Source organism: Petromyzon marinus, chromosome 11 (genome assembly GCF_048934315.1).
Source record: "Petromyzon marinus isolate PM22_M1 ecotype Great Lakes invasive population chromosome 11, UKy_Petmar_22M1.pri1.0, whole genome shotgun sequence".
NCBI classification, from domain to species: domain Eukaryota; kingdom Metazoa; phylum Chordata; class Hyperoartia; order Petromyzontiformes; family Petromyzontidae; genus Petromyzon; species Petromyzon marinus.
Window position 1 is genome coordinate 7,801,790 of NC_133677.1, and position 144,179 is coordinate 7,945,968.

The following is a 144,179-nucleotide window of genomic DNA, read 5'->3' on the forward strand; positions in this document are numbered from 1 at the left end:
TGTGTCTCTCTCTCTCCGTGGTGAGATGTTAACTACCTCGCCTGGTGTGCAGGAGGTCGTGGATTTGATCCCGACCCTGCTGCTGCTGTATATTTGGAGTTTGCGTGTCTCTCTCTCCCTGGTGATTGCATGGAATTTTCTCCGGGTCCTCCAGGTTTTCCCTCCACATTTTAGAATCGACATCGCCACACGTTTTAGAGCGTGTGGCTGCTATACATTTCCACGTGAGCCCACTGCGTTCACCTACCATTTGTGAGGACCTTGCCTGGTCAAAAAATAAAACGTCAAAGGCACTCGGCGCAGTTCAGTGCAAAAATACATCAATGTAACCGGTGTGCATACAGCACGGATCGTACTGGAAATTTTACCTTGCACCAGATAACTCACACAGGAGAGAAACCCTTCAAGTGCAGTGTGTGTGGGAAGGCGTTTGCACGTTCATCTACTCGTGTAACACACCAGAGAACACACACGGGAAAGAGAAACCATTCAAGTGCAGTGTGTGGGAAGGCGTTTTCACAGTCATCTCCTCTTCAAAAACACCAGAGAACTCACACGGGAGAGAAACCCTTCAAGGCTGTAGGGGCAAGTGCCGTTACACAGACAAAGCTCCCCCAGGTAGCCTCTATCAGGGCTATAGGGGCAAGTGCCGTTACATAGACAAAGCTCCCCCAGGTAGCCTCTATCAGGGCTTTAGGGGCAAGTGCTGTTACACAGACAAAGCTCCCCCAGGTAGCCTCTAGCAGGCTGTAAGGGCAAGTGCCGTTACACAGACAAAGCTCCCCCAGGTAGCCTCTAGCAGGCTGTAAGGGCAAGTGCCGTTACACAGACAAAGCTCTCCCAGGTAGCCTCTATCAGGGCTTTAGGGGCAAGTGCTGTTACACAGACAAAGCTCCCCCAGGTAGCCTGTAAGGGCAAGTGCTGTTAGCGAGCATCTATGAAGGTTACCGGCACTGTGGCTACACACAGAGGGGGTGGGAGGCCAGCACCACGCCTGGCCGCCTTTGTCTCCCCAGTGTTGATGTTTACTGCACCATCATCATCATCGCTACACCAGGTAATCATTTGAGGCTGAGTCGAATCAAGCGCCCATGGATCTGTTCTCGTGGACAGCAGGGGGCAATAGAGCAGCTCTGACGTGGCTCATAGAGTCAGACTGTGTGTGTGTCACTGTGTGTCTGTGTGTGTGTCACTGTGTTTCTGTGTGTCTCTGTGTATGTCAGTGTGTCACTGTGTTAGTGTGTACACGTGTGTGTGTGTCACTGTGTCTTTGTGTGTGTCTGTGTGTATCACTGTGTGTGTGTGTCACTGTGTGTGTGTCACTGTGTGAGTGTGTACACGTGTGTGTCTCTGTGTGTGTCTCTGTGTGTGTGTCACTGTGTGTGTGTCTCTGTGTGTGTGTCACTGTGTGTGTACACGTGTGTGTACACGTGTGTCTGTGTGTGTCACTGTGTGTGTGTGTCTGTGTGTATCACTGTGTGTGTGTCACTGTGTTTCTGTGTGTCTCTGTGTATGTCACTGTGTCACTGTGTGTGTACACGTGTATGTATGTGTGTCACTGTGTCTTTGTGTGTGTCTCTGTGTGTGTGTGTCACTGTGTGTCTGTGTGTGTGTCACTGTGTGTATGTGTGTGTGTCTCTGTGTGTGTCACTGTTTGTCACTGTGTGAGTGTGTACACGTGTGTCTGTGTGTGTCTCTGTGTGTGTGTCACTGTGTGTATGTCTCTGTGTGTGTGTCACTGTGTGTGTGTACACGTGTGTGTGTGTGTCTGTGTGTGTCACTGTGTGTGTGTCTGTGTGTATCACTGTGTGTGTCTGTGTGTGTCTGTGTGTGTCACTGTGTGTGTGTCACTGTGTGTGTGTGTCTCTGTGTGTGTCACTTTGATTAGTGAGTTTGTGGGTGGGTGGGTCAGATAGTGGTTTGGTGAGTGAGCTAGTGCCTGAGTAAGTGGGTGGGTAGGCAAGCGAGTGAGTGAATGTGTTGGTGGGTGAGGGGTGTGCTATTTCAATATGCTCTTTTCATCTGGTTATAGTCAGAAAAATCATCGCCAGCAGCAGTCATGTTTTGAGACCAGAAAAAAATACAACTCGTAAGATTTGAGACAATGCCAGGAGACAAGGAGCAGATTTAAAAACCATGCTTATTAAGGTGAGCTAATCAGATATCTTGTTTCAGAGAATATGGGTGCGTGTTTAAGGATCATTTGTTTTGCCCCTGACGACCCCTGCCGACTGCTGCCGACCCCTGACGACCCCTGCCGACTCCTGCCGACCCCTGACGACCCCTGACGGCCCCTGACTGGGTGGTTGGGTGAGTTCATAAGTGGGTGGGTCAGTGAGTGGGTGTGTGGCTGTGTGCGAGTTAGTTTGGTTTGAGGTTGAGTGGGTTGCTGGGTGAGTGGTTGAGAAGATGGGTGGGAAAGTTAATGAGTGAGTGGGTGGGTGAGCGGAGGGGTGAGTGACGGGTTGGGTGAGTGACAGGTTGGGTGACTGACAGGTTGGGTGGGTGGGTAGTGGGTGAGTGGGTTGTGAGCCGATTGAGTGAGTGGGTGGGAGAGTGAGTGGCTGAGCGGAGGGTGATTGAGTGTGCAGGGTTAAGTGCGTGGGTGGTTTATTGAGTAAGTGGATGAGTGACGGGTTGGGTGAGGGGGTGAGTCGGTGGGTGGGTTGTTGAGTGAGTGGGGTGAGTGAATGAGACGGTGAGTGTGTGAGTGATTGTGTGGGTAGTGGGCGAGCGGATGGGTTGTTGAGTGAGTGGATGGGTGGTTAGTTTGATTAGTGAGTTTGTGGATGGGTGGGTCAGTTAGTGGTTTGGTGAGTGAGCTAGTGCCTGAGTGAGTAAGTGTGTGGGTAGGCAAGCGAGTGAGTGAATGTGTTGTGTTGGTGGGTGAGGGGTGTGCTATTTCAATATGCTCTTTTCATCTGGTTATAGTCAGAAAGATCATCGCCAGCAGCAGTCATGTTATGAGACCAGATAAAAATACAACTCATAAGATTTGAGACAATGCCATAAGACAAAGAGCAGATTTAAAAACCATGCTTATTAAGGTGAGCTAATCAGATATCTTGTTTCAGAGAATATGGGTGCGTGTTTAAGGGTCATTGTTTTTTGGCACAGTTTATTTTTAATAAAAATATTAAATAATAATAATAATATTTTATTGTTTCCCTTCTACGTGACTTTACCGAAAGAACCCAGAATATGAATCCCTGCAGTCACGAAAGCTTTAAATCAAAACATAACTCCATTGTTTCCACATTTAAATATTCTTTATTTTATATTTTAGAAAGGCCTTAAAACTGAGCTCCATGACACACCACACAAACATTTTATTGGCCCTGATGTGAAAGAAAGAGGGGTTCATGAAGGGTCAGCATTAGTTAGTCCAAGGAAGGAAAAACACTTGGAGAAAATCTGCAAAGAGTGGGACAAAATCCCTCCTGAGATGTGTGCAAACCTGGTGGCCAACTACAAGAAACGTCTGACCTCTGTGATTGCCAACAAGGGTTTTGCCACCAAGTACTAAGTCATGTTTTGCAGAGGGGTCAAATGACTTATTTCCCTCATTAAAATGCAAATCACTTTATAACATTTTGACATGCGTTTTTCTGGATTTTGTTGTTGTTATTCTGTCTCTCACTGTTCAAATAAACCTACCATTAAAATTATAGACTGATTATTTATTTGTCAGTGGGCAAACGTACAAAATCAGCATGGGATCAAATACTTTTTTCCCTCACTGTATACTTACAGCTGTTTTTATTGTCATAATCAGGGATAATTTTAGATGCGCGATGTTTTGATGATGCACCCAGGCCACACTCGCCATTCTTCCACTCGCACTGTCTCAGGAAAACAGTATTATTGCATTCCAACACTCCCTGCCCTTTCCAACTTACCCCCTTTGAGTGCTCGTGTATCTGGGTGCACCATAATATTTTACCCGGATTTTCCTGGAGGTGGTCTCGCGTCAAACTCAGCCATGTTTTACCACAGGGTCCGGGAGTCAACATCTCACAGCGAACTTTGCCAATTCTCTCTCACATGGGAAACCCATGGCCAGGTCACTCGCTAGGTTTGCCGGGATGAAAACCCAGGTGGAGAGGTTCGGTTTGTGTGTTCTAGTTGACCTAAGCGCTCGTCGGGGTGCGTGCATGGGGTGAATGCATGGTGTGTGTGCGTGGTGTGTGTATGTGTGGGGTGTATGTGTGCGTGCGGTGTGCGTGGGGGTGTGTGTGGTGTGTGCATGGTGTGTGTGCGTGGTGTGTGTATGTGTGGGGTGTATGTGTGCGTGGGGTGTGTGGGGTGTGTGGGGTGTGTGTGGGTTTATGTGTGCGTGGGGGGTGTGTGTGGTGTGTGCATGGGGTGTGCATGGTGTGTGTATGTGTGGCATGTATGTGTGCGTGGGGTGTGTGGTGTATGCATGGTGTGTGTGTGTGGGGTGTGTGTGGGTTTATGTGTGCGTGGGGGGTGTGTGTGGTGTGTGCATGGGGTGTGTGCATGGTGTGTGTATGTGTGGAATGCATGTGTGCGTGGGGTGTGTGGTGTGTGTGTGGGGTGCATGTGTGCTTTGTGTGCAAGCATGGTTTGTGTGTGCGTGGGGGGTGCATGGTGTGTGAATAGTGTGTGTATGCGTGGGGTGTATGTGTGTGTGTGGTGCAAGCAAGTAAAACAATCTTAATACACGTTCCAACAAAACCATAAATGCCAAGAAACATTGCTACAAATGAAAAAAATATTTACAAAATACTGAACACGAGGCTTGTTTTCAAACTTGCATGAAAGTAAAACGTATTGCACATTTAAATCTTCTGCATTAATACTTTCACGGTGAGACGGTCTTCCTCTAAATTCAATACACGGTGAAATTAAACTAATATATTTACAGTTATTATTATTATTATATACGAGTTAAAAACATCCTTAGCTATTTGAGTAACAGTGAGTCAAGAGAAAGGAGGTGTTTGTGTGTGGTGTGTTATTGGTGGGTGATGGTTGGGTGGTGTGTGTGTTGTTGTATATGTAGGTTATGAAAATTTGATGATTGAAATAATGAAAATTAAATGAAATTTGAAATTTGCAAAATGTATCCGAAATTGTTAATTTGTGTAATTACGCATATAAATTATGCTAATTCGAGAGATAATCGTATTAATTTATGCGAGTTGGTGTGGTTATGATAATGCAGATCGTTATGACAAGGGTTGATTTATCAAGCGGGATGAGACAATTAATCGTATGCAGTTATGCAGGTGTTGTGAGCGTGAATGCCAGAGAGTCAATTCGACTTCGTTGTTTCACTCAGAATTATCAATAAGGATACGATTATTCTCGCTTGAACATTTATTTATTATGTGTGTTAGTGTGCTTATGATAGGTCCCCCAAGATTCAGATCTCAATCGCAGAACAATTCTTATGCAGAGTCACGGAAAGAATCACACACAACCCTCTGCTTTAATCAATTTCATTTTTTAGCTAAACTTAAAATTTTGGATAATATGAGAACTCTCAATCTCGGAATTTCAACACAGCATTAACACGGTAACCATCACGATTGCGTTGTTTCACTTTGGCCTCGGCCATATGGTGAATCCCGACGCGTAACGCAATTAATTGGTTGCTGAGAGAGATTAAAACATGCATACTATTCTACCAAAACCTTAGCTCTATCATATGCAAATTCGTATACTTGAATTGTTACACAACACGGCACTCGGTCATTGATCATATGCGACTCTTAATGCAAATCCTTGTCACGTTGTTAACCAGTAGGACGATTGATTATTATGCAACGCTATTCATTGAAAAGGCACTCAAACCATTATTATTCCTAAAGGCACAAATATGCGTTCATAGATTCGTCATGTTCATTCATGGATACATAACAAGATTATGCAGTTGTAGTGTTGTAAGGACGAGCAGACTTCTTTAGGAGGCACACTCTGTTTATTGTATTATTTCCTTATACATCGCTTAACACACACAGAGGGATATTCGGTCCCCTCACCCGATACCCTAGGGAGGTACAGCCTCCGGACTTGGCGGGACTCACACGTCTACCGCTAACCTCCTTGATACCTAAGGAGGTACAACCTCCGGACTTGGCGGGACTCACACGTCTACCGCTATCCTAGTCCTCCGGCTAGGACCTAGGGGAGGCTATCTGACCCACCGCTGGCCCGGTGGGTCCTGACCACTGGGTATGCCGAGCCTTAGCCCTTAGAAGGGCTGAAAGGCTGGTCCAGGGTCCTAGCTAGGCTTCAGCCCAGTCTTCTGTCTTCGTGCAGGGAGCGAACTCCTCCAGGTCCGTTGGGTCACCCGTCTTATACCCCTTCGTGGCCAGGTAGAACCAATCATACATTCCCACGTGGAACCGTCTGATTGGTTCGCACCAAACCCTGGCCACGATCCGTTTCACCTCGACTGACCCCAACCGTTGTACCCAGGGGTAATGCTGCACCGCCCTGGTGGCAACGCAGGTTACGCAACAGCGCGTAGTTAACACCTCTACACAATTAAAGACGACCGACTAAAATACTCCTAAGTGACCTATTCACGTAACTCGATGGCAATATTTTCCGTTATCAGCTAATATTTGACGCACTTATCATGAATCTTCTTGTCTGCGTTAATGTGCGAGGGTTGTTGATCTTTTTGCGTTAAGCAAACGCCTAGGTTGGCATTCCTCGTCAAAAACGTGTTTGTTCCTTGCGGAGCGGTGGGGTTGTGAGTGGGAGAGTGTGGGGGAGGCGGTGGGGGATACGAACAGGCTGCCGCAGTTTCTGTCCACCGCTGGCTGGAAGAGTCAGCACGACGCTCGCCGTCGTCGCGCCGATGGGTGTTGAGTGCGGGCACGCGGCCCTCTCCTGGTGCTGCTCGAAGTGGCGCGCAGTGGTGGCGCTGGTGGCGCGCTCTGAAGTGGCGCGCAGTGGTGGCGCGCAGTGGTGCGCTCTGAAGTGGCGCGCTCTGAAGTGGCGCGCAGTGGTGGCGCTGGTGGCGCGCTCTGAAGTGGCGCTGGTGGTGCGCTCTGAAGTGGCGCGCTGTAGCACGCGCTGGCGCTGATGGCGTGCGCTCCCTCTCCTTGAAGATGCGCGAACGCGCCCGTGCTGGTTCGCCGGCATCAGTTTCTTCACTGCTGGATGACTGCTGCACGCTCTTGCTTGGCGGTGCTGGCCGCGCTCTTTCCGCTGCTGATGGAGCCACGTCGCACGCGCTCTCTCTGCGGAGATGCCGACACTTTGTTGGCGGCTGGCCAAGCCTTTTCCGCTGCTGGATGGCTGGCACTTGATGTAGGAATAAAGTTTCGAGTGATACTTTGTTCCCTGCCCTGGACTCACTTTCGTTGATACATCGCGACTCAGCGATCCTCGCTACTCAGCGAGGCTCGCGCTCCTCGGAGCCAGCCGTTCGCTGCGACTGGTCGTGTCTGTCGAACTCCTCGATCTGTTGAGCTGTCTTGACTGAACTTTTTGAAATGCGGCTGACCGTTATATTAAAAAAATTCTCCACTCCGCGCAGTGAAAAAGGGGGGGAGCGTGGCCTGTGTATGTACGTGCGTGTGTGTGTGACATTCCACAAGCCATCTGCGTTATACGATGCTAGGGGGGGGGAGGGGGCGACCCTCCTTCCCCCACTGGTTTTATTGTTATTACTCATCTCCTGGACTTTCTGGTTTAATCACCCTGTTACGATGGGCATCTGGTTTTCTGTGCTCGGTTTACGTGTTTATTTATTTAAAAAAAACATATCTATAAGCAAATATTATTATCAATTTTGGAAAAGCCTTATATATCCAAGTGTGCATAGGTGGTGGGTGCGTGATGTGTGTAGGTGGGTGGTGTGTGGGTGGGGTGTGTGCATGCGTGGGGTGTATGTGTGTGTGGTGTGGTGTGTTGTGGGTGGGTGGTGTATGGATGGGGTGGTTTGTGTGGGTGGGTGGGTGGCGTGTATCTGGGTAAGTGGCGTGTGCATGGGTGAGTGATTTGTGTGCATGGGTGGTGGGGTGCGTGATGTGTGTAGGTGGGTGGGGTGTGTGTGGGTGGATGGGGCGTGTGTGGGTGGGTGGGGTGTGTGTGTGAGGTGTGTGTGTGGTGTGTGTTGTGGGTGGGTGGTGGGTGGATGGGGCGTGTGTAGGTGGGTGGGGTGTGGGTGGGTGGGGCGTGTGCAGGTGGAGTGGTGGGGGGTTGCAGGATGGCCATGTCTTGAAGTCTGGGGTCTCTGCCTCTTCCATTCCAGGTGTCGACCTCCCCCGGTGACGTCACCTGCTCCGGGCACAAACCCAGGGGAAGCATTGGGGATCATCAAGGGACAGAGCACTCAAGACACCCAGCAGCAGGTCTCCAGTCGTGTCTCAAGATGCTGCATGACATCGTGCGACAAGGGAGTGGAACACCAACGAGATAAGCAGCCAGCTGGATGCAGTGCAAAACAAATTTGGATTTATCTTCTCCATGTAAAATTGGTGGCAAAGATATTTTGGGGTGACATAATGTTCACATACATTTCCTCGGGATGATCATGTATTTTTAAGCTATGTTAATGAAAGATTCTGATTATTATGAAATAAATAGCTTACACCAAAACAGAACTCCTAGACAAAATAATCCTTTTCTTTTCCAATACAGATCTTTGGTGTTTTCTGAAATTGAACATTTATCTTGTTGATTGTACTTTAGCTGAAAGATGTACATGCATTATGCGAGAGCTGAGCTATTGTTAACACGTATTTTTTAATGTAATCTCTTACGTAACATTATTTAATGCTTGCTTTTCAACATTCCGGTTTCCTGAAATCCAAATAAATTTGCATATTTGCCCACGTGACAACATCGTTTGATTGGCTGTCAGTAAAGGGAAAAGCTGAAAATTGTCAGTTACCTCGACGATCTGACCCAAAAATAACGAATAATGAATCTAAGATTGGTCGTGAAAGCCGAGATATAATATTGTTTTACCTTTGAAAGTGCACAGTGCACGCTCACTCTCACAACGCGAGAAACCACAGAACCACAATTGTCCAAGCTCTGAGGTCCTCTGTACGTCAAGATGTTGTCGGAGAAATAATGTTGGAGGTCATTGATGGCCGCCCGAGGTGTGTAGGAGTGATGTAGTCTCTCACACGACCGCTACCATTGTGACCCCCCAGTGTGTAGGAGTGATGTAGTCTCTCACAGGACCACTACCATTGTTACCCCCAGTGTGTAGGAGTGATGTAGTCTCTGACACCACCACTACCATTGTTACCCACAGTGTGTGTGAGTGATGTAGTCTCTGACACTACCATAGTGACCCCCCAGTGTGTAGGAGTGATGTAGTCTCTGACACTACCATAGTGACCCCCCAGTGTGTAGGAGTGATGTAGTCTCTCACACGGCCACTACCATTGTGACCTCACAGTGTGTAGGAGTGATGTAGTCTCTCACACGATCACTACCATTGTTACCCCACAGTGTGTATGAGTGATGTAGTCTCTCACACGGCCACTACCATTGTGACCCCACAGCGTGTAGGAGTGATGTAGTCTCTCACACTACCACTACCAATGTGACCCCCAGCGTGTAGGAGTGATGTAGTCTCTCACACTACCATTGTTACCCCACAGTGTGTAGGAGTGATGTAGTCTCTCACACTACCAATGTGACTCCCCAGTGTGTAGGAGTGATGTAGTCTCTCACACGGCCACTACCATTGTGACCTCACAGTGTGTAGGAGTGATGTAGTCTCTCACACTACCACTACCAATGTGACCTCACAGTGTGTAGGAGTGATGTAGTCTCTGACACTACCACTACCATTGTGACCCCCCAGTGTGTAGGAGTGATGTAGTCTCTGACACTACCACTACCAATGTGACCTCACAGTGTGTAGGAGTGATGTAGTCTCTGACACTACCACTACCAATGTGACTCCCCAGTGTGTAGGAGTGATGTAGTCTCTCACACGATCACTACCATTGTTAACCCCCAGTGTGTAGGAGTGATGTAGTCTCTGACACGACCACCGTGAACCCGTCAGGGTTTGTCTCTCCTTGACCGGATTGCCGCTGTGGCAGCCTGCGCCTGGCCCTGTACCAGCACTGGTCGCTATTTGAGTCGCTGTGCCACTCGCTGTACTCGTACGCCGGCCTCAGACTGTGGTCCCTGCACGGGCACAAGAGGCTACACGCCCTGCTCGCAGACATGGGGTGAGTGGTGGTGTCAGGGAGCGTGGCGCAGGGAGTGTAATGGAGAGGGAGTGGTGGTGGTGGTCCGTGTGAGTGAGTGTGGTAGTGTGTGTGAGTGAGTGTGGTAGTGTGTGTGTGTGAGTGTGGTAGTGTGTGTGAGTGTGGTAGTGTGTGAGTGTGGTAGTGTGTGTGAGTGAGTGTGGGAGTGTGTGTGAGTGTGGGAGTGTGTGTGAGTGTGGTTTCAGCAAAGGGCGGTCCTGCACAGATGCCATATTTTCTGTCCGTCTGCTACAGCAGAGGTGTAGGGAATTCCAACAAGACCTACATCTCTACTTTATTGACCTGGTCAAGGCCTATGATACCATCAGTAGGCCTGGGCTCTGGGTTGTTCTTCGTGCTTTTGGAGTCCCTGACCCTCTGCTCACGATCATTAAGGACCTTCATGATGGTGAGCGGGCCCGGGTAAAACTACGTGGCCGGGAGTCAGAGCCATTCCGTGTACACCTTGGGGTGCGACAGGGATGTCCTCTGGCTCCCACATTATTTAACATCTATTTTGACCACGTAGTTCGTGAAGCCTTCAAAAGCTGTACCGGGGGAATCTCCATTTGGTACAGATATAATGGGAGGCTGATCGATGCCCGGGTGCGGTCAAGGGATGGCTCCCTATTGCTCAACCACGTTATGTATTTTGATTTAAAGCTTTCGTGACTGCAGTAATTCATATTCTTAGTTTTTTCGGTAAAGTCACGTTGAAGGGAAACAACAAAATAATAAAATATATATAAAACAATAAAAAATTCTCACGACGTTTCGACCATAACTCAAATGGTCGAAACGTCGTGAGAATTTTTTATTGTTTTATATATATTTTATTATTTTGTTGTTTCCCTTCAACGTGACTTTACCGAAAAAACTAAGAACACGTTATGTATGCCGATGATTTGGTAATAGCTGCTCATTCAGAGGAGGAGTTGGAGACGCTGCTGCGGAGTCTGGAGCGTGCCACTAAGAGATGGGGCCTTACCATCAGCCCCACCAAAACTAGCACCTGCCTGGGTATTTTGTACCATCGGACACTCCGCCCCCACAACTCCCAATCGGTGATGGGGCAGTTGTCGAGAGAGTGGAGAGTTTCCCATACCTGGGCAGTGTGCTTATGACTGGCTCCAGTTTAACAGCACAGGTCTCACTTCGAATCAGTCGAGCGGCGATATATTTTCATCGGTTGCGTTACGCTGTGTGAAAGCTACCTGGTCTGTCGCTCCGCACTAAGCTTCAGGTCTTCTCGGCCACGGTCATTCCCTCCCTTCGTCTAAGAGCCAGGGGTGGTACAGAGCTCACCGGGAGGGGCGGAGAGAGAGAGACGGACGTTCCTTGAACTACGTGGATCTGCCAACGTTTTTCAGGCCGCCTATCGTGGACAGGCGTCCAGGAGAGATCTTCAGAAGAGACAAGAAGCCGTGTCCAAGATCCAGCAGTGGTACCGAGCGCGTAGGGCAGGCCGAACGGAGAGAGGAGCGTTCCATGAGCTTGGGGCTGCTGTCACCAAACTCCAGGCGGTCTATCGTGGATGCGTGGCCAGGAGGGATCTTCGCGAGAGACTGGAATCCGCTACCAAAACCCAGGTATGGTACAGGGCTCAGCTTGCAAGCTCGCGCGAGCATCACCTGCGGAAGGTGAGAGATTTTATTTAGTTACTAGCGGGAAGTGCCCGCTTTTACCCGGGGGAAAAAATATGATACAGTGAGAAGAAAAAAGTATTTGATCCCCTGCTGATTTTGTACGTTTGCCCACTGACTAAGAAATGATCAGTCTATAATTTTAATGGTAGGTTTATTTGAACAGTGAGAGACAGAATAACAACAACTCCAGGACCTTAATGTGCTTCTTCTTGAGCCACTCCTTTGTTGCCTTGGCCGTGTGTTTTGGGTCATTGTCATGTGGGAATACCCATCCACGACCCATTTACAATGCCCGGGCTGAGGGAAGGAGGTTCTCACCCAAGATTTGATGGTACATGGCCCCGTCCATCGTCCCTTTGATGCGGTGAAGTTGTCCTGTCCCCTTAGAAGAAAAACACCCACAAAGCATAATGTTTCCATCTCCATGTTTGACGGTGGGGATGGTGTTCTTGGGGTCATAGGCAGCATTCCTCCTCCTCCAAACACGGCGAGTTGAGTTGATGCCAAAGAGTTCCATTTTGGTCTCATCTGACCCCACAACACTTTCACCCAATTGTCCTCTGAATCATTCAGATGTTCATTGGCAAACTTCAGACGGGCATGTATATGTGCTTTCTTGGGCAGGGGGACCTTGCGGGCGCTGCAGGATTTCAGTCCTTCACGGCATAGTGTGTTACCAATTGTTTTCTTGGTGACGATGGTCCCAGCTGCCTTGAGATCATTGACAAGATCCTCCCATGTAGTTCTGGGCTGATTCCTCACCGTTCTCATGATCATTGCAACTCCACGAGGTGAGATCTCCCTCGGTCCCAGGCCGAGGGAGATTGACAGTTCTTTTGTGTTTCTTCCATTTGCGAATAATCGCACCAACTGTTGTCACCTTCTCACCAAGCTGCTTGGCAATGGTCTTGTAGCCCATTCCAGCCTTATGTAGGTCTACAATCTTGTCACTGACGTCCTTGGAGAGCTCTTTGGTCTTGGCCATGGTGGAGAGTTTGGAATCTGATTGATTTATTGCTTCTGTGGACAGGTGTCTTTTATACAGGTAACAAGCTGAGAATTAGGAGCACTCCCTTTAAGAGTGTGCTCCTAATCTCAGCTCGTTACCTGCATAAAAGACACCTGGGAGCCAGAAATATTTCTGATTGAGAGGGGGTCAAATACATATTGCCCTCATTAAAATGCAAATCAATTTATAACATTTTTGAGATGCGTTTTTCTGGATTTTTTTGTTGTTATTCTGTAGCTCACTGTTTCCAGCACGACAATGACTCAAAACACACGGCTAAGTCAACAAAGGAGTGGCTCAAGAAGAAGCACATTAATGTCCTGGAGTGGCCTAGCCAGTCTCCAGACCTTAATCCCATAGAAAATCTGTGTAGGGAGCTGAAGGTTCGAGTTGCCAAACGTCAGCCTCGAAACCTTAATGACTTGGAGAAGATCTGCAAAGAGGAGTGGGACAAAATCCCTCCTGAGATGTGTGCAAACCTGGTGTCCAACTACAAGAAACGTCTGACCTCTGTGATGGCCAACAAGGGTGTTTCCACCAAGTATTAAGTCATGTTTTTCAGAGGGGTCAAATACTTATTTCCCTCAATAAAATGCAAATCAATTTATAACATTTTTGACATGCGTTTTTCTGGATTTTGTTGTTGTTATTCGTCTCTCACTGTTCAAATAAACTGATAATTTATTTGTCAGTGGGCAAACGTACAAAATCAGCAGGGGATCAAATATTTTTTACCCTCACTGTATATGAACAGCTTTGATGTGCAGCGTAGTGCAAGATGAAGTAAACAATCTGCTGTGAACGGAAGAGATGAAAAGACAAAATACGTTTGATATGTCCAGCTACAGGAGAACCGAAAGCTGTTGAGACAATAATTAGAATTAAGAGGTGTCCAATGAGAATGCAAGCAGCAATTACTGATGAATATGATGAGAAGGAAGGTGGTGTGGTGCAGAACGCCCTCCCCCCTCCTCCCTTCCATTTCACAAGCATGGAAAATGTGAAGGGGAAAAGTGGACCAAGATGAAAAGGGATCAGTTGGTTGGACAGTGAACAGTTGGACGAGGCTCTCCATGAGAGATGTTGTAGATCGCTTAAAGGCTGAGAGCATCAGTCATGGACATCGGCCCTCAGCTACGGGGCTAGCGCCAGAGAGCCGGGGTGTGTGTGTGCACGCACTCACCCCCGTGGACTGGTGCTTTTCGCTCATAAGGGTCAAGACGTAACTGTTGGTGTTTCCCGGTTTCGTCAGCAGCTCGTGCAGCTGGATCTGTGCCGATCCCAGCAAACTGCACCAGCGGCACAAGAGCAGTGCATGAGTAAACACGTTAAATAAACAGTTGCGTTGCTTTCATTCACAGCGATCATGCACGGTTTTTTTAGGGGCAAGAGGATAGCACAGAGAAGTCATTATATTACTTCGCATCTACCCTTGGGGAAGAAGCATGTCTAAAATACATTATTGGGTGATGCGGCTGCTTTGGCAGTGGTGCACGAGCAGAGTGAACAAAAACTCATTAATGTATGTATTCATAATCCTGCCTTAAAATAAATAATATATAGGAAACCTCTTGGGCAAACCCTTCATCACAGCACATTAACGGTTGCCAGAGGTGGTAAAGTTTTAGTGATTAAAGGGAATTGCTCAGAACTGAGTGGTCAATACAGCGGCTGAATTAATCCAAGTATTTGCAACCATATCACAGATAATGTAACCCAAGAGTGGCGACGAATTCATCCAAGTTTCCTTATTTGCCCATGGGTGACTGGATACGTAAGGGGGAGTTATTTTCGTGGCTCAAAGCAAACAATAGGATCCACCGGTGGTGCCCACACGTCAACTCGCATGGGGAATTTCTCCGCAATATTTTTGATCTGGCTTTTTAGGTCTCCTTGACTTGCAGTTGCATTTCATCAACTTCCTCGGCCATGAATCTATCCACTGCTGGATGAAGGCCGACCCATGCTGTCATCATCAATCATTGTCACGTGATGCAACACATGACAATAATTGAGAACCCATTCTATGATTCAAAATACATTCTAGATATTAAAACTGCTTTGTGTTTAGTTTGTCATCCTTCCCCGCACGTCCGATAAGCACGGTTGGCTACATACTGTGCGGCACGGGGAGGGGGGGGGGAGTTTGCAAATGTTGGTGTGAAGGGAAATAAGCTGCTGTGAAAGTTTGGAGTACACTACTTGAATAAATATACTGTACCATTGAAAATTGATTTAATGTTTGGTATGATTTAGAACATCTTTCCAATGATTGCTTAATTTGAAACCATCTTCTCGGTTGAAATTGTGTCTGTGTTTGTAAATCTGAATTGCCTCATGGATAAATCTCTGATAAAAACCCGTGGGTTTGCAGAGGACCTTGGTATCGGAGAAAATTATATCGTGATCATTGCAGTCACGAAAGCTTCAAATCTAGAAACAAAACATACATACTTTAATAAAGGCCAAATTTAAGTCCATCCAGGCAAGGCCCACTAAGCTACACAGCTCTTGTTTAGAAGCGACCTGGTTATCACAAATGATAGCTCAACGAAGTGGCTTATGTGGACATGTAATAGCAGCCCAATACTCTTAAAGGCATATTTCTAAATGTGGAGGGAAAAACCGGAGGACCCGGATAAAAATCCACCGATCACAGAGAGAACATGCAACCTCCAAATATACAGGCATCAGGGTCCCGTTAGAACCCACGACCTTCTGTATACTAGGCGAGTTAGTTAATATCTCGCCACCGCGTCCCAGGTCTGCCAGGAAGCGGAGACAATTTTGGCACACACCAAATGCAAGGTTTTCCAGCATCTGCAGTTGTATGGGATAGTGGGGCGTGGCATTCCATTGCACTTGGCTTATTCTGAAGTGTCTTATCGTGTTGTAGCCATGAACTGAAAAGGAAATGACTAAGGTGCATCCTTGCAAAGAGCATGTGACAAGATGTTATTTTTACCTGATAAAAAAACAGTGACATTTACGGTGAAAAGCACTCACCTCGTTCCATTCTGGATTCAACTCGTTTTCGATGGTTTTCGTCTTTTTCTGTTCACTTGTTACAAACACATAAACAAGGTGTTTTGGTATGTATATTAACAATGTCTTATAGTTCCACAAAAGCCTCGCCGAGCCATTGGGTCAATTCCACAATCATGAGTTTTCAGCGCGTGGGAGGTGGAGGAAATCAAAGAACCTGGCGAATTCCCACCTTGCATACGAGAGTAAAAAACACACAAAAAACTCCGCACAGATGGATTCCTCCCATTGGCAAACCATCATCTCCTGGCCACATTGCAGCCCAAGCATGCAACCACCTGGTGGTATTAACCATCGGCAATCTCCCATCAAGTACTAACCACTCACACCCCCGCATTGCTTTGGCCCTTTTTCATAGCTCATTGCCCAACACGTCACCAGATAGCACAGTGTCTACACAGTATATTCCTTTTAAAGGGCAGTTTAACTAATGTATCGAGTTTGTTTTTGTTATTTGTTCTTGTGAAACACTGCCCAACTCGGCATCACCAAATAATTCGCTTCGATTTCAGGCGCATTTGTGATATGGTCACACAGCTATGTACAATCTAGCGCCGGGCAGTCATCCCATAGACCTGTTTTGCAAAATGTGGATAAAAATCGATCACAATACTGAACTCCATTGATTGTCCATTAACAAAAGGTTAAGATGCAAAAGTAGCAAATTTCCCTAGTCTTATAGCTTTTGGCAGACTGTTGGGACAAGTGTTGTTAGAGAGCACCTATGATGGCCGACACGGCACACGAGGTGTTTGGGTGGCCAGCACAGCTCAACCAAGTGGCTTATCACGTGGTAATGTATAGCAACCAAATACTCCAAACTCGTATTGAGTCTACATGTGTAGGGAAAACCCGGAAGACCCGGAGAAAAGCCACGCGACCACGAGGAGAGACATGCAAACTCCAAATATACAGGCACTGTCAGGGTCGGGATAGAACCCACGACCTCCTGTATACCAGGCGAGGTACTAGAACTGGCAGTTGTCGATGCACACCTGCTTGGCCGTGTGTAAGTGAACCGCGATGCCTGTGTGTGTAGTGTGCAGTGAACGTACACATAGGTTTGGGTTACAGCGGAGCGGTTAAGGTTCTACAAACAATAGCAGGCACACAGTTTATAGTTGCACGGGCGCTCTCACGTCAACAACTGAACTTTGTGTAACTGCACACGAGCTGCCATGCAAACAAAATAACCTCAATGTTCTTTAAATAATAACTGGAATGTATGGTAACTTGCGTGCAATCCATTTTTTTCAGTGACGCAATAATAATATTTATAGTGTTGACGAATGATGGCATTCATCCAGCAGTGGAGAGATAACGGCTACTGATGATTGATACATGGACATATTTACAAAAAAACCCTACAATAATATTGGATTGATTGTTGCATCACTCTTACCTCCAACATTTTTCAACATCCTTCGTGGCATGTGTGCACCACGCAAATGCTTTAAGGATATTTAACCAAACAAAAATAATTTTATATGTCCCAAGGAGTTGGTGGAACCAATAAACACATTAACGTTAGAAAAAAAACATGCAAGTGTTTTTCATTTGTACAATGCACATTTATTTCAAACGCGTATACATTTTCTTAAATTCAAATCATGTTAACTCATTACAAGTAAGCGAGTAAGACCAAGAAAAGAGTCCGCACACAACACTGCGAATGATTTATTTCAATATACAAATATCCCAGGTAGCCGTGAACACCAACGAAGGCCGGCACACCACGCCCGACCGCCTTTGTCTCCCCAGGGCTGATGTTAACACCGCACCAGCTACTCATTTAAAGCCGAGTCGACCTCGGGGAGGCATATATACACAATGACAACACACATACGACCTCCCCCGCTAAAGACTGAGCGATTGATGAAACCAGATTCTGTGCTGGTGCTGCATAGATTGTTAAATCGGAGAGATGGCAATGGGATTGCCCATGACTTGACGATTATATTGGTTGGTACATACACACACACAAGCGTTCTTTGCACATTGTTGAACAAAATTCGTGGTCCCACCTTTGTAAGTCAGCCTGGTGTAGGGGTCACTCTTCTTCCCGAACTTCTCCACATTTGGCAGATCTCTGGCCGACTGCACCACGCACCGCAACATCTTGCGCGGGTCACTTTCACCAGGCTATGCTGTTAATTTAACCTGTATCCCGAAATTCAGCGACGCTAATAATTACTATGAAGATTTTATTTCGATTTAAAGCTTTCGTGACTGCAATGATTCATCTTCTTTGGTTCTTTCGGTAAAGTCACGTAGAATGAGAATAAAATAATAAATTGATAAAATAAAATAACACAATATTCTCACGACGTTTCGGCCACAACACAAGCGGCCTTCATTAGGTGAAGGGACGAGGCTATCTGGTAGGACAGCGCTGGAGATGCTATCGTTGTTTTGTCAATTCTACGTACAGCAAAAAAAACCATGTAGTCTAAATTTGTATATGAGCGGACCTCAATTTATGAATGTAAATTTAACTCGGTGTGCGTTTCAACTTCATTCACTCGTTGAGTATGAACCATAAACTCGGCCTATGATGAGTAACATTCGGTACGAAAAAAAAACCCCCACACAACTAAGCTCAGAACCAAGTCGGAACAGCCGAGATGAGCCGAGTTCAAGAGCACATCGCCGAAGTCTGTTTTGTGTCTCCGCAAGCCCAGCGCGAGCAGAGCGCCTGTATTTTATACGGAGGGGGTGGAGGGTGGGATTTGGTCCCAGACTGCCCCACCACCCACCCACACGAGCCTGGGTCTGGTCTGACCGGTCCAGTCACTCTCATTCTCCCGCCTCTGTACCGCCTCTACCACGCCCTTGCATCTCTCCCTCAATTGCCCGGGAACAGCTGGAGGAGGAGGAGGAGGCGGGGCTGAGCAGCCTGAGTTCTGGGACCCTCGTGTGGATGCTTCCCAGCACTGCGGTCACAAATTGCCAACTCTTGTAACCGCTATCGCCTTGACAGACTGTTGGGGCAAGTGCTGTTAGCGAGCACCTATGACGACCAGCACGGTACGCATGGGGGTTGGTGGCCGGCACCGCGCCCGACTGCCTTTGTCTCCCCAGTGGCGATGTTTACACACACCGCACCAGGTACGGTGCTTTGTCAGGAATATTTTGATGTTTTTTCCTGGATTTTCTGTTTGCACAGTCACATAGTCACTTTAAGATGTTTTCTTGTTCATGTTTTTATTTTTTGTTTGTTGCGGTTGCACCCGATTCAAGAGCCGAATGGCTCACAGGGCTATACCAAATAAATGGAACTCTGGAAATAAATGGAAATGGAACCTTGGGGAGACCCAGGACCGGTTAATCGTCACAGTGGTGTTGGCCGTAGCACAACGCAGCGCGCTAACCGCTACACTACCGCTCCCCACAATACACACACACACTCTACGTGATGACATGCACGGATGGAGCATGGTACGTAAATCATTAAGTAACACTGCGCAGAACTCCATCATGTCTCCGTAGAGGAATAACATGTTTAGTTCATCACGCTTATGGGACACTCCAAACCAATGTAATCAAGCAGCGCCTGTTTAAGAAAGATAATTCTGGACTAGTTTCGACCTTGTGGGTCTCGTCAGCAGAGGCAGGCCATGTTAAACAAACTCCTATGCTGGATTGCCAGACGTCACTGTCAAGAACACTCCATGTTGAAGCACGTGACACTGTTCTACGCAAAAAAGGTACACACAAACTAATTTTATAGGCCTAAACGCATAATACAAAGTACATGGCCACAACAGCCGCCATTCGCCACTAAGTGGCTGTGACGTCACCACGCCACTTGTGCCAGGCTAGGTGCACGTCGAGACCACGTGAAGTGTCGAACGCCCGCCGGCAGGAGGTCACGGGGCAGACCCAGCAGGTGCCACGGGTCGTACAGCCCTTTTGACGATCCACTCCTGGATTAGGGGGTCCCCCTTGCTCACGCCGCGCCGGTCGTGGGGGTTATCTGACCATACTTCACCGCACTGGTCAATACTGCGAGTTGCAGGCGAAGAGGCGCACGATAGTCGGAGCAGAGCGCAGTACAGCAGAGCAACGCATTTTGTTGCACTGCCCTCTGGTGCCCACAACAAATGAAAATGCAGAATTTTGCCATACGGAGGGAGGACCTGATGCCGACGTGGGTTATGATCAGATCGACATTTGTTTTAAGTTGCATTCTGTCACGGTTTAATGTTAAATCGTGCACTGGCCATGAGCAGTCACCCCTTCCAGCAACGTGTCCTGCCCGAGGACACTTAAACTCTCGTTTTACTTTACATTTGCTTTAAATATTGTGGATGACTTGCCCGTTACACAAAAGAAATTACACAAACCCCATGCAATGTAGTAATGCCATTGTCTTCATGCGCTTTAATATAAATACATATTACGTTGCAAATCGCGTGTTACGATTGAATATGTCCAGAGCTGGCTGCCTTATACGGTGCAATATAATGTACTATGGGCGGTAACGGTGTTTGGGGAAGCCTTCATCCAGCAGTGGATTAATACAAGGGTTGACCGAGCATTATAACGTACAGCAAGGTGTGTTAACAAATATTATCAGCGAATGTAATGACTTCCAATTTTACACGCATGCATGCATATATGAATTGTACTATCACCATAGGTGAGACCCCGTTGAAACGTTTGCGTCTGTTTTATAAGGTGGATCTGGGATGCCAGAGGAGGGAGATAAGTTGCAAATGCACAAACGGAATTTCATCACTAAAGGCGAAGAATACAACTGTGAACAATCAAAGGGTTTTGCATCACGTATTTTTTTCTTAGGTTTATTGAATTCTCGTCTCTCATCTTCTTGTTGTATTTACCTCCGTGCAGTTTAACGCTCTCTATGTGTTGCATTGATGTCACCCTATGTGCTCCCTCGCTATTTGTTTTTTTACACCTGATAATGATCGCTTGTGTTGCGGTCGAAACGTCGTGATTTATTTTAATATAATTTTATTGTATTTCTACATACGTGACTTTACCGAAAAAACCCAATGAGCAATCAAAGGGGAGTTTGACACGTAACTAAACAAAGAAACGTGAACACCATCATCTTGATTTGAAGCTTTCGTGACTGCAGGAATCCATACGCTTTGCTTCTTTCTCTAACGTCGTGATTTATTTTATACCTATACGTGACTTTGCCGAAAGAACCAAAGAGTATGGTTAACACCATAATTCAGTACATCCCAAGTATAAGTTTAATTATGTACAACTCCCGGATAATTGAGTCAAGATTCCGATGAGTTTGTGCCATCATTGTTGACAGGTTCGTTCGCGGAACGGCGGCGCGACAACAGATCGCAGCACGTCGTCACCTAACTCGACTGACCGGTGTTCTATTCCGACTCCGTTTGGTGTTTTCGATAATCACTTGAAAATAAACGCTGAAAATCTTAATTTTTTTAATACGATACATACGTGCGGCAAACGTATAATCGATTTTTAGCGTTTATTTTCAAGTGATTGTTACTCTTTGATTTTTTTCGGTAAAGTCACGTAGAAATAAGAAATAATCAAATTACATAATAGCGTACGACGTTTCGATTGCAACACAAGCAATCATCTTCAGGTACAGAAGAGCCAGATTCACGAGAGAGAGGAAACACATAACCGCAGATAAACCAAAGAGTAATTCCTGCAGTCACGAAATCGCCTTATCAAGTTTGAACTACCTCTACGGGGAGGTGTGAAGCCTGTGTCTTTGTGTTGTCTCTACCGGTGTGTCTACCTTTGTGTCCTGATTGTGTTTGTGTCTCTGTGCTGTCTCTGCCTGTGTGTGTGCCTTGGGGTCTGCGAGTGTGTGCTGCTGAGCTAATTTGGGTCCCACTGTCTCTCAGCCCCGCCGTCTCTGTCTATTTAAGGCATCGACACAGAGATGATGCTTCACTGTGTGCGTGTCTCTCTCCATGTGTCTCTGTGCTAACTCGTTCTGCTTGGATGTCTATATATGTGTATGCGGTCTGTATTTTTTAAATTTCGCACTTAACTTGCAATTTAGCAATCTTTGAAATAGCGTAATCAACCAGACCATGCGTTAATTGTGTTTTGACCGACCGTCTGTGTTGCTTTATATGGTTTTCGAATTTTGCTAAACCCTGTTTGATTTGGTGTGCTCCTCCGTGTCTCTCTGCATCCCCTGTTGTCCCTCTACTTGGGTGTCTGTATATATATCTGCGGTTATGTGTTTCCTCTCTCTCGTGAATCTGGCTCTTTCTGTACCTGGAGATGATTGCTTGTGTTGCAATCGAAACGTCGTACGCTATTATGTAATTTTATTATTTCTTATTTCTACGTGACTTTACCTAAAAAAAACAAAGAGTAATTCCCGCAGTCACGAAAGCGCTTTATCACGTTCTACTTAATTAAATATACTTTTCAATAAATGTTTTCTCCTACAACATCAGAGTGCAGCGCCACATTAAATACGCACTACAATGACAATAGTTTAAAGCGATTTGAAGCATATTCTTGGTTCTTTCGGTAAAGTCACGTAGAAGGGAAACAATAAAATAATAAAAATATAAAACAATACAATTCTCACGACGTTTCGACTGCAACATAAGCAATAATCATCAGGTGTGAAAACCAACGACTTTACCGAAAGAACCAAGAATATGAATCCCTGCAGTCACGAAAGTTTTAAATCAACGATTTGAAGCATGTTTTTTTTTGGGGGGGGCAGAGCTTTGTGACGTCATATTTGAGGGGGGGTCTGACTTTTGTGACGCCGTGTGACGAGGGGGGGGGGTCAAAAATCGTCCAAAATCGCGTGACGTCATTTATGGACGGCCCCTAATGTATATTCTTGGTTCTTTCGGTAAAGTCACCACGTAGAAGGTAAACAATAAAATAATAAAAATATAAAACAATAAAATTCTCACGACGGTTCGACTGCAACACAAGCAATAATGTCTTTATACGACGTGTACTGTTGACGAAGGGCCCATTGCCCGAAACGTCGCTTATTTTTTCTCGTGTTAAAGGCCACACAGTTGAGTTACGTTGAGTTTGTTAATGCGACAGGGGCTACTTGTCGTCGTACAACCACGTGGTTTAGAATAGCTGCGCTGCTCTATCCAATAAAAACCATATGATGTATACAGCACTGATAAGTGTCCATTATAATAATTGTCTTTTTAGATTCTTTGGTTCTTTCGGTAAAGTCACGTAGATAGAAAATAAAATAAATAAAAATAAAACCATTTTATTTTATCTTCTGTCTACGTGACTTTACCGAAAGAACCAAAGAATATTAATTCCTGCAGTCACGAAAACGTCAAATCTAGAATGTGTATCCTGATTCATATTCTTGGTTCTTTCGGTAAAGTCACGTAGAAGGGGAACAAAAAAATAATAAAAATGTATCCTAATTGTTTATTTTTCTTTAAATCACAGTTGCTGAGCAAAATCTGAATAGTAATGCTGGAGGAATCCGATGATCTATAAAGCTCTTTTTCGCAGATGACCAGCAGGGGCGTGTCAGAACGTTACAACAACAAACAATACAAAAACACGCCAGGATTGCAAAGTACGGGAAAGGTAAACAAACCACACAAAAAAACGCCAAGCGGCCAGCAATACACAGCACTCTAGAGGGTGTAAGGGACGAGGTGTATAGTTGCTGTAATTCTTCTGTAGATTTCTTGATTTGAGAATGGTTTTACAAGAACCCCGGGAAAAAAATAAACGTGACGGAATTACAGAGCCCTGGAGTGCGTGGATAGAAGGTTAACATCGTATTGTCAAATTGTAAAAAAAATGTATTTAAAAAAAATTAAAGGTGCAGCTCTGAACTGGCTCACGCATTTTTTTATACGCTGTTTTTTTGGTCAGATCGCGTAAATATGAGTATCGTTAACCCTCGACCCGACGCAACCAGTTCATAAAGTGTCAATTTACGACTGCTTCACCACACTGGTTTGTCGGAGAGCAATCCACAACATTCTGGTACCAGATTGTTGAATTGGCTGTGTCGGGTGGAGGAGGGTTTACGACATATTTTACGCGATCTGATCCAAAATCAATGATGACTCTTAAATGTACTTGATTACTGCATACGGAAGGGCCTCTACTGGAGGGAGCTTTTGGGAGAGCCACTCGTTAAGAATGATCAACTGTGATCTATCCACTGCTGGATGAAAGGCTTTACCTGAACTCGTCACTCCATATCAAACGGTGGTCCTCCTCTCTGGCTGCCAGTTTCCATCCACTGTCATCTCTGCACAAGCCCACTTTTGTGTTTCTGCACACCCACTACTGTAGTGTTCTCCACAACGCGCGCATGACGCTCACGTTAACACATTCCTGCGGAGGGAGCTGGTAGGTCAATGGCCAGGGTCAACGGCGGCACCACGTGGTGTATTCCGCAAACATGCCCGACTGTGAGCGCGGGCACAAGCCGGCGTGAGTAGGTTAAACGTTGAGTTTTATAAGGGCACCACGGGGTGACCAGCCCCTCCCCACTCACTGCGGCTTTTGCCTTTAATATCCAATTCATGAAGGGTATGTTGCGCAACGACCGGCTATCAAATAACATGTCTCAAATAAACTCCATCATACTCTCGGCTCGCCTCTTTAATTACAGTACAGTAGTTGCATCCCGCCCGCCTTAAATAGCGCTCCAAGATAAACATTCTCTGTTATTTCCACTTTCTGTTTCAACCATAAACAATAATGTATAGTTGCTCGGCTACCTTGAACATTGCTCTTGACTGCGCGTATTTCTCTTCACCCTAACTTTGTAGCAGTCATCATCATGATGTCATCATCATGATGATGACTGCTTGTGTTGCAGTCGAAACGTCGTGAGAATTTTATTGTTTTATATATATTTTATTACTTTATTGTTTCCCTTCAACGTGACTTTACCGAAAGAACCAGGAATAAGGAAAACAAAGTTAAAGAAAAATATAATGTATTTTTTACAAGGCTGACAACAAATAAAATTCAGCATTCACAAATGAAATAACTTTTCACTTAATCTCTGGAGGCCCCCCAGCTGACGGAGGCCCCTGGGGCTGCAGCCCCTAAAGCCCCCCACGCCTTAATCCGGCCCTGGATGAATGCCTCATCCCTCCACGCCGTGTCGGTCGTGAGGGCTGTGAGCAGGGTTCCACTGCGCTGGTCAAGGAGAGTCGTGGGTGTGTAGAGGGGACCAGGTGGGAAAACCGGTTTAGATACCATTTGCCACCCATGAAACGGGGGGGGGGGGGGGGGACTAAACACACTTGCTAATAACACTGTAGCCTTAAACAAATATATTTAACAGGCGACGTTTCGGGCAATGACTCGTTATGGCACACAGAAAGGCCAGAGCGGTGGAACATAAACGAGGTTTTGAAATCTAGATCAGCTTTCCGAGTTCGTAGCGCAGTGCATTAGCCACCTTTCCACCGCTCCTCTGCTCTGTGTTGGCATTGTTGAAGCCGCATTCCATTTTTCGCATATCCTACATTGGCTGTGTCGGGTAGTGGAGGGCTACGACACATTTATACTTACGCGATCTAACCCAAAATCTTTATTATTAATAATTGTGGTCGCGAAACCTACGTGTTAAACGATCCTACATTGATTGGGTTAATTATTTTGTTATATTTTTCGCGGATGTTTGGATGCTACAGTGTGAACCTACAAACCCACCATTTAAGTTGTGCGCGTGGGGGCTGAGCAACTTCGCCTTCATACATACCAGCCCTTGAAATGTACGATTTCATGCAATTCGTTACGCGTCTAAATTTATATTTGTTTTCAGGGTGGGAACACAGATGTTGCTTTTTTTTTACTGTGCGGCCCGGGTCCACGTTTGCGCAAATTATACTTTGGGCAAGTGCCACAGCTTATCGTGTCGACGCCTCTGTGCCGCTTCCACTGTGCAAATTCACAACCCCCGCCCACCCAACCCACCACCCATCACTCGCAGTTCTGACGTGGCATAAATAGGGCTGCGTATGTTATTCATTGGCCCGGTTGTTTTACTGTGGGGGCGCCGTAAGTGAACTCACGCATGAGACGCCCCACCTCCCCTCCCCTTTACACCGAGCCCCTTGCACTGGCACACAATCACGGCGGAGTGGGGAAGCTGCTCTCGACTCGTGCAACATGCTCAAGGTGGTCGTACGGAGCGCGCGGGATTTGCTGAACGTGGACAAATATTCGGGATGCAGCGACCCTCTCTGCTGCGTCAATTTCAGAGGTAAAATTGATTTGTAACGAGTCATGCGCTCATCTTCATCGGCGGTCACATGTACGCATGTTGGACTTCTTTTGCACCGTACGTAGCCAACCGCGCTAATCGGCGGTGCGGCCGTGATCGATCCACTGTTTAATGGAAGCGTCCTCATCCAAGCCGTCGCCACCTCCGATTTGCAACGTACGGCGCGAAAGAAGTTCAACGCAGATACTGTTCCGCGAATGCCAAAGTTCCAATCAGCCCGTCGGGATGGCCACAATTCCCCGACTCTTTACCTGAGTTGGGTGGTCTTAACGACAAAATGGCCACACCTTGAGTTCTTTATAACTGTGTCAGGATAAAGCGTAGAGCTTCTGTGCGTGCAATGAACGTCTGCGTGCGTGTGTGTGTCGTAAACATATTCCAACCCTTGCACGCGAAGCGATATCATTGCTTCATCTCCGCGGCGTCTTCCAACCTTTGGCTGCCACTCGGTAGTTAACCTCGACCACCTCCCGTCATTTCTTCTCGTAACGCGACGTCGTCGTCTCAGTCCGAACCCACTTATCGACATACTCTTTGGGTCTTTATATATCATGACGTTTCGATCGCAAGCACATTGCTTGCGATCGAAACGACGTGATCTAAAGACCCAAAAGAGTATGAATTCCTGCAGTCACGAAAGCTTTAAATCAACACTTATCAACAGTTACGTCTGTTTTTTTACTTGCGTGTACTTTCTAAACCACGTGCTCCTATTTCCGTCTCGCGATGTAAATTCCATTACCGTCGTTCGTGTCTGTGCCTCGTCCACTGTCACAAGCAGCAGCATGTACAATGCTGCAGCATCGATTTAAGCAAAGCGGTCCTCTCGGCGCAACCGGCACGTGACGCTTTGTTATCAAGTTCACTCGCCCATCAACACACTCGAGCAACCAGTTCTCGTTTCCCCCGTCAATGTAATCGACGTTTATCCAGGTCCGTGATCAACAGCTCGTCCCGAGGTGTGCGTGCTCAGCTTCTGCTGACAGTCGTTTTCATTCGGATTGCTCATTCGCAACAAAAATCCGGTGCCTTGTTTCGTCACCGTGTCCGTTCGCTCGAACGGGGGCGCGACAACAATTGGCAGCACGTCGTCACACCCAACTCGACTGACGCGTTATATTCCGACTAAGTATGGAGTTTTCGATAATCGCTTGAAAATAAACGCTGAAAATCGATTGTGTGTTTGCCGCACGTGTGTATCGTAATAAAAAAAAAATATTCAGATTTTCAGCGTTTATTTTCAAGCGATTATCGAAGACACCAAACGAAGTCGGAATAGAACACCGGTCAGTCGAGTTGGGTGACGACGTGCTGCGATCTGTTGTCGCGCCGCCGTTCCGCGAACGAACCCGTCAACAATGATGGCACAAACTCATCGGAATCTTGAATCAATTATCCGGGAGTTGTACGTAATTAAACTTATACTTGGGATGTACTGAATAATGGTGTTAACCATACTCTTTGGTTCTTTCGGCAAAGTCACGTATAGGTATAAAATAAATCACGACGTTAGAGAAAGAAGCAAAGCGTATGGATTCCTGCAGTCACGAAAGCTTCAAATCAAGATGATGGTGTTCACGTTTCTTTGTTTAGTTACGTGTCAAACTCCCCTGTGATTGCTCATTGGTTTTTTTCGGTAAAGTCACGTATGTAGAAATACAATAAAATTGTATTAAAATAAATCACGACGTTTCGACCGCAACACAAGCGATCATCATCAGGTGTAAAAAAAACAAATAGCGAGGGAGCACATAGGGTGACATCAACGCAACACATGGAGAGCGTTAAACTGCACGGAGGTAAATACAACAAGAAGATGAGAGACGAGAATTCAACAAACCTAAGAAAAAAATAAGTGATGCAAAACCCTTTGATTGTTCGCAATTGTATTCTTCGCCTTCAGCGATGAAATTTCGTTTGTACATTTGCAACTTATCTCCCTCCTCTGGCATCCCAGATCCACCTTATAAAACAGACGCAAACGTTTCAACGGGGTCTCACCTATGGTGAAAGTACAATTCATATATGCATGCATGCGTGTAAAATTGGAAGTCATTACATTCGCTGACAATATTTGTTAACACACCTTGCTGTACGTTATAATGCTCGGTCAACCCTTGTATTAATCCACTGCTGGATGAAGGCTTCCCCAAACACCGTTACCGCCCATAGTACATTATATTGCACCGTATAAGGCAGCCAGCTCTGGACATATTCAACCGTAACACGCGATTTGCAACGTAATATGTATTTATATTAAAGCGCATAAAGACAATGGTATTACTACATTGCATGGGGTTTGTGTAATTTTTTTTGTGTAACGGGCAAGTCATCCACAATATTTAAAGCAAATGTAAAGTAAAACGAGAGTTTAAGTGGCCTCGGGCAGGACACGTTGCTAGAAGGGGTGACTGCTCATGGCCAGTGCACAATTTAACATTAAACCGTGACAGAATGCAACTTAAAACAAATGTCGATCTGATCATACCCACGTCGGCATCAAGGTCCTCCCTCCGTATGGCAAAGTTCTGCATTTTCATTTGTTGTGGGCACCAGAGGGCAGTGCAACAAAATGCGTTGCTCTGCTGTACTGCGATCTGCTCCGACTATCGTGCGCCTCTTCGCCTTCAACTCGCAGTATTGACCAGTGCGGTGAAATATGGTGAGATAACCCCCACGACCGGCGCGGCGTGAGCAAGGGGGGCCCCCTAATCCAGGAGTGGATCTTCAAAAGGGCTGTACGACCCGTGGCACCTGCTGGGTCTGCCCCGTGACCTCCTGCCGGCGGGCGTTCGACACTTCACGTGGTCTCGACGTGCACCTAGCCTGGCACAAGTGTTGTGGTGACGTCACAGCCACTTAGTGGCGAATGGCGGCTGTTGTGGCCATGTGCTTTGTATTATGCGTTTAGGTCTATAAAATTAGTTTGTGTGTACCTTTTTGCGTAGAACAGTGTCACATGCTTTAACATGGAGTGTTCTTGACAGTGACGTCTGGCAATCAAGCATAGGAGTTTGTTTAACATGGCCTGCCTCTGCTGACGAGACCCACAAGGTCGAAACCAGTCCAGAATTAGCTTTCTTAAACAGGCGCTGCTTAATTACATTGGCCTGGAGTGTCCCATAAGCGTGATGAACTAAACATGTTATTCCTCTACGGGGACATGATGGAGCTCTGCGCAGTGTTACTTAATAATGTACGTACCATGCTCCATCCGTGCATGTCATCACGTAGAGTGTGTGTGTGTGTATTGTGGGGAGCGGTAGTGTAGCGGTTAGCGCGCTGCGTTGTGCTACGGCCAACACCACTGTGACGATTATCTTAACCGGTCCTGGGCCTCCCCAAGGTTCCATTTCCATTTATTTCCAGAGTTGCATTTATTTGGTATAGCCCTGTGAGCCATTCGGCTCTTTAATCGGGTGCAACCGCAACAAACAAAAAATAAAAACATGGACAAGAAAACATCTTAAAGTGACTATGTGACTGTGCAAACAGAAAATCCAGGAAAAAACCATCAAAATATTCCTGACAAAGCACCGTACCTGGTGCGGTGTGTGTAAACATCGCCACTGGGGAGACAAAGGCGGTCGGGCGCGGTGCCCGCCACCAACCCCCATGCGTACCGTGCTGGTCGTCACAGGTGCTCGCTAACAGCACTTGCCCCAACAGTCTGTCAAGGCGATAGCGGTTACAAAAGTTGGCAATTTGTGACCGCAGTGCTGGGAAGTATCCACACGAGGGTCCCATAACTCAGCCTGCTCAGCCCCCCCCCCCTCCTCCTCCAGCTGTTCCCGGGCAATTGAGGGAGAGATGCACGGGCGTGGTAGAGGCGGTGCAGAGGCGGGAGAATGAGAGTGACTGGACCGGTCAGACCAGACCCAGGCTCGTGTGGGTGGGTGGTGGGGCAGTCTGGGACCAAATCCCACCCTCCACCCCCTCCGTATAAAATACAGGCGCTCTGCTCGCGTTGGGCTTGCGGAGACACAAAACCGACTTCGGCGATGTGCTCTTGAACTCGGCTCATCTCGGCTGCTCCGACTTAGTTCTGAGCTTAGTTGTGTGGGGTTTTTTCCTACCGGATGTTACTCATCATAGGCCGAGTTTATGGTTCATACTCAACGAGTGAATGAAGTTGAAACGCACACCGAGTTAAATTTACATTCATAAATTGAGGTCCGTTCATATACAAATATAGACTACATGGTTTTTTTTTGCTGTACGTAGAATTGACAAAAAAACGATAGCATCTTCATAGTAATTATTAGCGTCGCTGAATTTCGGGATACAGGTAAATTAACAGCATAGCCTGGTGAAAGTGACCCGCGCAAGATGTTGCGGTGCGTGGTGCAGTCGGCCAGAGATCTGCCAAATGTGGAGAAGTTCGGGAAGAAGAGTGACCCCTACACCAGGCTGACTTACAAAGGTGGGACGACGAATTTTGTTCAACAATGTGCAGAGAACGCGTGTGTGTGTGTATGTACCAACCATTATAATCGTCAAGTCATGGGCAATCCCATTGCCATCTCTCCGATTTAACAATCTATGCAGCACCAGCAAAGAATCTGGTTTCATCAATCGCTCAGTCTTTAGCGGGGGAGGTCGTATGTGTGTTGTCATTGTGTATATATGCCTCCCCGAGGTCGACTCGGCTTTAAATGAGTAGCTGGTGCGGTGTTAACATCAGCCCTGGGGAGACAAAGGCGGTCGGGCGTGGTGTGCCGGCCTTCGTTGGTGTTCACGGCTACCTGGGATCTTTGTATATTGAAATAAATAATTCGCAGTGTTGTGTACGGACTCTTTTCTCGGTCTTACTTTCTTACTTGTAATGAGTTAACATTATTTGAATTTAAGGAAATGTTTACGCGTTTGAAATAAATGTGCATTGTACAAATGAAAAACACTTGCATGTGATTTTTCTAACGTTAATGTGTTTATTGGTTCCACCAACTCCTTGGGACATGTAAAATTATTTTTGTTTGGTTAAATATCCTTAAAACATTTGCGTGGTGCACACATGCCACGAAGGATGTTGAAAAATGTTGGAGGTAGGAGTGATGCAACAATCAATCCAATATTATTGTAGGGGTTTTTGTTGTTGTAAATAACTCCATGTATCAGTCATCAGTAGCCGTGATCTCTCCACTGCTGGATGAATGCCATCATTCGTCAACACTATAAATATTATTATTGCGTCACTGAAAAAAATGGATTGCACGCAAGTTGCCATACATTCCAGTTATTATTTAAAGCACATTGAGGTTATTTTGTTTGCATGGCAGCTCGTGTGCAGTTACACAAAGTTCAGTTGTTGACGTGAGAGCGCCCGTGCAACTATAACCTGTGTGCCTGCTATTGTTCGTAGAACCTTAACCGCTCCGCTGTAACCCAAACCTATGTGTACGTTCACTGTACACTACACACACAGGCATCGCGGTTCACTTACACACGGCTAGGCAGGTGTGCATCGACAACTGCCAGTTCTAGTACCTCGCCTGGTATACAGGAGGTCGTGGGTTCTATCCCGACCCTGACAGTGCCTGTATATTTCGAGTTTGCATGTCTCTCCTCGTACCACGTGATAAGCCACTTGGTTGAGCTGTGCTGGCCACCCAAACACCTCGTGTGCCGTGTCGGCCATCATAGGTGCTCTCTAACAACACTTGTCCCAACAGTCTGCCAAAAGCTATAAGACTAGGGAAATTTGCTACTTTTGCATCTTAACCCTTTGTTAATGGACAATCAATGGAGTTCTGTATTGTGATCGATTTTTATCCACATTTTGCAAAACAGGTCTATGGGATGCCCGCCCGGCGCTAGATTGTACATAGCTGTGTGACCATATCACAAATGCGGCTGAAATCGAAGCGAATTATTTGGTGATGCCGAGTTGAGGAGTGTTTCACAAGAACAAATAACAAAAACAAACTCGACACATTAGTTAAACTGCCCTTAAAAGGAATATACTGTGTAGACACTGTGCTATCTGGTGACGTGTTGGGCAATGAGTATGAAAAAGGGCCAAAGCAATGCGGGGGTGTGAGTGGTTAGTACTTGACCGGGAGATTGCCGATCGTTAATACCACCAGGTGGTTGCATGCTTGGGCTGCAATGTGGCCAGGAGATGATGGTTTGCCAATGGGAGGAATCCATCTGTGCGGAGTTTTTTTGTGTGTTTTTTACTCTCGTATGCAAGGTGGGAATTCGCCAGGTTCTTTGATTTCCTCCACCTCCCACGCACTGAAAACTCATGATTGTGGAATTGACCCAATCAATACACTGTGTATGTGTTTGTAACAGGTGAACAGAAAAAGACGAAAACCATCGAAAACGAGTTGAATCCAGAATGGAACGAGGTGAGTGCTTTTCACCGTAAATGTCACCTTTTTTTTATCAGGTTGAAATAATATCTTGTCACATGCTCTTTGCAAAGATGCACCTTAGTCATTTGCTTTTCAGTTCATGGCTACAACACGATAAGACACTTCAGCATAAGCCAAGTGCAATGGAATACCACGCCCCACTATCCCGTACAACTGCAGATGCTGGAAAACCTTGCATTTGGTGTGTGCCAAAATTGTCTCCGCTTCCTGGCAGACCTGGGACGCGGTGGCGAGATGTTAAGTAACTCGCCTAGTATACAGAAGGTCGTGGGTTCGAACGGGACCCTGATGCCTGTATATTTGGAGGTTGCATGTTCTCTCTGTGATCGGTGGATTTTTATCCGGGTCCTCCGGTTTTTCCCTCCACATTTAGAAATATGCGTTTAAGAGTATTGGGCTGCTATTACATGTCCACGTAAGCCCCTTCGTTGAGCTATCATTTGTGATAACCAGGTCGCTTCTGAACAAGAGCTTTGTAGCTTAGTGGGCCTTGCCCGGTAAAATAAAAATAGTTGGATGGACTTAAATTTGGCCTTTATTAAAGTATGTATGTTTTGCTACTTTCGCATCATACGTAGCCAACCGTGCGAAATGGGAGGTGCGGCGCAACTTCTCTAAAGGGCAGTTTCTCAAGCTGAGCATTGGGAGAAAATGCTAAACACGTTCATCAATTACACTGCCCTAAAAGCAAAATGTAGGCACATAATAGGTGACATTCCAGACATTGGCTGATCTGCGATGAACAAGGCCCATTGCCCCGAACCTCATTTTGTCACCTGCGATGGGTTTTTTTCCCCTTTTTGGAGGGGCAGTACTGCATGATGCCAACTGCAGCTTCACAATTTTGAGTACTGCATTACATTCATTACAGATAAAACGTTGCTTATGTTACAGATGTCACGTTGTTTGTACGCACTGCACCGGAGAGGATGTGCATAGTGCATATCATGACCACCGCACGGTCGTTGATGTTGTTTGAAGGATGCTTGTCATTTCCCTCGTAATTCGAGAACCAAAAGCGGTACGAGTATGAACGATGTGCAAACTGGTCGCAACTTTCCCAAACGCAAATTTGTATTTTGAGAGGGCGTTGACCTTGCCTGCAGAGCGGGTAAATACTTGAGAATGATTTAAATTGCTCACGAACTAGCGTCTCCTATTGACAAGGTGGCAGAGTTACAAATATACAAAAACAGGCTTATATTACTATTGAATTAAATTAACACATTCGCCAATAACACTGTGGCCTTAAAAATAACAAATATATATTGCAGGCAACGTTTCGGGCAATGACCCTTCACAACGCACAGAGGCGAGAGGCAGAATATTGATTAAGATGATTTTGATTATCATCACGCTACAATTGATAGCATTGAAACGCGATTTGCAAATCCTCATCCTACCGTTTATTTAAAAAAACAAATTGTCATCATCGTCATCTTACCTAACCTGCACAGAGATGAGCTCCTGTGTGCACGGTAATTACTCCTTCATGTGCACACGGCCATCAAAGTCAGTCAAATTGTATTTGAGTAGCTTTTTTATTATATAGGGAAGCATTCTCTATTCTGCTTCATACGAGCGCTTAAGTGGTCCAACCTGCACAGCATTGATGCCTCAGGGCAGTTCCCAACGCCACGCCTGTTTTACCGAAACTTCTAACCTAACAATAGCGTTTAAAATATGCATGCGTGTGTCTCGCGCTAGCTAGCTACCTGCATCGTAGGCAGCTGTGGTGGTCACCTGTTGGTGGCAATGTATTGTAATACTATGGCTATCTTGCAGCATTGCTTGTCCGTAACAAAGGGGTTTAAAAAAATGAAATGAATGAACGTGAATGCTAAATAATGTGCTATAGACGAGCCACCTTGAAGAATATACCCCAGGACTTTCTAAAACCAGTTGTCTCACTTTTAGTGGCATTTCTGTCAACCAATCATCCGGCCACACCCGGTGGGTTTCCAACAAAAAAAAAGTTGTTTTGGTCATATCAGGGACAAAGATCCCCCGTATAGCCTTTCACAGACTGCTGGGGCAAGTGGTGTTAGTGAGCACCTAATGAAGGCCGGAACGGGTACACGAGGGCGTGGGTGACCAGCAGCACGCCCGGACGCCTTTGTTTCCCGAGTGATGCTTACACACTGCACAAGGTACTCATTTGAGACTGAGTAGACCTAGGAGAGGTCCAGGACCGGTTCATATAATCGTCACTGGTGTTGGTGGCCAGTGACCGGTAATCGAACTCAGATCGCCGGGTTCGCATCACAGTGCGCTAAACGCTGCACGACCGCTCCACACAGCACGTCCCTTTGGCAGTCCACTGATGGATGACAGCCTCTCCATGCTGTGCTGGTCGTCGGTGATTCTTTTGACCATACTTCACGATCGGTGTGGCTTTATGAAGATGGGGGGGGGGGGGGGGGGAGTACAGACATAGCAGCACAGAAGTACAGTACAGCAATGGCATCTGCTCCCACTGCCTGCCAAGGTCGACTCCAATCCTGCATAGCTTCCGATGTCATGTGGGATTGGGTACAACTGCAGTGCTGTAGACTGCTTCAGATAATGTATTATCCCAATGAGGCATCCTCTTGTAAAGAGCTAGAGAAACGATTAATCGTATTTATGTTGAACTTCTTCCGCACCGTACATAACCTACCATGCAAATCGGAGGTGCGGGGGGAAGAACGGCAAACTAAACACAAAGCAGTTCTAAAGAAATTAAAATAATAAGAGAATACCATGTGTACATCGGACAAGATCAAGTACAATCCTAACAACATGAATAGCTTTACTTCAATCTGGGAAACTTCAACCAAGCGATGAATGTTCGTGGAATCCACAGGCCCATTTTACTTGGCCAAAGTGATTCACCGTCGCCTGGCAATGCAGATGACTTCCTCTCCCACAACAAATAAAAAAAAATGTTGGAAAAACTTCGCCTGGGCCACTCTCTCGCACTGTACCGCATTTGGCAGTCTGGGAGAATTAACGGAAATTCCAAAGGGGGCCTTAAAGAGCCAGATTCGGAGCGGCGCACGCGCGCGCACTCTCCGTACGCGCCGCTCGCAGCGTGCGGAGGAGCAACTCGCCGTGAGCATTGCCAGGACGCTTGCTGAAGGGGGCCATAAACACCGCGGCGCTGGGTCCCCTTGAGGCCAACTGGAAGGTTGCTGTCAAGGCCACCTCCGGAGTACAGGGTTGACTTGCGCTTTTGCAGAGTCGTGTGAGGCTTCGGAAGACACGCTGAAGGCTCAGTCAGAATCTTTATTTAGACTGGAGGAATCCAATGAGCTATGAAGCTCTTCTTTTCCACAGATTTCCAGTATAGGTTGGTCAGAAAGCCGCATCCACTGCACATGTGGAAAATTAAATGGCAGATGTGGAAATTTTTAAAAAAAGCTCTGTCCCGTGTGCGACTGTTGTCATCCAGAACGGACTATACAACATATGACACAGTGCCCGATCCACAAATACGGAGACCTGCCCCCAGCGTTACACTCAGCAGCTCCTGATGCGGTAATCTGGCCGGACCCACCTGCATGTGAAATTGTAGGTGTTGCCCTGCATCTACATCATCCATACAGAAGAAGCAAACTGACGGTTTTACCACATTAGTGTGAATATTCCTGCCCCCATAGACGTCGAAAGCTCTCCACCCGCACCCTCCGTCATTCTTTTCTCAGTGGGAGGTCGTTCATTCGATTCTACTGCCCCCCATAGTCTGGCTGGACACTTTCTTCAGCCGGATAACCACGCTGTCAACTGCCTGTTTCAAGTTCAATACGTTTTATTAAAGTCTGCCCATGACCGACTAACGCTATCTATACAATAAAATGTAACGATTGTTTTTTTTACGGGCTCTCAAGTGTGGTCGCATATACAATTCCACATTGTATTGTGTTCTCACAATGGCAAAGGCGAATAACAAAAACAATTAATCGGGGTGTGCGATAGGGCTGAACGATTAATCGATTTCAAATCGAAATTTGAAACCATGCGATTATTAAATCACAAAGGCTGCGATTTTTTTGCGATTTGAAAAGTCCTATTTTTTGGAATTGTTTCATTTTTTATTAGTATAACTTAATTTATTTAACTTAACAGTTGATAAGGTAATTAAAGCTTGCGTGACTTTACCGAAAAAAAACCAATGAGTAACTTAACAGTTGTTCTATGTTTGATTGTTCTATTTCAATTACATTTTTAAAATAAATGTTGGAAGCAATTCATATATTTAAAGTTCTCATTCTTGCATTAGAATATATAGAGCAGTTCATATTATGATGGTATATTGGTATAATGTGCTCCATCACATGTTTTAAATCTATTACACAGTAAATATTGAACTGAAGCTTGACTTGAATTTTTTATCGCAAATCAAATCACAATATCTGTCAGAAAAATCGCAGTTACATATTTTCCCCAAATCTTTCAGCCCTAGTGTGGCGTGGGATAAATAATTACCGAAGAAGAGAGAGAGGTTGTAGTTTTGATTTAATATCATGGCATTAGCAAGTGTAGGCATTCATCTCTCCAGGCAATTCAATTGTCGACTCGCGATTCTCAAATCAAAATGATCGTAATCGCAGTAGCTGCAAGCATCACATGAATGAATTTGCATAAATTTGATCAAAAAATCGAATCTTACACGCGTGTTTTGTACATCTATCGCGAGTTTAGGGGACGGAATTGCTCAATTGTTTGCGTCGTTACATTGCACGACTGAAGAATTAAAAGGGCCCCTTTTGTCGGTCTACTGCTGGATAAGGAGCTCCCTACGTGGCTTGTGGAGGTTATTTGACCATGCTTCGCCAAGCTGGTTCGAAGGTGGGAGCATAGTGCAGTGCAACAATGGATTGACTCGGCTGCAACATTAATGCAGGCGGTTGAAGTGTTTTTCACGGACGCCTAAATGTAGACAGCCGCACATCGACTCACCTCGGCCGATGTGTGTCAAATTCAAAGTCCCGCATACAAGTCGTGTGGGATGCCTCGCCTCCAGGGAAATGTGGGTGACGTCCATGAAGGGTACGATGTGTGTCAAATATACCAACACCTATTGTTGCTTGTAAGTGAGGTTGATTGCACGTTTTGCTTTGAAATGTGTTCAGTAAACGAGCAACTCTGTTTTATACCCTAAAGGTAACGTGCGCCCCCCCCCATGCCCCCTACACAATTGAGTGTTTAAGTTTAACTAATTCATCAACCCGAACCGGTCTGGGCAGTATGAACACATTGAATAGTGCCCTGGGCTCAACATGCATTTTAAAACGCGTACAGCTTGCGAGGTGATCACGAGGTAGTAGACGCCACTGTATTGCCACGACCGACATCACCAGAGCCATTTTCTGCAGCCCTCCTTTGTCAACTCATCGCCGTGTGGGTCGCGGGGGTTACAATTTTTTACCATACTTCACCCACGCTGGTCGGTGTTGATTGACGAAGGCGCGGAGTAGCATAGCCATTGCAGCACAATTCAATAATTCATTTTGCTCCACTGCCCTTCGCTACTAGCCCTGCCGCACCCTTAAATACACCTTTCCACACGTGAATTAAATGCGGATACCTCATGAGCAAGTGGAATATCAGACTCCTGAGTGCGACTGTGGCTACAAACACTCAACCACGGACTGTGTGACTTTGCACTGCCCCAAATATAAATTGAATGTGGCCTATCTTCAATTTACCAACTCTCTAGACAAAGCAGCTGGATGGCTAAATCACTGGTAAACCGAATTTCTTGATAGTCCCCATTTTATCGGCCACACGAGGTCATCAAACAATACCTCGTTGTGCATGGTGTTCGTCCATCTGAGCACTATCCAAGCTCAATCCTGCTTGGTTTACATTTCACAAAAATAGGCGCATTCCTGTTGATTTAGCCATAGGCCTGGCATGCATCGCTACAAAACACGATGATTTGGATTTACTGCATATGGTCTCTCAAGGCAACGTCTGCTCTAGATCCTGCACAAAATGCAGAATATGAACATGTTATTTAAAGTAAGGTGCAGTTGAAAATTGCATTACAGGTAAGAGATGCTCTTTTGGGATCCTTCTAAACCCTTCAACAAATGACCGCTCAAAACTTAAAAAAATGAACTTTTATACCGGTGCAATTGTAGACTGTGCAGCAGCAGCAAACCATTGGAATAAGGTGGTATTTTTTGTTGAGGTGGCTAGAGTACAAAATATATGGACCTCAAGACCATGTAAGAATTGGTAGTAGCGGAGGCTCGGTGATAAGTGAACAGCTGTACTGTCAACTCGGCCACCCGAGTTTTATTCCTGGCCATGGCTAACGTCGGTGTGTGAACCGGTCCCGGGCACCCCCCCCCCTCTCCCACGCCACCACCAGGCCGCACTAACCAGCGTGACGGTCAAACAAAACCCCCACGACTGACAACGGCACGGGGGAGAGGCCTCCATCCAGCAGTGCATTGACAGATGGTGTAAATCATCAAGAGCCACTTGAGGCAGAGTTATCTTTTTTGCCTAGGGAGACCTCGGGCGCAAACAAATGGTGTATATGACCAGAATCTTTCTCTCGGTATGGCGAGAGAAAACAAACTAAACGAGCATTCAAATCGCGTAGAATGTTACGTGAAAGAATTGGGTCGTGCTGTTCCGACGTTAACTTAGTCACACGCAGGCGATTTAATCAAAGCATTTTTTTTTTAAAGAAATAGTTTAAGCATTATGCCACATGCTCAACTGCAACTGCTGTCAAACTTCCTCGGGAAAACAAAACAAACGGTGAAAATAAGGGGCATGAACAATTGTCAACAGCGAGCCGCGATATAAAAAAAAGTGTGTCCGTGTTAAATTTTGATTTAAAGCTTTCGTGACTGCAAGGGTTCATCTTCTTTGGTTCTTTAGGTAAAGTCACGTAGAATGAGAATAAAATAAAAAAATGATAAAATAAAATAACACAATAATATTCACTCCAGCTCTGTCCTACCAGACAGTCTCGTCCCTTCACCTGATGAAGGCCGCTTGTGTTGTGGCCGAAACGTCGTGAGAATATTATTGTGTTATTTTATTTGATCAATTTATTATTTTATTCTCATTCTACGTGGTGACTTTACCGAAAGAACCAAAGAAGATGTGTCCGTGTTCTTTTCAGCCGGCCGTCAACATTTCCGCACACCAGGTTTAAGTGACCTCCGACGACAAACAGGACGGGGCGCACCGCGTCTGGTCAGCTGGATGCTGATTTAATAAGCCGTTGTCCAGATGGAAGTGATGCCCTGATCGTTTCTTCCTGTGGAGAGCGGCTCCTTCATGCGTTACGGTGTCAGGGCCCCTGGCTGCGAGCCAAGTGAAACACATGTGGGCTTTATGCTGGGGGTGGGGGGGGGGGGTTTGGGAGCTGGCACTATGGGAACCCGTTTCCTGTTGCCCAATACCCCCAGCCACTCCCAGAGTGTGTAGGCATGTCCGGACGTTTGTTTTGGAGAATAAGTTAAACTTTTAAATAAATAATTAGTATGTAACAAAAATAATGTGGTGGAGCTGTGGTGCAATAGGTTTGTGTGCTGCGCTACGAACCCATGGTTAACATCGGTTCTGGGTCTACTCCCGTCACCGTAACCCACACCCACGGGTGTGGTGAAGTATAGTCAAACTACCACAATGGCCGACATGACGACTTCTTTCAGCAGTTGATTGACAAAGAGTTGTGAAGTATGTAGTTTAATTATTGTAATAAAAAAAATTGTACTCAACTTAATATCCCAATGATGTTTAGGGGATTTTAAAACAATGGCAATATACGTATAATTGCCAGCTTGAAAGGTTTGTGCGTTGTCTTTGTGAGTGCCTAAGGCGATACTTGGTGTGTGTTAGGTCAGCCTTTGGCCAGACCTTTTGAGTCGCCCTTCAAGTTTTTTAATTAAATCTGTAAAATGACGAGGAAACCCCATTATAAAAATAATAGTGCAAGCCGATAAAACCATAAATTTCAAACAACGCACAGAAAATGCACGCAAGCCGTCTGATCTTGACTCATTCTGTGCGTCGTTTAAACCTCTCAATTTGATTTAAGCGTGGGGTCGTGAGTCACAGCATTTGTATTATTTTTTTAACTCAACGAGTTGCACTTCCTGGCTCACTGCTGTGACAAGAGTGTGCAAATAACAATGTGTATTGTTACAAACAAATATTTGTCCATATAATGGTTTGCTTTAATTTTTCCACTGAAAATGCAGAATACACATGGAGTACTATATACCACACTGGCTGAAAATAATCAGTGTGCCTTGAAATGAAACAAATAAATGCGTGCCATTCCATTGATATTGGTGCATGAACAACCCAAAAAAACTCATCACATTTGTCTATCACTACCTCCAAAGGAAAGAATGATATAAAATCTGGCATGGGCTATGAAGGTCCATTGCCTGAAACATTGCATTAATCGTGAGCAAACGATCCTGATCAATATTTGTTAGTTTGTGCGCAAGTAGTTCGTTTTCTATGAATGATGCACACCCTCTGTGTTTGACTGACATCAGGCTCTGGAGTTCGACTTGAAGGGGTTTCCTCTGGAAGCTTCCTCGGTGCTCGTGGTGGAGGTGAAAGACTACGAGAAGATCGGGAAAAGCCGGTATGGTCTCCCTCTTGTTGCCTTGCGCGCAGCAGCGCTTGTCCTCAATGGAAACGCGATGGGTCGTGTGTATAACAAGTATTTGCTGAAAAACACGTTGTTTGAAAAGCAAAAACCGCGTTTTTCCTTCTGCTTTCAGTGCAAAGTCGATCAACGTTGGCTTCCTTTGACTGTACACTTGCAACGCGACAACTCCTTTTGAACGAAACAATTTTATGACGTGATATCAGCTTTGCAGTCTTGATTTGAAGTTTTCGTGACTGCAGGAATCAAAGAGCTTTGTAGTCCTTCGTATATATCTTTTTACTGAATGCACGTAGATATTGTTTCGTATGTTTTATCGCACCTGCTGATGTTTCGGCATCTTCTTCGCCTTGTCTCGCTGCATATCTTGTTGCGTTCGTGATCGGCCGTGTTCTATCCACTGCTGGATGGAGGCATCATCTCCGCCTCGTTGCCATTCGCACGCACAGTCCCTTTGCTACATTCCGTCTTGCCAAGCGGGATGGTCCACAGCGACCATCCGCTTGGCGCGCATTCTCTCCTGCTGATCGGCCACCCTTCCTTTCCCACCGGCCAACAAATCTTCTAACCGTGTCCTGCCAAAGCACGCTTGTTTTTCTAGCAGTCAAGATGATATCTGAAACTTGGGTATGTTCTCCAATCTACGTCGTCCTCTTGCTGTCTCTTGGCGTAGTTCTAAACTAATGTCTCCCTGCGTGCCTCTTGCACACTTTTAGCAATTGTTCCATTTCTTGTATCATGTACGCAATATTAATACGCAATGACAATGCATACCGAACATTGAATTGTATGCGTAGAGTACATATAGAAGGAACAATGGGAGGCAGTGGAACGAGAAGAAGCGCAAGGATTGGGATGTTGAGTGAGCTGAAGGGGCATTTGTGGAAGTGAGGAGGGCAGAGAAGCGAAAAGGATGGAGATGATCGCAGCCGAGGACCTGCCGCTGAGGCAGAGCACTAAAGAAGATATAATACAAATTAAAATCATGTAATGTCTCCAAGCGTTTTACTATGCATTTGTTAGGTTAGGTAATCATTTATTTTAATACTCCACAATGTGCGTTGGCCACATTGAAAATCCCCATAGCACACCGCGGGCTGAGAGGGTCGCGTGGAAACTCTGCGAACTTGACGTCGCGTATGCAAAATGCAACTTACCAATTCGTGAACGTGACCCATTGTGGCTTCACGAACTGGATTGGGCGTTGTAGGTAGCTGATTTCGCGGCAAATAACCCGCCGAGTTGGTCGCAATGCCGGTCAACACCGCACTGTGGGCCAGAGGTTGCACTCCCCTCATCTAAATTGAGGGGCAACTTGAAAGTATAGGGTAACAATAGCCAGACAAAAGAGGACCTACAAACGCTGCAATGCAATTGAAGCTTCACTGGCTCTCTTTTACCGGTCAGTTATTTACTGCCAACCGACTGAGGATTTTGTTTTTTACTTCCTGTTAACCAGCACTTTGGTTGACGTGTCTTTTGTTGCCGGAGCACAATGCCACATTTGGCAAATAATCTTTAGCGTATGACCGGTCTTATTGGACATTGGTGCTGTTTTGGCATTTACACAACCGACACGGGCAAAAGCTTGCCCAATAGAAATACAAAAAGATTATGATGGCCGATTGTTCATGGAATACGTTTTCCAAGAAGAGTGCTTGCAAACGATAAAGTATTACACAGCAGGACTTCCGTAAACTCAGGGTTTCTTGTCAGAAGTGGCTGATGCAATTTAAGAGAAGCTCTTGCAGTTTGAAACCAGAATTATCAACTTAAGAGGCCTCAACCTGGAAGTAATTATATTAACGACAAAGATTGCATTTCAGGGTCAGGGCTACGGAAGTGCCTGCCAAGTGGCATTTAAGTTCTCAAAGCTTTCATTAGTTGGTCTTGGACCAATTAAAAATCGGTCTTCGACCAACTAATGAAAGCTTTAAGAACTTAAAGTATAGCACTACAGGTAGCAAAACTTTTGTTAACAGTTGTAAATAAATGCAGTACTTTCACCGTGCTTGAAATGCGCAGGGAATTGTGGAATTGTGAGAAATGAAAATGCATTGGGAATATCGGCCCTTTCAAAGTGGCTCAGCTGATTTTTCAAAGCAGTCCTTTTGTCATGCCGGTCGTGCAGGGTTACTTGACCAGACTTCAACATATTCGTCATTGTGGGGTTTTAAGGCAGGGAGCATAGACATTATAAAACAACAAAAAATCAAATAACTTTATGTAGCTTTATTCATGCAATTTGCATCTCGCAATCGCTGAGGTACCAATGCTGGAAGGCTGCCAGGCGATGAGCCGGCACCAGCAATTACGTTGCCTTTTTCTATACAGTCTATTAAGCTGTTTTCAGCCAATCGGTGAGTGTTTATACACGTGGGAGAAAACCAGTACATCTGACGAAAACCCACCCATGCGAGGGGGGCAACACTCTATCCCACACAGAAGGGACTGATGCCATTCGTCCACACTTTGCTGTATTGCGTTATGCAGGCAAGAGTATAGCACCTTTACGTCCATGGGAAGGGAGTCTCACAACATTTAAGATTTGCCCGATCCACCAACCCTCGCTGCCCCCACAGTGCTGGGTTACAGGCCACGTGCAGCACAGCCACCACGCAGTTCGGGCATATGAAGTACAGTCGAACAATGAATTTTGATGCATTCCCTTTTCCTGCTCACCACATAGTCCCGCATCCTATGACCAACCTGTTTTTGTGCACGACTGCTCGGACAAGTGCAGTTTTTGTCGATAAGATTCAGAGCTATAAGATAAGAGCTATATAGTTCAGTGGGCCTTACCTGGTAAAATGAAAATAGTAGTAGTGGTATGCTAAGTCTAAGTCAACAATGGCCGACAAGGACCTACATACAGGAGGGGAGCCAAAATATTGTCCAGCGTTTGGCTAACACGTAATCAAACACCGACAACTGAACGAGTGACTTGCTGCTATGTGTTCGTATGTTAAACACTGTTCTGTTTACAAAACAGCCTTGGCTTAAAAATGGCACGCGGTGTCCCGTACGGGCCCCTGCAAGGGTACACTTTGAGTTTCCTTTTAAAAGCAAAAAAGCACATGGATGTGCTATTGAGTACAGTATCTTGTCTGTGTCAGATGGTTGAGAGTGTCACTTAATTAGGGCAACTTGATCATTTCCAAGTTGGTTGGTGAATGCAAGCGGGTCGGAGTCCTTGTGGAAATTTAACTGAATGAAAAGCAACATTCCATTGTACCTAAAAGAAGAGTTTTTAATTTATGCATATTACCTGCTACTACATGCAGATGAAATATTTGACAATTACAAAGCAGTATGCTTGTAAATTGCATTGAGAGACCGGAAGAGAAAAACATGGATTACAAAATGTACACATTCGAGATGACATCTTGACCATTTAGAAATGTTAGTGGGCTTTGGCAGGACAGAGAAGGGATGATGACCAGTGGACAAAAGTAAATGGCATTTGCAGCCAAAGTAGGGCATACGCCCAATGGGGCCATACACTGGAGATGGAGTGATGAAATTGACTCGTGTGTGGCAGCTAGGTTGTTCCATGAATTTTGAACTTCTTTCGCACAGTATGTAGCCAACCGTGCTTATCGGAGGTACGGGGAAGGATGACAAACTAAACACAAAGCAGTTTTAAAATCTAGAATGAATTTTGAATCATAGAATGGGTTCTCAATTATTGTCATGTGTTGCATCACGTGACAATGATTGATGATGACAGCATGGGTCGGCCTTCATCCGGCAGTGGATAGATTCATGGCTGAGGAAGTTGATGAAATGCAACTGCAAGTCAAGGAGACCTAAAAAGCCAGATCAAAAATATTGCGGAGAAATTCCCCATGCGAGTTGACGTGTGGGCACCACCGGTGGATCCTATTGTTTGCTTTGAGCCACGAAAATAACTCCCCCTTACTTATCCAGTCACCCATGGGCAAATAAGGAAACTTGGATGAATTCGTCGCCACTCTTGGGTTACATTATCTGTGATATGGTTGCAAATACTTGGATTAATTCAGCCGCTGTATTGACCACTCAGTTCCGAACAATTCCCTTTAATCACTAAAACTTTACCACCTCTGGCAACCGTTAATGTGCTGTGACGAAGGGTCTGCCCAAAAGGTTTCCTATATATTATTTATTTTAAGGCAGGATTATGAATACATACATTAATGAGTTTTTGTTCACTCTGCTCGTGCACCACTGCCAAAGCAGCCGCATCACCCAATAATGTATTTTAGACATGCTTCTTCCCCAAGGGTAGATGCGAAGTAATATAATTACTTCTTTGTGCTATCCTCTTGCCCCTAAAAAAAAGTGCATGCTCGCTGTGAATGAAAACAACGCAACTGTTTATTTAGCGTGTTTACTCATGCACTGCTCTTGTGCCGCTGGTGCAGTTTGCTGGGATCGGCACAGATCCAGCTGCACGAGCTGCTGACGAAACCGGGAAACACCAACAGTTACGTCTTGACCCTTATGAGCGAAAAGCACCAGTCCACGGGGGTGAGTGCGTGCACACACACCCCGGCTCTCTGGCGCTATCCCCGTAGCTGAGGGCCGATGCCCATGACCGATGCTCTCTGCCTTTTAGCGATCTACATCTCTCATGGAGAGCCTCGTCCAACTGTTCACTGTCCAACCAACTGATCCCTTTTCATCTTGGTCCACTTTTCCCCTTCACATTTTCCATGCTTGTGAAATGGAAGGGAAGAGGGGGGGGCGTTCTGCACCACACCACCTTCCTTCTCATCATATTTATCAGTAATTGCTGCTTGCATTCTCATTGGACACCTCTTAATTCTAATTATTGTCTCAACAGCTTTCGGTTCTCCTGTAGCTGGACATATCAAACGTATTTTGTCTTTTCATCTCTTCCGTTCACAGCAGATTTTTTACTTCATCTTGCACTACGCTACACACCAAAGCTGTTCATATACAGTGAGGGAAAAAAGTATTTGATCCCCTGCTGATTTTGTACGTTTGCCCACTGACAAAGAAATGATCAGTCTATAATTTTAATGGTAGGTTTATTTGAACAGTGAGAGACAGAATAACAACAAAATCCAGAAAAACGCATATCAAAAATGTTATAAATTGATTTGCATTTTAATGAGGGAAATAAGTATTTGACCCCTCTGAAAAAACATGACTTAATACTTGGTGGAAAAACCCTTGTTGGTAATCACAGAGGTCAGACGTTTCTTGTAGTTGGACACCAGGTTTGCACACATCTCAGGAGGGATTTTGTCCCACTCCTCTTTGCAGATCTTCTCCAAGTCATTAAGGTTTCGAAGCTGACGTTTGGTAACTCGAACCTTCAGCTCCCTCCACAGATTTTCTATGGGATTAAGGTCTGAAGACTGGCTAGGCCACTCTAGGACCTTAATGTGCTTCTTCTTGAGCCACTCCTTTGTTGCCGTGGCCGTGTGTTTTAGGTTATTATCATGCTGGAATACCTATCCACGACCCATTTTCAATGCCCTGGCTGAGGGAAGGAGGTTCTCACCCAAGATTTGATGGTACATGGCCCCGTCCATCATCCCTTTGATGCGGTGAAGTTGTTCTGTCCCCTTAGCAGAAAAACACCCCCAAAGCATGTTTCCACCTTCCTGTTTGACGGTGGGGATGGTGTTCTTGGGGTCATAGGCAGCATTCCTCCTCCAAACACGGCGAGTTGAGTTGATGTCAAATAGCTCTATTTTGGTCTCATCTCACCCAGTTGTCCTCTGAATCATTCAGATGTTCATTGGCAAACTTAAGACGGGCATGTACATGTGCTTTCTTGAGCAGGGGGACTTTGCGGGCGCTGCAGGATTTCAGTCCTTCATGGCGTAGTGTTACCAATTGTTTTCTTGGTAACTATGGTCCCAGCTACCTTGACATCATTGACAAGATCCTCCCGTGTAGTTCTGGGCTGATTCCTCACCGTTCTCATGATTATTGCAACTCCACGAGGTGAGTTCTTGCATGGAGCCCCAGGCCAAGGGAGATTGACAGTTTTGATTTAAAGCTTTCGTGACTGCAGTAATTCATATTCTTAGTTTTTTCGGTAAAGTCACGTTGAAGAGAAACAACAAAATAATAAAATATATATATAATAAAAAATTCTCACGACGTTTCGACCATAACTCAAACGGTCATCTTCAGGTGTGTTGGTTTGCATAAATTTATTTTTAAACGGCGCATTTATTTATTTATAAAAAAAAAAGACGTTAGCGTCACGCGCAGCGATTTGGCAGTTTACCCAGGACTAGTCCATCTATATTTTGAAAAGAGGAGGGGGGAGACGAAATTTTATAATGTATGCTGTCTGAAAGCCAATGTAAGCGTGAACAATCAATTAAGAACTGAAATGGTTTATCAAATCTTTCCAATGATTGCTAAGATAGAATCCATCTTCTCGGTTGAAATTGTCTCTGTGCTTGTATATGTGGATAGCCTCATGAACGAATCTCTCATGGAAGCCAGATGGCTTACAAAGAACCTCTGACTTAGAAAAGTCAATGGCATGTGAGCCTACTGAATTAGAACAATGATCTGCTACGGCCGAGGTGTTGGTCCTACCGTGTTTAAGGTCTGCTTTGTGTTCACGAATGCGGTCCGAGACATGGCGTTTGGTTTCTCCAATGTAACTACTACCACAGAGGCAACTTAGTTTGTAGACACCAGGGTATTGTATGTCCGGAATCGCATCTTTTACAGATGGAACCAGATCACGGATTTTATGTAATGAATAAACACAAGATCCAGGTCCGTTTCAACACATTACATAAAATCCGTGCTCTGGTTCCGTCTGTAAAAGATGTGATTCCGGACATACAATACCCTGGTGTCTACAAACTAAGTTGCCTCTGTGGTAGTAGTTACATTGGAGAAACCAAACGCCATGTCTCGGACCGCATTCGTGAACACAAAGCAGACCTTAAACACGGTAGGACCAACACCTCGGCCGTAGCAGATCATTGTTCTAATTCAGTAGGCTCACATGCCATTGACTTTTCCAAGACAGAGGTTCTTTGTAAGCCATCTGGCTTCCATGAGAGATTCGTTCATGAGGCTATCCACATATACAAGCACAGAGACAATTTCAACCGAGAAGATGGATTCTATCTAAGCAATCATTGGAAAGATTTGATAAACCATTTCAGTTCTTAATTGATTGTTCACGCTTACATTGGCTTTCAGACAGCATACATTATAAAATTTCGTCTCCCCCCTCCTCTTTTCAAAATATAGATGGACTAGTCCTGGGTAAACTGCCAAATCGCTGCGCGTGACGCTAACGTCTTTTTTAAAACATATATAAATAAATAAATGTGCCGTTTAAAAATAAATTTATGCAAACCAACACACCTGAAGATGACCGTTTGAGTTATGGTTGAAACGTCGTGAGAATTTTTTAATTGTTTTATATATATTTTATTATTTTGTTGTTTCTCTTCAACGTGACTTTACCGAAAAAACTAAGAATAAGATTGACAGTTCTTTTGTGTTTATTCCATTTGCGAATAATCGCACCAACTGTTGTCAACTTCTCACCAAGCTGCTTGGCAATGGTCTTGTAGCCTATTCCAGCCTTGTGTAGGTCTACAATGTTGTCCCTGACATCCTTGGAGAGCACTTTGGTCTTGGCCATGGTGGAGAATTTGGAATCTGATTGGTTTATTGCTTCTGTGGACAGGTGTCTTTTATACAGGTAACAAGATGAGATTAGGAGCACTCCCTTTAAGAGTGTGCTCCTAATCTCAGCTCGTTACCTGTATAAAAGACACCTGGGAGCCAGAAATCTGTCTGATTGAGAGGGGGTCAAATACTTATTTCCCTCATTAAAATGCAAATCAATTTATAACATTTTTGACATGCGTTTTTCTGGATTTTGTTGTTATTCTGTCTCTCACTGTTCAAATAAACCTATCATTAAAATTATAGACTGATCATTTCTTTGTCAGTGGGCAAACGTACAAAATCAACAGGGGATCAAATACTTTTTCCCTCACTGTATCCCCCCCCCCCCTTTCCTCGCACATGCCTAATTCATGATTACAGAACGGCCACAGTATAGAATGTGCATGGAGAAAATGACATCCAGTGAGTCGACCCTATCGATTAATGGGTGGGGGGGGGGGGGAAATGCGGGGCGGTGAGGGTTTATTGGGTATTTGTGGTCTATAAGGATAAATAGTGGGGGGGCGGTTGTCATTATCTTTGTGTTGCACTGCATGCTGGGCTGTATTTGTCCTGCCCTGTGTGCCCACACCCCTTGTTAGGCCACGCTCTCCCTGCAAGTGGGCTACGTCCCTCCACCGGGGACCGGTCCCCCGCCCAGCCAGCGGGGCCCCGGGGATCCCGTGGAAAAACAAGATGCCACAGGTATGGAGCACAGAGGAGGCCTTGCGTTATCTCAGGGGTGCAACGACACTTCAATGTAATCCATTATTTATCGATTTCGACACTCGTGACAGAACATGCATTGAATCGCACGTGTAAGGGTCGAGGTCTCGTCTCGATCGGTGTATGTCGTTGGTTGGTTTACCCATGCAGCCAAGATGATGTTGTAAGCATTCACCGGAGCATTAAAATAAGAACCAATGTTTGAAAATGTAATCTTTTATAATTAATTGAATTGCCAGGTGGGTGTCGACCATTCCACATTTTTCTAACTCTGGTGTTTTTGTGTAGTCACAAGACTTCCCACGAATCTTTCCATTGCTGAGACATGGAAATGCCCTGACGTGAATTTAATTGGAAATGTTTTTCAATTTCATTGGATTCGGTGTGGAAACTCTGGTGATTAAAATAAAGCAAGTGTTTGCGTTAAAAAGTATTGCACTTCTCTATGAGAGTATCTGCTGAACAGTTTCATAGCTTTTTGCAGTGGTTGATTTTGCATGTCAATGTATCATCAATACCAGAATGTAAGACCAACTTTAGCGTTATTGTATTTTATAAATTAACTGACTAAACCCCTAATTCGAGACCCAAACATTGCCCCTATTCTCTTTGGCATTCTTTAAAGACACTGGTGGAACCATTAACCGCATGAGAACATCAACAGGCCGATGCGCACCGCACCTCAAGATAAGCCAGCGTGATTGTGGCCATGCAATCCAAACGACGGTCCATTTCATAAACCACTCTAGTTGGCCCTCCTTCCACGGAGGATTAGCAAAACTACACAAACTCTCTCCTGAAGCCCTATCGTGGCTAGCATACCTTGACACAATGGTAGTTGGCTTGTAAACACATCTCCATCCTAAGCAGGAACAAGAAGGCGTTCACACATTTTACGTATCTAAATATTGACGGTGAGGATTGTTGAATTGTGTAACCGACTCCTACCATGATTTGATAAGTTGATTTTAAAAAAATATTGATTCATGAAAGGTGTTTTTGAGAGTTTCTTGTTCTTATCTGTCTCGTACAGTTTTGTTCACTCCCATTGAACTGCATTTAACAGTGTCGCTGCATATAACGTTCTTACATTCATTGTATGTAGTTGATATTCACATAAACTAATGTATGCATGTATGGTGAGGTGAAGAATTTATTTTCATTGATGCATACAGTATATCACTGCATATCGAGTGAAAGCATAACATTTTCTCAGTTGTTGAACACACAATCGCTCAGAGCTTTAATCCGTTGTATAACCGTACAAGTTCGTTCACGCGTAACCATGAAAGAGATGCTTATCTTCGGGTCTTTTTTATTTTATATATATTTTTACGTGCATATATTTGTGCGTTTGGAGAGAATGGGCGTGTCGCTATAGGCTCAGACACGTTGACATTCTCCCAAGCAGACATTCCGAACCACGCCCGTCTCGTCATGGATCATTTGTGGAGTTCTACAAATTAGATAACCTTAAAGTATTAAAAGCCTCATACACGAATGCATACGGGGTGTCGTTTTAAACTTACATGATTATCTTCAATTTTTTTTATCATGTATAGCTTATTCAAGAAACAAGTCCGGATGGTGTTATGTACAGCCCTTTCATCAATCAGCTGGCTGGATGAGGGCCCCCTTTATACTGTGGAGGGTCTGGGTTCTTTTGTTTACCATACTTCACCACCATGGTTATTAGTGCGGGGGGGGGGTGTTGCCAGCGTAGCCCCGCAGGAGCTACCCAGTAAACATGGAACGCTGGGCCAACGTTGGGTCCGTCAGTTCCAACGTCGGCTCAACGTTGTATGCTCACTGGGTTAACGATGTTACCGTACCGCCTGTTCTTAAGTTACCCAACCAAGTCGCTATCCCCGGCACCAACCTGCTTGGCTTCATTAGTTTTGATGAGATCGAGCACATGCAATGGGTAATCTCGGTCGCACGCAAGACGACTGATTGACTCGCGAAACGAATTGCCGACTCTCCAAGTCCGTCCGACGCGCGTGTTATTTTCTAAGTCTCTCTTCCCACGCCTTGTGAAAGTGTCAAAAATGTCCATCTGAACAGTTGGGCGAGGCCCCAAAGCCTGTAGCGTGACATTGTTTATAGGGGCAGCATATGCACACCCGACTCAGCCGGGGGGGGGCGGGGGGGCACGGCACTCTTTCACTCTCTCATCGTTAAACAAACTTTAAACAAACTGTAAACGTTGGAAGAGGTTGTGGGGGGGGGGATGGGGTCCGAATCTTCAGCAGCAGGTGGGGGAGTTCAGGCCCCCTTCAGCCACCGCTACCACATGGCGACTGGGCACTGCCACCACCACCACCCACCCCCCCAGCAAGCAACCGTGCAAATGTATCGCAACAAAATAAAAGTGAGCACAACTTTGCCTTTTGTTCCCGTGTTGTAGATGAGACGACACGGACGGCATTGCCGAAATTGAAACGTCCCCAGTCTTAATTCCGTATCGGTTTCCCCGCAGTGTCAACAAACGAACATTACACTTGTGTAAACGCTTCACGTTTGACTGTGCATTGGCACGAGTATTTTAATCGCAATTCTCTGTTGTTGAAACCGTGCGGCGATGGCTTCTTATAATATAGCCCTTGGCGAAGTTAAAACTCCTTTGGAAATTGCTCGAGAAACACAAGAGTAAAAAAAATGTGTACAGAAAACGAATGCAGTACATCATCCATTCTTCTTATACGTGTACAGCAGTAACCTTTTAAAAAAAATACATTCCTAGAAAACTCTAAACGTTGGTTTGTTGGGCCGACGTTGGTCCAAACGGTTCCAAGCAAACATGCCAGCAACAATTGACCCAACTCTGGCAATGTTTACAGGGCCGTATCGTCATTTAAATCTTAGACTTTGTTTTGTTTTGTGTAAGCCCGATTGCCAAGCTGCGTGCGCTGTGCGTTGACGATCAACACTGAGAACAACATCTTAGGTCGTCGTTTCTTTAGAACGATACAAAAAAACCCCCACCCACAAAAAAATTCCATCAAACAATGTCAAGGACGGTGCCAATATCATTATCAGAGTTGTCTCTTTTTTTGTTTGCATTTTGACTGCTTGTGTGCTTGCGGTTATTGCAATCAAATGATCCCCTTGTATAAAAGGTGTGAGTTTTTTTGGTGTGCCAGATAAAAGGGTAAAAAGCTATTACTATTACATCAAACTGTCAAAAAAAGCTCATCACGCGCAGTAGTGGTGGGTGGTGGTGAGTGATGTTGAAGGTTGTTGTCGCTCAAGATTAGTCGGGCGAATCTTCTTAATCCGAGCCAGATGCGACGCGTATCCGGTGAGAGATTGTCGTCATTTTGCTGTTCACAGTAAAGACCTCAATCGTCGGCGGCCGTGGCAATGTTAAAGCCATCGTGGCAATGTTAAAGCCATCGTGGCAATGTAAATGCCATCGTGGCAATGTAAATGCTATCGTGGCAATGTAAATGCTATCGTGGCAATGTTAAAGCCATCGTGGCAATGTAAAAGCCATCGTGGCAATGTTAAAGCCATCGTGGCAATGTTAATGCCATCGTGGCAATCTAAATGCCATCGTGGCAATGTAAATGCCATCGTGGCAATGTAAATGCCATCGTGGCAATGTGTAAATGCCATCGTGGCCTCGGTACCCGCGTGCTTTTGACGGGTTAACGATGCGCGTTAAGTGGGAATTATTGCCAGGGGCTGGGCAAGGCGAAGACGTGAACCAACCTCGCCTGGTGTTATACCAGAAGGCTGGTTCCATACAGACACTTGAATATAGGCGGTCGCGTTTATTTTCTGTTTTCTTCACATTGTCGAGTATTTATTTGCTATGAGCCGGTGTCATTCGTGGTTGAACAGGTCGCTTCTTTAAAATAAAAGAGTTGCTTCGCTCGGCGAGGCCTTGCTTACCTTGGTAAAATAATTTAGTTTAGCTTAAATTTTTTATTTAAAGCTTTCGTGACTGCAGTGATTCATATTCTTGGTTCTTGCGGTAAAGTCACGTTGAAGGGAAACAATGAAATAATAAAATATATAAAACAAAATGTAAAGTTTTTAATTTATTGGAACTAAGTGGCGGTTTTCAAATGTTTCTTGCCGTTGGTTTTCACACCTGATGATGACTGCTTGTGTTGCAGTCGAAACGTCGTGAGAATTTTATTGTTTTTATATTTTTTATTGTTTCCCTTCAACGTGACTTTACCGAAAGAACCAAGAATATATAAATAGTTTAGCTTAGTTTGAGACGGAATAGCCGTCATCCAGCAGTGGGTAGATGATGGCCGGTGATGATAATATTGTCGCAACTTACTCTTTATTTGTAAACATTTAAACCTGTGGGCTCTCCTCGTCGTAACACACAAAATACAACACAGCGATCACACGCAACCGTTTATAAACGACGAACGGCTGAATATTCGCCCGATCGCAATTGTGTTTAGGCGCAGAACTGCTATGTGTTTAAAGTCTGTAAAGTATAATCATCGTCGAACTTTGTTGCGCTTACCCAGGTGACGCTGATGGTTCACACGCTTTAAGATAACTCTCCTGTACATGTAACTTGCACCTCCGCCCCTTGTCAACGATTCGCGATTCTGGAATCGATTATTTATCGATTCGGCTTTATCGTTTTTTATAATGTTCGATATTCTTGATTTATTTTATTCTCCCAGTAACCTCGATGTAACATACAACACGCGCATTTTTTTTCTTTCTTTCTACATCGTTCAAATTACTGCGAGTTACGCTCGATTCCACACATGCTTAATCGGTAAATCAATGGAGTCTGGTTTAATTAATCGATCTGAACTTTAAACGATTAGCGCCGCAGAACTTCTAATTACCATTAGCATATCGTTAAAAATGTAAAGTTAATTTATGCACTTATTTGTTTAATATTCGTCACCTACTCAACGGAATATCTCTCCTGTCTATTTCCTGTTTTTTTATATATATTTGGTGCTGACGTGGTGTAAAGTTACCGCACTGGATTTATAATCTTAGAGGCCCCGCCCACCCACGTGGACGTGTGGCAACGTTGGGCGAACGTTGCCACGTGGTTCCAATTTTACTGGGAATTATGCAAACGATGTTTCAATCGATGTTAATAGCGAAGTATGTCACGCTGCATGGATTCGTCAATGCAAAGTCGATTATTATGCTTGTGATGTGTAGAAGAGTAGGCCAAAAAAACATACACCCTAGGCCTAGGGAATCCCCTGCCACCAGCGGTGTCGTGAGCAATTGCCTTTGTTAATATTTGTAATTTTGCTGATTATAGTTATTCTGCCAACGTTCCTAATACTCTGTTGTCTATTAACCTAGTATTGTTTGTGTATCGTATTTAGTAAAAATTTCTACAGCATTTTCGCATCGTTGTACAGAGTTCTGTCACAATGCAAGTAATGTGATTAAGGTTTATGATGGGCAATTCATAAATAATAATCATGGATAAAGATGCAACGGCAACCCTATGCAGATTCATGCAGATGTCTCGCAAAAGTCTACACACACATCACACTTCCTCAGATGAAGGGGAGGAAGTATAAGTAAACAATGCTATTCACAATGATAAAAGGGTGCCCCTGAACCAGACGATATAACGTCTGGTTCTGACTTAAAGCTTTTTGTGACTGCAGGTCGTCATGAGCGGTCATCGGATGATGACGATCGCTTGTGTTGCGATCGAAACGTCGTTTTTTTGTTATTTTCTTTGAACCTATCTAACGTGACTTTACCGAAAGACCCAAAGAATATCATCAAAGAAGCAGGGCCATTTGTTGGAAATATAACCAGTAAGACCTATTTATGAGATGGTTAGAGAAATGAAATGCCTCAATTGTGGAATGATGCATCAATCGGGCTTCGATTTTTTTTAAAGGTGCTTTAAAATTTGAACCTTAGAGCTATTGGCCTTTAACTTAAGTATGAACCGTTCACTAAGATAGTGAACAGAATTACACTTTTTAAGGCCATCCAATGATATGAGGCACGATTTCCCATCAACCACGTTTTAGAATCTTCAGCTTTTGTTTTAAAAAAAATGTCAGTGTTGCGTATATCGTAGCGAGAATCCATCCATGCCATAGCAGGTACTGTATATGTGTGTATATCCACCGGTTAAAACCGTTCATTAAGCGCATTGGTATGCTGCTTGAAGTGAAAAGGAAAACACTCCTGCATTGCCCACCCCGAAGCGAACCCCCATTTTCAGGGTGTGCACCGTCCTTGAGGGCGTTAGGGCTGGCCATGGAACATTTCCTCGTATTCTTTGATGGTGAAGTCAGCGTTGTTGCTACACCTAGGGGAGTGTTCTGTTGAGCATTGTGGAAAGGTTCGTCATGGCCCCTTTTTGCTGGGCGCGTTGCAAAATGTAGCTTGGGAAAAAACGAAAGTTGATGGTTGTGCTCGAATGATGTTAACGACGACATAAAATGCACTCTCGCGTCAATAACACTGCCCGTTTTATATATATTGTTCTTTTAAGGCTGTGTTGGTGACATGAGTTTTGTTGTTGTTGACTGCGCTTGTGTGACCACTGCCAATGCAGCACCACCAGTGTTTACATTGTCATTGTATTGAAAAGAAAGCATTTGGACATTGGCGATTTGTCATTCATTTACTGGAAAAAATGTTTGTCGTTTATATGGAAACTAGGAGGGAAAGGTATAATAAATAACATTTTGTTTAAACTGATGTCCTTGGCCTCGACTCGTCTAGAAACCATTTTAAATGGACGGTACTTTATGTAGATGTTGGGCGACAGAAGGCATTAGCTTCTCTTGGTAGTAAAATGGAAGTATGAAACTGGTTTTTAAAGGGCGTGTGTGTACATTGTTCTTACAACCGCATCCACGAGTTGTGCCCGAGAGAACTTGCTCTGTCAAACCCTTCCATACAAAACAATGGTGATGTGTGTGTGTGTGAAGTCTCAAGGTTCATCTTTTTTTCTTGTGAAGATACATTTGTAAGTTTCTTTTCGCTATCAAATTAAAGTTTTCCAAAATCGCTCTATCCTGTTATATATTTTTAATAATTTCATAATTTTGATCCCGATCTGCCTCGGAAAATTGGTTATCAACACACTAAGGTGCGCTGCTTACAATCAGCAGGAATGCACGACTCCCATAATGCCTTAAATTCACGTCATGTGACCACATCGCCATATACTTTGCTCCCATCCTTGTCTTAGCCATGCAAGGTCGTGTCACGTAACATGGATGCAAGGCATGATGAGAGTTGTGCCTTCCTATTTGTGAGAAGCACACCCTTGGGTGGTGTTAATTTAATCTTTGTTTCCAGCCTAGATGCATTTTCCTGTTGTGATGGGTTTTCTCAGCATTCACAGACATTTTTCTATTTGACCTCCAATAATTTCCATAAGTTCACAAATGTTTATACTTTTCCAGTTGTACAGTCAAGCATTATTTCGTACCATTTATTCGATGTGCATTTTTTTCTTATCTGCATCATACCTGGTGTTTGCAGTGTTATGGATTGGACAAATGGGCTGCATTTGTAATTGAGGTTTCGGAAGCAAGGGTTATATGTATGCATGCATGCAAGGCTTAATTTCATATGGTTCTGTCCAGGTCGGCAACCTTTCGAAAATATACCTGGCACCCCAAATCTAGTGTTAGCACGGTTGGCTACGTATGGTGCGAAAAAACATCATTATCCATACATTATACCTCTGGCTATTGCTGTGGATAATAAGCATGTGCCTACTCGAACAACCAGCGACCGCGAAAATATTAGGTGAGAAATTAATCCCTGGTTGTTGGGTGTCTGGCATGCGGAATAGACACAGGAGACGGAGACGAGGAAGATGGGGACGATGAGGACGCGGACAGCGGCATCGTGCAGGGAGGCGGTGACATTGGGGATGGCGGCGTGGCCGGGAAACCGCCCAGGGGAAACATCCGCAAGAAGAAGTCCAAGCGAGTGCTGTCCAACAAGGCGCAGGACTTTCAGGCAATGACAGCAATTAATGACTGGGTTTTTCCAGTTTACATGTGTGTTTTTTTTAATAAGTGACTGACCCGATTTTTAAAATCGTTTGGAAAATGAATTGGAGGAAGAAAAAAATAATTTTGATTCATTCCATAACACCAATGCTATTTCGAAATCGGTTTACATTTTTTTTTTATTTTGTCAAATTTATCGATGTATGATGCATTGCGAGTTTTTAATTGAAATAAGACACCGGTGATGGATTGCACCCAATTTCAGAGTTTTTTTTTTTAATCTGCAGGCTGTGATGAAAACAATGCTTTAATAATAACAAAACAGATGCCAGTACGTCATCGTAATATTAAAATAATCCTAAAGCCCTTTTAGAAATCCACTGCTGGATGTAGAACTGCCAACACCACGTCGGTCATGGGGGTTGTATCGTACTGAAACATGCCGATGACTCTCTACTGACATGAGTCCTGGCTGGGGATCGCGCTCTCTCTGGTTCTTGGGTTCAAACCACAAAACATCCCATCGCCCCCACCCCCCAGCACGGGGATGCCTTCATCTAGCAGGGAATTTCCAGAGGGCTGTAACTTATTTAATATTACAAACACCCATGTAAGTTAAACAGAGAGGAACATCGCTGATTATATCATTATAAAGAGGCCGTAAAAAAGCTATTATTGTCATAGTAATACAGTCCTTACTCTTTGGTTCTTTTAGTAAAGTGACTTTACCGAAAGAACCAAAGAGTGTAAAAATAAATTTATGCAAACCAACACACCTGATGATGACCGTTTGAGTTATGGTCGAAACGTCGTGAGAATTTTTTATTGTTTTATATATATTTTGTTATTTTGTTGTTTCTCTTCAACGTGACTTTACCGAAAAAACTAAGAATATGAATTACTGCAGTCACGAAAGTTTTAAATCAAAACCAAAGAGTGGTTTCTTGCAGTCACGAAAGCTTCAAACCAAGAGTCATAGAGTCCTTGTTATGAAAATGTGGGAATCTCCACCAACTGGCTCAAAGCTCTGACCCCATTCCTCACTTGAGCTTGACTGTATTTTGCCAGTTCACACGGAATTACAAAACGATGTATGTCACGCCAGCGTGAGCTACTTCGCAGCACGCCGAACATCTGGCATGCTTCTGTGAGTCTAGGGTCGCCGTTATAATCCTCTTTGTCAGCCACAATCACTCAGCTGCTGGACAAAATATTCCTCGCCGCCCACAACGTCAAGCTGGGCTCACCATTGCTCACGGTCCCATTGTGTGTTTTTTTTTTTAAATCAGTCTGGAGTAGCGATTGCCGTTAAAGGAGTGAGAGGGGTGTGCGGTGTGCAGGTGCGCGTGCGCATCATCGAGGGGAGACAGCTGGCCGGCAATAACATCAAGCCCGTGGTGAGGGTGTCTGTCGCCGGGCAGAACAAACGGACGCGCATCAAGAAAGGGAACAACCCTTACTTCGATGAGGTGACCTCTTCACTACACTCTTTTTTAAAATAGTGATTTTTGTTTGTTTTTGTTTAGCGTTACTGGGAGACCGCAGTATGAAAATAAATGTGGAAAAATAATAATATTATTGATCGTGATGCCTTTTTTTTATCCAGGAATGCCTCACCGTGTCTCAAGGCTTTTTCAAAAAGGGCCCATGCACTTATGTTTTTTTGGTCAATTCCATTCATTACTGTTTGGGTTCATATGGGGGGAAAACCTACACATACGAGGGATAACGCTCAAAACTCCCCCACACCGTTTGAATCGCTCCATTGCTGTACTGTCAACGTCTTGGCTACCTCAAAGCTCAAGCCTTTCAACACCTGCTATTATTCCCAGGCAATCTCCCAATCTAATTAGTAACGAAGCTCGGCACTTGACATGTCTTAAATATTGTGGATGTATGACATTTGTGCTAGTGATAATTGTAAATTGCTTTTGACGTGTGGTGATCAATTGTGTTTTTCACTTTTTCCCAACAGACCTTTTTCTTAAACTTCCACGAATCCCCAAGAGAGCTGTTTGACGAAGTTATTAGCATTCGGGTAAGATTGCTGGACAAGAGAGTCCATTGTGGTCCCATCGCAGGTTGTCGGAAAAATCACACCAGTGGCAATATACACAGCCGCTTTAAACCGGGGGTGGAGAACGTACAGCTCGCAACTTCATCCCACGGGGCCTGCAGTTCCTTTTCATACGACCCACAGCCAGTGGAGGCCTGCCTATTCTAAATGGCCCACAAGGATAATTCTCCCTCACTGCAAGCATCTTGGCTGCACTAATCGGGTACTAAAAGCTAAGATTTTCGCTCGGGCTGCTACCGTGTTTATAATTCTGGGCCGTTCGGTCACTTCTGACACTGCATGGGCCTCTTCCAGTGGCAGACGTGACCTCAGTTGTGTGTTAATTTGTGGCTACCCAAAGGTATGCAAGCCGTATCTGACCATCAGTAATAACAAGGTTCCCCACCCTGGCATTAAACCCACACATATCGGGGTCTTAACACTGGACACTGTGCTGTGGTTGTGTGTGTATGACTACTCTCACCAGGCATTCAATGCCACAACCATCAGGGCGGACTCTGAAATTGGAGGCTTCAAGGTAATGCGCCACAGAAATACTCACGCACACTCAGCATAGCTAAACCAACATGACCAAGCGACTAGCTGCTCATCTTACTGCTTCCTTGTATAAACACGAGCTGGTCTGTCTGTGTGGTATAGGTTTAGTTCAATCATCCTTGATCGATCGACTTTGTATAATTTCTCGGAGTAGCTTGTCCATCAGTAAAAATTTAAAATACAATGGCTTTTACTCAATGGAACCTTTTGATGTTTTGAAAATCTAAAATCCACATGTCAAGATGCGAATTAATGTAGTCATTTTATTTGCCTCACCCTTTTATTAGTTTTTTTCTTTATACTTTTTTACGTTTTGTTTTTATATCAAAGGTTCACACTTTTCATAACATTTACATTTCTCGACATGTGTAATACAATGTATATAGTGTTTATATTTTTAAAATTAATGTTATTGATGGTAAAGTGCTCAAAGTCCAAAGGTTCATTGTTGTATTTGCAGATTGACATTGGCACAGTCTACGATGAACAAAGTAAGAACTTGAACAGAGATTTCTATACAGTAAAACCTTGGATTGCGAGTAACTTGGTCTGCGAGTGTTTTGCAAGATGAGCAAAAATGTTAAATAAATATAAATTTGATAAACGAGCGAGGTCTTGCAATACTAGTAGTACGTATACGCTTTGTCTGCCGAGCGTCACGTGATCACAACTGATATACGAGTGCTTTGATAAACGAGTGCTTTGGATTACAAACACGTTTCCGGAACGAATTAAGCTCTCAATCCAAGGTTTTACTGTATATGTATACTTGTGAACCCAAAACGCCTCGGAACATGTCGCGCTTTAGGCCCCTCTGTTTATTGCATCACCCTTTCATTAGTTCCGGCCTTGTACTTAAACGAACTCGCCTCTTACAAACAAGGCCCTATAAATACTTCGGAGAATGTTCCTCCGAAGTATTTATTATCGTACAATAATGCCATCAAACACAATGACTTATGAAAAATATGAGAGATATACAATGTCCCGATTCGTCATTAATTTTACACATACCAGTGGCGTGGATTCGTCCAATCAACAAGAAGTAAATTGTGTGAAGCGTGTGATCAACAAATTTCCCTTAGATTCACTGAAGTCTCTTCCTCGGCTAATGCACCACATTTTTATGCATCGGTGTCATTTGACTGCATGCAGATTTGGATTGTTTATGATAAAGTAGAATGTTTAGTCAACTTGTGTTGTTAAATATAGAATCATATTTTCAAGATAAAGTAATTGACAAGAATTTAAACAAAAACATAACTGAAATGCAAAGGAAACTACTGGGACGATTCCATGGAATAGATTGTGTTCATACGGATTGTTAAATGGTGGTAATTTTGTTTGTAATTCTTGTGCCGGTTATATGCGCCCGTGGTAAGTGTTTACAGGTGTGGTACAACTTTACCCTACACCCTCCCCTGCTGTTGTTCGCTGTAATTAAAAAATCCGTCTCTGAAGGAATGTTAAACGCAGGAGTCTCGGAACGGGGTCGGACATGACTTGACATGCCAGCGAACCGTGCTTTACCGCACGCTCTAGTGGAGTACAGTGAGAGCCGGAGCTACGAAGAGGAGAGAGTTTTCCACACCCACTCCGAGTCTGGCTGAAACTTGTCTGCAGGAAAGCCTAACTTCGCCAAGTCTGGGGCTACACCCAAACCTCTCAGATACGACACATACAGCACAGGGGTACAGTTCGTATTGGCGTTGTTTTTGACAATGTGGATGCTATGATCAATGATATCCCACCCCCCAACACATTGGTAATTGGTGGTGGCAGTGGTTGGTGTGTTGTGCATTGATCTGCGACAATTCATATAATTAATGGGGACATTCTCCTGTTAATATAAAGTTAATGTAAAGGCTATTTTGTGAGGCCCTGGTGGATGTGGTTAAACCCTCAAAACGTCGGTGTTGGTAGACAATATAATGTTGATCCGCATTTTTCTTTGGGGTTGGGCCATGTGGTAGTTTTATGCCAAAATTTGTGTCATTAACCCTCCACCACCCAACAACATTGTCATTATTGTAATTATCTTATTTACGCATACCAATGTATTGGTCAAATCCTGACCAATATAAAGCTGCTCCCCACCGGTGGCTTTAAAGCAGTCGTGGGCAATCTGCGGCCCTAGGTGGTGTGTGGTGTTGTGATTAGTACACAATCACAATTTCAAGCTTGTGGTCCACTGAGCTGAAGGAGGGTCGCGTATGTGGCACCACTAACTCATTTAGGTTGCCCGTCACTGTTGTATTTTTTAAAAGGCTTTTCTCGACTGAACCCTTGGCCTTCTGTGTGTTCAGACCACGCGTTCCTGCGCAAGTGGCTGCTCCTGTCCGACCCCGAGGATTTGGCGGCTGGGGCACGTGGCTACCTCAAAGTCAGCCTTTTTGTGCTGGCCACTGGGGACGAGGCCCCGGTAAGTGTTTTTTGTGCAGCGCCACGCTGGGGGCTGCCATCGCCACCGTGGGTGACGCATTTTTGAAATGCACAGCAGTGCAAGGACACGAGGCTCCCTAACCTGTGTTGCATAATTGTAATGAACTTGGTTATAATTTTACAGTGGGACTATTCAAATGTGTGACGAAGATGGGGGGCAGACCACTAGGAACCGTTCCCTAGCAGACAAGTTATGACCGCTGTATATTATTATTCATGAGTAAAAAAATCTAAAGTTAGTACAATTCTTAAAATAATAAAACAATTATACAGGTCTCATTTAAATGTATAACAATTCACACAAAATGAAAATTCTCAAGGAAACGGTAACGAAAGTATTTGGAATTTTCAACAGGATATTTCAGTCTGTAACACATTTTTTTAAATGTGCCTTGTAGATATAATTTCCCCATGTCAATGGAAAGATTCTCTTAATTCCTAGAGTTTGTCTACCACAAGAAATTTGTGCAAAATTCGGCCAGTTTTCGTTTTGTGCTCGTATGAAAAGTTTCCATTGACACACTTGTCGTGGTGTGCGTGTTTGTACAAAGAAGGGTGGCACGGTGGTTAGCTCACTGCACTATGAACCTGGTTACTTGAGTTTGATTCCCGGCCACAGCTGGCATTTAGTGGTGAGCACTAGTTGGACTTCGTCTAGGTCAACTCAAACAAATTAATATCTGTTGTGGTGTGTATACAGTCGGCACTGGGGAGGCAGTTGGCCAGGCGTGGAAATGGCTAATAATCCCTCCCTCGTGTGCCGTGATGGCTTTCATAGGCGCTTGCCAACAGCCCGTGCCTTGCCAGTCTTTTCACGGCTGGATCTTGTGGTGTGTGTGTGTGTGTAAATTCCAACAATATTTAGATGAGCCCTCCTTGGCTTTACACGGAGGGTTTGACCAGTGTGTGGCTGATCCTGTTTGAAGTAAAATTTAGCCCAGGCCCTGTTTGATTTTTCAAACACCATTATTGACGTATGTTATGGTGCACTGAGTGGCGGAGACCCGTTGGCTGCACTCAACGTCACGTGCATTGGCGCGTGTGACAAAGGGAGAATTTCTCTGAGTGTTAGTTTCTGGGGAGGTTATTTATCTGAGTTTTTTTGTGTTTCACAAAGAGCACATGGGCATTGTTCCTTCCTCTCTGTGTCAGAATGGAAACTGCAATGATTTTTTTCACATGGAAACCCAAGATGTCATCATTTTCTTTAAAAGCCTTAAAAAATATCTCTCTCGCCAAGATCAGTAATTTTCACAGATTGTTTTTGTGGATAATTGGATCCTTTGATAGCTGCCCACCCACGTAGACAAGAATAAGAGTATTTCACTGAAATGTATTAATTGTATTGGTGTATATTTAAGGCTTGGCCAAGAACGTATGTTATCACAGCCCTGCAATTTTTTTTGGAAAGCATTCAAACAAATAAATATAGACACAGATGAACAAATGGTTGTTGAGAAAAGCCTCAATCGGCTTCTTGATCCATTTCTTCTCATGATCGTCTCCAGACATTCTCAATCCACTGTTGGATGAAGTCCTCCCAAAGCCGCCGCCATTTCCCGTGATCCTGTGACGTAAAAATCCACGAAGCGCCTGCACACCAGCGGCTGCCACTGTCATCATTTTTGAACATCAGCCATCATCACTTCTTGAAATTTGTCCTGCCCAAAGCCCACTAACTTTTCTTAAGTTTGATTTGTCAGTTATCGGCATGTATTCACGAATCCCATCTGCTTATCTTCCGGTCTCTCAACATAAATCCAAGTATACATCTCTCTATACTTTTTTACTCCCCCCCCCGCCCCCCCACCTTCAGCTTTTATTATTATTTTTTACACTACCAGGTGGAAAAGAAAGTGAAGACTGAGGATGAGGAAGACATTGAAAATAATCTCCTCCGGCCGGCCGGGGTGAACCTGCGAGGGGCCGTGTTCTCTCTGCGCGTCTACCGAGCTGAGGACGTGCCACAAAGTGAGCGAGTGGGCAAGCGAGCGAACGAGCAAGCGGGCAGGCGCGCAGACGTTTTACTCGCATGTTTCCATCCCAGATGCAATGAAGTGCATTATCGCATGCAATAGGAGGCAGGCATTGCTAGCATTTCGTGCTTGTTTTAACCACATCTGCAATGAAAACCATTCTTATGCCACTTACACAGCAAAAATTAAACCAATATTTTATCAAATTTATGGTGTTATTTCGTAGCCACGTTACGTACTAAATTATTAAACAGGTGGTATTTTAAGGAGTTGGCCAGGTGACTCAGAAGTAAGTGCGCTGAGAAACCTGGGTTTGAATCTAGGCAGCAGACTGTAATTAAGAAAATATTTTCGAATGTAGCGAGTTGATGGTCTCAGGCTCCTCACCAATGACTGCACCAAAAAAGTAATTGCACTAAATCTGGTTCTATACTTAACGTGGCTAACTTCCATCCCCTGAGAATAAAACAAGAACACGTCCGTTTGACTGCCGTGTGACAAACATCACCCTCGGTGGCAGAGCGTATGAGAGAGTGCTGCTTCCTACTGTGTGGGCAAAGAGGGCACTGGAAAGGACCGCGTGTGATAGCGCCTTCTGTGGTGCGCCCTGTTACACGAGGAGGCTTGCCCCTCTGCGTGAGATTCAGATGGATTCTTCGTCTTGTGACGTAGCACAATTGGGAGAAGAGGTAACAAAATCTCTCTGCTCCTGACCATTGATTCATTAAAAAATAATGGGTTGCTCTGGCCATCAGCCTGGTTCTTCCATTACAGCTACCGTTTATTATAACGGACAGTTTATTATGATAACGGGAAATGTCTGTATTGTTTGATAACAGCAAACGGTTCTGCTTAGTTTGGGGCTGATTTGTTTTCCTAACTCTAACCTCCTCCTCCTCTGCTTTGCCCATCACCCTGGCAGTGGACGATGCCATCCTGCAGGGAGTCAAGGAGGTCTTCGGCATGGAGGGCAACAAGAAGAATCTGGTTGACCCCTTCCTGGAGGTCACATTCGCTGGAAAAAAGGTAACCGGTGAAACGCCGCCACTAGTTTTTCTAAATGCCTCCTTGAGCGTCATTATCGAGGGGATGTTTATGCATTACAAGATCCATTAAGAGCACATTGGCAGTGGGAAGTGTCTCATTCTCACCTGCCGCCACCCTCAGTCTGGAACTCCCTTCCTCCCAGCCATCTGTGCTGTCGACTCCCTTCCTCCCCTGTTCTAGTTTAGGCGTCAAGACATTCCGTTTTTTCCCCCCCTCCGGCTATGACTGACCGCCCGCACACTACAAGACCAATTTGCCCACTGTTTCTGCACGGCATTTTTTGACATAGTTGGCTTGAGATGCTGTGTAAATTCAAACTTTGTTTTACCGTCGTGCATATGATGAGATGTTCACTGGCTCTATGCCGCATTTTTCATTCTGCCCTTCTCCCAAAATAACAGGAATGCACGCGGATCATCCAGAAGAATGCAAACCCAGAGTGGAATGAGGTTTTGAATCTGCCCGTCAGGGTGAGATTGAACTTTATTGTAAAATATGTTCTGTTTTATTCTGAAGCCCGCTTCGCTTAAGAGAAAACCTCACAGCTTTGAGTAAGGGGAGCCTGGGAAGATAGTGTCGTCTTTAAATACCTATTTGTGTATTTATTAAACAACAGCAGTTTTTGAAAATGAGCATCATAGTATTGTTTTGGTACAAGGTCATTGTGTGTACTGTGTTTTTAAAAGGATAACATGTATAATGAACAGACAATAATGTCTGTTTTGAATACATAATGGTTAGAAAGTCCATTTAGCCAACTAAATAAAAAATATGTTTTCATCAGCCTATGGCCTTCCAAGCAAATGTATTCCTGCAGCATTTTTTTAAGCTGGCAAATCATTCTGGGTCTTTTTTATTAACCTTCAGTGTCTCATCAGCAGTCGGTTCCATTCAAAACAACTTCTGCGACATTTCCCGATGTTATAGCAAAGAGAACTCCACAAACTGCAGGGTCCATTCAGCGCAGGAATAGAAAAACTAGAAAACAGATTGACATTATTATACAGGAATTGTTTAGCCAGGAAAACGTTGTGGAGTGGCCAGAGACTCTCTTTTTTACAAGAGGATCCTGCCTTGGGATGTTTGACCACTTTCTTTATTGAGTGTCTGGCTTTGTGTGGGAGGAAACATGTGTGTGTACCTGGAGAATCCACTACAAATGAGGGGATATAATTATTTTTTTAATAATATATTCATTTTCCATGATCCTAGCATTACAGCACACAAAGAGTTTAAATATTATTTATTTTTTAAGGTTTAGTTTTTATTGTCTATCATTAAATTTACAAATACCGTACTTGCAACAAATGAATGCAAATCTTTAGTTTAGAGTTTAGACTTGTTGGGCTTGCATGTTTGCACGCAAAAAAATCAAGCAATGTACACATTTATAATAGTGATTCTTTATCTGCAGTTTCCTTCCATGTGTGAAAGAATGAAGTTAACTCTACTTGACTGGCAAGTTCTGACTTTTCACATGCATGTTATTAATTGCTTTGTAAATTGTAACAACTTGTTAGACGCTTCACTTTTTGTTTTAATATTGCACCGGTAATGATGCCGTGTAGTTTATTTTTATGTTATCATTGTCTCTTTATAATTGTTAGGTGTTAAAATTATAATACACACATTTAGTTTGCCGTTGATTTACACCTTCCACTCTTTTGTGGAATTTATACTCTTTTTAAGTCCTCAATGTTGTATAATTTTGTCTTTTTTTAACACGAGGTCAGGGAATCTAAGCCCCGTGACCACATGAGGGCCCATCACCGATAACAGCCCCGCAAACTATACTTTATCGATCACTGCTTGCATCGTGTCTGCACTCATTGTGTACTAGGCGGTGGTGATAATATTTTGAACTGCGCCAACGCTGTTTCTACTTTGAGCGCACCCGTTCACCGCTGTCACTGCATGCCCCTCTCTTGCACTCGGTGGACACGCACATCTTGCGGTCTATTTCGCGTGACGTTCGGATGATGCCAAGGGTGCACGGTTAATGTGTGGGCCCGCAAAAGGTACTCGAAAGCCATATTTGGTCTTCCAGTAAGGAAAAACGTTCCTCGTCCCATCCCGGTTTTAAATGTAATTTACCGGGATTGCTTTACGTATGTAAAATGCATTTCTTTATAGGGATCGTTTGAGTCACAACGACACTATCGGAACAGCTTTCCTCTCCATGTCCAAGATCTCTTTCGCGGGCGGCACTTTGGAAGGTACAGATTTACAGCGCTAATTCCTCTTGTCATTCGCTCGCTGGAGAATTTAAATGCATGCATGTTTTTAATTCATGTTATTTCCAGCTGTGGGTGTATACTGGGTCATGGCATTTGAGCACAAGTTCACTCGGTTTCCAATACTCAGGAGAAGAAATGGCTGCTTAATCGGACTAAGCAATGTTTGCACAAGTTGATTAAGAAAATGTTCAGTTGGATAGTAACTTAACATTTCCAAAATATGTATGCTCATGATCACTTGGCTAATGATGCACTGTGATGATCAGAATCATATTAACGTATTAATCTTAGCATAGCATCCAAATTATAACTGCAATTTGATGGCCTAGCCGCGCAACTTAGTTCAATTTTAAACATGTTCACCTCATCCTAAATGCATTTGTTTAGAAGAAGAAGAAAAATTGAAGTATGATGAACATGTTTTTATCAGGTGTTTTTTTTGTTTGGAATGATGCGTACGTCTGATCTGTCCCATCAATTTTTTCTAAACTTTCAGATAAACTTACACCTGTTTTTGAATAAAAATGAATGAATTGGAAACCCGGTAATTTGCTGGACTCGTTCAGAAACGAGAGTTTTTTCTGCACGCGTTAAATGAATTCTTCCTCAGTTTCTGTAAAGATGTCCAGGTTTTTCGCTCTCATGGAATATTGCATGCCTCGACACGACCCTGTGTACTCGCTGTGCAACGATTGCGTAAGAGTAAAATGAATGTACGGTCAGTAACATTTATTTTATCTCCATTTGTGTGTACATTTCTTGTGCAACCCAGATGACGCTTCCATTTCCCAGGGGGCTTCCTGCTGTAGTGGTAATTGTTGGCGGTGTATTTTGAGCAACGGTGGTGAAATCGCCCCCCCCCTCCCAACTCTTATTAAAATGGTGCATTCCTCACTTTACGGATTTGACTATGCATGGCGTGGCTACAGAAGACTGAATTGTAACAGTGGAATTCACCATTTATGATAAAGGGGTGTGGGTGGGGGGTGGCAGTGATCCTCCGCTGCTCCTTAGATACATCACCGACAGCTTTGCTGTGTGGCTTTGCCTATCTTAATCGTTTGTGCATGAAACAAACTATGAATTTTTCTCGACAAGGCAAGCTGGGCAACGCTGGCCTTTCGTGTAACGAGTGGGATGTTTCAATGACTGCAAAGACATTGCATTAATTGCGTACTTTTGCAGTCATTTGGTCCTATCCACTGCCGGATTCGGGCCTCCTCCCCATGCCGTCCGTGCAATGGCGGTTACTTGACCGTACTTGACACCGCTTGATACGACCGGTTGGCGAAACTGGGAGAGCTCGGCGTGGGCGTACATCCCGTGCAACAGTGAGATTTGCTCCACTGCCCTCTTGCTGCCCACCACGGTTTCGTCATCAGTCGGTTCTGCAATGTTCCCATCATAACAGGACGAACAAGTAGGCATAGAACCAACTTTGGGGAGGGAAGTGGGTGGTGTCTGGATTGCCAGGTGTCTGGATTGCCGTTCAAAATGTAGCAAAATTATGTTGGTAATGCTGCTGAAGTGGCAGTGGTGCACAGCCACAAATAACAAACAAAAATCAACGCATTTGTCAATAACACTGGCCTTAAAGGGAAAAATATATAACGGCGTGTGGCCCCTTCTCGTATCAAATGATGAACGAGGGCCACTGACTGCAGTCTTGCCTGTCGCATATGTTTCCCTTCAAGTCGGTGTTATTTACGAACGTGATTTTTTTTGAATGTTTATGGATCATTGGATTTTGCAATAATCTGTACACCAAGCTAATCTACCCTTCACCACTCTCTCCCCCCCTTGATGGGTCATTGTGCCTACTGAAGTTCATCGTGGACTGTCGGGGATATTTCGGACTGACTGACGGCAGCAGCAGCAGCAGTGTTCTCGCTGTAGTCGAAAGCATCGCGCTTTGTTATACGCGAGGCCCAGCCAGCTGACATCCATGCAGACACTTCGTCTGTCCCATTCGGAGCAATGTGCAATACACAAGCACATTTATCTGCAGATATTAACTCTCCAAAGTGTCAATACCACATGGAGAGCATGTGCACAATATATAATGTTTGAAAATTAAACGCTAATGTGCATTTTGTCACTCGATATGTGGCCTCAACATTTAATTGACTTTGTAATTATTCACTGAATACCATGATGTACTCATTATGGATTTTAAAACATCCGCTAAGTAATTTTACTAACGTGTTCCCATTTCTCCAAACTCAATGACCACTTCCTTGTAGGTCATTGCAGTTTGAATTTTTTTCAATACGCAGCAAATGCTTGCAGAAGACCTTGACATCATCATCATTGGCCAACGTGCTGAGATGATCGCGATTTAAACTCTGCAATCGATCACAAATGAATCCCCCCGTTTAGCAGATCCTCGGTGACTCGAGGGCTGTCACAGCTTGGAATTGAACCGGAGAAGTGTCGCTGAAGTTACACTTTGTTGCATATACACACACACACACGTGTGTATCCCTGTGTGAGGCCACAATGCATAGCATGCTTTTAGCTTATCGTTTTATGACTATATTTGCAAGCAGAATAGCGCCGATTCCTACAGCATCCTAGAGCCACGCTTTCAAACCCGAGACTCGTTTGCCATCGCGTTGCATTGTAACTATCGGTGGATGTTTTCCAAATGACCGACAACGGTAATCGGCATTTGTTAAATACATCTCATTGCATTGCTACTTTTATCTAAATAAGAGGACGCCGATCCATCCTTTTTAAAAATTTGTTGATGAATATGTATGCAGCAGATACATCTATGAAACAATTTCATATATTGAGTGTAAGAATCTAGATCTTCAGTTCGCCTCTGTGTCGCTTGTAATGGACTCATCTGACTCTCTGCCATTCGCCAGGGGCACTGGTGGTCAATGCGCGTTCTCACATTATGACTACAACAGCCCCTCCAGTCGAATTGTTGTGACCCTGAACGGCGGATGGTTCATTCAGTCGGCAGTGGCAGGAATCGTAAGCACTGTCGTCGAATATCTAATCGAGGTTTATTGTCCCATCGGTTACCATCGTCGCGTAATTATTATTGGTGATATTTAAAAACATATATATACTTTGGCCACGTTTAATACAGTCTAGCGGCAATTAACGTTGCCATTGATCAGGTACGTTTTCAACAAGTCTTGGAAGTTGTTCTTGCTCTTGCCAATATAGACATTTTGCAGCTTAACAATTTAATGATTCTGTGTTTGACCTACATTATTCTGTATGAATTTAAAATGTATACGTATTTGTTAGAGGGTTGAAATGACCTGGAAATGTTGATGTGGCAAGCTATCGGTGCCGTTTCTCATCGTATTGATTTTCCACCAAATAACATTGCACTGGATAGGGCATACAGCTCCAAATCGGAGGTCAAGAGGTCAAATCCCAATCAAGGATCAACTCTGACTTCATCCTCCAGTGGTTGACACAAAACGTGTAATTTTAAGGGAAGCCAACTGTGGTTGTCTTATAAACTTCCCCCCTCCCCCCCAACCATAGTAATATGGAATTTCCACTTGCTGCCTCAGGGCTCGTAAGCAGACGAGTGCAAAAATTCATACCACACGGGTGCAATTTCCAGGATCATTACCACCTTCCTTACCACTTTCCTAATCCCGTGTGTGCATTTGATATTAACGTGTGTGCGTGCATGTGTGTTCTCATAATCAACACTGACCGTCTGTGTTTAGCGGACAGTATGGTCAACTCTCGATTATTTGGGTTGTGGATGAACCACGCTGGTGCAAAAAAAAAGAAATTTGAATACATAATAAAAGCTGAACATTCTACATAGCCTAGTGTTAAATTAATATTTAAATACGTTTTTAATTCCTGTTTTAGTTTTATCCAGGCGGGGCCCACACACACATCACCAATGACTGAGAGTTGACTGTACAGGCATCTCTATCTATGTAGTTCGTTTAATACAGGGGCTTTGAAATGTCTAACACGGTCATTATTTAATCCTTTCCATCGGTTTAAGCAGTGATGGAACGTGCTCTAATTAGCATCATTGACTTCACTTTTCTAAATGCTGTAAAGCCCCTGGATTATTGAACTAACCAGATTGAAACATTTGTGGAAATGTTTGAATGCTCGAGGTTGACAATGAAACCTGTGTTAAAGGTCACATTCCACATCGCCGCCCCCCCTTCCACCATTCTTTTCAATCATTAATTTTCCGGTCCTTATGACGTCTTGTTTTTAGCGTCTTCAGCATCGATATGAGCTGTGTGTGGAAGGGAACAAGCTCAGAACGTTCAGATTCTCCAGCACTGACATGAGCTGATAACTCGTTTTGCGCAGGCTATTTGCCGTACTGCCTCATTACAGGCTGTTCGAAGTGAGTCTTGTTCAAGTGTGGACTCTTTCGGCCTAGACGCGAGCGAGCGCTCGCTCTCTCTCTCGCTGCGTCAGAGGCAATCCCCCGGAGCAGTCCAGCGTGACGCTGTGAGGAGGGTGGTGGGGGGGGTGAGCACGATTGGATTTAGCTTGAAGGCCTTTTGCTCTTTTACAGGGGGCCACTCATTTCCTGCGTGCCCCCCCCCCCTCATTTTGCGTGCACATTGTTGGTACGCATTCTGGTAATAACGAGGAGGAGGAGAAGGAAGGAAAGTAGGGAGATTGACTGGGATGAGGGCGCGGGAGTTTGTTTGTGTGTGAGAATTAATTTGTTTACCTTTACAACGTTGATCATCGGCGACATGCAAAAAAGCGATCTGCGTGGCAAGACTCACGACATGGAGTTTGGCTGCAAAGTTGGGACTTGAGCTGAAGTGAATGGCACATTTGTGGTTAAATATGCATTTGATTCCATATGTATTTTTATTTGCGTCCTTTGGTAAAGGAATATACATACGGTGAAGGGGATATGCCTTTACATATTACAATATAAATCTACGTAATGCATTCGTGTATTAAGCACTCGACTTTGGCAATCCGCATGTATGCCTTGTATCGTTACCATACAGTGCACGGGGTTGCGTTTCACAACTCAATTTGGCATTCCGAAATGCGTGCGCAATGATGGACATGCTGGGCTGGGCTCGGCACAGGCAACGCACGCCCTCCCACAGGAATGCTCACCGAGTCCCATCTGAGTGGGTGCAGCAGCAGTAGCAGCAGCTTCCGTCTCCGCACCAACCCGTGCAGGCCCAACAACCCACGGCCACCGCAGCCATGCCCCCCCCCCCCCCCCCGTGCGACCATACCTATTGCACCGTGGCCAATTTTCACACAGGTTTCGTTGTGCCACAGCAGTTTTAAAAGCGGTGGTCTGTTGCTGATGTTTTTACATTTCAAATTGATTGCAGTGACTGCTGATAATGATGACCACGGTAATGATGATGACGATGATTCTGAGGTTTGACGAATTGCTGGTGAACCGCGCGCGGTGTGTGAACGCTCCCGCGCCCGCGTCGACGCTTGACCACTGTGCCCCGGTCGCCGGCGTTCTTTTTGCCCCCCCCCAGTGGACGACACCACTGGGTTCTTGCCCACGTTCGGCCCGTGCTACATCAACCTGTACGGCAGCCTCCGCGAGTTCAGCAGCTTCACCGACAAATACGAAGACCTCAACCTCGGCAAGGTAACTTCATCGTCGACGCGCAGCTCGTTGGCTCGATCCGACGGCCGGACGAAGGCGTACGTCACCAAGCCCATCGCCACATCGCACAGTCCTAACGGTGGAACGGTCCACCGAGCACATGGACCGATTTTCGTCGCTCCATCTCCGTGGTGGTTGATGCCCCTAGGCTGTTTTCCCTTCCCCTAGCCGCCAGCGATAATAAATTTTGTGTGGAGTAGGCCACGAATGCGGATATCGAGACCTATTCAGAAAATGGTTCCGGAGCATTCTTTTCGGTGCCGTTCTCTCGCACAAGATGATGCACCGCTTACTGTTCAGTTTTCAAAAGGGGGGGCAGGGGGGGACATCTCCCTCTGGCTGTTGTTGGCCTTGCCTCTTCCAGCTGGGGAAGGGTTCTTGGATGTGGTGTTTGGTATGTTTGCTCTGTGCGCGCTGCTGAACAAAGGCACGCTCGCACGCACGCATTGCACACGCCATGCCATTGACAGCAGAAAGTAAAAACACGTGACTGGGTCTTGTTTCCAGGATAATACGTTGAATATGAATGTGCACGTGTGTGAGATATGGCGAGCGGGGTGGGGGGGGGGGCAGTGGTTAGCACACTGCGCGTTCTTATCTTTATACATTTATAGAGTGCCGTTCCTCAAGGTGCTTTACATTGTTTTTACAAGTGATAACAAAAAGAGAGCGATTTGGATGGCAAGGGGGCATGCAAGGGCCGAGGAATGAGTGACTAACAGAGGGCACATGGAGTCTCAAAAAGGCAGCTTATTTCACGTCACATCAACATTTGTAAACTCCCCTCCCCCCCTCCTTGCCGGTCCTCTTGCGCTTTACGGTTATTTTATGCTAATTCCTTTGTCAAAGCGTTTTGTGTCCTCCCACACAGCTTAAAAGGACGCGACCTGGGCTGGTCTGTCTTCACTCCAACGCTGTCCTCGCGACAGTGCGGTCCCTTCACCTGATGAAGGCCACTTGTGTTGTGGCCGAAAACGTCGTGATTTTTGTTGTTTTATTTTTTACCTACGTGACTTTACCGAATAGAACCAAAGAGTATGGATCCTTGCAGTCACGAACGCTTCAAATCTAGAAAAGATCGTGTAGGCTTTGTAGGTGTATCTTTGTACTTTTGTGTTTGTGCGATTTTTGACATGGGAGTTTCATTTCAAAAGAACGCCGGTATTCATAAGGCGCACTCGCCGACGACGCTAATAAATAAACCGAACCGCACTCGCCTCCGCCCCCGTACGCAATGTGCAAATGCCAAATTTTGCAACACATACTAAACCACGTGTGGATCCTGGGTTGCTGCCTGGCCAATGGGCCCTGGGTGGTTGGTGGTTATCTCATCAGGCAGCACGGTGGTGTCCTGTGCAAGTGGGGTGTGGGGGTGTGTGGCAGGAAAGCGGTTTGGGGCTTTTTTTTTGTATCCTCAGCTGCTGCCCCCTCCCGGACGCATGGCACTCCTTTATTTCGTTGATAACATCTCTGTTATCATCCGTGCTGTCAGTGCCTTGTCCCAAATGTCAAGTCCAGCCTCTGACCACCTCTTTTTCCCCATCTGCCTTGGGCCGATTGCCCGCCGCCCCACGCACCCCCCGCTATAAAATCCACGAGCACGGCTGGGTTGGGGAAGTCGGCAGTGGTTGTCCCGTGGATATTCGCACACCCGCCACAGGAATGTGGAATTTCCTCCACTGGTTCGGAGCTTGTTTAACGGGAGATGAGCGATCGACGCCTCGGTGCCCACTTGAGCAGGATAATCGCTGACATTTGGCGACCAAATAAATGCCGACGCTTGCCGTGTACGGTTTATCGCGATGTGGCTCAGGTTGGCTGTGCATCAAAATCCTTGCCGCGCTTCTGTGCTCTCACGTCCACGCTGGCCGCTTGTCGCCAACCCACACCGGTGGGCGTGGTTAAGTGTGGTTTTACATCCCCCCCCCCACAACCCAGTGTCGTGGATCTCAAAAGGGCTGTATATGCACACATATGCACACATATACAGCCCTCGTGATGCATAATCGTATTCGGTTGGATGAACCGTGGCGTGTGTAGCTCGCGTTGCCGCTGCAGCACTGCTCGCTAGAGACTACACAGCCGTCGTCAGTAAAACAAAGTCTTTGCAATGATGTAATTGAGAAGGGAGGTGTATATCAGGAGCTGGGTGGCTCAGGAGGTTATACTCATGTCAGAGGAGGTTGTTTGAAGGTGCGGTAGGGGGGGTTGTGGCTCAGGGATGGTTCAAGTGTCACTCGCCACCGATCTTAGCCGTGTCTGGGGATGAAAATTGAGCCACTGCGTCCATTTCTGTACACAAATAAAGTATAATTTATGGTGTCCGATGGTTGATGCCTAATGATGCATTGGCAACCGAAGGAGGGACAGCGCCTGCGAAGTACGTCCAACGCGGAGATGGAGCGATGGAGCTGGCTCTTGCACAGCTATTAGACGATGGATTGACGCATCGCAGGGACGCGAGGGATGGCGTCGCCTTGCAAAGTCTGTCGTTCAGTCGTGTTTAGATCGTGGCAGAAGATCATTGTAACTATTTCCTGTTTGTTTTTTTTTTACTCCGACTTCCATACAAAAGTAGCCTGCATGCTGATCCGTGTCGCTCCAGAGAGGCCGAGTGAGATGGCCTCTTGACAAAACTCCGCCGTTTGTGCCCCATCGCGATTCCGTTCCTTCTTGCCGCTGGCCTCCTTACACAGGAACAAGCTGCCAAATAATCGGCCTCGCACTATTTTTTCCATGTTCCTTTTAAAACACTAATTTATTTTCCCTCGCTTACCAAAACTCTCCTTCCCCCCCCCCTCCCTTTTCCTGCGTCACTAACTTCATCTCTCTTTACAACTCCACTGACCACGCTCGCTCATTGTCATCATCAACCACACTCGCTCATCATCATCATCATCAACCACGCTCGCTCATTGTCATCAACCACGCTCGCTCATTGTCATCATCAACCACGCTCGCTCATTGTCATCATCAACCACGCTCGCTCATTGTCATCATCAACCACGCTCGCTCATTATCGTCATCATCAACCACGCTCGCTCATTATCGTCATCATCAACCACGCTCGCTCATTGTCATCATCAACCACGCTCGCTCATTGTCATCATCAACCACGCTCGCTCATTGTCATCATCAACCACGCTCGCTCATTGTCATCATCAACCACGCTCGCTCATTGTCATCATCAACCACGCTCGCTCATGCTCATCATCATCATCAACCACGCTCGCTCATGCTCATCATCATCATCAACCACGCTCATGCTCATCATCATCATCAACCACGCTCGCTCATTGTCATCATCAACCACGCTCGCTCATTGTCATCAACCACGCTCGCTCATTGTCATCATCAACCACGCTCGCTCATCGTCATCATCAACCACGCTCGCTCATGCTCATCGTCATCATCAACCACGCTCGCTCATGCTCATCGTCATCATCAACCACGCTCGCTCATGCTCATCATCATCATCAACCACGCTCGCTCATGCTCATCATCATCATCACCATCAACCAGGCTCGCTCATGCTCCTCATCATCATCACCATCAACCACACTCGCTCATGCTCATCATCATCAACCACGCTCGCTCATTGTCATCATCAACCACGCTCGCTCATCGTCATCATCAACCACGCTCGCTCATCGTCATCATCAACCACGCTCGCTCATCGTCATCATCAACCACGCTCGCTCATTATCATCATCAACCACGCTCGCTCATGCTCATCATCAACCACGCTCGCTCATTATCATCATCATCATCAACCACGCTCGCTCATGCTCATCATCATCATCAACCACGCTCGCTCATGCTCATCATCATCATCAACCACGCTCGCTCATCGTCATCATCAACCACGCTCGCTCATTATCATCATCAACCACGCTCGCTCATGCTCATCATCAACCACGCTCGCTCATTATCATCATCATCATCAACCACGCTCGCTCATGCTCATCATCATCATCAACCACGCTCGCTCATGCTCATCATCATCATCAACCACGCTCGCTCATGCTCATCATCATCATCAACCACGCTCGCTCATGCTCATCATCATCATCATCAACCACGCTCGCTCATGCTCATCATCATCATCAACCACACTCGCTCATGCTCATCATCATCATCAACCACGCTCATGCTCATCATCATCATCAACCACGCTCATGCTCATTATCATCATCATCATCAACCACGCTCATGCTCATTATCATCATCAACCACGCTCATGCTCATTATCATCATCAACCACGCTCATGCTCATTATCATCATCAACCACGCTCATGCTCATTATCATCATCATCATCAACCACGCTCATGCTCATCATCATCATCAACCACGCTCATGCTCATCATCATCATCAACCACGCTCATGCTCATTATCATCATCATCAACCACGCTCATGCTCATTATCATCATCATCAACCACGCTCATGCTCATTATCATCATCATCATCAACCACGCTCATGCTCATTATCATCATCATCATCAACCACGCTCATGCTCATTATCATCATCATCATCATCAACCACGCTCATGCTCATTATCATCATCATCATCATCAACCACGCTCATGCTCATTATCATCATCATCATCAACCACACTCATGCTCATCATCATCATCAACCACGCTCATGCTCATTATCATCATCATCATCAACCACGCTCATGCTCATTATCATCATCATCATCAACCACGCTCATGCTCATTATCATCATCATCATCAACCACGCTCATGCTCATTATCATCATCATCATCAACCACGCTCATGCTCATTATCATCATCATCAACCACGCTCGCTCATTATCATCATCATCATCATCAACCACGCTCGCTCATTATCATCATCATCATCAACCACGCTCGCTCATTATCATCATCAACCACACGCTGTGCTTCCATCGTTGTTTATTTCATGTATTGTCATTGTTAACGTACTGCCAAGCTGGTCGTCAACTCATCTCATCGCACTTTTCCGCTGTTCAAATATTACATTCTTTGTCCGGCCGCCTTGGTTAAGGCGCTGTGTACATTTTAAAATAAGACGAGATTATAAGAATCGTTGACCGCGGAGAGGTCGCTGATGGCTTTTGTTGTCTTACGTGGCACCGCACGCTCTCTCTCGGCCAGGGTGAGGGAATGTCGTACCGAGGCCGCGTTCTCATCGAGCTCATCACCCAACTCGACGCCAAGGTCGACCTCAAAGTGGAGCCCATCTCCAACGACGACCTGCTCCGGGTTGAGGTGCCTTCTTCACCACTTGCTCTACGACGTCTCTGCACGCCCCCCCCCTTCCCCCCCCCGCGCTCGCGCACCGCGCACCCTCGTGGGAAACAATACACCGGCGTCACTTTGAATTGCTGTCTTGAAGATTGTGTGAACGAGGGGCTGACCAGAAGTGGGAAGAGTTGAGGGGGGGGAGAGCTAAAGGGTTACATTTCCCTAGAGTTCACGCAATAGCCCGTTTTTTTATCGCCAATGAATAAGGGAGCCCCCACGTGGCTTTTTGCCCTGATTGCTGAAGTCCGCTGCCTCCAGGAACCTCTGGGCAGCCCTGTGCGTTCATGATGTGCTGCTGTCTCGCCGAATGGATCTTGCGAGTGAGTGTGCTAATGTCTCTCGTTGATTGTGTGAGTGATGTGTTGCTGGTGGCTTCTAGTTTCGTCTTAACAGATGGTGTGTGGGTCACGTCCGGGGGAATGCTGTTCTAATATCCTGTCAAACGGATCCCCAGTGTCTGTCTCGCTGTCGAATGGATCGTACGAGTCAAGTCCTGGTTGTCCTCCTTTGTCTCGTTGTCTCCTTCCTTCCCACCCCTCGCCGGCTTGTCGTACAGAAGTACATGCGGCGCCGCAAGTTCAACCTGTACGCGGCGTTCTACACGGCCAGCATGATGCAGCCGGTGGACGACGCGGTGCAGTTTGAGGTCAGCATCGGCAACTACGGCAACAAGTTCGACAGCACGTGCATGCCGCTCGCCTCCACCACGCAGTACAGCCGCAGCGTCTTCGATGGCAAGTCGTCTTCCTTCTTCCCTTCCCGCATCCAGCCCTTAAGCCGCATACGGCTCTTTCAGGGCTGCTTCGTGACGTTGCTTATTAAGGACGGTCTCGTTACTCGCGTGCATTGCAGCTCTTGAAATATTGATTTACATTTTTTTACCGAATTCGACCCCTGGTCATGGGGAGTAGTTTGACCATACTTCACTACGCTGGTCCATGCAGGTTATGGAGTACCCCCAGGGACCTGGTTCCGATATCACTCGCCGCTAATGGTAGCCATGACCGGGGAATCGAATTTGTGCCGACGGGTCTATAGCGCGCGGTGGACTACCCACAGAGTAGCTATTGGAGAGGCCGCCTCTAATCACGCCACGCTGCCCTGCAGGCTGCCAGTACTACTTCTTGCCGTGGGCGAACACCAAGCCCGTGGTGACGCTCACCTCCTACTGGGAGGACATCAACCACCGACTGCAGGCGCTCAACATCCTCCTCTACACCTACGAGCGCCTGGTGAGGACCGTCCCATTTTTTTTTTTTATCGACGCCAACGTCTGCGTTCGCGTATGCAGCGGCCTTTTGTCAATCCACTGCTGGATGAGAGCCCCCTCCCCCGCATCGTGTGTGTCCTGCGAGATGTTTGACCAGACGTCATGATCTCGTCGGGGAACGCGAGGTGAAGGTAGGGAGGGGAGTATAGATGTTGGCATACAACAGCGGGGTTTGCTGCCTTCTGCTGACACTACTGCAGCAGCCAGATACACCGGGGGTTGCCTAGCCAAGCGCTAGCTAGGTTCAGCCCTGCTTGCCTTCTGTGATCTGATGATCAGGGGGTTATGATCGCACTCCTGTAGAGAAGAAAAAAAAAATCTCTCCAACATCCGCAACATAATGCAATCCTGGCGTAGCCAGCGGGCGCCACAGTTGCGAGATGTTTAACTACCTCGCCCGGTATGCAGGAGGTCGTTGGTTCCATCACGACCCCGCACCGTCGATTAGCACAGTTGGCTACGTACGGTGAGAACATACATGCTGTGTCACCTTTTGGCGAGTGGGGCAGCTGCCACTGGTGGTGGGGAGGAGGGGGGGGGGTTGCTCTTTGATATGTTTAAGATGAGCTGCGATGTAAATCGCTCTGCAATGCCCTGGCATACGTGGGGCGGCTGTCTCAAAAGCCAAGCGTTGCAACCGCTTTGCTTTGAATGTGCCGTGCATTTGCAGGATCTCATGTACGGCAAACTGAAAATGGCTCTGGATGCCAAGCTGCCACAACAGCAGCTGGCATCGGTGTGGCTCAGTCTCATCGACCAGGTGCTGGAAGACTGCAGGTACGGTCGATTTTAGGAGATTCTGCGAACGTTCATTTCGGACCACTCTCTTGTCTTCATGACGGAATGTTTGTTCGTGCCCGGGTAGCACAGCGTTTGACGCGAGCCCCGTTTGAAAACCATACAATGAATTGGTGCGTGCCATTTTGGTGAGGGATCTGTCCGGAATGGGTGTGCGCAGAGACCAGGTAAAGAGATGCCCATGAGCCCTCAAACGAAATTAGCAGCGAATCTCAACTGGCTTTCCCACTCGTTGTCGTTAATGGAAATCGGGTTATTATTTTCAGCGTACAACTATTGTTGGTCGCACAATGGCATGCGTGTTTATTTGCTCGCAATCGGTTTTTGTCTGTCGTGTTGTTCATTGCCTTGAACGACGAGCGATTTGGCGTTTTATTGTTCTTTACGCTCCAATCTGCTTTGCCACTACCACCACCACCACCACTATGACTACCGCTGCTACCATGTCGCGTCTGTCATGTTTGTGCGTTGCCTTGAACAACGGGTGACTTGGCATCAATTGTTGTTTACACGCCAACCCACTTTGCCGCCACAGCATCCCGATGCCGCCGTTAGACGGCTGCGCCAACGTGACCCCCCTGGACGTGCAGAGGCGCAAGCTGCGCATGCTGCACCTGAACCAGATCGTGGAGGGGGCCCGGCGCCTGCGCAACGAGGCGACCGAGGTGGACAAGACGATTCCCGAGATCGAGGATTGGCTCGACATCCTCCGCACCGTGGCCGAGGAGGTACGCGACCGCCGCTCTCTCCGTCCGGTTTCTGCGCGTGGAGTGGGAGCCCTGCTGTGCTTTGAGAGCAGCCGAGCCGTGGTGGCTCGCTGGCGTTGTGCCGTGACTCATGTCATGAGATGAGGTGCCCATTCGGAACTCGCAGAGCAGTGCGCCAACCCCTGTGTGTTGGAGAGCGGCCCTGTGGAATTTGATGTCATAGAACTGCCTCTGAGATCCTTCCCTGATCCACACAGGAGCCAGGATCGCTTTCCCCCTGCGCCCTTCTGCAGGGAAATGTTTTGTCGCATTGCATTAAAGCTCGGATTTTATTTAAGGCTCAAATTAAGTGCAAAGCCAAATTTGAACTCTTGTTTTGTTTTGTCAAATTATGGAGTAAATCGTCACACGGCCCACTGTGTTTATATTCCCGATAGAAGTTCACAAAGATGCGTTGTTTCCTGCAAGCAATGGCACTTGACTCAGCTTCAGTACAGACATTGAATTCGCCCCGTGCCACTGAAGCTCCATGGAGCTCACGCTAATAGTGTCTCCTCCCGCCAGCAGTGGCTTGAGCAAGCAATTTTCAGGGGCTGCACATTTTACCCGTGTGTTTATTTGTTTTGTTACCGCAAAACGCGAGCCCTTGTGTACCATGCCAAAACTTTCCGGTAACGGGGCACAACCAAAAAATTCCACGGTCATCCATTCCGGTGCGACGGAACCGGATGAAAGGAAGAGAAAGAAGGGAAATAGGGCCCTGCTGCCTCAAACAAGTGGAGGGGGTGGGGGGCTTGCTTGAGGGCAGTGGTTCTTCTTCACCTGGGGTGGTGTACGCACCCCCTGGCGGTGCGAGATGCCGTTTTCTGGGGGTGCGAGACATGGCCAGTTTTGTTTAGATGGTAAATCATCAAAATGAGAATTAAGCACGTTAAGTGTGACTACTTTGTCTCATCAAACCCATGTATTTGTTAAGAACCAAAGGGGGTGGGGTAAAATTTGAGAACCACTGCTCCCGGGGGAAGATGAAGATTTAAATGGTGAGGTAAAATGGAGATGGGGGCGGGATAAGAATAAGCACCAGCATATTCTTTGGGTCTTTCGGTAAAGTCGCGTAAATAGGTTCAAAGAAAATAACAAAAAAATAACAACAAAAAACGACGACGTTTCGATCACAACATCAGCGTTCGTTTTTTCCCTCCTGATGACGATTGCTTGTGTTGTGATGGAAACGTCGTAGTCCTTTTTTTGTTATTTTCTTTTGTTATTTTCTTTGAGCCTATCTACGTGACTTTACCGAATGACCCAAAGAATATGAACTCCTGCAGTCAAGAAAGAACGAGCATGCTAAGGAAAAGCCAGGGAGGATGGGGGGGGGGGGGTCTTTACTTAGATTTAATGCGGACTCCATGCATCATCTCTATCTCTCTCGCTGTCTCACCGTGCGCTGTGTAACCGCTTTCTCCCTGCTTGGCCCACACACAGCCTCAGAACAGCCTCCCGGACGTGGTGGTGTGGATGGTGTGCGGGGAGAAACGCGTGGCCTACGCCCGCATCCCCGCGCATGAGGTTCTCTACTCCAGCAAGGGCATGAGGATGTGCGGGAAGTACTGCGGCAGGACCCGCACCATCTTCCTCAAGGTGTGTGCCGACTCTTCCCCCCCCCCCCCACTGAGGCTCACCGTTGGGTTCAGTGCAGTTTGCATATTTTTTGTGCACCCCGGAGGATATCGGCCCATTGAACATGTATGGATGTATGCATGTTGAACTTCTTTTGCACCGTATGTAGCCAATCGTGCTAATCGTAAGTGCGGGGAAGGGCAGCACAGTAAACACAAATCGGTTCTGAAGAAATTAGTTTTTAGTCTAGATTTAATTGTGTGCGTAGCTTCAGTGGCTACTTGCTATCGGACGGGGGAAGGGCGTTCCAGATGGCCGCGGAAGCGCATCCTGAAAGTGCGCAATGCGGTAAGCACACAATGCGGTAAACGTCTTGTAAACATCTTGTAAACATCTTGCCATCATGCGCTGGATTAGAACGAGTGGTGAAAGGTGGCAAGCTGTGGGTGTTGCCACGAGTGTGTGTGTATTCAACAACATTCACACGTGGGCACAATGTTAGTTTAACATGTAGGCTTTCACGACCAAATATTATTCATAATCAAGGATTTTTTTTTGTATTAGATCACGTGACCTATAAATGCGACGTGAATCCACCAATCACCCTGACTAATTGGGCGTGTCGGGGTGGTGGGTGTGTTCACGACACATTTATATTTACACGCTCTCACCCCAAAAACCCGGATGGGGTTAAGTGTTGTCCATCTCACAGTTTGCAGTACAAAGGTCAAGGTGCAGCCCTGCAATAGCTTGCCCACGCCACTGTTAGCAGACATCCCCTTAGAGAGAGCTCTCGAGAGCCCCTTTGGAGGGGATGTTGGCCTCCACTTTCCACACTGAGCGAACGTCTGAAGAGGGTCAGGGAGTACCCACGCTTTTACCGCCACCAAACAACCTAACTGATCCAACTGCAGTGTGCGCACGTTCATTATTATTATCTAGCCTGAGTGTGGACACCCCCCCCCCCCACCTCCCCCGGGCATGGGGAGGAAACAGAAAAATAAAACAACTCTTGACAATGAAATTCCATTACTACAGCAGCAGCTTTACAACTTTTAGAAGCAGCCATTTAGACGGTGTCGACCGTTGCATACAAATGCACGATGGGTAACATTGTGCGCCTCCTCACGGCGCAAGTGAATGGGTTACGTGAGATAGTAAGGCCCGCGGTAATAATTTCACCCACCTTGTTCATCCATTTCCGGATGAAGCCCTGTTATTGTCGCCTGCGTTTCTGCCATGGTCTCAATTCGCCGCTCGCAATGTGCGTTTAAAACTCTGCGCAGTACCCTGAGGACAAGACGACAAACAACAAGATACCCGTGCAGCTGCGTATCCGCATGTGGCTCGGCATGGCAGCCGACGAGAAGAAACTGAACGAATCCTCCGAGGGCAAACTCACCGTGTTCGCCGAGACGGTAAGAGAACGTGGCCCCCCGTGAATTCACGTTTCTAGTGGTGAGAGAGTTACGATCCCGTGAATTCACTCTGAAGCACAAATCGCTGTCTGCTCATAACACCCACCTTAAATCTTGCCAAACGCCACTTTTCACGATTCAAAGCTGAACAGGAAATCAGTAAATTTCCAGCTTGCAGTTTGCTTACTTTGTGCAAACGTATGCGGCCATTTTGTCAAACGATATTTATTGTAATCTAGATTTGAAGTTCCCACTTCAGCAAAAAAAAGTTATTGCTGTGGTTTTCCCACCTGATGATGATTGCTTGTGTTGCAATCGAAACGTCGTGATTTAATTTAATTTATTTTATACCTACGTGACTTTACCGAAAGAACCAAAGAGTGTGATATTTATTTTTTTAAGTTCCCAAGTGGACGGACTTAGCTGGTGTTCCTACCTTGACTTTCCGGTCTCACGGCTTCGCCCTGCTTCGTGCGACGTTGTGCAACGCCAAACTACCACTCGGTTATTTGTCCGTGCTGCGACAAGAATGGATGCTTGATGTAATTTCACTGACGGTTTTCGTTTGTGCCTGCGGCCCCATGGCTGCAGGGCAGAGCTAAATGTACGCGACCTACCGCCTGCTTGCCTAGCCCTGTGTGTGCCGCACTGTGAATCGCAAGTGGGGCCAAGGTATGTTGGTTAATTTATTCATTGGCCGTAAGCCCAAGTGAATCTCGCAGTTGTAAGGGTTGAATATACATTTAAATGTTAAAGTAATTGACTATTGAATTGTACACAAGAGCCCGCTTTTCGTGCAACTGCTGGATGTGTGATTGCCTCCCCCAATCACCCCATGCCTTTGTGGGCCGTGATTGAGTATCTTGACCATACTTCACCACGCTGGTTGGTGCGTGTTGGTGAGGAAAGTGCAGAACGACAATAGTTATTCCTGCACTACCCGCTGCTGTCCACTGCTTATTTTATTCTTGTCTTTTACGCTCAGGTAAGAGATGAAATTGTTACATTGTTCAACTGAGGGAGACTCTTGCGGCTTTGGGGGAGGCTTTCATCCAGCAGTGGAATGATCATGGCCGACGACGATGATGACGACGATGATGAACTTTTCCCAAAAACTTGACCAACCACCTAAATGAGCGCCGTGTGGGTGTGAATGTGTTCAGTACGAGAACCAGTGCAAGCTGTTTGGCAACTGGGGCACGAAAGGCCTGACGCGCCACAAGTGGACGGACGTCACCGGGAAAATTAAACTGAAGAAAGAGACTTTCCTGCCTCCTATCGGCTGGAAATGGGATGGCGACTGGTACATCGATCCAGAGCGCAGGTGAGGTGTCGTCCGGTCCCGAGCGGTGGCATGGATTTCTGTTTGTGTACCTGCACGTCACTCTCTCACTCTGCCGCTTTCACGATTTGTTGCATTGCCGGTGGGCTCATCGGTGCCATGTCCACAATGCAACGAAATATCATTTGGAAACCTCGCAGGGCTGTGCTTGCAACCCTGCGTGTTTGCGAAGAGCCGTGTGAGAGATGCTCGCATTACTTCTGAAAAACCCTTCAAGTAGCCGTTTTAGTTTTTTTTTTACACTGCTTTTCACGTGACTGTCAAAGCAATGTTTTTCAAATTCTTGGTGCTAGATTGTATCCAAATTGAGTGAGAAACAACATGTTAATATGTTGGGTGAATTTTATTGGTGAACGGGCTGAGACCATTAACTCGCTGCAGTTAAGAACCCAGTTTTTTTTTAATTATGTTTTATTAATTCGACATGAGCCCTGGACAACGCGAGCAATAAACAAGGGAAGGCGGCAGGCACAGAAATTCCGCTGGCGGAAGCCGGAACACAGAGCTCATGAGTCGGAGGGACAGGGGGAAGAATGGGCTCTCTGCGAGCGGGAACGAGAAGACAGTTTTACCACACGGTCAGCTACTCCAATTCGAACCCATGATCTCCAGTCGTGCCGGCTCATCACTTTGACCTCTGAGCCACCATGCCCACCTACCTGCTTTATTATTATTATTATTCATCATTTGTTTGCGACGGAGGTGCTAGGTGTGGGCTGACGCCCACTCACACATAACATTGACAAACTTATTTTTATTGCATATCTTGCGCTCTTCCTGTGTGACAGTCATGTGTAAAAGGATTTGATAAATAAATGAACAGGGGTGCTTTCTGAACTAATATAGTACATGTTTAAAATTTGACAGTATAATAATGTGAAGATTGAATCTCAAAACATGGAACCAGTCCATGATTTTTTTGTAATTAAACTGGCTTCTGAACTTTAGTGAGTTGATGATATCAGCCCAGTGACCGATGACACAAAAAAATAGTTTTACAACAAATGTAGTTAATTCACAGCCTAGGGAATTTCAAAGATATATTTCACTGATGTGCAACAAACATTTCCTTCTCTAGCAGGGTGGGTGGGAAAGTGCTGCTCCCTACTGTGTTGACAAAAGGTTACTTGAAGGTATCTTGGAAGTAGTTCTCTAACATCCACTTTTGTGGGCCGTTCTGACAGAGAGAGTTGTTGCCGCTCTGCGGGGAAAAGCGCGACCATTTTTAATTGCGAGATTTCCAGGAGTGTCTTTAAAACCTAAAGCATAGACTCAGACCTGGGATAAATTACAATTGTGGTCATTTAATTTGTAAATAATTGTAATTGTCATTTCAGCTGACAATTGTTGCTTGTAGTAGCAGCAGTGATATTTGACCCAAGGTCTGTGTAACGTGCGTTGCTTACGTACCACGCCGTGTGTGCGTGCGTGCATGTGTCCCGCACAGTTTGCTGATGGATGCGGATGCTGGACACTCCATTTTCGCCGATGAAGTCTTTGAGAACGAGAATCGGATTCCTGGAAGAGATTGGCAGCTTGCCTCTGACCCCTACACAGATGTGGTACGTGTCCTTTGGTACTAGAATTGACTACGTGTGTCTGTTACTCTTCTTATTTTCTTGAAAATTTTAAAACAAACGTCACGTGGGACAGTTTTTTGGGCAGCAGTCCCTCTTCAGAGAAGGACTGCACTTCACAACGTGGTACTGTGAGAATCCTGGAATATTTGAACACAACTTATGTTACCAGATTGAAATTGACAATGAGCAGTTTTCCACGCATGCCAAACATTCGTACGCTACTGCGGTGGCGTATTTGTTTGTGCATTGATCTATCAACCAGGACAACCTGAGTTCGATTCCTGGTCGTGGCTAACATCAGTGACTGACGTGAAGTAAAGTCAAACAACCTCCCCCCCCCCCCCCCCCCCCCCAACCTGCACGACATGGCAAATCCCTCATCCAGCAGTGGATTGACAAAAATGGGTGTACCTGTGTACATGGTGTATTTCGATAATTGTAAACCAGTGTGTTTTTTTTTTCCAGAAAGTTGGCAAAAAATGGTAAAACATTTTTTTAAAAAGTTCATCTTAAAATTGGCGCCGTTTTTTTGGAAGGAAGAGGCTGAATCGCCGTAACTTCCACTGTGATTGTCTGGTTTTTCCCGTCTTGGTCTTGTGATTCGTTGCTCAGAACGGAGACAAGACCCTGCCGAAGGCGGAGCTGGAGGTCCCAGCTGGGTGGATCTTGATGGAGGACTGGAGTGTGGATCTGAATCGAGCCGTGGATGAAGACGGTTTGAACAAATCCTGCTCTTGTTCATCTTCACTTTTATTGGATTATTTACTGCAGAATTGGCTGGCAATATTCCTTTATTATCAGTGGACGGAGTGTCGTTGTTGTTGGCAATTATTCTGTAAATTTTATAGCACCATTTTCAGAGGATAATGAATGTTAAATCAGTAAGTGGAACCGACAAGCGTGGTTATTCACATTCTGGATTTTACCAACTAATTAAAGTACCATTTGAGTAAATCCACTAAACGTGGTGAATTCAAAATCCCAGCCAGTACGGGCTCGTCCTCGCCTGAACCGTGAATCTCTTGTTGCAGGCTGGGAGTACGGGCTCGTCATCCCTCCGGAGACTCGGTCCAAGCAGTGGGTGTCGGCGGAGAAGATGTACCACATGTACCGGCGTCGGCGCTGGTTGCGCAGACGTCGGCGTGACCCCAAGCAGATGGACATCGCCAGACAGGTATTGGCGGGATAATAATCTTGACTTGCTGCGGCCACTCCGCCGCTCGGTATTCGCTCGCTCGCGTAGAGAGCGCGAGGGAGGACGACTGGGGTGCGGGGAGGAACCACGGACGAGCTGGGGGAAACGCAGCCGCACGACGAGCCGGCGCCACCAACAATTGCCCCAAGCTCTCCGGTCCTCTCTATGTTGAGGCGTTATTGTCCAATTAATTAAGTGTTTTGTACGTGGGAGGAAACCACGGAGCACCTGGTGAAAACCCACACGTGCTAGGGGGGGAGAAACGCACTTTCCCATACAAACGGAACGGGTGGAGTTCACCTTTGTTTTGCTGTACTTCCTTCTCCTGGCGAGTCGGGGTATGGGCTCCTTGACGCCCATGGGAAAGGAGTTTCGCTACAGTTGTACGATCTGACAACCCTCGCCTCCCTCCACGGTGTATGATTACAGGCCATGTGTAGCAAAGCCACCACCGTGCAGTGAAACAAGTGGTGGTGGTGTGGGGAGCAGTGGCGTCGTGGTTGGCACGCTGCTCTATGAACTCGGCGACCGGAGTTTGATACCCGCTCACGGCCACCGCCAACACCAGTGACGATTATCGGAACCAGTCCTGGGCCTCGCCTAGATTGACATGGCCTCCAATGAGTACCTGGTGCGGTGTGTAAAGATCGCCACTGGGGATACAAGTGTGTGTTGCTGGCCACTCACCCCCTCATCTAACATGTTGACCATCATAGGTGCGCCTCGCTAACAGCACTTGCCCCAACAGTCTGTAAAGGTTATACAGGGGATCTTTGTCTTTGGAGGCTCTAGAGAGGCAACTGGCGTTGCTTCAGCTCCCCTGCTTACTTCGATGCTGCACGGTTGACGTGGCATTTGGAAACGCGCCATTCCGCTTGGCAATTGAGCGTGTCTCTGCTGTGTTGGGAGCGGTGGAGCAATGGTTATCTCGCCATGGTATGAACCCAACGGCCCGAGTTCAATTCCTGGCCATGGCTAAAGCGAGTGGTATCCTAGCTGGTTATGGCCCTCCCCTATGTTGACTTGGCCTAAAAAACAAGGACCTTTTGTGGCGTCAACATCATTGGGGAGACGAAAGTGGTTGGGGGGTGGGGTGGGGTGTTGCGCTACCTACGCCACCTGCTGGTACGCACCAAACTGACCCAAATAGGCGCTTGGTAAACTGCACTGGCCTCAACCGTCTGTGTGGCTATACGGGGAAGGATCTTGTGTTTGCCTGTAAATTCAGTTCATGTTTGCAGAAGCCCTCTGTGGCTAAACACGGAAGGGTTTTTTTTTGACCACGTACGTGGCCGAACCTGTTTGAAGAAAACTTTAGCCCCATGCCCCGTTTGACTGTCAAAACACCGTCCTTGACGTTTTGTCTTGCTGCGCGGGAGTGGCGGAGATGCTTGGCTGCACTAGAAGGTGCACACGTTGACGTGTGTTCGCGTGCATGCGTGTGTGTGTGTGTGTGTTAAGGAGAGAATTGGCTCCGTGTTACTTTTGGGGAGGTCATTTATCTGGACCTTACAGATCAAAGTTAACTCTTAAATAGATGCTCACCCGCAGCGCTTGCCCGCAATCGTTGTGTCGACCGTTAGGATGATCCACGTGTGGCAATGTGCAGCGATGCACTTGGCACAGACGAACTTATTGAGAGTAACACTAATTTAGCTAGCACATTTGACATTTACACCTTTCTTATAGCGCAAAGCTATCGCGAAAGAAAATGTGTATCACGGAAGAGTGTGGTTATAGTCTGTCAGTATGGGGCGATGTTACCGTGTGATTGTACACATACGTAATACTGCAGTATTAACCAGGGAGCCTACTGGGGCTCAAGAGCAAACCTCTGCAGCAGCGCCAGCCGCCCCGTCAAAATAAATAAATCAATATCCTTCACCGCGCGTGCCGGGATTGTTGCCGCCAGAAAATGGAGAAGCTGGTGACCGAGGGCTGGGAGTACGCGTCGCTCTTCGGCTGGAAGTTCCACCTGGAGCAGAAAAGCACGGACACTCAGCGGCGGCGGCGTTGGCGGAGGTGCATGGCGCCGGCGGAGAGGCTGGGCCAAGCGGCGGTCTTCGCGCTGGAGGGCGCCCTGGTGCGTCGGTGACGTGCCCCGGCGAGACGCAACGGGAGGGCGAGCGAGCGGTGACGGAAAGAAATGGCGCGACGCGAAATCGGCGTGTTCCTTACGGAACCCGGCGACGCGGGGCGGACCCTAAGCGGGGCGACGCGGGGCGACGCGCGGCAGGAATTGGCACGGCCAATTACACGAGCGAAATAAATGTCACGGCACACAACGGCGCGTGGCGAACAACAACAACAACAGCACAACAGCAACATGGCAAACGCAAACGGCTCGCGAAACGAACAAATCCGCGAACGGCACGGGCAGCACGGTGACAGCGGCGAGTCGCGCAGCACAAACCCCATCCCGTGGCAGACTTTCGGATGGCTCGCCTTTTTGCCCGTAACGAGCTCGGTTGTCGTGGTTTTTTTTTTTTGCGCGCCGTGCGTGCTGGCAGGGCGGCGGCGGCGGCGAGGAAGACGACCCCGACTCGTCGAAAGACGACAAAGACGAGAAGAGCGCCAAGAGCGTGCTGGGGGTGAACACGCCCACCATCTCGTGCATCTTCGACAGTGAGAGACGGGCGGGGGGTTGGGGGCGGGTACGGTGGCGGACGCGCGCAGCTCTGCGTTCATTGCAAAGGCCGCCACAATCATTATGGGGGGGGTGGCCTGGACATGATCCCTGGCGGCGTCGGCGGTGGCGGCAGCAATGCAATCTTTGCATCCGCTATGTTTGCAGCGGCCAAAGAGAATCGATCCCCGATGAATTGTGACCTCTAATCGTGACGATTCCGTCGAGTCGCAAGGGGGCGGGAGGCGGTGAAATCGTTCCACGCCTCGTTGGTGCAGTCCTCAATTCGTATTTTGTTGTAAGATGTTCATGAAGAAGATGCGCAGTCTGTTATCGTTATTGTACTGCCCGACTGAATTTCTAATGTTTTTGCAGAACCACACAAATACCATCTTCGCTGCTACATCTACCAAGCCAGGGACCTGGTAGCGATGGACAAAGAGAGCTTCTCCGGTAATTAAAGCTCTCGCGAGCTCTGCTCCGGTGAAGAGAAACGTGGCTACATTCATAATAATTCATAATAAAGGTTTTTGGGTTAATATCGCGTTATTTATGAATGTGTCATAACCCTCCACCACCCGACACGGCCAATCGGCAAAAAAAAGTGTCACGTTGACAAAAGACAAATAGTTCACTACTTTAGCCCACCGGTGTGTTGAAGAGTGAATCCACAACATTTACAGTTTGAGAAGGACGTTTCGCTGGTAATTACATCCAGCATCATCGGGCTACATTGTCAACACTGGTGAATGCTTGAAATGTGGGTTTTAGGAAGAAGCAGATTACCAACAAGAGTACATCGTAAAGGTGGCTGGGTGGCTCAAAGGTTGGAGATGATGAGTTGGCAACCCCGAAATTGCGTGTAATCTGGATTTTTCCTACATTAAAATACCAGCACCCCGAGTAATCCTGAAGTGGGCTCCTCCTCCCTGTCACCCGTTTCCAAACTGCAGAGAATGCATAGTCGAAATAATTAGAATTATATCGTGAGGTGGCTGGCTGGATCAGATGTCCGCAATATTGAACCGGTTGTCGCTGAGACCATAGGTTCGAATCTGGGTTTCAGTTTTGTGTGAATTAAACCGTGTTGTCGCGTGTAGCGAGTTGTGATGGTCTGAGTGGAGCCCAACGAATGTACTGTGCGTTGAACTTCTTTCGCACCGTACGCAGCCAACCGTGCTAATCGGAGGTGCTCGAAGTGGGTGCACAAAATTAACCCCCATCGCATAAGCATTACGCAAGGACTCGCCGCAAGGACTCGCCGCACGGACAAACGAAACCGCGCAGACTCGCCCGGTGTGAGGGGGGGGGGGGGATGTCCCCTCGTCCGGCAGTGGATTGTCAACGGGAGGGGCTGTGCGTGCACGTTATCGATTCGCCGCTGCTCTTTTCCAGATCCGTACGCCGTCGTCTCGTTCCTGACACAGTCGCAGAAGACGGAGACGATCAAGACGACGCTGAACCCCATCTGGGACCAGACGCTCATCTTCCACGACATCGACATCTACGGCGACCCGTCCTCCACCGTGCTCTACTCGCCCAGCGTGGTCGTGGAGGTCTTCGATTTTGACACTTTTGTGAGTGCCTCTTTCAACGCTCTACGCCAGCGTTCTTCACCAAATTTCAGAGGTGGTGGGGGGGGGAGGGGGGAGCACTTTTGCCGAGGGCCGCCACCCATTTTAAACCATTGCGGTTTGATAGCACGATGATGGGGTGGGTGTTTTCACATGTTGTCTATTTTCGGGGGCCGCACATCAGGAGCCGGACTGAAGGGCACCTGTGGCCGCCAGCGGCCCCGCGGGCCTTGCAATGACGATCACCGCTCTACGACGTTTTAAAGCTCTCGTGCGCCCCGGGGCAGCTCGGTGGTAACAGTCGTGCCTTGCAGTGAGAACGGGCCCGGGGATCGATTCCCGACTCGCGCTCGCCTTCCCACATGGGGTTTGTTGATTCTCCGCCGTGTTCTCTTGCGTGGGTTTTCCTCCACCTAAACATTGTGACTGGTATTCACCAAAAGATGCCGATGCCGAAAAATTACCTGCAATTTTACAAGGTTGGCCAGGGAGCTCAAAGGGTCACATCACCGAGCTGGTATCTCTAAGATCCTGAGCGTTTGAATGCTGGCAGCTGCCTCTCGTAGAAAAGCTATCGGTAGTGCATCGTTGGGCCAGAACGCTTTCTTCTTTATTGAACCCAAATCGTCAGCAGTCACAACAGAGGGGGCTCGTGAACATGCAACAAGTAAGGCGAGCGTGTCTAGGGATTGCACCCCCTGGGTTGTCTTTCCTGCCTGAACGGGGACTTGTGAAGGTGTATTGTGTTCCTTTTCTAACCAAAGCAGCGGGAGGAGGGGGTGTGGGGGGGGGCGGGGAGGTTGGGGTGAATCTCGAACGCCACGGTGGCGAGATGGTAACTACCTCACTTGGTTTCCAGGAGGTCATGGGTTTGAACCTGACCCTGACGCCTGTATATTTGGACATGGGGCTTTTTTTCCCAGTATCAAAGTATGAAAAAATAGGAATAGGTTTGACCCTTTTTGGCCATAAAACAGGAGGTGTTAATATGTTCACGCACCAAATAGATACCAATTTAAAGGCAAAAAGTCTGCATTAACCACACGTACTTGTGTAATATATCACCGATGGTTCAGCAGTTTCACTGCTGGATTATTTTTCCCGCCTGAGGACGACCGCTTGTGTTGCGATCGAAACGTCGTGATATATTATTTTTTTGTTTTATTTTATTTTTCTACCTACGTGACTTTACCGAAAGAACCAAATAGTGTAGACCAATCAGCTTCAAAGACAATGCCATATATTATTATCAGAGCATGTTTTTGTTTGCATGTTCACCACTGGTATATGTGGTTAATGCAGGGATGATTCCTTGCAAAAGTTTTTTACTTTGGTGTTTGAGCATCTTAACGCTTGTTTTATTGCCAGAAAGGGTAAAACTTATTCTTATTTTTTCACGCTTTATTTGGAGTTTGCATGTTCTCTCTCCACCGTGGTCGCATGGAATTTTTTCGGGGTCCTCCGATTTTTCCCTCCCGCCTTTTAGAATCAACGTGCATTTAGAGTATTTGGCTGCTATAAATTTCCGCGCGATGAGCCACTTCCTCGAGCTATCATTTGTGCCAGTCGCCTCTCAGAAAAGAGCTGCATAGCTCAGTGGGCCTTACCTCTCGAAATAAAAGTACGTGCGTCAACTTTTCTACACTCTCTGCCGCGCGTGGCGCTGCAGGGGAAGGACGAGTTCATGGGGCGCGCCAAATGCACGCCGCTGGTCAAGCTGTCGGCGTCCGATGACCTGACGCCCAAGTTGGCGTGGTACCCCCTGCAGCAGGGCAGCAAGGACCGCGGGGAGCTGCTCGCCGCCTTCGAGCTCATCAAGAAAGAGAAGGTACGCCATACGCTCGCCTACGCGGTGAAACCGCGGTGACGACGCTCGCCTCGCGGTGAAACCGCGAGCGTCATCCTGCTGACAGTTGTCCTCCCGGCGACTCTACAGGCCGACGGATCGGACCTGCCCTTCCCTCCGCCGAAGCGGAACGCCACCGTGTTCATGGTCCCACAGGGAATCAAACCCGTGCTGCAGCGCACCAAAATCGAGGTGAGCCGCGCAAACGACACGACTGGTCCCAGTGCCGACCGCCCCCGCCCACCTCCCCCCCTCTCAACCCTGATTAGTCGGTCACGATACACGCAGAGGACCACATGTCGTCACCGAGAGTCCGTGCGGTGTTCACAACACACGTGTTTCATGCTGCGTATCGGTGTGAAAATGGACGACATGTGCCTCTATCGAGAATAAATGGCATGAAAATTAATGACACTTTCTCCGTTGTCATTGTGGCAGCTGGCCAGGTGGACTCGGCGGGAGAGAGGGTCCCGTGTTGAAATCCTGTTTGGGGAGTTATCTCGGCCCATCCTCTCTCTGGGGTCGATACAATTAGCACCACTTTGTGTAATAAATCACTTCGAATTTTTTTCTGCACGATTATGGTTGTGGGGATGATTATGGTTGTTACGTGCAGATCCTTGCCTGGGGTCTGAGAAACCTGAAAAGCTACCAGCTGCTCGGTGTGACATCGCCCAGTCTGGTGATCGAGTGCGGCGGAGTCAGCGTGCAGTCGCCCGTCATCAAGAACGTGAAGAAGAACCCAAACTTCAGCAGCCCCGTCCTCAACATGGAAGTGGTAACGTCGCACACTCTCTCGCTCTCCCTCCCTCTCTCTGGGGACACTCATCAGAGTGGCCTCAGAGAGGCCGACGACCAAGGGGAAAAACGCCTAAGATAGATGGTGCGGGAGATGGTTGGGGAAGATGATGGAGGTTCACGTGTTTTGTAGCCCGGAGAAGGGTGGAAAGCGTTGGTTGGCGATGTGTGGTGGCAGCAGCGGCTTGTATGTCTGTATGTAGACCTTCTTTTGCACCATACGTAGCCAACCATGCTAATCAGAGGTGCGGGAGAAGGACCGCAAACTAAACACATGAAAGCAGTTCTAAAGAATTTTGTTTTCTGGCTTTAAGCCATGATGACATCTTGATTGTGGAGGAACCCTCGGTCACCTTTGCCCCCCTTGCTTCATTTTACACTGCCCAGGACCACATGAGGCCCATTGCTTTGAAATGGGCCTGCAATCGCCCATGGGTTAGAGAGACTCGAGCATTGTGCGACGTCGAGGGGGAGGAGGGTAAGGTGGAGAGGGGGAGAGGTCCCAATTTCATTCCTTCACGCAACCACGCTACTCCTCTTTAGAGAATGTGGAGAGAGAGTGAGGGAGCCCGGTTGACTGATGTGATTTTTGGAGATAAAACTTTATGCTGCGGTGCCTTTGGGATAACTGGGAAATGTTAAGGAAGTTGAAAAATCAAGAGTTTTGTTAAACAAAAAAATTATCAGCAGAAATTTACTTTACCGAAAGAACCAAGAATACGATTCAATACTGTTAATTTGCCAAACGTCCTTCAAATTTTCCAATTTTTCACAGGAGCTCGCAGTGAAAAGTAGTGTGATCTCCAACAATGACGTCGGTCATTCTCCCCACTTGTCCCCCATCTGCTCTAATGGACAGTCACTGCCACAAAAGTCGACCCTCTGTTTATACGTTTTAGCTATGGCCATGTACAACCCTCTCTGCACTTTCCCATGCTGACAAAGTAGCCCCCGCTATCAGGCAGTGCTAATAACAACCCGCAGTGAGTTTTTGTTAAAATATATCTTTGCTTACGAACCTATGCCTTACGCAGTTAATTATAATGTTTTGATCGTAAGGAAAACGAGTGCCATTTGTCTTGTTGTTGCGCCTGCCACCAACATGATTCTATAACTCCACCTCCCTCTCCGTCCGACGCAGCGTCTCCCCAAGGAGGAAATCTACACCCCGCCCATCATCATCAAGGTCATCGACAACCGTCAGTTTGGCCGCAAGCCGGTGGTGGCACAGCTCACCGTCAAGGAGCTGGAGGATTTCCGCTGCGATCCGGATGCGGTGGACGGTCAGCTCCCGCCCACCGTGGGAGGTAAGCCGGCGCTCGACAGGTGCGGCTCATGCGGGTGCCCAGGTGGCGCTCGTGGGGTCCCAGCGCTTCTGAAACTATTGACGGCAAGTTAGGCATCATATTGACCGTTGAATTTTAATTAAAGTGGTTTTTGGGCAGGATTTATCGCTGGACGGGGATGATAGTCGGCGTTTGAAACTTGGTGTACAGAGTGACAGCCAGAGGACTGAACGCGCCTCAGAGGGAATCCACCAATAGTGGCGGAGTGTTTTTTTTTAATCGGCTTGTGTGAAGGAGAGCTGAAGGATTGTTGTACCGTGAGAAATGGTAATGGTGTGGGGGGGGTGGGGAGACTCCTTAGTCTGGCAGATTATTGATAACGAGGCCGATAACGAGAACGTCATTGTGGGGAATGAATTGCATCGCAATGAGGCTTGTCACGTTTGCTCGCAGGGGCCGGCCGGGCTCGCGCGTCCAGCGACGTGATGCTCAACATCGCTTCGGATGACAGCAAACCCTTGCTCACCTCCCAGGTGGGTGTGCTGTACTTGTCGGGGATATCGTTGGTGCCGCGGAGATAGGCGTGAAGTACATTTAACTTACCGGAGAAATGTCGTGACAGTCGAACAATTACCGTGCCTTGTATAATTTTTAGGTACATGACTAATTTACTTGTGTAGTTAAAATTACAATTACAACTTTGAACTTGGCAGCTGGTAGTTTTTTTATGTTTCTGAGACCCCCGGGGCCAGGATCTGCACAAAAAAGAATAGGTGATGTTGGTGATTTCCCGCCAGAGATGTATAATTTTCGTGGTGCTCTTATCTCCTGTTTAGAGCCCCGAGCCGGTGGTCAAAATTCCACATTGATATGTTAGTGGAGAGTAGTATCATTTGGACAAACCCACTGTTGACTTACCCCACAATGTGGTAGCTATTTTATCGGCCCCAGAGAGATGATGAGCCGAGTAGACGCCAAAAACAAGGATGTGAACTCGCAACCCTTCCGATTGCGAGCCGCTCACTCTGCCGCCGAGCCAACGTGCCGCCATCCATTGAATGTTAATCACGTGGCTTGCATTGCTTTTGGTGTTGTTATTTTAAGTTACATATTTAATCAGCTTAGGGCGGTTTTATTAACGCTTGTGCAATCACATCGCCATAGGCTTGCTTTGAACATATTATACATCTGAGTGGATTATTATGAAGGCGCTACAATTATTAAACGGGCCCGACCATTGTTCTTCCGACAATTTGATGGCATCGCGCTGAAAATTGGGTTTGAAAACGATGGTGGTGTGGCAAATCTCATTAACAGCTGCGACAGAAATTGTGTGGAACGGTTCGCATGTTTAGCTTTCGTGTCTTAAATGTCTCTCCTGCACCCAGCAGCGCGTTCTGACGAATAGGAATTCCTCGGCAAGGACGCAACGCAACACAAATTTGTTAATCCACTGTTGAGATTTACCGTCTCGGCCCCGACGTTTGTCGGACATGGGGGAGATGTTTGTCCCATACTTCGCCATGCTGGTCAGTGTGGACCAATTCGCCGGTCACTCGCTGCTCACGTTAGCCGTGGCAGAGAATTGAACTCGGGTCTCTTTGGTTTGAAATGTACTCATCCCAACGATACAACATTATTATGCCCGAGTAACTTGTTTCGAAAATCATTTTGCGTGTGGATGTCGAACTTCTTTGCCACCGCCCATGCCGTACGTACGTAGCCAACCGTGCTAATCGGAGGAGAGCATTGGATTTTTAAAAAATGCAATGCGATAAAATATTGTTATTGTTGCGGCAATTATAAGTTACGTCCCACGTGGCGATGGAAAGGCAGCACGTGGCACGAGGGGGAGAAAAAAAACCAACGTCAAGCGAAATCGCACACAGGCAGAGGGACTTGAACGTACAGACCGGCGCCATGCCGCCAATCTGCCTTGCCCGTCGCCTTTCCCGTGTGCACGTGTCAACCGACTCCATGTGTTGCGCACCCCATTCGATTTGCAGTTCTTTGGAAATTTGAGTTTCGCTCCAAGTCCTCTCTCCAGAGCAACGCCAGTCAGCCCTGTATGTATCACTTGTCACTTCGTAGAAAGCTTTGACACGGCTTCCTTCTCGGTTGAAGGGCTGTGTTGCGCATTTGGCTAACTCTTGCTTCGCTTGGCTTTGTACTAACCAGTAGCGTGCGCGCGCGTGTGTGATGTGTTGGTGCTCATAGGTGCTCGCTAACAGCACTTACCCTAACGGTCTGTGTAGTCTATATGGGTGTTCTTTGTCTTTGAGGTTTTGGTGTGTTGGTTTTGTCAATTATTATTTCAGAATACTCTTGGCCTGCCTAATTGCCAGCAAACACTTGATACCAATTGGATCGTTTGATATCAGGAGCCAAGTGGGTTCCATGGCATATGTCCCATTTTGCAGGTGAAGCTGATTTTGGCTTCATAGGCCACGAAACAAGTTGCATGGATCGAGAGGTGTCCTGGAACTAAACTTTTATAATCCACAAAAGTTAATTGTTCAGAAAGTAGGCTTTTGTTTCACAGCAGACTTAGGACTAAGTGGATACGAAAGTGACTTGCATTCATTGTAAGTCACGTTTTTATACGATAAAACTATCAAACGTGCATTGCAAACAATTGTGCAATGAAGCTAGCATGGGACATTTAATGTGTGGGTTGTATCATGTTTTTTTCCAGGACGCCCCACAGTTTTTATACTTTTGTGTGTTGTTCATTGCCCGCGGTTTGAGCAACCAATTGAGGTGAGGGCAGACTTCGTATGAAATCTCAAATTATCCGTCGGAATTCGGGAGAAAAATAAAATAAAAATTCCAGTGGATTGTGACAACGTCCGTTTTAAAACACAAAAGCGCACGACGCAGCCTGGAAGCAATCGGGGGGGGGGGGGGGGGCCGCCCGCCGCGCGACAACGCCGGCATCGCCGTCGATGATTGATCTCGCTCCGTGGGAGGCGCACAACTTCTGGGGGATGCCGGTGGCGGAGGGAGCGATCGATCGTGCCACACAGAGCGGGGGTCGGTCGTCGCTGTCTCCCAGGGATTTCTCGTCGCTCGCTCTGTGCAGTCTCTCGGCCCTGTAAATCTCCGCAGCATGAGGGGGTGTAGTTGGTGTTGCATGAGAGGGCACTCTCCACTGTTTGGTTGTTGTAATTTTTTTAGTCAAGTGTCTTGTTCTAACTCAGAGGGTATTCTGTATGGACTGCGGTGTTGTATGAAAGTTCTTGGCTGCAAAACAAAAACGTGAAAAGCCTTTGCATGGTTCTGAATGAAGGGGGAATGCCGGTGTGTTGTGCATGCAATGATGCGCCGCCTCGTTGAAATTTAAAATAGATTCTTACACTCCGGCACAAGCATCTGAAGCATTTCTGCAGCGATTGATGGATAATTAATTCATGCAAATTGTATGCAAGTCATTTCCTAATATTTAAGCAACAACAAAAAACTACAAATGAGACCAAACAAATGTGAAACGATACAAACGAGTCGATTTTAAAACGTCATAATGAAATAAATAATTATTTGAATCAAATCGTGAACCTCCCTCCCTACCGCCCCCCTCCACCCCGAATCGCGGCAACGAATCAAATCGCTTGCAGACGGAGTTACGAATCGTTCCACGCCTCCCTTTGCACTTTGCGCCGTGACGGTGTGCTCGGGGTGACCACGCCGTCACGCTGCTGATCCGCTCGCTTCTAGATCGACGAGAAGGAGACCGTCGACTGGTGGAGCAAGTTCTACGCCTCCCTGGGCGAGGTGGAGAAGTGCGGCTCGTACCTGGAGGAGGGCAACGACACCCTGAAGGTGAGGGGGGGACCCCCCCTCCTCCACGGTTCGGCATCGGTTGCTTTTTTTTTAAAAAAAATTTGCTGCCGATTTTATGTCTGAATTGTGTCATGAGATTGCGGTGTTGCTTTTTTTTAATTTTTTTTGAACAAACGATTCGGGTAAGCCACACAGGGAGGGCGTGTCAGAATCAGAATCCCATTATTTATGTAGACTGGAGGAATCTGATGAGCTATGAAGCTCTTTTTCACAGATGTCCAGTAGGGGCGGGTCAGAACGTTACAACATCAAACGATACAAAAAACACCACAGGAGTGCAAATTATAGGAAAGGTAAACAAATCACTTAAATATATATACATGTAAAATACAACTACACTTTTTTTAAAAAATCTTACCAGTATGAATGGGAATAGACCACCAGTATAGACACGATGCAAAGTACAATGATTATTACTCGCGTTTTATATTTTGAACCACCTGTCTCTGCCATGTGTTTCAATAAACCATACATCCCTAGTGTATACTTCCTTAAGTCGGATAACCCCTCGAGGCCTGCACTCCTTGAGTTCTCAGGGCATCTCGCACCCCCAGGGGGTGCGTGCATACCAGGTAAAGATCCACTGCTCTCGGGGAAGGACGGGGGTTGGGGGGTGAAGGGGTTGGTGGAGGCAGTGCCGGATTATCTACGTGACTTTACCGAAAGAACCAAAGAGAGGGGGATCCCTGCAGTCCCGAAAACTTCAAATCTAGATTCAAATCGAGATTGACGGATTATCCTAGTAGCAAAAGTAGCTACATATGTAGCTATGGGCCCCCGCACTTTCAAGGGCCCCGCGCTAAAGGCTTTCAAGCTATCAATTCCCGTTCAGTAATTTTGCACTTGCTCTATTACTATAGTACTATACCGCCTTCAACTTTTATGAACGACTGGGTGTTTAAGGTTAGCGATTTGTCATAGTTTTTCATTTGCTATACAGCCAAATAATACAATGATTTTACTGTGCAAGTTAAAAATGTGTGTTTTAATATTTGTGTGTTTGTTTTTTTTAGGGCCCCTTTATAACAAATTCTCCAGGCCCCGTACTAGCTTCATCTGGCACTGGGTGGGGGTGACTAAATGCCTGAATGAATGATCTTAAAAATCAATGCCTACTGGAGCAGAAGCTATGAAAGCGGTCCCAAGTTTGGTGTGATATGCTTGAGATTTTAGTTGTTTTATTTTGTAAAGAATTCCCACAGCCAAGCGTCGTCACGTCAGGAAGTGACCCTGGCAACTGAAACAGTTGACTTCTGAGATCCATTTTCTTGACCCTTTTATTTACATTGTTACTGATGGATGATGCTGGTCTGAAAAGTGCATGGGTTGATACAAATGAAGGTCTATTTATTGTATGTCCAATGTTTCACAGCAACCCATAATTATTTTATTGTGCATGGACCGGTGGGGGGGGGGGGGGCTCCTTCAAGCACCGAAAATAATGATCGGCTCGCGTTCATTCAGGTGACGTTCATACATTTTTACTCGTGAGAATGGCAGAAGCGGACGACGTAAGTTTCACCTGAGTCTCATTTCCAAACCCTCCGTTACAGATTTACGACACGATGCTGGAGGAAGTTCCTGAGTTCCAGTACTTGAACGATTTCTGCCGAACGTTCAAGTTGTACCGCGGCAAAGCGGACGACGATTCGGACGACCCGTCGGTCGTGGGAGAGTTCAAGGCAAGGCGGAGAAACCCCCCCCCCACCCCCCCCCCATAACTTGTTGCGCATGCACAGCACGGACGCGCTTCTGACCGCGAACGCGACCATTTGGTGCTGTGTGTAGCTCTGGTCACCCTTGTCGATGTTAGCAAGCGGCAGCAGACCAATCTCACCACGTTCATTTCCTATTGAGCTCTCTACTTCCGGCATTGCTCCCCACTCGCGTGAGGCGTCTGCCTTCTTGGTCCCCTTTCTCCACTCCTCCTTTTTCTAGTCCAGCTCCACGTCTACTCCACAGTGCTTCCAATCCCACGCATTCACCGCACATTCCCCCGAGGCCTCTCGCCCCTCCGTCCACCTTCGTCGTGTTAATCCCACGTGGCTTTCCTCTGTCTATGTTGTCGAGACACGTGCCCCCACCCATCCCAGTCGAATGTTTTTTTTTTTCCCCCACCTTGCCTGAGATGGGCACGGCCACTCTCCTCGACTCCTTCCTCGTCTCTCTTCGTCTCCGGGCCGACCCCAGCCCAGTCTCGTGGTCCCCGCCATCCATCTCCCGATTCTCACGTCTGTTTGCTCCTGTTTTCTTCTTACCTGGTTGGCTCCTGAGGTCTCACAATCGGGCGCATTCTGGGCGACTCTCATCGTGGGCAAGAGAACGGCGTCAATTTGAAACAGGTTACCGACATAGTCTCTTTGGGTCTTTCGGTGGTAAAGTCGCGTAGATAGGTGAAAATTAATGAATATCAAATGAATATGAATTTTCACCTGTCTACGTGACTCTACCGAAAGACCCAAAGAATATGAATTCCTGCAGTCACGAAAGCTTTTAAGTCAAGATTTACGTTAACGAAATTTAGCGGAAAATGATATCGCTCTCTCTATCTCTCTCTCTCCGCAGGGCTCCTTCAAGATCTACCCACTGCCAGATGACCCGGCGCAGCCCAGCCCCCCGGCACAGTACCAGCAGTTGCCGGATATCGGGCTCCAGGAATGCATCGTGAGGGTCTACATCGTGCAGGCTTTGGCGCTCCAGCCCAAGGACACCAACGGCCTGGTAATGACACCCCCTCCTCGCCCGGCTGCATGGCATAACCGCGTGGTGTCCTTGAAAATCTCGATAACCCACGCGTGTGTGCGTCCGTGTGTCTGTCTGCACGGCGAATCGGACTTAAATGAGTACCCGGTGCGGTGTGTAAACATCCCCACCGGGGAAACAAAGGTGGCTGGGCGTGGTGCTGGCCGCCCCTCCCACTCGTGTACCGTGCCAGCCTTCATAAGTGCTCGCAAACAGCACTTTCCCCCCCCCCCCCCCACAGTGAATTCAAGGCTGTACAGGAGAGATCTGTCTTTGTTCTATGTATGTATACACACTGGTGGACAGAGCCCGTCCTATATTCAGGGCGACAGCACGTCGTTCTGCAACCCTGATCAGCCACTCGCTACTTCCCTGAACATCACCGCTCACCAGTTTATACGGCATCGTAAAAAGATGCATCCCATCGCCTGCACCCTCTTCTCCCCCAATAGCACTCGCCTGTCCGTTGTGTGATTTTGAGATGGGGCTCGCACCATGCGCTGGTCGATTCGTAAATGGTAGCATGTATTGTCAACGTCGGTGGCCGATGAGCCAAATGATCAGGTTATTGGTAAAATAAAGATTTCGACCTTGTTTCCGGTAAGCTACGATATCATAAGATTGTTTTTGGTTAAATCTTAACTTAAAGCTTTCGTGACTGCAGTAAATCATATTCTTTGGGTCTTTCGGTAAAGTCACGTAGATACGTTCAAAGAAAATAACAAAAAATTACCAAAAACTTCGACGTCATCAGGATGACGATTGCTTGTGTTGCGATCGAAACGTCGTAGGAATAGGTTTTACCCTTTTAACTGGCACAAAAACCGACACCTTTATTCAAGGCATCATGTTTGCAATAACCACAACACAAGCAGTCAAAATGCAAACAAAAAAGACAACTATAATAATAATTTACAGTGTCCTTGAGTTTGATTGGTCCACACCCGAGAGACGGCTTTCTTTAGAGCCTATTCCTATATCTTGGTACTGGCAAAGGAGGTCTCATAACGAAACGTCGTAGTTTTTTGTTTGTTATAATTTTTTTTATTTTCTTTGACCCTATCTACGTGACTTTACCGAAAAACACAAAGGATGTTTGTTATTTGGTTCCTCGATGTGCAGTTCGTGAAACGGTCTCGGAGGAGAGCTCCAGACAAAGATGAATGCGTACTAAGATACGCCGATTCTCCGCTCACGGCTCATATTTTAACGATAAACCCATGCCGGCTTCATCGGAACACTTTACATTCCACTTTCAATGGATTTTTTTTTGATGAGCATCTCTCCGCAGATGTTCACACGGTTAAAAAAAAAATTAGCTTTTTCCATGCACTTAATCGGCCTACTTGAGACAACAAAAGCCGTCTTTCTAAACAAAGCCGATTTTCCGTGGGGGGCTATCGATTTCTTAAACTCCGCCCCAGGGGGTCGGTGACCTTTCAAAGAAGAAGAGACATTTTTTTGTTTTTTGTCTTTGACCAAAATAGTTCGAGAGCCGCCTCGCACGCAGAGCTGCTCGTACACAAACACAAACGCAGCAGGTATACGGCACCTGACAAGCAAATTCGTACGTGTATGAACGAAATAGGTGACGGACTAAACTGCGCGTATATTTTGTTGATTTTTTTTTCCTCCCTTTTTTTTATCAATGCAGTTTGACTGTTGTGCATTTCGTTGTCACCAAGACATCCCATGGTGACCCATTCCCTGCCATATTTAATAAATAATCTTTACGTTAAATTGCGTTTTAAGATTTTTTTGTTTGTTTTGTTTTACTGCTGTGCCCACAAGGCGATGGGGGGGGGGGGGGCAGCCAATGCCGCGAGGGGGAAGCCGAAGAGACGCACGGGGCTCAGGAGCGCCGCCCGTTTGCCGAGCGCCGTGTCATGCCCCTCGATTTGGCTGCACGCGCAGCCTTGACCTGGCTGTGCGCGTGTCTCCGTGTCTTCCCAGTGCGACCCCTACATCAAGATCAATCTGGGCAGAACCACCATCGATGACCACGACAAGTACATCCCCAACACGCTCAACCCCGTCTTCGGAAGGTAAGCGGCGTCTCGTTGTTATCGTGCGATGCAGACCCCGTTAGAACATTGTATCAACCACACGTGTTTGCATAGCATTCGTCAAAAGCCAGGATCGATCCACTGCTGGATGTAACGTTCTTACCCCCCCTACTGGACATCTGTGATAAAGAGCTTTTATAGCTCATCAGATTCCTCCCAGTATAAATAAATATTCTGATTCTGAAGGACATTCCCCCAAGCCGTCGCGAACTATCATGGTCATGCGGGCACAGAAATCCACTTGGCACCTGCACACGATCCGATTTCGTTGTTCCATGTCCGCCGTGGACGTCCCCTCGGGCGCGTTCCGTTCCTCCGGCTGCCTCTCCGTCGTTGGTTTCGGTCACCGGCCACCATCGTGGCCGTGACGCCGTCGGTACCTCAACCGCTCGGCGCTCCGTAAACGTTCCCGCCTGACGTCTGCACCGTCTTCCTCCTCCGCGGTGCTCGCAGGATGTTCGAGTTGACGTGCACCCTGCCTCTGGAGAAGGACCTTAAGATCAGCGTGTTCGACTACGACATGGTGGGCCGCGACGAGAAGATCGGCGAGACGTTCATTGACCTGGAGAACCGCTACCTGTCGCGCTTCGGGGCTCGCTGCGGCCTCTCCCAGTCCTACTGCGTGTGAGCAGCCGCGCTGCAGAAACGCGCCGCGACACGCAGAGTACTTGGTCTGCCGTGCGCTTGCCCGCACACGCAGAGCAGTCCAGCATCGCCACACCCCCGCAGCGCTTTGCAAAGTGGCCGCGTGGAGTCCGTGCGTCGAAGCTCTCCGCATCCTCCTATTCCGCGATCGTCCTAATTTTGTTTTTGTCTCGGTTCATAACGTTGTTTGGCTCCTTCGGTCGTTATCCGTCCCTTGCGTGTGTCCTGGCCACATTCTCCTCCTTGCAATTGCCGCAAGTGCTTCCCCTCTTTATTACTTGTTTACTTGCTCTTTTCACGAGAGCGTACAATCCGGTTGGCCACCGTCAGGGCCCATGTTTTTGCACTGTACAGGAAGAGCAGAAATAGAATCTGGATGTCGTAAATAATAATCGTAATCATAATTTAAATTACGTTACAGGCCTTCCGTCAATCCACTTCTGGATGAAAGCCCCTCCCCATGTCAGGGCTGTGGCTGTTTTAAGGTGCTGCTGCTGCTGTGGATTTTCCTTCCCAAATTCATTTGGCTGTGAGATTTACAATTGTCAATGCCTTTCCATTTCCTCGACCTTCATTTCGTTCATCCCTACCCCCCCCCCCGGATCAATCCTTGATATGGACAGTGTTTTTAACTCGATGGGCCCTGCCCCGGGTGAACAGAACTAAATAAACTCGAGTAAAACTGTCCTGGGTGTTATCACAAAGCGTTTAAATCGCGTGAGTGGCTACCGAACGTGGTCCCGTAAGAACCGACGTTGTTCTAGCCGGGAGCCGGCTGTTCGTGTTGCTTTGCTGTGTTCTCAGCTCGGGCCAGAACCAGTGGAGAGACCAGATGACTCCCAGCATGATTCTCGAAGGCGTGGCGAGGGCCAAGAGCTGGCCGCAGCCCATCTACGAAGGCGACCGCCTAACCCTGAAAGGGCGCGACTATTTGATGTCTGACTTTGGTGAGACAATTGCGCGTGACGGCCGTGTGCGTGTGTTAATATAACCCCCCTTGTTGGTTTCTGTACAGTTTGGCGAGCAGTCTTGCGCCAACCGCCATCGATCCCAAACCGCGTTCCTTCTCGATGAATCTCCTCGCGCCGCGTGTTGGCGGAAAGTTCGGCGCTTCTTCCGGGCGCGGAACTATTCCACGAGTCGTCGCAATGTCATGGCCATGATTCGATTTGAAAACAAAAAAAACCTATTTGTGTTCTTGTAACATTCCTGTGGTTGGCTCTACCCAATAGAAATAAACATGCACAGTACATGGTTATTGTCAGTCTCTTCTGGGTGATGTTTATCCGTTGCTGCAAGCATCTGAGCTGTGCTAATCGTGTACTGGAGGGGAAGGTATACTTTTGACCGAGCAACACTTTGTAATTTTGGTCACTTCCATCACCGCATGCGCCTGGTGCGGTAACAGAAGTGACTGCAGTGTGTGTTTGTGTTTACTGTGTGGTCACCTGCCAGAGCCATGTCAAGCTTCTATTCGAAGACATTCACTGCATCGGGAACTTTCAGATGCGCTTCTGCGGCCGTCTGGAATGCCCCTTCCTTAGAATATTAGAAAGCCCACTGGAGCTATGCACTTTTAAATCAGGATTACTTATGAACCGCTATTTGTGTATTAGTTTGTTGTCCTTCCATCCCACTTCCGCATGAATAGATGCACTCAGGCCTCGGAAAGGGGCTGCTGCGCACCTCTGCAATGTAACCACGGGGGCACTCATTGGGGAATCCCCCTTCATGTTCTGCAGAGGCGAAGGCCCCGACGAATCCTCACCTGGGCCCCGTGAAGGAGCGCCTGGCCCTGCACCTCCTGCGCAGCATGGGCCTCATCCCCGAGCATGTGGAGACACGCACACTGGAGCACTCGATCCAGCCGGGCCTCGAGCAGGTGCGCGCACAGCGGCAGCAGTGCCTGTAGCAGTGGCAACAGCAGTTGCAGCAGTGCTAGCGCCAGCAGCAATAGTAGTAGCACTGGCGCCAGCAGCAGTTGTGGCAGTAGTGGCAGTAGGAGTAAGTAGCAGTTGTCAAAGCGGTCTGCATTACACATGCATGCACCATGCTGCTGCCAGACTAAGTACGCGCACGCATAAGAAAGATCACATGACTGCAGTGTCCCGATCCCTCCACTGGCTCGTAATCCAATGCTGGATCAAATGAGCGATTGCACTTTCCATCTTCAAGATCCTCCATGGACTCATCCCTGCGTCCTCTCCTCTCATCTCACGCTACTCCCCTCCACGCACTCCCCTACCTCTCCCCTCTCATCTTTTCTACTCCCCCCTCCCCCCCCATGTACTCTCCTACCGGTGCCCTCTCATCTCACTCTCTCTTCCCCTTGCTCATTTGGTCAATCTGCCGTTGCTGAGAGACAACTGGTGCCTCTGGCTCCGTCGCCATTAACAGCACAAATATACAGAGAATCCCCACTTTATATTTTAGAGACTTAGACTATAGGGACAGATCCTGTAAAAATATTAAATAAATAATTAGCTGGCCTTTGGCAATCCAGAATCAGAATATTTATTTATACTGGAGCAATCCGATGAGCCTGTGAAGCTCTTTTTCACAGGTGTCCAGCAGGAGTGGGTAAAACCGTTACAACAATAACAATACGATCCACTGCAGGCTTCCTCACACCATCGACCCGCATAGACCAGCTTGGGGAAGTATGGTCAAACAGCTCCCAGGACTGACTAAGCGGGACCCAGGACCGATTCGGATATCACTTGCCGCTGAAATTAGCCGGGTGTTTATAAAATAATTAACTTACTGCGCGCATATTGCCTGTGTGAGTTTGCAGGGTAAGCTGGGGGAGCGGTAGTTAGAAGTGGTGCTTAATGCGCTGCGCTACGGACCCGGCGACCCGAGTTGGATCCCCGCTCACGGCCAGCACCAGCGACGATTTTCTGAACTGATTCTCGACCTCCTCTAGGTCGACTCGGCCTCATATGAGTACCTGGTGCGGGGTGTGTAAAGATCGGCACTGGTGATGCAATTGTGGCCGCGCATGGTGCTGGTCGCCCACCCCCTCGTGTACAGTTCCTGCTTTTCGTAGGTGCTCCCTAGCAGCACTTGCACCAAAAGTCTGATTAGGCTGTGTGTGTGTGTTGGATCTTGTTTCGCACCGTACGTAGCCAACCGTGCTAATCGGAGGCGCGGCTATACGGGGCAATCTTTGTCTTTTTTTGCAGGGCAAGCTGATGATGTGGGTTGACGTCTTCCCCAAGAACATGGGACCTCCAGGCCCTCCGTTCGACATAACGCCACGCAAAGCCAAGAAGTGAGCGGCTGCTCCGGTTTGCACGCACGCGCGCACGCACACATCGTCAAGTCCACCGCCTGGCTCCGCCACGGTGCTCTCCAAGCACATTGCGTCGCGTTGGTGGGCACGGGGGAGATGTCCGTGCCATCTGGTGTCCAAGCGGGGGGGCAACCCTTCCTCCCGTCGGACCCTTTTACGAAGACCGTTGGGTCCAAGAACTTCTGGCAGCAGCGGCGGCAGCGGCAGCAGCAGCAGCGGCGGCCCTCCACTGTTGTCGATCATCATTATAGCCCTATCCCATACGTCGCCGGTGTTTACCCGTCATTCCTGTCCGTGAAAGTGCCTCCTCCTCAGACTCCTCCTCCACTTCATCGGTCCATCTTTTTTTCCCCTCGGCCGTCCTTTGCCACCTTCCAATTAAAGCACGGTAATTTATGAGCCTTGCCACAAGAGGGCGGTACGGCACTAAGGGATGTGGGTTCTGGCCGAGTGGCGGATTCCTTCGTCGGTTTTGTTATTTCGCGTGATGGAGATTGCTTTGTGAACGTATTTTTCTTTCCTCGGCAATAACGCATGTTTACATCTCAACGGCGATTTCTCTGGATTCGGTGCAACTGCCACAACTCAAAGAACCTCTCCGAGGTTGTGCGCTGCCGGGTCGGGCCGCGTTTTGTTCGGCGAGATGGCCGATGTTTCAGAATATTTCTTTATACTGGAGGAATCTGATGAGCCTGTGAAGCTCGTTTTTTTTCTCACCGGTGTCCAGTTTCGCGCACCCCACGTGCTTTTTTTTTCTTTTTCGTAAATTGGATGGAGCCTAACATTGCGAGGTTGCAACCGGAAGACGAATTTCGAGAGCAGCACAACGGCGAAAATTCCTCCGCAGTGGCATCGTCCGGTTAGCCTCTCTGGGCCAGAATAATTGGCAGGGAATAGCCTTTCCTGATGCTGGGGGGTGGGGGGTTCTCTGGCATACAGCAATTAATTAAACGTTAACTACGCGACTACATTTAAATGTGGCTTAACGTGAAATTGAAACGTAACGCTTGAACGTAATTGGCAATACATGACTTTGAATGAATAACGAATAACTATCAGTATTATTCATAATCAAATAACACTTCAAACATTATTGCAGTGTAATCCGAGTCCCTTTCCATTACCATGAAGCAGAGGGGGTAAGGTTCTAAGGTGAACGGTTTGCAAGTTCAATTTATGGTTAAGGATCTTTCCAGGGGCCTGTATAATGAGCACCACTTTGTTGGAAGTCAACAGTGGTTGTCCCTGAATAGACTCTCCCCCTACCATAGGAACGTGGAAATTCAACCACTGCCTCAGTGCTGTGAGCAGGATATACGAGAAACAACTTGCGTTCAAAGAGTGGGTAAACCACTTTTTTGCCCACATGCTATAAAGTTCCCCCCCCTCCCACACCCTCTCTCTTGATAATTGTTTCTGTTCGAAGGTACCAGCTTCGGTGCATCATCTGGAATACCAAGGATGTGATTCTTGATGAGACGAGCATCACGGGAGAGAAGATGAGTGACATCTACGTGAAGGGGTACGCCAAGTGGACACGTGGTTCTTGTCACCTGTCGCCTGTTACGTCACGAGATGAAGAACGTTTTGGGATCTCCACTTTGTGTTTAGAGAGTGGTCCACATAATTTTGTATCGCAGAGTTGCATTTGAAATTCCTTCAAGTGACCTGTGGCCTACACAACAGGGAGGGTGGGGGGGGGGGTAGCTAGAGATATAATTAAAAGTGTATAAATATGTAGGCATGCGTGTTTTATGATGCTGGTTATTCGTTGGTTTCCTAATCTTAGCAATGCAAGGTCAAGGTCATTGGGTACGGCCAAGGTCAAATAAACGATTTGGGTAAAATCCAGAGATATATATATATTACTTTAATGCAAACATTGCCATGATCAAAGCGCAGATTGTATACGTTATGGGAATTTTCGGCGGATTGTGAAATAAGTAGCTTAGTGGTTAACATTGTTGCCACAGTAGCCGACTCCTACATTCAGAGGTTATATCAAAAAAGATATAATGGATTATCTCTGAGCTATGAGAGCCATGATGATGGATGGAGAATAATGATGGCTGAGGGATGATTATAATAATGGATGGGTATTGGATGGATGGCGGATGATGATAATGATGGATGGATGGAGGATTATTATGGAGGATTATGATGATGGTGTATGGTGGGGTGGATGATGATTATGATGGCTGTCTCCACAGGTGGATAGACGGGCGTGACGATGCCAAGCAGAAGACGGACGTGCACTACCGGTCCCTCGGTGGGGAAGGCAACTTTAACTGGCGCTACATCTTCCCCTTCGAGTACGTGCCAGCTGAGAACATCTGTGTGGTCTCCAGGAAGGTGCGTTCACTATGAGGAAGGTTGTTGCCCCCATCCTGGCTTATTCTTTGATTTTGTAACTTTTTGTTATTCCAATTGTGGTGTTGATATGATTTCATGAGATGAGGAAGTTTCGTTTGAGAACAGCTGACAGCAGCAGATCTGCTGTCAGGCGTCGTGGCGATGTCTGTCTGTAGGGCGCTGCCGCTTAACAGCTGCTGCTGCTGCGATTGTGTGCCCGTGTCCTTCAGGAACACTTCTGGAGTTTGGACAAAACCGAGCTGCGCCTTCCTCCAAAGTTCACCATCCAGATCTGGGACAATGACAAGTTTTCTCCAGATGACTACCTGGGTACGTGCACCACCTACCTGCCCGCCATACCCAGAAGGTTGAGAAACACCAGAAGACCACCGTTTCATCCACGACCTGCTGCGAGGCTACATTTTGGGCAGCGGAGGGCAGTGGACCCTATCAATGAACCACGTTTCTGATCTGTACACTTCATAGCAGATGATACGCATACGTTTAATGAAATGCGAGTCTTATTTGTTTACATCCTCCCTTGTACAACCGGCTCTCCATACTACCTGTGACCAGGCTACCTGGACCTGAACCTGTCCCACATGCCCGTGCCGGCTAAGTCGGCGGAGAAATGCTCACTGGAGATGGTGGAGACCCCGACCGGCAAGAAGAAGCACAAAACCACGTCGCTGTTTGAGCAGAAGAACGTCAAGGGCTGGTGGCCGTGCATCGCCGAAGAGGACGGAAAGAAGATCATCGCCGTGAGTGATTTTTTTTTTATTTACGTGTTTCTCTACTTCGATTTAAAGCTTTCGTGACTGCAGGGATTCATCTTCTTGGTTCTTTCGGTAAAGTCACCACCACGTAGAAGGGAAATAATAAAATAATAAAAGTAAAACATAATAAAATAAAATTCTCGCGACGTTTCGGCGACAACACAAGCGGCCATCCTCAGGCGAATTAACAGAACTGGAGCGCTGTCTTTCCGACAGCTCTTGTTTCTTCACCTGAGGACGCTGCTTGTGTTGTGGCCGAAACGTCGTGAGGATTTTATTTTATTATGTTTTGTTTTTATTATTTTATTATTTCCCTTCGACGTGACTTTACCGAAAGAACCAATCAGGTGTTTCTCTACTGTTTTTTTTTCTTTTTTTACTTACAGCCGGAGCGGCGGCCTAGCGAATGGTTAGCGCACGTTGCCAGCTTCCCTGTTGCGGTAACCTTGTTTAAATGTTAAATCAACTTTAAACGTGTGAATTGCTAAATTCAGCGAGGTAACAATGCGATCGGCTGGTGTCTCTGATGCACCCTGCTCTGGCTCTCCCCCCCACCCCTTGTGTGCGCGATGAGGAAAGGCCTGAGAGACGCCCATCACTGAATTGTACTCGGGGTTTTACATTTTGTTCAGTGGCGTCCAAAGATTAAATTAAGCTTGGATTACTCTATGGTTCTTTCGGTAAAGTCACGTTGAAAGAAAATAAATTAAATAATAATAGAATACGACGTTTCGATTGCAACACAAGCGACCGCCATCAGGTAAGAATGAATGAGAAAACAAACTTAGAAATGTAATGCAATACAACACAGAGTCGGCTAACACACACATAGACACACCTCTGTGTGTCTATGTGTGTGTCTCTCTCTGTGTGTGTCTCTCTGTGTGTGTCTCTCTCTGCTTGTGTGTCTCCGTGTCTGTGTTTTGTCTCTCTCTCTCAAATGTAGCAATCTTTGGAAGAACGTAATCAACCAGGTAGGGCGTTGACTGTTGTGTTAGCCGACTCTCTGTGTTGTATTGCATTATATTTCTAAATTTACCATGTTTGTTTTCTCATTCATTCTTACCTGATGACGGCCGCTTGTGTTGCAATCGACACGTCGTATTCTCTTATTATTTATTTTCTTTCTACGTGACTTTACCGAGAGAAGCATTTAGAGTAATTCCTGCAGTCACGAAAGCTTCAAGTGTAGTTTAAGCTTCCATTATTAAAAGAAGGTGTGGGCGGCTGATTCTTTAATCGGAGGGTGGCTCGGCTCTCTCAACAACCCCTGCAGGTGCTTTAGTGGGAATGCGCACTGCGCTATGAACCTGGCAACCAGAGTTGGATTGCTGGCCACGGCTAACATCAGTGGGGGGAGTGATGTCCGAACCGGCGCTGGGTTGTCCTTCCCCCACTTGCCGGTTTGGTGACGTACGGTCAAACAACCTCCGTGACTGACATGGTGTAGGGGAGGGGGGGAAGGGAGGCCTTTGTCCAACAGTGGATTGATTGGCAAAGGACTGAAAATACATTTCATATATATGTTTTTTTAATGAAGAGAGTAGTCGTCTCTTTCCACTTGTAATTCTGTTTGCTATCGGAGCCATGTTGCGACGTGAATAAATGTCCCTTTAGAACTCTTGCAGGGCAATGCATCGCCCCAAGTTTGAGAGTGGTCCACAGAAGGTGATATCACAAAACTACTACGGAGATCACTATGTATCCACACGGGGGGGGAACTGCCCTTTCCTGCATGTTTTTTGAGAGGTGTTAATGTAATGCTAATCGAGCTGATCTATTGCTTCTTCTTCAGAGCTAGAAAATGTATTTAATGTAATTGAAGAGTCTGAATGATGATTTGTTGCGTGCATTCTTTGGCGAGCATGTTGAGAATCGTCGACACCAGTGTTCTTCATTGTGAGGCTCGCGGGCCACTGGCGGCCACTGGCAAACTTAAGTGCGGCCCCTGATGTGTGGCCCACGACCAGTACACAAATGTGAAAACAAAACCATCGTGCTGCTGGCAAACCCCAGTGGTTTCAAATGTGTGGCGGCCCTCACGCTTATCGACAAAAAGTGCCCCTCCCCCCCCCCTCTGAAAATGAGTGAAGAACACTGGTTTGCACTGACGCTTACAACGCTCGCCCCAACAGCAAAAACTAAATGGGGGGTCCCTCTTGTCCATGTTGTTGCTTGCAGGGCAAGGTGGAGATGACTCTGGAGATCCTGGCTGACAAGGAAGCGGAGGAGAGACCCGCAGGCCTGGGCCGGGAGGAGCCCAACATGAACCCAAAGCTGGACCCACCAAAGTAAGGTTCCTTGAAATGTGTTCAGCCATTTATAATGCCGGGGTGGTGAGCAAACGTGCCGAGATGATCGACGCGGCTTTGTTTTTCGCGTGTTTTCATCCACAAGTTTTAATTCCAATTGTGCTATCGGTGTCGCGTCATGAGAGAGAGACTCCATCCGGAACACTTGCAGAGCAGTTGTAACCCGCTTTGCATTCGAGTGGCCCACAAAGGCAGATATAACAGAACTACCTCCTGAGATCCTTTGAGTTGACATATGGGTCCGCATTACCGCACCCTCCGATGAGCACGGTTTGCTGCGCACGGTGTGAAAGAAGTTCTACTTGCATAGTATACAGCAGCACTTTCCCACTCGCTTTGCTACGAAATAATGTTTATATTCTTAGCTCTTTCGGTAAAGTCACGTTGAAGGGAAACAATAAAATGCATTAATGCAAACCGACACACCTGATGACGACCGTTTGTGTTATGGTCGAAACGTCGTGAAAATTTTTATTGTTTTATATATATTTTATTATTTTATTGTTTCCCTTCAACGTGACTTTACCGAAAGAGCTAAGAATATGAATTACTGCAGTCACGAAAGCTTTAAATCAAAAATGAAATAATGTTTGTCGCAAGAACGTCAACCTGATCCGTTTAATCCGCTGATCTGGAAATCGCCCAAAATAAGTGCAAAATCAAATATAATGTGGTGCAGTCATTGGTGGCTGGGCTTGACACGAGAGACTCGCAGCACTTTGAGAATCAGGTTTCATCACAGGCAGCAGCGTCCTTTATTCAATGCAGGATTTCACCAGTGGCCAGCTTCAATGCTCTGACCTTTAAGCTACCTGGCCACCTCGTTGTGTGATTTAGGCAAATCGCACAACCGGCTGTGGGCACCTAAAGAATCGCTGGTCTTCAGGCAATTGCCACTGGAAGGTTTTTCCTGGCAGTACATTCAATGTGAGCTGCCATAGTTGCTTGTTACAGCAATGGCATTGAGGGGATAAGGTTCCATTTCGCCAATGACATTGATTGGTCTACAGAGCACACAACCTTGGGCAGACCCATGTGACCTCTGTGATCTGATTGGAAGTTGCTATCCCAGTTACCCACCTAGGGGGAGCAGCGAGCAGAGATTTATCAAGATTTGAAACGGAGATTTTTTCGTTTTACACAACTATCAATGGTGGCAGTTGTCGGTGATGATTGCCCTAGAAATGCATTGGTGTGTGTCATAGGTAAAGAGTGCGCAAAAAAGCAGAGAGAGGCGCATGTTTGAGATGAGACCGGAAGAGGTGTCCTGGAGAACGTGCGTTACTTTGAGGAGACTAAAAATGTAACCGGCAAGAAAATTAAGTGGCAGGATAACATCGCGAGAGGATGACGGCTGGCAGTCGAGACTAACAACAGAGTGGCAGCCAAAGGAGGGCCTGAGGAGGACGTCTGCCGTGAAGTTGAAGCGATTATTTAAAATCGGCTCACGGTGCAGGGTCAAGGCTGGACTAATGCATCGTTAAGACCATGACAGAGAGATGGCGACAATTTGTGGAGGTCATTATCCAGTAGTGATATGGTGTTGATGGTGGTGGTGGAGGTGGCGATTATCAGTGGCCTTATATTTTGATTCCTGGCGTCTTTCTGCTTTGTGACAAAACGCAGCCGCCCAGAGACATCGTTTCTGTGGTTCACGTCGCCGCTCAAAACCTTCAAGTACATCATCTGGAGGCGCTACAAGTGGATTTTTATTGGGCTCCTCATCCTTCTCTTCGTCGTCCTATTTCTCGCCATCCTCTTCTATTCCCTGCCGGTAAGTTTATTTTCTACATTCTGTGCAGACTGTAGGGGACGAGTCCACCCCCCTCCCCCGCCCGACTGAAACATTTAGTTTTTTTTTTAAAAAGACTGCTTTGGGTCCCCCCTTCATTGTGGGCCCTGTTGCGCCGAACTCGTTCTGCGATCGGCGCTTTGTACCGGACTTGCATTGAGATGCAATTTAAAAAAAAAAATCTAAAGACGGCTTTGGATCCTTTAAAGATTAATTTTTCACGTGGTCTACAAGACGTCTGAATTTAAAAGGTCTTTGCGGCGAGCGATGGTGACGTTACCCGATGCTGCGTGACATCACTTTTGGCAGTGGAAGCATGGAAATCGGGACAAGTATGACATGGCTTGCCCGTGTCTGCTTGGTGTTTTTCGGTTCGAAAAACATTGGGACGGTCCAAAGTTTCGTATTGAGCATCGATTTTGGTATTTAATCCGAAAATTGGAAACCTCACGGAAGTAGAGCTAACATCTTGCAAGTCGCCTCGTTCATACCACCAGGCTGATGCCGGCTTGTTTTAAATTTCCTATAAAGATAAGGTGTGAAAAGTTAACTGACCGTTTATGCAAATGAATCGCTCGATATTCGCAAAATAGAAGGGACTTTATTACAGTCACGAGCTTGGTGCAAATTATTTGTATGATGGCCATCGGATATTTGAACGTTATTTGTTTCATTTTGTCTTTTCAGAACTACACTGCGCAGAAAATCGTGCTGGGATAAACTGATCTAGAGTTTCTTGTTGTCGTGAATTTGAAAACGTTCTACAAGCAGGAGGAATGTCCACTCCAGAGTATAAGATATATATCTATATAGAGCTGTATGCACTCATTGTGGTCCTTCATAAAAAATGGCTTGAATGTCTTTTTTTTTTAAACAAGCAATTATAAAGTTTGAGATATTCTCCCGCTTGGGGTTAGAATGCACACACCATACAAGCACTTCCACATACCGTCGCGTATTCTCCCAGTAGTGGTGCTGAAAGCAGTTGAATCCGACACTGATATTAGTTGTGAATCAGGGTCACGTGACCGTCACAAGTGCAAGTTGCTGGAAACATAAAAGTGATTATCGTAAAAAAAAGTCACCCCCCCTCACCCTCGTGTCCAGTTTTACATCTTAGAAGCATTGCACTTTGTAACAAAAAAAAACTGCGATTATTTGGCGTCTCACGTGGGATGGTGTGTGATGTTTTCGATGCTGAAGTACACACAGACAGCATTTAGTAATGAATTAAAACATTTATACATTACAGATTGCCTTTGATGCGAACGTGTTGAAATAAGAAACCTACGTTGGCAATGTATTAAAATCATCTATAGCTGTGTGTTCATGTTTGTGTGACGGAAAAACAAGAAAACGTACGTGAATGTAATTGCCATCACAGCCGAACAAACTTCACTTTAAAAGGTGCAATGCTTAGAGAGCAGGTTTTAAAAGTAGTACATCTGACGGCGACTTGGTTTGTGTCGCTCGCTCATCGCTTGATAAATTATGAAATGGATTTTTTTTTAATTCGAAAGCATATACCTGATCCGCCGTTGGAAAAAAAAATAACGCCGTCAACTACAAGTCCGCAGTCAAATAACCTTGAACTGTTATTGTATACCATCGCGAACTTATGTTGTGCATTCACACCATGTACACATCGCATCTCTTAATTGGCAAATGTATTGGGAAGTTACCCGAGCACTTTTTAAGCACCAGTCCTTTGACGGATGTCGCGCATGCGGTTCAGCGTTTTGGACCGGATTAATATTGTAGGCACTTCAAATATCCCCCCCCTCCTCCGCCCCAAAAACAAATCCCCCCCCCCTGTAAACTGCACAACTCTACTTTTAAAAGTGTACTTCTTGAAATGTTGGTGGCATTTATAAAGGAAACAAAAAAAACACCCTAACATATTTACATGGTGTTATCAGAATTATGTAGGTGGATTACTGGCAGTTTCCAATATGTTTTTACCTGAAATATTGGAGGATGGCCAAAACATGCGTTACACTTCTCTGCAGATGAAAATGTAATCGTTGTGTGTGCGTGTTTTTTTTGTTTACGTGTCCATTTAGTCAAAGTGCACACTGTGTTCGTGGTGTCGTTGAAAAGGTGTTTATACGCGCGTGTCATCTGAATGTTACCCAACAACAACAGAGGGTAGGCCTCGCTCTCTAAAAACAACGTCGCCCTTAGCCTGACAACGAGGCCCGGGTGCGTCTGTGTGTGTTCATATAAAAATTAGAGACGTTCTGACGACGAAGATTCACGCCAGAAATGCCATCTTCATTCTGTGGCCCGTCTGGTTTTTTGGACCTTGGTTGTTAGAAATACCTGTCCTGTTGCGCTCATTCGGTGGTAAGATGCATGACCAAAAAAAAATATTTAACGAAAAATATTTTTAAAATGACCAGGGTGTGTTTTTAATGAAATAATAAAGCATTGTTGTCAACATTCGAGTGCTGAATTATTTCATTGCAGTGGCACTCGTGGTCGCTAGGTGCCGCTCCCTTATTGCGGAATTCGCGAACTTTTTTTTACTCCAATGCACGTGTGAGTGAGCGTTTCGACGCAGTGTTAATGAATATATTGAGTTCACAATCTGGGCATACTCGTTGTGCATTGCGTTGTCTCAATTTTGACTCCTGGGTAATTAATCCGTGCACGGTAAATACGCCCCAAGGAGTCTACCATAAAAGTCACGATTCCGTATTGTATTCGTGTTCTCTCACTTGGGGGGGGGGGGGGGGCGCTTGGCCCAACCACTTATTCAAGTCGTTGATCAGCGCCTGCCTTGGTTCCACCTCTTTGCTTTATCTCCCTGCGTCTTCAGAGAGATCCTTTCCCGTCTGGAAAAATATTCACGGATCCCGGATCGTTTTGCTTCCTCAATTCAAGGCTTCTCTTGCTCCTCTTGACGGTTAGCCCACTCGAAATCTCTCCTGAATTTTCACCCCTTTTCAAGGAAATTATCATTCTCGACTTAAAGCTTTCGTGACTGCAGGAATTCATATTCTTTGGGTCTTTCGGTAAGTCACGTAGATGGGTTAAAAAAAGATATAACAATTTCTTTGAACCGATCTACGTGACTTTACCGAAAGACCCAAAGAATATAAATTATAATTACATATATATGCCCGTACTGCCCCGTCGAGTGGGAAGCCGTGGAAATTTGTTTTTGACAGTGCCGCAGTCGGCCTTTGTGGGGAGCGGTCGTGTAGCGGTTAGCGCAGCGTAGTCGTTAGCGCTTCATAAATTCAAGGCTTCGGTTAGCGCTTCCTCAATTCAAGGCTTCGGTTAGCGCGACACTGCGCTACGAACCTGGCGACCCGGGTTCGATTCCTGCTCATGACCAACACCGGTGACGATTATCTGAACCGGTCCCGGGCCTCCCCTAGGTAGACTCGGCCTCAAATGAGTACCTGGTGCGATGCGTAAACATCGCCGCTAGGGAGACAAAGGCGGCCGGGCGTGGTGCTGGCCACCTACCCCCTCGTGTGCCGTGCTGGCCTTCATAGGTGCTCGCTAACAGCACTTGCCCCTACAGTCTGTTACAGGCTATACGGGTGATCTGTGTCGATGTAAACCAACGGTGGTCTTCCTACCCCATCACCGATTCATCTGTGGCCCAGGCCACGACGCGCTTAGCAAAACTGCCCGTTCGGGTACACGTGCACGGGTGATCAGTTACCGTTTGTCCACCTTCACGGTGTCCACCTCCATTCAGTTGACTGTCTTCACTTTGTGTCCACCTCCAATCAGTTGACTGTCTTTACTTTGTGTCCACCTCCGTCCAGTTGACTGCCTTCACTTTGTGTCCACCTCCAACCAGTTGACTGTCTTCACTTTGTGTCCACCTCCAATCAGTTGACTGTCTTCACTTTGTGTCCACCTCGATTCAGTTGACTGTCTTCACTTTGTGTCCACCTACAATCAGTTGACTGTCTTCACTTTGTGTCCACCTCCAATCAGTTGACTGTCTTCACTTTGTGTCCACCTCCATTAGGTTGACTGTCTTCACTTTGTGTCCACCTACAATCAGTTGACTGTCTTCACTTTGTGTCCACCTCGATTCAGTTGACTGCCTTCACTTTGTGTCCACCTCCAATCAGTTGACTGTCTTCACTTTGTGTCCACCTCCAACCAGTTGACTGCCTTCACTTTGTGTCCACCTCCAATCAGTTGACTGTCTTCACTTTGTGTCCACCTCCAATCAGTTGACTGCCTTCACTTTGTGTCCACCTCCAATTCAGTTGACTGCCTTCACTTTGTGTCCACCTCCAATCAGTTGACTGTCTTCACTTTGTGTCCACCTCCAACCAGTTGACTGCCTTCACTTTGTGTCCACCTCCAATCAGTTGACTGTCTTCACTTTATGTCCATCTCCGTCCAGTTGACTGCCTTCACTTTGTGTCCACCTCCATTCAGTTGACTGTCTTCACTTTGTGTCCACCTCGATTCAGTTGACTGTCTTCACTTTGTGTCCACCTCCAATCAGTTGACTGTCTTCACTTTGTGTCCACCTCCAACCAGTTGACTGCCTTCACTTTGTGTCCACCTCCAATCAGTTGACTGTCTTCACTTTATGTCCATCTCCGTCCAGTTGACTGCCTTCACTTTGTGTCCACCTCCATTCAGTTGACTGTCTTCACTTTGTGTCCACCTCGATTCAGTTGACTGTCTTCACTTTGTGTCCACCTCCAATCAGTTGACTGTCTTCACTTTGTGTCCACCTCCAATCAGTTGACTGCCTTCACTTTGTGTCCACCTCCAATCAGTTGACTGCGTTCGCCCCCCCCCCCCACCCGGGCGGACAGCATTCGGACGCCGCCTCTGAGCAGCCGCTCGCGAGAGTCACCAACGTCGCCCGCGGTAAGGCGAGAACGTCAAAGGCGAGAACGTCAAAGGCGAGAACGTCAACAGTGGAGGTGTCTGTGTCCGAGGAAATCCCTGGGATTATGCGGCAGCGTGCGGGGTCGCCCATAATCACCGCAGAGCCCGGCGTAAGGTGAACTATGCGAGCCTTAATGATGTTAAGCCCGGGCGGTGGTAGTGGTGGTGGTGGGGGGCCCTCTGTTTACAAGCCCCGGGGGGCAGGGGGGGGGGGGCTCCGAGCCCGCGGTGAGACTCGACATTGGTTCCGTTACCACTCCCGTGTGTGCGTGCGCCCCATTTGTAGCGTGCCCTCGCAGCGACGTGGGCGCGTGTGTTACCACGTCTGTCTCGCCTTTCTGATGGAAATACCTGTCAAATGAAATGTATTATTGGGTTTAAAAACAAATCATTAAATGCACTCGAGTAACTAAAAACAAATGCGTAAAATAATCCCGCACTGTGCTGTTGTAGTTCAGGTTCCAGAGCATAAATCATTACAATCGCATGTAGCAAAACGTGTTCTTCCCCGCCGAAAGATTTACTTACACTGCCAATACGCGATTACATCGATTACCCCACCTATTTTAAATGGCTATCTCACGATTCAATGTCATTGGCCACAGCGTGAAATGAAAATCATCAAAGTGAAGTCACCTGTGGTGGCAACCGACGAGATGAGCATCCGGTCCGGGCTCGTGGACTCTCAGCAGATTGGTCACGTGCCAGTGAGCACCAGCGGTTTTAGCAACCACCGAACGGTGGATTTGTGTGTCGCAGCGATGGCTTGCGAGCTTTCATTGTTTCAGTTGTGTGTGTGTGTGTTTTCCCGTTACATACATCTCTATATTGCTTAATATAAAAGTAGTAGCTGGCCTACCATTGGTATTCATGGACATGCTGTTTTATTAACTGTTCGGATATGCCAGTGTTGCGAGGAAAACGCAATAGAAATTTTATGTTTTTTTACTGAAATTCACCTTTGGCAATATGCCGCCCGTATCCACACGGTGACCTTGTAAGCCATGCGCGGAGTTCTGTCTGCCACGCTCTGCCGCACTTTGTTTGAGACGTCGACGGGCCGACACGCAGACAGTTGGCACTTGGCGATTTTTGGATCAGCTTGAGGTCTCTCATTTTGAGTTCGATAGTTTTTTTTATTACATTCGCCGTGACAATACAAACTAAAACCGAAACATATATTTTTTTACTAGGTAAGGCACACTCGGCCTAAATGTCATTTTTTTTAGAAGCGACCTAGCCACAAATGATAGCGCAATGAAGTGGCCTATCATTTGGAAATCTGTAGCAGCCAAATGCACTAGAATACGTGTTTCTAAATGTGGAAAACCGGAGGACTCGGAGAAAAATCCACGTGACCACGGGGAGAGAGCGAGAACATGCAAACTGCACATATGCAGGCGTCGGGGTCGGAATCGAACCCACGACCTCCTGTGTACCAGGCGATATAGTTAACATCTCGCGACTCTTACTGCTGGATGACGATTTTAGCTCTTAGCTGAGCTGTAAAAATAAAAGTCTCGACCAGACAGACAGACTGGTGCTTGAGGGCTGGCATAGTGATTAGCACATTGTTGCAATGGACCCAGTGATCTGACTAGTTCGATTCCCGCCCGCGGTTTAAAAAATAAACCCGCTTAAATTCTGTACATGACTAAATAGGCCGGGTTACCTGTCCAAGCAGGATTCTGTATATCACGTTACTGGCCCTTACTGATGTATTAAACAGACCACACAATATAAAACAACGCAATGCTCCGAACCACAAATACGACGGAGACATCGCAGCGTTACAACTCCGCTACTCCTGACGTGGTTATCTGGCTTGACCACCCTGTCGCTCTGCGTCCATATCAGCCATACGCAAGAAGAAGACGAAGACGGATTCACTCACCAACCTCGTGGGCCATGTGCACTGCATCATGAACCTGGCGGTTCCATTTCAATTGTTCAATTCCTGGCCATGGTACCACCGACCACCCTGCCTTTCAACAACCCGCACTGACCAGCACGATTGGGGAGACCTTCATCCAGTGCTGCTTCGACAAGGGACTGTTTTTGTTCGTGTCTATGTGGCAGGTTGCTTTTGGTAACCCATACGGTAAAAGTAAAGCAAAGGTAAACGTGTTGTTTGCATGAAGTAGCTTTGTTAACTGTTGTTCAGCCACATAGCGAATAATGCCCGACGTCAAGATTAGATTGAAATTGTATAATGACTGCGCTCAATTCATTTACATTCAGGTAACGCATAGCTTAATTGCACCGAAGCTCACCCACCCATTGGATCAGAATGTGGCCACGTGGCAAAATGAGCTGTGTGCAGCACGGCGGAACCCACCGTAATTCGGTACGTTGACACGCGGCCAGCCGGATGACTCGGAGATCAAAGCTCTGAGCTGGCACTGCTGCTGAGACCCCTGGGTTCAATTCCGGAAAGCCACCTCGACAATGAAAACCGCGTTCCTCGCATTGGTGGCCTCAGGCCCGATCACCGATGATTTTCCTTGTTCTGAATCAACGTGAACTTTGCCATTTGATTTAAGATTTTTTTCTGGAGGAGAGGGGGTGGGAAAATGCCCCCCCCCCCCCAGGTGCGGATAAGAGGTCGCCTGAGATTTCAGAAGCAGTTCTGCGGCCTCTTCTTCTGCAGACCGTTCGCTCACGTGGGGTCGCAATGCTCTGCGAGCCTTCCGAATGGGTTTTTTTTTCTCATTATATTGAGTAACCATTGGAATAAAGAAAAATTGAGTGGAAACATTCCTATCAAGGACTAACGTCCAAAAGATTAGCCGACTGGGTTCTCAAGGCATTGTTAACTTTTATAAGTTTTGAAGTTTGTCCTTGTGTACGAACCAACTGGCTACAATTCTAATAATTGATTTACTTATTTTTGTTAATAGAATAAATGTGGAAAGTTTTGCTATTGTTGTGTTGCAGACTAATATATAAATTCATAACGAGCAGAAAGTACAAACGGGAACAATTCTGCGACCACCAGTTTTTTTTTCACGCAGACAAATATAAAACAGAGGGTCAAGGCACTACCTTGACAAAGCGCGCAGGAAGGTCACTGGCATGTCAACCGGGAGACTGGCGGTTGCCAAACCTCCGAGAAATTCCTTTCCCCAAAACCAATGTTTGTCCTGCAGTTACTGGAGGACCAGCACGGGGGAGGCCGGCGAAAACAAATAAAAACGCTTGTATAATTATTTATGTACTTACCCACCCACCTCCCTTTAAAATACAAAAAAATAAAGCAAATAAATGCCCCCCCCCCGCCCCCCTTTTCCTCTCCGCCGTGGCGTCATGCACAATACGTTGTTTCCGTAAGCGCAACAAAGGGCGCTGAGAAAAGGAACGTGCTGGGGTCACGCTCGGGGTCTGACCCTGCAACAGATTTGCGAGAGGGGAAGGGCGGTGGCGGTGGTTGTGGTGAGTGGGTGGGTGGGGGGGGAGTGTGGGGAGGGGGTGAGGCGGGAGGGGTCAGGTGCAGGTCACCGTGCCCCGGTCATCTCGCTCGCGCCATCGTCCCGATGGGCGCCTCCTCCCCCGCCCCCACCCCTCTCCTTTTTGCCGACGGTCTGCCCGAGCGGGCACCCCGTCTCGTGCTCAGGATGTGCTCCCAATTGTCGGAAGCGATAGAGAGCGACGACCCACTTGGCCGGGCGCTGCTGGAGTAAATACGCCGTGACGGGGCCCTGTGTGCGCGCAAACCTGTGCGTGTGTGTAGGGGTGGTTGTTGGGGAGCCGTGGTGTAGCGGTAAGCGCGCTGCGCTACGAACCTGGCGGACCGAGTTCGATTCCCGCTCGCGGCCAAAATCAGTGACGATTATCTGAACCGGTCCTGGGCCTCCCCTAGGACAAAATGAGTACCTGGTGCGGTGTGTAAACATCGCCACTGGAAAGACAAAGGCAGCCGGGCGTGGTGCTGGCCACCCACCCCTTGTGTGCCGTTCTGGCCTTCATAGGTGCTCGCTAACAGCACTTGCCTGAACAGTCTGTTACAGGCTATACGGGAGATCCTTGTCTTTTGTAGGGCAGAGGAATATCATGCAGGAGTGGATAGATATACTGTCAAAATGGTGATTGGTGGTGATGATTGATAATGATGAGTGTAAATTAGCGATGGGCCACCCAGGCTGAATTTTTTATTATGGTTAAATGTTAGCGTCTCTGCCATATATACTCAAGCAAATTTCAGACAATTTAATAAGCGTGGTAAAGTTGGAAATTGGCCACGTGGTCACTTGGGAGCCCCGCGAGCTGCAGGGTTTGACAGCTGCTATAATTGGCCAAGGGTCCGCGCTGTTGTGAATATTATTGTTTTTAGGGCATCTATCGATATGAAGGACCACCACCACCCTTCCTTCCCGCAGTGTTTCTCTGAATTGTCACGATTCAGGCGGTGGGTGGGGGGGTCTTGATTTTACTCGAACAGATTTATTTTCCTCGTTTGTACTACCTTCTATTTATTTAGATTAATTATCGTTAACGTTACAGCGTCGTTTGCATATAATTTGCAGAAACGGCAAACATTCAAATAATAGATTATCATTAGAAGTATTTAGTACCATTTGTTGTGAGCATGGTCATCGATTTTTATCGATCAATCGATATATAGTTCAGTGCGACTGTTTCCTGTTACGCGATGCTGCATTTATTTTTTTTATTAGTAAGCATTGGCTTAATGGCTAAAGCTGTCAATCCACTGCTGGATGAAGGCCTCTCACTACCTTTTGGACTTGGGGGCTGTTTTACCATACTTCACCACGCTGGTCAGTGCGGGTTGATGAAGGGAGGGAATCCGGGACCAGTTTAGATCACAGTCACCGCTGATGTTTAGCCACGATCTGGTATTTGAACTCGGGTGACCAGGTTAACATTGTCTTGCCTTGGGTTGTTAAACGTTACTAGCCGTTGCAGTGAGAAAGAATCCCAGTTTGTACAGGTGCTCTGGTCAATTGAGTTACTCAATATGTAGGGTTTTTGACAACCAGTGGTGTTGCCTAATTGCTCGATTTATTAATCTTGGCGTTGTTTCCATCGCACAGTGCATGTGAATAATATAATTAGTTTAGTACAATTAAAATACCTTGCAATTTTCCAGTTGGTTCAATATCGTCGAGTGTACGTTGGTAATGTTTTAGTTGTGTTACCAATGTAGATTCACGATTTTTGAAGTCATCCTTCACGTGCCATTAACTTGTTACAAGTTTCGGCGGAGGCGCGTTTCATCACAAGCAACGTATGGCATTCGTCATGCGATATGAAAAAATGGTCTTCATAAAAAGGACCCACATTTGTGCACCACGTTGTCTTTCTCGGGCACGTTGCTATATGTGCGTAACAACATTCCATGAACAAAAATGTGTGCGGTTAATATGTACGCTACATAATAAAGCTTTTGTTTTTTTTTATCAATGTACGACTACATTTTGCTCTGTTGGCCATTGGCACGGACAAAAGTTCTGGCAGCAACTTCGCCCCTCGCACCGAGTGCTGGGTTCGCACCTCTCCGCTTCGGATTCTGTAACATCACGACGCAGTGGCGTTCACAACGACGTCAACTATCGCCCTTCAAAATTGCACGTGGCACAGCGGTGTGGAGAGTCGGGTGGGTGGTTGGGGGGGGGGTCCCTTCATATTTTCTTTTATTTTAAAAATAACGATTTCCAAGTCGACAGATTGCGCGGGCTCTTTATGAATCGCTTTCGATTCAGACGCACGCCTCGCAGCGTCCGGCTCCGACCAGACGTGGAATGACCAAATCTGTTGTTCAGTCTCTCCTTTTGATGACTGCGGTGTAATGATGTCAGGTGGTTGGAATAGCCCGGTACTTTGCACACACGCACACACACGTTTCTCCCCCCCCCCCATCCCCACCTCCATCTTCAAAGAGCCTCAAACCCACCATTTGGCCGTTGAGTGTGAAATCGCGGTTTATATGCGCCAGCCTTATTTACAATACACCAAACAATGCCAGCAAGGTGGGCGCACTAAAGCCCTTTTAGTAAAAAAAATAACAACCACCCCCCCCTCCACCCCCCCCACAATAATAACAATAAAGAGCACAGGCCCCTGGCCAGAAGGGCGGCCGTTTGATGCGAGGAGGGGAAAGGAGCGGGTTCGAAGCCCTGCGTTCTTTGTCAGCGGCGGTGTGAGAACTTGGGGGACAATGGGGCAAGCCAGCGGTGCGCCAAGCAGTTCCCCTACAGGAAGGTGGTTTTGGGGCAGGAATAAAACCGGGCAGTTAGCGTTTATTGACACGACAAATTCCTGCACCTGGTAAAACCTCCCCCCCGCCCCCCCCATTGTAAAATTGGACTGCGCAAGCGGGCTATGATAATGTTCAAGTAGGTGGGAGTGGTGGTGGGGGTGAGAGAGGCATAAACGTGTGTGTGGGGGGGGGGGGTATTTTTTAAGTTCCCCTTTGGGTTTTTATTTGAGTTTGTGTCTCGGTCCAAAACGGGACAACCGATCTATAACAACAAATATTTGTTGTCCATTTCTTTTTCTCTCGGTGGCGAGGCCGTGGCAGAGAGAGAGAGAGGGAGGCCGTTCCCGCCTGCTCGCCCTGGCGTCCGCGTCCGTTGTGAGCTCCATTGCGGAAAAAGTCAAAGTAAACTTTCACAGCTAAAGAACGGGCGCCCCATCTACTTCGACTTCGAATGTGACGTTTGTCTAAACGCGGACGCAGGAAGGCGACCTTAATTAGTTTATTCCTGATTAAGGATTAATTATCCAGGGTTTTTTTTAGAAAACCCAAAAATCTCTCCCCCCCCCCCCCCCCCCCCAATCATGTGATTTGCTGTGGTTTACAGCCAACGACAATGTTATTTCATCACCATTATGAGCTATGGTCAATCGACTGCTGTATGAAGGCCTCCCTAAACCGCTGCCACCACCTCTCTCGATCTTGCGATGTAACGATCTACGTCGGCCCTTACACGTGAACGGATTTTCTTGCTCCATCTCTCCTGGTGGGGGTCCCCCCCCCCCTCAGTTGCGTTCCATTCCTTGGCTTTCGTTTACCCCTTTGCCAAAGCACCGCTGGATGAAAGCCCCCCCCCCCCACGCTCCGCTCCCGACCCCCCCACCCCGCCCCACACACGCCATATTAGTAATGGGAGTTGTTTGACGATACTTTACCACTGCTGTTTATTACATGTTGAAGGGGTAGGGCCCAGGACCTGTTCAGATATCACCCGCCGCTCATGTTAGCGGTGGCTGGGAATTGAACTCGAGGCCCCCCGCGATCATAGCACAGCATGTTCACCACTGCGCCACCACTCCACCCCCTATTCATCGTATTTATTCAACAATTTTTCACTTTTGCCTCAAATTTAATTAACCTAACAGTACTTTTTTCCCTTTAAACTTGTATAAATTGGTCTATAAGTGGATGGTTACATTTTGTTGGCAGAATGGCTACGGCCTAAATTAAATAAAAATGTCATTGAATACAGCGGCCCCATAATGTGTGGGACACCAGTATAGCAGCTGTGCCTCACACAGAACACATTCTCAACAACATTATTATACTCAACTGCTAACGAATCCGAGCACCCAATTTGACATGTGGCCCAGAAACAGATCCTGCTCATTACACGCAAAGTTAATTGCCACAAATGAACCACGGTACTTCTGCTCGCTTTTGTCAAGGTTCGTGAACCATCATCACGCTAACTCCGGTCAACCTCGCAGCTTGTTGCTGACCGTCGAACAAAGGCGGTCAACCGCATCACGCGCTTCCAGATGCGCTTCTGCGGCCATCTGGAACGCTCTTCCTTCCCATATCATGAACCCACCCGAGCTACGCACTTTAAATCTGAATTGAAAACTCATTTTTTTGGAACTGCTTTTTGTGCGTAGTTTGTTGTCCTTACCCCGCACCTCAGATGAGCACGGTTGGCCACGTATGGCGCGAGAAAAGTTCAACATACAGCACATACATACACCGAGGGCAAACATCCATAAGAGGTTTTTGGGTTAGATCACGTAAATATATAAATGTTGCGTTAAACCCGCCACCACCCGACACAGCCCATTAGTAAGGTTTGCCACGTAAACAAAACATGCCAATTCGTTACTAGTACAGCACACCGGTGTGTTGGAGAGTAAAGCCACAACATTCACAATTCGAGTACGACGTTCCGCCAGTAATTACAATGAGCATCATCACGTGGCAGCCAGATTCGTGAACTGGTGGTGGCGGGTTTAACGACACATTTATATATTTACGCGATCTAACCCAAACAAACCTCTATTATGGATACCATTGGCCGCGAAAGCCCCCTACGTGTTAGACTGACCGAGGACAGAGACGGGAGAGCAAAACCATCTGGACAAGTGCTACTCTTGGAATTATAGCGGGACAGAAAGAGGAGCACGCGGGTGGGTTAGAGAGCATGTGCGATTGCAGGTTAAAGGCGTTCGTTTTGATTGTCGAGGAAAGTTTTGGATGGGGCTCCGTTGCTAAGAACTAAACTACAGTGAACTTTTATTTGTTACCAGGAAAGGCCCACTGAGTTATATGGCACTTTTTTTTGAAAGACGCGACCTGGCCACAGATGGGAGCTCAACGAAGTGGTTTCTTATCACGCGGACATTTATCGCAGCAGCCAAATACTCGGAACGCGTGATGTTGTTTCTAAATGTGGAGGGGAAAAAACGGGGAGAGACACGGAGAAAAATCCACGCGAACACGGGCAGAGAGAGACATGCAAAGCTCCAAATATGCAACAGGCGCCAGGGTTGGAATGGAACACACGACCTCCTGCATAGCAGGCGAGGTAGCTAACATCTCGCCCCCGCGGTAGAGGTGGCGAGGGTGGAGTGTGTGATGGTCGGTGGGGCGGGAGTAATCCCAAGTGTGGAACGATCCGTGTGCCGGTGCAGGTGAGGGATGAAACCCGAAAGTGATGGCGTCCCGCAGTGGAATGACCACGGCTGATGATGATGAGGTATCCGAACACCTGCTTGTGTAAATAACGCTGGCTCGCGGCTCGGGCACAAACGAAAACAAAGACCCAACGTCGACTCCCGAGCACACAACGCGAATGAGTCGACATGGCAGGGGACAAATAGTCCAAGACGGAGTGAACGAGACAACGCGTCTCACTCTGTCTCTTCAAACAGCTGCTGCTGATGGCCTGGTGGGGGGGGGGGGGGGGGGGAGTGGATGGTCAGGAGGTGGGGGGGGCAGTGGGAGGTGGAAAGTTAAATTAAACAAGGGGCCTTAATGTTGATGGGTCGTAAACGTGGCGCGTGAGTTGAGTGTGACCGCAATGCCACTCGGCGTTTCCTTTCATCGTTTAGTTGCCTTCTTGTCAATGTTGCATGTCAAGAACAACTTGTAAGCACGCGACCTTTGAGTCAATACCATCTGTGCCCTGCGTCAACTGCTGCGCTCTGGTGATGTTTTAGCGGTGGCGGACGGGAGGGACAGGCGGCGTGTAGCGATGCACTGATTGATGGCGACTCTGCACGCTCGCTATTACATTCGTGAATTCGCGTCCCTTTTTTGTCAATCCGCTGCTGGATGAAATCTTCACCTCGGGGCGGTGTTGTTTATGGCGGGGGGGGGGGGGTTGGTCGGGGTCGTTGGTCCATACTTCACCGCACTGGTCCATTGTCCGCGGGTGAGGCGAAGCGCGGTCGCGCTGCTCACCACTGACGTTAGCCGCGGCCGGGCGAATCGAACTCGCACGCAACGCGTCCACGTTTGCGTGCGAGTACTACAATGAGAACGTCGCTTGATTCACTTGCCGATCGTGTCCGTGCGTACGTTTTTTGCGAACGCGCATGCGTGCGTGCGTGCGTGTGTGCACGCGCGCTTAGGCAAAACAGCAAAAACACAACAACAAAGCAGTCCCAGACCGCACGGTAGTCCCTCAATAAAATAGCACATTAGGAGCTCGATGATGCGCTGTTGCATCGCAAGACCATGAGATACAGCAGCAGCTTCATCCAGCAGTGCATTGATCATGACTGATCATGATGACAGCTCATGTCCCATAGGGGATGAGGAGTAAGTAAGTGTAATTATGGTAATGATTATGCTTAATACACACCCAGACATCGAGTTTGTTCTTCGAGATGCCAGCTCAGCGTGTGTAGTTGTGTTGCAGAATCTATAAGAACCACTGGGATGTGAGAAGTCACTTCAGAGTTTTGGCTCTGTACCTGGAAACAATGAGTGGTCGGGTGGATATTGAATTATTGTACTTTAAAGCAATAATCCACGATATCAAATATGCTCACGTCTTCTAATCATTCAATAAAACACTTTAAAAATGTAAATATCAAGACAAGTGACACGGCAGTGATTGGCAACAATGTCCATTTCAATTTAGTGTTGCTGGACTAATGCAATTTGGTATTTCAGTGTTGTCGTTAAAAGCAAGTGTTAACCACTTTAACATTTAAACGCTAAGTTAAACACTGGCACATACATAAACTTGTGCCACCCTATCGTTGCATGTTGCCGCCCGGAGATGATAACAAATAGTTTAATGAATAAAACCGTCCACGTGTACAAAATATATGATAGACAAGAAGTATGTCTGTTCGTAAAATATACATTGATCTTCAGACTATGGGCATTCCGGGAAAGTGTTTCACATATATCATTATCACCATTATCACCCTCATCATCAGTATTATCGCCGCCGCTGTCAGCATTATCCGCATCGTCGTCAGCATCATCATCAGTACCATCAGCATCATGAACATCATCGGCAGCATTATCAACAGCATCGTCGTTATCATCATCATCAGAATCATCACCAGTGTCATCAGCAGTAGCAGCAGCATCCATAAGCAAGTGCTGGATGAGGCCTTCCCAAGCCGAAAGAAAGAAGCGTCCCCAAGAGGAGGTCCAACGCAGAGATGGAGCGACACAATCGATCCATGCCCAGGAGCCAGATTAAATGCAGGACGCTTCATCACCATCATCACCACCACCATCATCATCATCATCGTAATCATCATCACCCATGGTCAATCCACTCCTGGATGAAGACCGGTTTTCCGTCTCTCAGCACCGCGGTGTAACGCGCTCCATCTCGACACCTGGGCACACGAGCCGATGGTATCGCCTCCGCCTCTGTCAGCGAGCGCCGACCTCCTTAGCCCGCGTTTCCCTCCGCGCGCAATGCCAATCGAGTAAACGCGACATCCTTAGCGTTTGGCATCGCGTTACGGACAAAGCGATTCCACGTTGCGTGTGGAGCAAAACAAAAACCCAACAACAACAATAATCGTGAATAATCCTCGCGTTTCACGGCCCAATGTGGCTGCATTAACAGTTTGGAGCATATGGCGCGTGTTTGGTTGGAGGCGAGGACGGCTGGCAGTCTATATACTTACCACGGCGGCCAGCGACCGGGATGGTGGCACGTTGATCCATTTAGCCCACAGCACAGCGAACCAGGGAACGTGGGTCACATTGTTTCGAATATTTTGCTGTTATAAATTTCCACGTGATGAGCCACTTTGTTGAGCTATCATTTGTGGCCAATGGGATTTACCTGGTGAGATAAAAAAAATATGTTTAGTTTTATTTGTATATTTTTGTTAAGTGATTTGTTTACCTTTCTTATACTTTGCACTCCTATCGTGCTTTTGTGCTGTTTATTCTTGTAACGTTCTGACCCGCCCCTACTGGACATCTGTGAAGAAGAGCTTCATAGCTCATCGGATTCCTCCAGTATAAATACATATTTTGATTCTAGTTCCTAGCCACGGCTAACATCAGCGACAATTTGTATCTTAACCGGAACCCCCTACACCCCCCCCCCACCTCCAACAGAACGCTGCTCAGCTGGCTTGGAGTAGGGATTACCGGCACTAGGCATTCCTACTGCTGCGTTTCAATGTCTGACAATCCACGGTTATCACGCAGTGGTTAAACACTTACAACACTGGCACGTCGATTTGTATTGGCCGATTGTTGCACGTGGCCACCAGAAATAATAACACGTCTCATAGTTGACTAGTTTCGTGAGTAAAATTAAATATGCCCTTCAATGCCTTATTATCCTACTACTATTTTGATTACAGTTGTTTATTAACCAGGGCTGCCTACCTCACCGAGTTTCACGACTCTCTTTGCAGTAGGAGACAATTTTTCCGCGTGCAATTCCAACACCGCAGTAATTGCCAGGTATTTTTTTCAGCGTTGGGGTGTTCGGCGAATTACTGCTTACGTTGAAAATATCACTCTTTTGTAGCTAGGGTAGGACACCGTTGAGCGCATGCAGAAGAGGGGGAGAGCAAACATACAAACATCAAAGATGCCCCAGATAGAAATCGAACCCACTGCACTGACCACTGTGCGCTGCTCATGAAACCAATGACCAAGTGTCGTGTTGACGACAGAAGCGAGATGCACGTGTGGCCTGCCCCACGGTGGTGAGATGTTAACTACCTCACCTGATATACAGGAGCTCGTGGGTTCGATCCCTACCCTGACGATGTGGAGTTTACGTATTCTCCCCGTGGTCGCGTGGATTTTTCTCCGGGTCATCCGGTTTTTCCCTCCACATTTAGAAATGTACGTTTCGAGTATTCGGCTGCAATACCTTTCCACGTGATAAGCCACTTCGTAGGGCTATCATTTATGGCCAGGTCGCTTTTGAAAAAGAGGTATATAACTCAATGGGCCTTATCTAGTAAAATAAAACATATTTTTTTTTAAAAAAAAATAGTTAATCTGAAACAATCGTTGAAATTTAGCATCACAGCGCCCAAAATCCCGATCTTTACTTGCCGTCTCTCGCTCCTGCAGGGGCGCAATGTTGCAGTACCGCTGTCGACTCGCTCGTGGCAGCACCACCTCGCGTTTGACTCGCTCCGTCTCCCAGCCACCACCAACCACCACCACCACCAACCACCACCACCACCCCCTCGCGACCATCCTCAGGGCGCTGCTCTAAGGCACAGGCTCGCTGGCTGATAGGGTCTGTGGAAACCCACCGCAGCTTCGTCGAGGTTCTGACTGTTACGGCTGTCCCTGCCTACATCGTCTCTTTCTGTTGCTTATACGCCTTTTGTTGTTGTTGTTGTTGTAATCATTACGATTTCTGTATTATGAGTATTAATGCGTCCATTCATAATTTTAAAAATGTGTATATATATACATATATATCAACCGCGTGGGAGAGCCCATTGAGATGGCAAGTTTTTTTTTTATTTAAGGGACACCAGCCCGAGTGACTAAGCGATACGAGACCAAGTAAAGGAAGTGCGCACTAGTGGCAATTATGGACGTAAGGCATCACACTGAATCCTTAACATTGCAAAATGAAAATAAATTTTAAAAAAACCTTGATTAGGCGCTTTCGTGACGGCAGGAATTACTCTTTGTTTTTTTCGGTAAAGTCACGTAGAAATAATAAAAAAATAAAAATTATACAATAGCATACGACGTTTGGATTGCAACACAAGCAAGCATCATACCTGATGATGATTGCCTGATGATGATTGCTTGTGTTGCGATCGAAACGTCGTATGCTATTATGTAATTTTATTTATTATTATTTTATTATTATTATTTCTACGTGACTTTACCGGAAAAAAAACAAAGAATAAAAAATAAACCCTTTAACTTTAATACAAATAATAGACAGCGCAACATCACGGTATGACCGACTAAACAGGAAAAAAATACATTTTGCAACAAATTATCAAAGCTACGAACGCTGTTTATTGCGAAATACTTCGTGAGAGGGGAACATATCTACGTCCGTGTATCTATTGACTGATGGGAGCGCATTAACCTCTTTAGTGTTGTGTGGGGTCTGGCTTCAAGGCGATGTGACTGGGAGAGTGTTTTATGATCTGGGTGTCCTGCTGGGGTTTATCAGAGCATCCGGTGGCATCCTCATCACCCAATGACATCCCCAATGTGTTGAGTTACACGATGGAAATAATCCACGAGCTGGCATGTGGATAGATCTTTATTTATTACGACTTATGACCCTTCGTCAAAAGAGGCACAATGCCTCCCCTACGCCTTGTGTTCGTGGTGGCGGGGGGGGTTGACTATACTTCACCACGCCGGTCAATACGAGGTGGTGAAATCACTCATCACTGATGCTAGCCACGAGCAGGTATCGAACTCAGGTTGTCGGGCTCGTAGATCAACGCGCTAACAAATTCACAGCCGCTCCACCTCAGTCGTTATCGTCATGCGCCGTTGTCTATCCACTGCTGAATGAAGGCCTCATCATGCCATCGCCATCTCTCACGGTCCAGTGCTGCTACCATCTTCTAGCCCATGTGGATGACATTATTCTGAAATTATTCATAATGTACGATAGACCAGGGTCACATGCACATGCTTACTCAAAAGCCTTTTCTCTCTCCAGTCGTATAATCTAAACAATCCAACGTCTACAAGCTCTAGGATACACTCCATAGCTTAGTTGGCAGAGTAGTGGTCTCCCAAGCTGTGAGGGTCATAAGTTCAAATCCCGGCCAGGGTGTGGGTTTGGCAGATTAACGTCCTGCGGAGGTGATAAAGTTAGCACCACCGCCTGCTGAGGCAGCAGCACTTGGTGAGAAGTCAGGAGTAGTTGTTTGCATGAATAAAACTGTTTCTTACCATGTGATGTGGAATTTACACTGCTGACTCAAGGCATCCAATAGAAATGAGTCATCACACCGTTATCGTGAGTGCATGGCAAGGTCAGCTTTACTGTTTGCGTACGTCTACGTTGGCCCGCATTAAAATATCTAAATGGTCGGTAACAAAAATACGAATGGTTTACTATAGCTTCGTACCCAACTTTATAACCGTTCTACTCCTGCGGGTGTTTTGAGTTGTATCTGTGGAGCGAACCGTACCAAAGAGAGCAAAGCGGTACAAGCTGAAAACACATCAAAGAGATGCACGTGAACACATTACAGTGCCTGGTTCAAATCCCGGTCATGGACATTCGCGGGCGCATGGTATTCGAACCCATCCTGGGCCTCCCCTGGAATGACTCGGCCCTTAAATAATCATCTGTCACCGTGCACAACAACGTCACCGGAGAAGACGCATAGTTCTGGCCACACTATCCCCTCGGTCGCGTGCCAGCGAGACATTATCTCCCTCGCCCGCCATGCAGGAGGTCGTGGGTTTGATTCCGACCCCGGCGCCTGCATATTTGGAGTTTGCATGTCCCTCTCGCTGTGGTCCCATGGATATTTCTCGGGGTCCTCTGCGTTTTGCCTCCGCATTTAGAAAAAAAAATCCTTCACAGTATGTGGCTGCTATAAATGTCCACGTGATAAGCCACTTCGTTGAGCTATCCTCCGTGGCCATGGCCGCTTCTGACAAAGAGCTACATAGCTCAGTGGGCTGTACCTGGTTAATCTAAAATCGTAAAATCGTCGTTAATAGGCACTCGCTGATAGCACTTGCACCGACCAGCGTGTACGACTCGTGGAGGTATATTTGATAGTTGAGCGCTGCACGCTGAACAACATCACGCGTGGCAGCGTAGTCCACTCACAGCTGTGTTTAGTGACGGAGCGAGCACAGGGTGGCCGTGGATTTATTATTTTCTTTTTAGCCGGGCGGAGCCGGCGCCGCACTAGTGGATGGAGCTGGTGGGGTAGGGGGGGGGGGGTGAAAGGGGGGATGAGGAGGGGGGGGGGCGCAAAGATGGCACCTAGCGTGTGCCCTGATGGCACTGATGGCACACGCTAGGGTGTTATGTAACGGGCGCTCGTTCTCTCTCTCTCACGTACAAAGTGAGCAGGCGGCGTGTCGGTGAGTGGAGTAAACGCTGTTAATTGCCTTTGGCCGTGCTCAGTGGCCGTGTTGGGGAGCGTTGTGGAGCGAGCGATGGCTACCGGTTCGGGGGCCCGGTGGGAGTGCGGCGAGGACGTGCTGGAGATAGCGGAGCGCCGCGCTCATCGAGCAAGGTTGCTCACAGAGGCTGCGGTAGCTTCGCAGTAGGCGGGGCGGGGGGGGGGGAGAGCGATGTTGCTAAGTGTAATCCCAATCTTAGCGATTTGCAGGCAAATGTCAAATTTTGCCAAGTTGAACCATGACGCCGGCACACAAGGCTTTTTCTTTTCGAATGACTCCGGTGGGTTTTAATTTACATCAGCTGCCAATCGGACGGCGGCGCCTAGTATTTCACGGTTAATACACCCGCGGTATTAACCAGGGCTGCCTGCCGGCGTTCGAACCGCTAACCACTGCGACAAAATCGGCGAACGCGCTACCGCTGGGCCATGCGATATCGGCGATGCGGCCACAGCTTCCGCTTCCTCGCTCACCCCGTTTGTGGGTTACGTTCGCCATCACCTAACAGCGGCTCTCAAAGAGCACTGCGTGCCGTTCATCCGTAATAGGCTCCCATCGTTTTACCCGTCATTTTTTTTAGTTATTAAATCTATTCATCTGCTAATGATCAGGTCCAGTTTAATCGTGTTGTGTAAGTGGTTGTTTTTGTTTGTTTGTTTTACCACGACAGAATATTCATTACGAAGTCAATATTAATTACGAAGTCAATATTCATCAAGCTCAGCCCAGCGGCGTTGCCAGAGGGTGTGCAGGCGGCGCAATTGCGGCGGGGAGCGGAGGGCGGGGGGCGGGGGGCGGGGGGCGGGGGGCGGGGGGCCCAGGTGCCCGGCTACAAAGAAAACGGTGGAATTGGCCAGAGGCCCCATTTCAGACGTTGCACCGATGGCCCATGGTCCATAACAACTGCGCCACGCCAACTGATCTGTACAAGAGTAGTAAACCTACTCTTGTACTTTGATACTGGCAAAAAGGTCCCGTCAAATAGCCACGGATCTGGCTTTGCCTTTGCGACGTCCGAGCAACGGTTTGTGCGGCGAGCGACTCGCACATCGCCGGGGCAAAAATTCACGTGCCCAGGTGTGTGTTTTTAGTCAATCCGGCCTCTCGTGTTTTAGAGTGATTATAATCACTCGGTAATCACCGAGGGCTGGAGCGATGGCACAGTTAGTTGTTAACACACCGTGCTGTACGAACCCAGCAACTTGAGTGTGATTCCCCGGCTATGGATAACGTCAGTGGTGGATAACCGACACGGCAAGAGCTGGGTCTTCGTCCGGTCGTGAATTTCCAAAGGCATTATTTATAATAAAATGAGTACCACTCCGTGGGAAGTTCAAATTAGACACCTTATGAAGGAGCCAACTGACTCACACCATGGTAATGAGGAATTTCCACCACTGGATCAGGGCTGCCAACTGCGGATTAGCACTGGCAGATTGTTTGACCAAACACGGAGCACTCAACAATGGTCGAACTGTATCGACCCGTTGGCAAAAGCTCGTGAGTGTTAATGTGGGAGGGGTGGCGGTTAGGGGTGGCAGTAGTTTCGCGGTTACAGTCCGCTGCGCTACGAACCCGGCGACCCGAGTTCGGTTCTCGCTCACGGCCAACACCATTGTTGATTACCTAAACCGGTCCTGGGTCTCCCCTTGGTCGATTACACCTCAAATGAGTATGGTACTTGGTGTGTAAAGATCGCAACTAGGGAGACAAAGGCGGCCGGGCGTGGTGTTGGCCAGCCACCCCCTTGTGGTGTGCCATGCCGCCCTTCAAAGGTGCTCACTAACAGCACTTGCCCAAACAGTCTGTTAAAGACAAATGGATCATCTTTGTCTTTGGGGTGGCGGTTAGCACACTGAGCTATGAACCCGGTTACCGGAGATCCGATCCCGGCCATGGCTAACATCAATGGCAAGTGCTATTCTCATTCATTCTTGGGTACCTGCCTTTTACCAATCCACAAGGACCAGCGTGGTGAAGTATGGTAAAACAACGACGATGACTGATGTGGCATGCAGAGCCCTTCATCAAGCAGTGGATTGTCAAAGGGGCTATAAATCGACCGTACAACTAGCCACTGGCTCTGAGCTTACTCTGTCATTATGTCCTTTCAGTTTGACGACACGGTCTATCTGTGTGTCAATACGATGATATCTCACAATGGTGTACGCTGGAGCAATGTTTGGCAACGGAGAGACGGAGAGGGCCAAAATAGTCAACAACGAGGTTTGGCTTGTTTCATGTTATGAATGTTGCTTTGTGCGTGACTGGGGAAACTAAATTTGATCTTGAAATCTGGGCCAAATATCACGAGACTGAGGCTCGACAAATTTGAAAATCCCCGGATTATGCACATTTGAACTGGACATCTGTGAAAAAGAGCTTTATAGCTCATCGGATTCCTCTGGTATCATACAATGTTCTGATTCTGAGCTCAAGAGCTCGGCGATGGTGGCCCAGTGCCTTGACCTCTGCACTGCACGCCACCCACCCCGCTCCCCACTAAATATATACAGCAACTGTGTTACCTTAACCTGGCTCGTTTGGGATCATGGAGAGGGTGTGAAGAGGATCCAGAGGGTTTGAGGAGGAACCAGGACCACAATGCAGCTTTGACGAATTGAGAAATTCTGTTCACGACTTTTGTTGTTTTGTTCCACAGCCTACAAACTGGTAGAACCAGTCCAATTAATGAGCCCGACAGTCAAATGGTGAAACAGGTTTCATATGAATGAGCAAATCTCATGCGTGCGGTGTATGTAATTAGTTTGCCAATGGTACGTTTGTTACACGAGGTCTTTATTCAGTAAATCAGATAGGTGCTATGGTGCACAATACAACAAATAAATCAATAACCCATAAGCTTAATGTTCAAATACAAGAGGTATTTCATGCGCTAAGCTTGCAGTGTTTGTGAATATATATTTATTTGTGTGGCTTCATTAGATCTTAAACTCACACAATGACAAACCCATTCAACCATCATTCAATATACGCCTGTTTAGAAACGTATTCTTAACTTACAAGCTCAAGACATGAACGTTTGATTCTTAAAAAAAACTTTTTTTTAATTGTCAATTTCCTTTTCATTGCATTTCACATTTCTCCCTCTCTAGTGTGTTTTTTAAATGTTAATGTAGGGAGCCGTACATGACTATACGTGAACCACGAGTCTTACCGTTCCCACATGCACTGATTGGATGAAGCTTTATTTTGTCTATTCTCAAGTAATTATCTTTCACGTTACGGAAGAAAAAAACCCCTCCTAAAATTGGTTGAGGCCAAGAAAGCGGTATTAGTAGTCTGCTTGGCCTGTCAGAATGTGCCATACAATATAGAAGTATGATCATATTTGTCAGGCAAGCTGTAAAAGAAGATTGACCTTAATTCTGTTTAATTAGTAGCACGTGAGTAGGCTGACCCTTAATAAGACAGTTCCCCAGTCGCTTGCGCCAAATTAAACAAGAGGCTCCCTTCATCTCCCATTGCGGAGAGGGGAGGGCGCCTGCCAAACCGGGTCAGGTTTGCCGAGAGGTTAATGTGAAATTAGTGCAGGGACACTGCACAAAGCTAAATAGACTTGGCCTGCCCTCCTAACGCCAGGAATGTATGGGGAGAGCGGCACGCCAGAGAGAGAGAAGGGGGGGGGGGAGAGCGCCTGCCACCAGCCCCGTGTAATTGCTGTTAATGGGTCAGGCTTGGTAGCACAGCAGGGGAAGAGAGGGGGGGGGTAGTGCGCGGTCATGCAGGGCTCGAAGAAGGAACGGGAGAGGATTGAGGGGGCAGCTAAGGGGGGGGGGGGGTGGTGGTGGGGGGCTTGGCAAGTCCAAATCTTTGATCCAGAGAGAGGGAGGGGGGGGCAAATGAGGGGGGGGTGGGGTTTGTGAAGAGGTTCTCTGAGGCTCCCGCAGGAGTGCGGCACTGCCTAGGTCAGGCCTCATTAGATCAAACGGAAAAGTTAATGGCTGTAAACGAGGGAGCGCAGGGCTTGTGCCTCTGGTGTGATGAGAGTATGAGTGTGATGAGAGCATCAGTGCGGTGTGATGAGGGTGTGAGTGCTGAGAGTATCAGTACTGAGAGTGTCAGTGTGATGAGTGTATCATTGATGAGTGATTAGGGTAGCAGCGCGGATGCTGGCAGGTCAACTCCACAGTAAATACACTGCCAATAAACCTTTTTTTTATGAAGCCAAAAACTTTTTATTTCTTTATTTCACAAAATTCAGTGCTCATTTCTGAAGCTGCACTGTCATTACAACCTCCTTTGTGATGTCCTGGTAGGCGACTCGTTCCGGGGGTATGCGAGACAAAGAGAGGAACACGCCTGGGAGACGGAGCACTGAAATCGTTTTTTCCCTGCAGATGCCAGATCGCGAGACCGTGAGAGACGGTGACGGATGGGTGACGGATTAGGGAGGCCCTCATCCAGCGGTGGATAGATGATGGTGATGATGGTGATGACGATGCCCTGGAGTCGTGGGAGGCACTTTGTTCATTGTTTGCGATTTTGCCATCCCCTGCCACCGGTTGCCCGTATTTGCTTGGCAAACGCTGCAAGCGAGCGAGCGGTGTACGTGATGTATCAAACCGGGGCCAGATGTTCCATCCGACTGCGAAAAATTTGGCGTGAACTCATTTGTTTGAACAAACTTGCATTGGCCCCGGAATAGCCGTCTTAATGGTCAACATAGACATTTTAAAACCGTTTTTTATTCCTATTTTAGATCACACTGGAAAGGGAGCCAGAATAATTATTTCAAACGATAAGCGGCCGAAACGGTCAGTGACACTCTTAACTCAAGGATAACAAACGAGTTTGTGCATTTTTTGGGGGGGGGGGGGGGAGGGGGGGTTTAAAGGCATTAGCAACGACAAAAAAGTACCGCTTAATTTTTTTTTACTAAAAATGACCCATTCCCTAAGCAACTTCCTTGCTCAACATAAACCACGAGCGCATCGGCCAGAGACGAACGGTTGGTGACAACCGTTAAAATTGTAGTCATCCTTAAAGCCGACTTGGGCCAGCAGTTAAATCTACACAATGGTCAGGAATTGAATTCGAACGGACGCCACGAGCTCCATCTCCAACGTTGTGAACCGCCGGAAGCGCAGGGACTCAAATTTATCACTCGATATTTTCTGAGTGAGAAAGGAGAGTTCATTGGCATGAGGCACTACCACTAAATTAGAAGACACCGCCTATCCGTAAAGAATCATGTGTTATTGTCCCAGATATTCCACACAAAAAAAAAACTCTGAACAAATTTCAGACAAAACAGGGTGAGATGGATGTGGCGTGTTTTAAGTTATTCCCGCAGGAGCATCTCAGACTCAAATTTAGCACCGACAGTGACACGACGCCACGCGTTTACACAAATACATGAGAGATCCCCAAGGGTCAGGAGTGTTCAAATTTCCTTAAAGTAAGCCCCGTTGCCATTGAATGACGGCCACCGGGCGTGCCAATTGAATGGAGGGGGGGAAATGTGGGTCACCAGCGAAGGTTCAAAACGTGAATCCACTTCCTTGTTTGAATTCATTTCGTAGTAAATCAACCGCTGTAGGAAAACCATAGGAAGTGCTGCCCGGTACTTAGAGGGCGCGCTGACTTTGTGAACTTCCTGTATATGAGCACGTATTGTTCCCTCCGGAGTCTGTGCCCGGCAATGCGTACGCACGCACGCGTACAAAACAAAGATCCCCTGAAAGGCTTAACAGACTGTTGGGGCAAGTGCTGTAAACGAGCACCTATGAAAGACGGCACACTAGGGGGTAGGTGGCCAGCACCAATCCCGGTCGCCTTCGTCTCCCCAGTGGCGATGTTTACACTGCGCATCGGGTACTCATTTGAAGCTGAGTCGACCTAGGGGAGGCCCATGACCAGTTCAGATAATCGTCACCGGTGTTGGCCGTGAGCGGGAATATAATTCGGTTCATAGCGCAGCGTAGCGCTAACCGCTACACCACCGCTCACCCCACGCACACGCGCACGTTCTGCCTAATAGCGTCTTCTCCTATTCTTTGGGTCTTTCGATAAAGTCACGTAGATGGCTCAAAGAAAATAAGCAAAAACTATGACGTTTCGATCGCAACACAAGCGATTGTCATCAGGAGGAATGATGACGATCGCTTGTGTCCTGATGACGATCGCTTGTGTTGTGATGGAAACGTCGTAGTTTTTTGTTATTTTATTTGAACCTATCTACGTGACTTTACCGAAAGACCCAAATAATATAAATTCCTGCAGTCACGAAAGCTTTAAGTCGAGATGTAGCGTCTTCTCCGTTAGAGCACGGAGGGTCTGCGATCTCTGCTGGCACAGCAGACGCGATGTTTTACCCCAAAATGAATCGTCGTTTCACAGTCAGTAACCACTCGATGTACGGGTTCAGCACAGCTTCGGTTAACGCTGACGCTATTGTGTACGTTAATTGCGTACTCGGGATGCGTTGTGAATTAAAAAAAAATCTGATTTGGGGGTTCTTACAGACAAGTTTTGGATATTATTTCGGATCATTTAACGTTGCCTAAATAATTCAAAGTGTCGTTGTGCCCGCAAAAACCGTTCCATGCCGATGCCCAGTGGCACTTTTATGAAGTGAAAAAATATAACTGAAGTTATTTCCCGTGGCGCCAACCTTTCGAATAAACCCGGAACAAGAAAATTGTGATAATCTTCAATTTTGCATCTCGGCCTGAGATGCTGCTCTTATGATTGTAATTGTCTCTGCCAAGTCTTGCCTTGGGGCAGTATTGACCCGGAAATGTTTTCCTCTGGCTCAGACGATTAGCGTTAGGCGAAATTAAGTTAAAATTAATAACAAGAATAGATAATGTTGTTACGTTCATGAATCTGCTGGATAAGGTT

General features: G+C 46.9%; 1 protein-coding gene and 1 long non-coding RNA gene across 3 annotated transcripts; one reads left to right on the forward strand and one right to left on the reverse strand.

Annotated features, from left to right (window-relative positions):
* Nucleotides 1-11,060: 11,060 nt before the first annotated feature.
* LOC142924279 (uncharacterized) lies at nucleotides 11,061-18,706 on the reverse strand. The gene is made up of 3 exons (XR_012941467.1): nucleotides 17,927-18,706; nucleotides 14,041-14,146; nucleotides 11,061-11,833 (listed from the first exon to the last, which is right to left on the reverse strand). It is a non-coding gene; the product is annotated as an uncharacterized LOC142924279 (long non-coding RNA).
* An 11,379-nt stretch (nucleotides 18,707-30,085) lies between these two features.
* LOC116941265 (myoferlin-like) lies at nucleotides 30,086-119,066 on the forward strand. Of its 2 annotated transcripts, XM_076066346.1 has the most exons (54): nucleotides 30,086-30,565; nucleotides 32,440-32,495; nucleotides 41,042-41,133; nucleotides 45,564-45,669; nucleotides 49,434-49,536; nucleotides 57,347-57,516; nucleotides 58,850-58,978; nucleotides 59,485-59,547; nucleotides 60,053-60,103; nucleotides 60,584-60,614; nucleotides 62,430-62,545; nucleotides 64,410-64,536; nucleotides 65,464-65,567; nucleotides 65,990-66,058; nucleotides 67,003-67,046; nucleotides 67,722-67,804; nucleotides 68,598-68,636; nucleotides 73,312-73,427; nucleotides 78,597-78,710; nucleotides 79,303-79,480; nucleotides 79,854-79,978; nucleotides 80,687-80,793; nucleotides 81,350-81,542; nucleotides 83,007-83,162; nucleotides 84,428-84,559; nucleotides 85,723-85,883; nucleotides 87,349-87,463; nucleotides 88,094-88,196; nucleotides 88,513-88,655; nucleotides 90,589-90,759; nucleotides 91,187-91,301; nucleotides 91,678-91,755; nucleotides 92,698-92,879; nucleotides 94,546-94,704; nucleotides 94,813-94,914; nucleotides 95,339-95,500; nucleotides 96,662-96,827; nucleotides 97,260-97,339; nucleotides 98,813-98,872; nucleotides 100,521-100,625; nucleotides 102,200-102,328; nucleotides 103,212-103,367; nucleotides 105,342-105,433; nucleotides 105,908-106,078; nucleotides 106,904-107,046; nucleotides 107,842-107,981; nucleotides 109,285-109,373; nucleotides 110,821-110,916; nucleotides 111,605-111,746; nucleotides 111,977-112,076; nucleotides 112,323-112,507; nucleotides 114,704-114,813; nucleotides 116,461-116,608; nucleotides 117,314-119,066. In XM_076066346.1, exons 1-54 carry the CDS (start codon nucleotides 30,472-30,474, stop codon nucleotides 117,344-117,346), a joined length of 6,234 nt encoding a protein of 2,077 aa, XP_075922461.1. In that variant the 5' UTR covers nucleotides 30,086-30,471; the 3' UTR covers nucleotides 117,347-119,066. The 2 variants fall into 2 exon arrangements, with proteins under 2 accessions (XP_075922461.1, XP_075922462.1); XM_076066347.1 differs by lacking the exon at nucleotides 68,598-68,636.
* Nucleotides 119,067-144,179: the final 25,113 nt, after the last annotated feature.

Excerpts from the sequence above, each read along its gene's own strand:
- LOC116941265 (XM_076066346.1), top strand. The coding sequence starts at position 30,472 with ATGTTGCGGTGCGTGGTGCAGTCGGCCAGAGATCTGCCAAATGTGGAG. Across the intron at positions 107,982-109,284 it reads TCCAGCCGGGCCTCGAGCAG|GGCAAGCTGATGATGTGGGT; the intron begins GTGCGCGCACAG and ends CTTTTTTTGCAG. Across the intron at positions 114,814-116,460 it reads CCAAAGCTGGACCCACCAAA|CCGCCCAGAGACATCGTTTC; the intron begins GTAAGGTTCCTT and ends GACAAAACGCAG.